Below are 126823 nucleotides of genomic sequence, written 5' to 3' on the forward strand. Positions count from 1 at the left end.
ACCATAAAGAAATTCATTGCAAAATTATTCCATTGACATACATATAGTTTCACCATTTACTAAAGATGAAAGCAAAATTGCATATGAATGGGATGAATATACTGGTTTCTCTTTATGTTAAGAATTAAGTCCTGGCTGAGTGTTTGACATGCAAGGCACAGGGTGTGGGCATCTTCAGAGCTTCTCACAGTGGACTGATACTTTGGTTTTATAATTTAAAAAAAATGCTGAGGACTTTGCTTTGCATAAACACAGAGAACAAAATGGAAGAATATTTACGGCCATTTCAGAAAAGTTTGGAAATTTTGTCTTAATCGCAAGTCAAATTCATTTGATTGTTTTTCTTTTTAAATGAAACTCAGGTCATGCACTCAAACAGCATTTTTAGAAAATGAACTATTCTAACACAATACACTCTGAAGAGATACTAATTTGATACATGCTGGGGAATGGCAGGAGGGAAATACTAAAACCGTGTTTCTTGCGATTCCGCCATTTTGCTCCTGTAAGAGCAGACACTTCGTGTGGACATTAAAAACACGGCAGTCTGAGCTGAGGTGCTCTGGGCAGGGTCCGTGGCTCTGGCGAGTGGACAAGACATACACAGCACAGAGTGTGCCTGCTGCATGCTCAGGACCGAGGCTGAAGTTTGTTCCCTGTGCATTCAGACACTTTTACTGCTGCCACATTTTCTGACCTCCACATTCAGTGGCTCCACCCACAGTTTAAGAGGCCAAAGTTCATACACTCTGGAGGTGAGGAGACATCCTTTTGTGATAAGTGTGCTGATTTGAATAGGAATAGCTCCCATAGACTCAGGTGTTTGAATGTTTGGCCTATAGGGAGTGGCACTATTGGGAGGTGTGGCCTTGTTGGAGTAGGTGTGGCCTTGTCAATAAGGGCAATAGTCACTGTGGGGGTCGGCTTTGAGGGTTTTTTTTTGTTTGTTTGTTTTTTTGTTTCGGTTTTTTGAGACAGGGTTTCTCTGTGTAGCTTTGTGCCTTTCCTGGAACTCACTTGGCAGCCCAGGCTGGCCTCGAACTCACAGAGATCCGCCTGCCTCTGCCTCCCGAGTACTGGGATTAAAGGCGTGTGCCACCACCACCCGGCTGGCTTTGAGGTCTTATATGCTAAAGCTATGCCCAGTGTGGTAGACGATCTCTCTGGGGACTGCCAATCAGAATGTAGAACTCTCAGATCGTTCTCCAGCATGATGTCTGCCTGTACACCATGTTTCCTACCACGATGGTAATGGACTAAACTTCTGAACTGTAAGCCAGCCCCAATTAAATGTTTTCCTTTGTAAAAGATGCTGTGGTCATGGTGTCTCTTGACAACAATAGAAACTCTAACTAAGGCAATTGGTTAGTGATGTTTCAGCACATGCCCCCAATGGCTCTTCTGAGTGACACTCTGATCTTCTAACACCCACTGACCAGATGCCCCTCCTGCCTGGATGGAAGAGGAGCTAAGGAGGCTTCACTGATGTGTGTACCACTGGAAGCAACCTTGAGAACGCCACATAAAAGGGGACAAGACTGAGTCACGTGGGCAGAAAGGAGGAGGAGGGGGGACTGGAGATGACCATGGGAGAGAAACAATAGAATGTTTATCCCTCTCATCTTTAAAAAACACAATAGCCCCACAGATGTGACTGACTCAAGTGTGGCCTCCATCTGTCAGGGCCAGCAGCACCTCTGTGGTTTTGGTAGAGGGGCCCGGTGGTGGCCCAGCTTCCCAACTCATGAAGTAAGAGCGTGGGAAAGACCCACCACGACAGGTCCTATTCTGTTTTCTGGCAAGCTGTTGGCTTCTGTTACACCCAACACTAGCTCCACCAAAGCATTTATTTCCAAAGATGCCAAGTAAGTAAGTAGTTCAGAGTCATTTTTTCCACCTTGGTGTTGGAAAAATTTTCACCTGATGAAATGGGTGTAGGGTGAGAACAAGGAGCGTGTTTGGGGGTTTCTGGTCACCTGTGGAACAGGTTTTTGGTGGCTTCCCTAGGGCTCAGGCTCCTGCATCCCTGAGAATGAAGAGTAAGTGGTGGATACTGGCCTGTCCTTTGGACAGTTGTGACCACCTCTCCCCTTCACCTCTGTGGGTATGTTCACCATGTTGCGAACCTTTCTGTAGTAGCTTGGGGGTCATGTGCAAGTTTAATTTTAATGTCAACTCTTAGACTTTAAAACACCAGCAAAAGTGCAATTGGTGGGTTTCACACCCATCCCTTCCCTGGTGCACAGGGTTGTTTCTTTTGTCCTGCAGGGGGCACCCTGGTGCTTTTCTCGGAATAGACTCTGTTTAGAGCTAGGCTAGCTTTCATGGTATTGGAAGGTGTCACGTGTGCACACTCCTGGGGGAGAAAACTAATCCTTTGTCCTACCCCGCTGTGAAACCATGAGCTACAGTAATGAGTGGATTGGCAAGGTGCATACTGGTGCAATAGTGGCATGGACATGACAGGAGCAATCACCCACTTTCTGGATGGATTGAAGACCCACTCCACAAGGCAGAACTCATGCCTGGCACACTTAAGTGGGCCAATAGCATGTGGCTGGGCAGGTCATGGCCCCTAGAGGTGAACATATTACTATTATTCTTCTAAATGATCCTGATGTTAAGCTGTCCTCTAAGCACTTTATATCCATAGATTAGTGCATTGGTCAACTCTCACCAGAGAGGCTACTTTCTGCAACAAAAGATGATAAGTTCAGAAACTCACAACTGGTTGATATATAGAGAATAAGAGATTGTGGAATGTTTGACCTTAAATGAGATATCTACATCAGGCTTCCTCCTCCAAGGCTCAAGGGATCATAATGGATGAGGGGCCAGAAAAACTTCAGAGCTAGAGGGGGTGGGCAATTGCAGTGAAACAGTATTCTCCAGATACGGTAGGGCTGTTGACAAACAATGGCTGGGAGTGGATGAGCAAAACCCATACAAGATCAAGCCAAATCCCAGCATAGATGAGGAGGAGCTTGTGAAGCCCCACCCCTAGTTAAAGAACTATCAACAATTGATGACTGCTGGGAGAGGGAGAGCCTGTTTTCTTCTGGGATGTGCCCCTTGTGGGGCCACTGTTGTAGCCATGCTATAGCAGACAGTCCTCCTTCCGTGCACATACATGAAGCAGCAAGGTGACTTAGTGGGTTTTAAAAGGAAAGGTCACATGAATTTAGGATAGAAAAGTAGTTGTGGGGCCTGAGGGACGATTTGGAGGTGACAGAATGGGGGCCAGATTTGATCAAAATGCATAGGATGTGTGCATGAAATTCTTAACCAAGAAGAAGGAGGAGGAGGAGGAGGAGGAGGAGGAGGAGGAGGAGGAGGAGAAGAAGAAGAAGAAGAAGAAGAAGAAGAAGAAGAAGAAGAAGAAGAAGAAGAAGAAGAAGAAGAATACGTAAGCTTGACTTGGCAGAAAGCAGGGGACACGCACACTCAGCTGACTGACACTGACTTTACATGCCTCTTTGGATTCAAAAATCCTCCCGAAACAGCACATAGCTTTAAACCCCAGTGATTGGGTGGATGAGTTCTTCTGCAGACTTTTCTAGGTATAGGTAGTCAAGGTTTAAAAAAAAAAAAAGGCGACAATAAAACAACAATGTAGCCAAGGGATTGACCTGGATGCAGCCAGTTACAAGCAAGCTTCTAATCCTGGTATCAACCCCCTTCCCAATGTGCAGAAGTTCCCTTGGTGACATATCATCTATGTTTTGTAGATTGGAAGCCACTTTCGGAGGAGGGAGAGGGTGTGGGTTCAGAGGTTGCGACTCTGCTCTATATTTAGACTTCAGTCATTTGATCCAGGGCTGTCTCTTTCCAGCTACTGTCAGGGACACTGTACATGAAATGAAGGTGGATGGGGTGTTTCACATACTTGAATCCTTTTCCTCCTTCTCTTCTTCTCCATGGAAAGCCATGGGAGAGCAGGAAGAAGTCTGGGTTCTCAACTACACATGGTGTCAGCCCTGTCTCTTGGGCACTCTTAACTGCTGCCCCAGTTCATTGCCAAGGACGCCAGGTGGGTTTTGATGACACCTTCGTGTCCTTCAAAGAATTGGCATCTGCACAGAACTCTAGCAGAGGCGGTTCTTGGAGAGATATGTCTATGCTTAGGCTGACATGCTGTGGGTGGCCCTATGGTTACAGCGGAGGAGACACCCCCAGTCCTAACTGCAGCAGCCATCTTGGTTCTTGTGATCCCCAAAGAGAAGAATTCACTTAGGGTACAGGTAGAGTGAACAAGTAGTCAAGAGTTACTTTGAGCAGGCAAGAAGGCGGAAGTGGAATGTGCACCTTCCAGAATGGTGAGTGGGCTGAGCTGGGGCAATGGCAACCAGCTGCTGCTGGGATCTGGACTGATAATTCTTGGCCAGCCATCTCTCTTTCCCTTTCCCACCTCTGAGACAGTCGGAGATGGTATCCCTCCTGGAAAAGGCAGAGGCTTTCTCAGAAGCCGTTTTGACCCACCCTTCAATCGGTTACCATTAGGCTCATTAGATAAACGTCTGTGTGTAAAGACGTACCAGCCGGTAGAGATGAGAAGCCGCTAGAGCAAAGGGTTTTCTAATGGGCAGCCTGAGCCTGCCAAGACTGCCATTGCTGCTTTCTCAGAACCCTCTTCTTTCTCTCAGCTCCTTAGCTTGGCTAGCTCACGCCCAGCTCTGAGTCTTCTTCTCTTCTTTCCCCAGTGTTTCTGGCCTTGCTCTTCCAACCCTAGTATTTGCTTTCATGGTAGCAGTGCTGTGTGGTTCTATGTACTCAAGGTTCCCGATCCTGCTTCCTGCATTGGTCCACTCTCAGATACACCAGTACACTCAGAATCCTTTTCCTTCCATTTTAGAAACCCAAAAAGGTTATGCCCAGGTGTGAGCAGTTGCCTATGCCCATGTCCCATCCCCTGGGCAATGCTCCAGCACCCGCTTCTTTTGAAGTTTACTGTTCTCTATTTTGGAGGCACCGGGCCTGTCCAACAAACCCACCAGTTGAGTTGGCACAAAGCCGTAATTACCCAGTTCCTCTTTCTTCCTGGCGCCCAGTTCTAGGAAAACTTCTCTGAGGGATCCCTCTTCCTTGTTTGGCCTGGTTAGGTGAGGAAGAGATCGGTTCTGTTGTGAATTAAACACTGGTGAAGGGTCTGAGGAAAACCCTCGATCCCCCCAGGTGAGTGGCGATGGCCATTGGGCGGGGCTGGTGGTCATTGCTGGGTAGGATCAGTTCTTATGGGATGTCCTGGAGCCTGAGCTGAGCTTGAACTTCAGCTCTTCTGACAATCTGGGACAAGAGGGAAACACTGACGGCATCATCCTTTGCCACCCATCTTCACATGAGGACGGTCACAAGGTTCGACGTGGCACACTCAGCATCCACGGTTTAAGAGTTTGGTGCCCATGTGCACTGTGCCCTCCAGCATCATCTCAGGAGGTACAGTGCTGGAAATGGGACGATTTGGAGGTGACAGAATGGGGGCCAGATATGTAATATAGATGCTTGAAATTCTTAACCCACAAAAAGAAGAAGAACACGTAAACTTGACTTGGCTACTTAGTGTTACCTGCCTGAGTGTGGGTGTAAGACATCTACTAAAGCTCCCTCATCCTTGAAGAACATTGATTCTCCCTCTCCCAGTCGCCATCCATTTTAACTCGTACCTCATCTAAAGGTGGGACTTCATGTGCCATGCTGGGAGTCTGTCTGGCTTGATATTGTGCGGGTTTCGGGCCTCAGTCCCAGCAGCTGGGAGTTCTTCATGTGTGCAACTGTGCTGTTAGGTCCAGCCAATACCGCTTCACTGCAGACATCGACTTCCTCTGGCTCTTAGAGTCTTTCGGCCCCCTTCTGTGATGATCCCTGAGCTTAAGGCAGGACATGTGATATAGATATTTCCTTTAGAGCCACGCCCTCCACAGTCTCACTGTGTAGCCCAGGCTAGACTCAAACTCTTCACCTTCTGCCGCAGCTTTGCGAGTCAGTGGGCTTTGGGATTACATTAGACTAGGAGACGACAGAAGAGGGAATTCCAGAAGTTAACATGTGAGGGGCGGATCCCTGGGAAGACTGGCTGTTCTTAGTCTGCCTGTGTTCCATTCAGTCAAGGGGGCATGATCAGAAAAGCCCCGAATACGGGGAGACCGGTACTATGCTAATGGCTATAAAAGGTCACTGGGACCTCCTTGATTTTCCCCATTTGTCCCCTCATTACCACCTTGGAGCCAGGGTGAGATGTGGCACACCTCTGTATCTTTCCTTTAGTGAACTACCTATTTGCTTCCCCATTTCTATCCATGTGTGTCTCCACAGTTCATCATAAAGAGACATGAGAACCTGGACACTCAGGGTCAACCCTCCTGATGAAGATCTGAAACTATTACAGTATCTGTTGTCATGCCTGATGTCCAGTTCCACCCCCTTGGTCTTTCTTCTGGCCAGGAAGCCCCGACCTTACCACCATAAGCATCTGTGAATTCACACATCACAAAGGTGAGTTTGCTTTCTCATGGTTTCTAAACAAAGGGTTGTTATTTTTTTTTCTCACTTCCTTGGTTTCGTGGCTCACAGTAAGGTGTTTTCCTTTGCCAAATAAGTAAACAAAATAAAACCAATAAGAAGGCATTGTGGAAGAGAAACAAATATACCACAAGATACCATTAGAAGAGGTCAGAGGAAACTCTTGTAGACCTGAGAGGTGGGAGGGATTGAGGTGGCAGGGCCCATACAGGAGATTGTGAACATTCAAGCATGCTTAGTGAAGGCCACTGTTGGCACCAGATCTCCACCAGACATGTCAACAGAGGCCCTTCTTAGGAACACTTCACAAAATATTTGTTTTAAATGTGTTACCACCTTGGTCCATGAGTCAGGTGGCCAAGGTTAGGATGTTCCTTCAGGTAGAAGGTGGGGGAAGGAGACTAGAAGAAAGGTTAAGCCAGCTCTTAACTGATGTGAAAACAGAATGGTACACCTTGCAGGGCAAAGGCTGAGACCCCAGAGAAGCTGTCACCCTGAGCCTTGAGTTCACTGGAGCTTTTGTGAAAGATGAGGGTGAGTCAGGGTGACATGAGCTTTTGGGTACACTCTCCCCCTGGGGGTCTTGTGTGCAGTTTAGGAAACATCAGCCTGTGCTGTGAGGATTGTGGTTGTAGACCTGTAGGCACACACATGCAGGCCTTCCCTTACCAATACAGGGTTGGCAATGCCCCCATGAAAGCTTATATAGTTATTGTACTCAATGGGGCTACAAGGCTCATGTGTAGTCAGGGTGTGTATCCTACTATGTGGAAGTAACCACCTCCATGCTGCTGCTGTTGGCTCTTTCACCTTGAGGTCTGTGATATGCTTCCTGGGAATTGCTTTTCCTTAAAGGCCAACCTTTGAATGTCAGGCCCTCCTTCTCTCTTCTCATATTACCCCCCTCCATGTTATTTAGTGACATTTTTGTTTGCAAATGATTGAAATCTGACTGCAGAACTAGACTGATTTATTTCAAATGTCCTGACGTGAAACTGATAAACTGCTTCAATGTTTTACTTCTAATGTGTTTGTGTACAGTATGTGCATGTGAATACAGGTGCCATCGGAGGCCAGAAGCATCAGGTCCCCTAGGGCTGGGGTTCCAAGCAGTTGTGACTTGCCTAACATGAGTGCAGGAGAGGAATTGAAGTCCTCTGCAAAAGCAGCGTGTGCTCTTAAGCTCTGGGCCATCCCTCCTGCCATCTCTCCTGGCTTTTATCTAAGATTTCAAATATGATTAAGACATGAACATTGGAAAATAACCTGATGGAGAAATAAGTAATACAGCAACAACAAAAACAACAGCAACAATAAAACAAAACGAAACAAAACAAAACATGTCCCCTTCCTCAGTGAAATGCCAGCTTCAGTCTAATTTATTTTCTTTGATCTCATTTTTCTTTTGGTAGAAATTCTGTATAATGTGGGAAGAGTGAGGAAGGTGAGACGTGGAACACAGAGAGAGTTTTCTGAAGAACCTAGACTTTGGTATAAGCTAGAATGAGCTGGGGCTGGTGAGTGTGGTGTGGGGGTGGAGTGAGGAGGAACCAGGTGAGAACAGAAACTCCAAATCACTGATAAGTTTGTATACCACCAAGGGTGGCAACGTGACAGTGCCTTGGGCTGCTGCACTGAGGACAGCACCAGGAGCTTTGTGACTTTGGGTTCCTCATAGAATGTCCTTCCATAAACACGCATGGTATAACCTAACATTCCTCTCATGGTACGTGATATGCAACCTGTGTGGGATATGTCTTGCAAGAAACACCCTTGTGCTGTGCATGACTGTAGTTCTGATGCCCCAAAACACAGAAACCCAGAGTGAAGGTGCTGTGACCAGAATCCTAGCCAGAAGACTTGCACTAAGCTTTGCTGGATGGCTTCCCATATCTGGAGTAAGACGAAAGGTTGAAAACAAAACGAGGTGCTGGAGAGATGGTTCAGTGGGTAGCAGCGCTCATCTCACAGGCATCAAGAATATTTGAATCTCTAGCACCCATGTACAAGGCTAGGTATGACCAGGTCCTTGTCGGAAATCCCAGCACTCGGAGGGTGGGGTGTGTGTGTGTGTGTGCAGAAATAGAGAATTGCTGGGGTGTGCTGGCCATCAGCCTAGATCCAGGTTCAGTGAGAGACCCTGTCTCAAGTGTCTGAGGTGGAGAGTGATAGAGTAGGTCACCTGACTTCCGGCTTTGGCCTCTGAACTGTCCCACCCCCAGCTTCACCAAGGGCCAGCTTATCCTCCTCCACATTTTCCACACACCTCTGTGTTTACAGTATACTCATGCTTTTCTGTATATTTCCCGTATGTGTTTTTATTGGTGACTTTAATTTCATTTGCAAGTGAAATTGACCTTTCTAAATGTCTTGTAGATATGTTGCTCCTTTATTAGGAGTCATGAAGTTTCTGCCTAAAAAAAAAAAAAAAAAAAAGATTTATTTTATTTTTAATCATATGTATGTGTGTGTGTGTGTGTGTGTGTGTGTGTGTGTGTGTGTGGCGGTGGGAGTATATAGCTTGACAGTAGTGTGGTAACATGCCTTCGTGGCTTGTGTGAGACCACTGACTCACTCCAAAGTGCACGTATGCAGGCGAGCTCTAGCACAGAATCTGGGGTGGGGGGCTACCCCATGGTTTGGTGTTAGAAGGGATATACTTTTGTCGTTTGAGCTCAGGTCTCCCCATGTAGCTTAGATGTGCCTCAAATTCATGAGCCTCCTGCTCCAGCCTCACAAGAGTTGAGAGATGGCAGGCATGTGTCACCACACCCATTGTGGGAATGAAATCTTTTTCAAGAGAACCTCAGCGTTCAATCACAACCCAAGAGGACTAAAGCTGTATGGGTACGCTGCACGGTCTTTGCTACTTTTCTGAGGGAAGCTGAGCAGCATGAAGAAGAGAGACCCTGCTAGGGCTTCAATCACAGCCGCAGCTGGAGGCTGGAGGGTGGGGAAGGCTGGGGTGGGATTCAGGTGGAATCCTCTTTATTCACCTGTGTGCTTATACGTAAGAGTGACGCCTGCTCTGTGTGAGCCGGCCGGAAGGAGTACGCAGTGAAATCTCCCCAGGAACAAAGTTTATTGTTCAGTTTATTTTCACTTGATTATTACATGTTTTTGTTGTTGTTGTTCTTGTTGAATTAAACTGTGTATGTTGCAGCTTAAAAAAAAAAGACCTAATTTTATAACATTTCCATGGGGGTGTGGATATGTACTCTAGTGGAGTATATTGTCTAGCTATGGGCCACAGAGTTGGAAGGCATTGCTTGACTGATGATGGAGAGGAAAATCTCTTTACCATCTCCTGGGATGAGCCTGAGCCCTGGGACAGAGGGTCGAGGGGCTGTACTGGGTAGTTTTCTTGTCAACCTGACACAAACTAAGGTCATCTGGGTAGAATGAACCTCAACTGAGAAAATGTCCCCATCAGATTGGCGAGTTTCTGGTGCATTTTCTTGATGAATGATTGACGCAGGAGGGCCCACTCACAGTGGTTAGTGCTACCCCTGGTGCAGGTGGTCCTGGATTATACAAAAAAGCAAGCTAGCAAGCCATGATAGCAAGCTAGTAAATGGATTCCCTGCAGGTTCCTGCCATGCTTGAATTCAGGCCTTGGCTTCTCTTAGTGTTGGGGAAACACTAAAGAGTGAGCACGCCCACTGAAGCTAGGGTTCTCACAACTTACAGATGGTTGTCACAACTTACAGATGGTTGTGAGCTGCGAATCATGTGGTAGAATTCGAACTCAGGTCCTCTGGAAAAGTAGTACAGCCTTTTAAGTTCTGAGGCATCTCACCAGCCCTGAAGCTTTCTGTCCTAATGTGCTGTGTCGGAAGTGTCCACACAGGCTGCTCGCTCACTGCTCTTCCCTATAGGTATAAACACTAAAACCAAGTTAAAAGCCAGGCACCTGGATTCTCAAATTACTTTCATGATTTCTATCACACTTGGTGATTGACTTGGGTTTTTGCTTCTTTAGTCATTTACAACTATCTAGAAACTCTGTATGTATTATGACTTTCCAGTTCATCACCACTCTGAGATGTAAAGCAATCCTGAAAGCATTTCATGGTCTTGTTCTCAATTGTTCTCTAACTTCATTGGCTTTTGCTTTCATTTCTTCTGTGTGGTTTAATCAGGTTAATGCCCCTGTTCCACTGCCCAGTAATTATTCTACCTGGATTCATCACCACGCACAGTTGCTCACAGACAACTTCCTTTTTAGTGTTTGAGTCGCTCCTGTTTCTGTTTGTCGTTGTTGTTTATTTGTGATTGTTGAGTGTTTCCTGGGTTCTCAGGTAAGTACTTAATTACCTTATTAAGATACTTCACTTGTGTGTGTTCAAATTGCTCTACAGCACAATATTTGGATGAATCCTGGAGGTTTTGTGACTGGGGAAATTAAGGTTCCCCTCTCGGGATTCCTAGTCTTGCTTTTATTATAAAATGATTTAAGAATGGACTGAGGAGGGAGCTTGGGGACAGTTTTCTCAGAGTTTGAAAGACTACTCACAGGGCAGGCCAGCTGTGAACCCTTGTGGCTGAGGGTGATGGAGAAGAGGGAGAGAGAGAGCTGTGCTTCTTGAGTTAGGGAGTGGAGATTCACAAGCAGCAAGGAGCCACATGGTGGAAGGGGTGGGGGCCATCCTTTATCCCATTTAGGATATGGGAATATTTTAAATCAATCTGTGGTTTATATGCATGCATTTGATGTTATCTTTCAAATAAGGAAAGTTGGGAATCTTAGCCAAACTGTCAAGCAAAGCATACTTGGACTTAGTCAGCATGTGAAAGAGACAGAAAAAATGCAAAAGAAATAGATGTCTTTTGAATTCAGTACTTGGAAAGTCCAACACACCTAACAGAGCCTGAGAGTACTCTGTAGTGACTGCGTTGGGGTGGACTTTGTGGGAAGGAAAGAAAAAAAAAACTTACCTCATCAAAGGGACAGTTATTTCTCCCAGCTCTTCAGCGTGGCCTTACTTATGTGAATTCCCTTTCCCGAAGGCTGACCGCTTAGCTAGATGGTTGACCCGCACACCTACATTAACTCTTAGGTTTTGTGTAGTTTAGAATGTTAGGGCACCACCAAGCCAGACAGATCCCACGCCGTTGACCAGAAGGAAATAACTTCCCCTTAAGTGACTCTCTAATGGTACCGTAAGTTGACGTGAGATATTCTTGTTGGATCAGATTGGAGCATGTGCAATTTAATTTTATTTCTGATTTTATTTTATTTTCAGCCAATGTCATTTGCTTGTCCCCCTGGCTCGGTTTCTTTGAATATAACTTCAAAAATGATTTCTATCTAGCTTCATTGTGTCATGAAATGAAAATAAATCCTTTACTAGTCGTAATATAATACAAAGTTAAACAATATCTTGGCACAGTTGTGGTCACTCAAGTAACATCAGAAGCCAGATATAAGTTCCCTCATTTAACTTCATGTATGATTTACATGTCCTTAAATCAACAATTAAGTACACAGGACCGGGTTGAGCTGAGCATACCTGGGACACAGGCCTGAGTATGGTCACATGGCTGATTCCAGGAGGCAGAGGTGAACAGGAACTTCATCTCCTAACTTCTCTGTTCCCATGGCTACTCAAGAGGAGCAAGTGTGTGATCACCTCAGGGCCACAGACAGGATGATTGGGATTTGGGGAACCAACATTAGAGCCTGTGGTGTAGGTAGTGGTGATTTAAATCCCTTGGGGGAAAGAGACAAGGAGAGAATGGGAGTGAGGTTTAACTTTCAGGCAGGTGATATGGTACCCACACAAGTAAAGATGTGGAGGAGGGCATGCCCAGAATGTCATGGATAAGGCTCACGATACCTTCCTGGCTTCCACAATGAACACTAACTCAGGCCAGCTCCAGGCTTGTGCTCCCATCTGCCTTTACTTCCTGGCTATTATCCTTAACCTCTTTGAGGACTCCTCAGGTAAACCCCTGACTGGACAGTATCTGCTCTGATCTCCCTCCTCTCAACTCTTTAAAGGAAGCTACTTCCCATGACTCAATGGAATATGAACAAAGACGGAGCCTCAGAGACCATCTAACAATCCCTTATCCTTATACGACGGGGTCTTCAAGTTCATTTTCAGGCTGGATGTCTCTCTGGTAGAGTCACTCATTACATAATAATAAATAAACATCCCAGAATTTCTTTTAATTTTGAATAATTACACATCTTTGAGCTTCTAGCCTAGACTTTAGCTGCTTTTCTACTCAGTATTCTTTAATATCGTGTTGGTCCCCCCACACCATCTTTGAATACTCTTTCCCTAAACTTCACATTCTTGCTCAAAGTTTAGGAAATCCACTCATCTTGGCTTGTTCTGTAACCTCCATGTCTTACTGTGCTCAAAATGTCTCTGCCTATTATTAGTCCTTACACCTTGTCACAACATCAGGAAGCATATAAATAGCCTGAGTTCAGAACCCAGCCTGGCGACACAGTAGTTAAGTGACTTTAAAGATATCTCTTGCCGGGCGGTGTGGCGCACGCCTTTAATCCCAGCACTTGGGAGGCAGAGCCAGGCGGATCTCTGTGAGTTCGAGGCCAGCCTGGGCTACAGAGTGAGTTCCAGGAAAAGGAGCAAAGCTACACAGAGAAACCCTGTCTTGAAAAACCAAAAAAAAAAAAAAAAAAAAAAAAAAAAAAAATCTCTTTAAAGGGCAGTTATGAGACTACATCATTGCCTGGAGTAGGGATGGTTATGAGACTACCTCATTGCCTGGAATAGGAAACACTTTATGGAGAGAGTCATCTATGGCTTCTTCTCTCTGTACTCCGAGCATTTGGTGATACAGCCTGTGCTCACCTACGGAATCCCCCACCCATCCACCAAGACTAAAGAAATGACTACACATTTTCACACCTGGCAGTGCTAAGGTAGATTTAGGGACAGGCAGTTAGACTCTCAAAACCACATTGGGTGCATCTCCTCAGAGCTTCAAAGGACAAGGTGAAATGCTTTTACTTCCTTTCTGAGAAAAAAAAGCATGAAAATCACTTTTTCTTGTAAAGTGGTAATAAAAAAACAATCATTGGTCACAACTGCTAATTCAGCGGCTCTCTAGAAGACATGCAACTGTAAATATTGATCCTTCAGCTCCTCAGCTTCTCCACACTCCTCTGCATCACACACATATGCATACACACACACACAGTGAGGGAACATACATGTATATTGTGTATATGCTCAAGCTTGGATTATTGATTTTTTTCTTTAATGTAGAATGAGTGTCATTTCTGATAAATACCAAACTCTCCACTCACTAGAGTGTCTTAGAGACAGAAGATGGTATACAATATTGTTACAAGACAGCATTTTTTGTTAGTTCTTTAAGAATTTTGTACAGTGTGTTTTGGTCATATTCACCTTTCCCACTCTTTCCAGATCCATCCCCTCTTCCCTACCCATCCAACTTTGTGTCCTCTTTTTTGTTTACCAATCAAGCCCATTTTGTGCTGCCCAAACATTCTTGGATGCACGGCCTTCTGCTGGAGTGTGGCATGGGGCAATGCTCTTAAAGAAAAGACCCCCTGTCTCCCAGTAGCTATCATTACCAGGTAAAGGACTTTGTGCCCACCTCCCCACAAAAGAGTATTTTAGTTTGCAACTGGGCTATCTTTTTCTTTTTCTCATAGAGGAGCAGCTGTTGGGCCTACACCATCAGGGCTTGCTTTCCTTTCGATTGTCTGAATGCTAGGTCCATGTATGGATCTGTGTGACTTCCTTACCCAACTTCCTAATAAAAATATTTTTAAAGATAGAATTTAAAAAATGAACATATGGATACGAATTGATTTTCTGAGACCTATTGCTTCACAGAATGGAATAAAGTTTGCCTCCTTTCTTCCTTTCCTTTTTTCTGTCCCGAGTTTGCATAGTTAGAATAGAATTTTAAGCGTTAATACCCAGTCTTCTCACTGATAATTGACTGTAAACAAATACAGCTTGATTTTCATCTAAATTCCTAATTTTCTTTTCCTTTAGCTTTTGTGCGTATTCCAGTTTTTGTTCTTCTACTGGTCACCATTTCTAATCTGTAGTCCCTTCCAATTCTAGATTGAAGTGTATGGACTGTGTTGTGGGCTCTTGAGACTGTTTGCACAGAATAATGTGGAGAGTTTAAGGAGACACCTGAGGGTGGGCTGGGTCCAGGGCAGCAAGTATTGAGACTCTGGGTATAGACAATCTTCCAGGCTATTTCCATGGTTGACATTGTGGGTTCTGACAGCAACTGCAAGTGATGGTAGTATGTTGTCAAGTCACTGATCTCAAATAGAATGTCGAGGTTGGTGTGATGATTCTGAGAAATGGTGTATTTATAGATATCATTAACCTAACCTTTGACCCAAAAGTCTTATTTGTAGAATTTATTCATTTATGATAGCCTTTTGAGATAGGATTTTGTTGTTAGCTCAGACTGGCCTCAAGTTTGGCATCATCTTGTCTCATCCTCACAAGTCCTAGACTTATGCAAGTTTATCACTATACCCTCTAATTTTTCAAAAATATTTATTTTTATTTTATGTATATAAGTGTTTGCCTTTATGTATATGCACCACGTACATACAATGCCCACAGAGGCCAGAAGATGGCTAGGGATCCCCCAGGAGCTGGAGTTACAGGCAGTTATGAACCACCATGTGGGTGCTGGGAAGTGAACTTGGGTCTTCTGCAAGAGTAACAAGTTCTCTTATCTGCTGAACCATCTCTCCAGCTCCATAGCTATTTTTAATTACAGCTGTTTTTCTGTATTTGTGTGATGTGTCTATGGAGCCCATCAATTATGGATAAAAGCATTCATGGAAAACACATTGACACTAAAGTATTTCTTGTCATTAATCTTCAACCACCACAGAAACAACTGCTTGCAGATCATTTGAGTTCCTTAAATATTGTAAAAATCTGGAAATGATTTGAAGCATATGGGAGAATGCACATAGGTTATAGGCATGTATTAGGTTATGTTGTATAAGATTTGAGCATGGGTATAATTTGATATCTGCTGTGGAATCCTTGAACAAATCTCTCATGGATACAGAGACATAATTGTAATGTTGTGTCAAATATTTAGTTATGATGATGATCCCAGAAATATATGAATGTGTAGGGGAAATGAGAATCAGGAAATATCTAAATAATGAGGGTACAAACATTGCAATGCCATACTATATACCATCATTAAATTAAAATGCCAAAGAAAAACATGCTACATCATGGGGATGCATGGAAAATACAAAATACTATAGGAAAACCACAAAGTAAAATAATTAATTTTTTTGGGGGGGAAATCCATTATATATGAGCTCACATTTGTAGGGGTATAAAGCAAAATAATGACAATGTAACATTATTGCAGGAGGAAAATGAGAAGTCATTTTGATTTTTCCCTGACTTGCTTATCTTATTTTTCAGTGGCCATTGTGTAACATTGCTTTAATTATATTTATTTTAAAAATAATTTTGTAGTCTGGCTCCTTCTAGATTCATCTTCAGCCTGATTCGAGTATCGTCTCAAACAAATACAAAACTTCTATTAAAGCATGTGAGAGCCTGAAGTTTAAAACATTTTGTAACTACTGAAAAGTATTTTAATTCGCAGCTGGGCTAATTTTTTTTTGAAGAAAACAATTACTTGATCTTCATTATCCTTATTCTTTAGATTTTCCTGTGAATCATTCGTTTTTTTCCATACTCCAAGTGATAGAACTTGGCTACAAATCTGTGCTTTGCAATTCTGAGCTGGAATTACTTTCAGGCCACCCAAAGCAAATGGAAGAAACACATCACAAATATAAAGTACAGACCCAACCGAAGGAACACATGTTCAATAAATGTGAAACCAAGGTGGGGGACATGGGGTGGGGTGGGGTGGGGATGATTGCAGGCCTGGGAATGAACCTTCATGGTGGAGCACACACTTAATATGATTGGAACCCTGGGTCCCATCTCCAGCACCGTAAGAATAAACACGGGGGAAATATTCCAAACAAGAGAGAGGTTAGGCACTGGAGAATGAGAAGGTTTTCCAAAGTGAGAATAAGAGATTTCTTTGGGTAGAGCCAGCAGAAACATATGCACTGAGTTGTTAATGCACAAGGCATATTTTGGTAAAAATAAATTGGGTTTGGGTGACAAATAATGGGAGCAATGTGTTTAGGGAGAAATTTGGAGGAGTCCCAGCCCTTACTCTGCCCTTGTGAGAAGCAGGGAAAGGTGCTTTCTGCTCTGACCAAACTCACACTCGGCCCAGAGGACGGAGCTGACAATGATTGGAGGAGGGGTTGGATATTAATTCCTACTGGAGCAGCTGGGCACACCATACTCCATCCATACGTAACCTGAACAACTAAAGACACAAAATCACAATGAAGGCAAACCATTTCCCTAAACTTGGCTCATCCAGTGCAGTGCCAAGCATGTAAAGAGTTTTAAGCAGCGAATCTGGGCATTTCTCTAGGGGCTGGGTGAGCCACCAACTGCTGATTTTTGAGAAAGAAGTCAAACTGACTTCACTGAGATGAGGATACACATGGAGGATCATTAGGATGCTGTTGTTAGAGTCCTGGTGAGAGACGATGAGGCACCTAAACAAGATGAAGAAAGCATGATGCAGAGGATGCAGAGTCATTTGTAGCATCAATGAGTTTGCTGGTGGGATAAGCTGAAGAGTGGAGAGGAGAAGGTCCACCTGAAATGGGTCTAAACCATCAACGTTCATTGGTAGTTGGAACTGCGAGAATCTACGAGAGCCCTCAAGAATGAACCAGGGCCAGATCTTGGCAAAAGGCTTTACAAGAGGAACTGATGAGGAAGCCCCAGGGAGCCACCAGAGTGATGAGAAGGAAACCGATCAGGGGGGACAGGGGTGGAGGTGATGGAAACAGGAGTGGAGTGGGGCTCCAAGAATGGAGCATCAGAGAGGAAGTGGTCACCATGACAAATGGTACCAGGCGAGAACCGAGAACACCATGTTTTGTTAGTAACTCGGTAGGAAATGCTCTGGTCTTTTGGGTGACTCTTTCAGTTCTTCCACAGTAATCTGACCGAAGGCTCCAAAGGGCAGCTGCGTGGTGCATAGTTCCTCTGTGAAAAGCCGAGTAAGGAAGTACAGAGGAGGTCACAGTGTCACACGATCGTGAAGGACAGATAGAGTTTAAGTTATGGTGGGCAGGGGACTGGCACTAGACCAGGCACAGAGACCTCATGTGGGAAGCAGATAGACACTAACACTAGGATTCATTTAACAGGTCAGACCGCATTGCAGTCTGGGAAATTGAGGGGTCAAGTCTATTATACAAGTGGAGGAGCTAAATGTGAAAGGGGGAGACATCTCTCTCTCAGTGGGGAGGGAGCAAAGATAGGTGAGGATCATGGGACATGCTGGCTAAGAGATGATGATGAAAAGCCCAGTAACGTTCTTTTTGTCAGCTAGGAATGGAGGCCAGGAACTCTTAGCAAGGGGCTTGAGTTTTCACATCTGTGCTGAACAGAACATCTGAGAAGATTCTTGATAATGGAAAAGAAGACGATGATAGGTAGAAGGGTTTTTCTGTGGCGCATCAACACCCCCTTTCCCTCAATACAGCGGGATAACCTGTGTCTTTAAACTCTGTTCCAAGAGAAACCAGAGTTATTTTGTGTGCTGTTCCATTAACACCACCTCTCCATGACAGGGTAAAGCGCTTGCTCAGAGTTCTGCTCAGCAATTGCTCAATAAATACATTCCATAATTCTGTTGACTAGAGAAATTAAGTCTACTGGGTATTCGTTTAGCAGATGATAGAGAAAATGAGGCCAGAGAAAGGCAAGACATAGGTAAAAAGGGAACACTACCCTGATCCACTAATAAATGCAAGGCCCTTTGGGCAATGATGTTGATTACCTCGCCCTGCTAGCCTCAAAAGACGAAGGCGGGAAATCTCTCAATCTTCACTCTATTCATGTTGTCTATTTTCTTTTTCTTTAAGCTGTCTGCATATTGTGCACAGCACCGTTTGCATAGACTATTGCTATTACTGGGGATGGGGTTTGCATGACCAGACATTTGGACTTGGATGGATTGTGGGCAGGGGACCTCCCATCAGTACGGTGCAAGTGTGAGGCATTCATAGTCTCCCATGGTGGTGGTGGGGTATCGACTAGCTTTCAGCAGGGACTGTAGCTTTCTTCTTGACTCTCCTTTATGCTAAGAAGACTTTCCTGTTTGAGTTTTTTGTTCACCTTTAATTTCTACCCTCTAATTCCCTATGTATCTCCCTAGATTTTGTCACTATGCCTTCACTCTACCTTCAATGCTCTTCTGGCCTTTGAAGAATGATGACCCCCACCTTGCCCAGGATCTGTGCTTTGATGGGAGCATCTGTCTTGAGAATCTCTGGCTCACCAATGCAGCTGATGTTTTCCTGGGCTCAGCTGACATGGGAACACACACATCTCCTTCCCTGGCAAGGGGCAATCTCAGCCTTGCTCTGGTTTGCTGGATTTGGCTATATGTTTCCAAGATCCTTTTGGGGATGTGATTTACCCAGTGAGGTTCCTGTAAGCAGTTGTAGGGTCCTGTCACTTCCTGTCTGGATAAGGGGAGGCTAATGTCCTCCCCAGCTTTCCCTCTGAACCCACAAGTCCACCTTACAGCCCTAAGTGTCTGAACTCCTCCCAAGGCATCCTGCTTTCTTGTTCATCCCAGAGGCACAATTTTTCCATCTGTTTTTTTTTTTTTAAAGCAAAACTTATAATAAGCATGGCACCTACAAGTGACGAGGTCAAGTGTGGAGAAGTACACCGTCATTTGCTATTTGTGGTTGGAGAGGCTTGCTTTCGAGTTTCATGAGGCTGGTGACTTTCCTTCTAGGTGACAGAATTGCATTTCTTGTGCCATGTCACTTTCTCTGAGAGGCTTGTGCTCTCTCTCCCCTGCCCCAAGGTAGCAGGATGGAGAGAAATGATTCACAATGACTAATGGAGCATGTTTTTGTGGCACCACTGCTTATGAGAACTTGGGTGGTGTGGTGACAAGAAGGAGTGGGGCCATGGAAGCCTTGGGAGCTACGGAAGCCACGTTGCCAATGGCTGCCATGCTACCCCAGTAGATGCAAAGCTTCGAAAAGTCATCCAGTGCCTGTTTTGAGGGCAGCCTTGAAACGAGCATCCCTCCCTATAAATGTACGTGAATGTAGAGGGCAGTCAACACTGTCTTCTCTGTTGCAGCTAAGGCTTGGGAGGGGTGGCGACTGGGGAGAGGCCAGAATATGACCTGAGTTCCCATCTGCTGACATAGAGACTATCTGCTTGTCTTCTTGGGTTGCTAGAAGGACTCATCAAAGACTGGGTGAGTTATCTAACAGAATTGCTCAATCCTGGCCTTGGAGGATGGATGCTCAAGGTCAAAGAGCAGACAGGGTCGGCTCCTCCTGAGGATTTTGAGGGACAGGCTGTTTCTGGCCCCTCATCTTTGTTTGGAAGTGTCTGCCTTCTCCTGAGTCAACATGTGGCCTCCATTGTGTGTACACATCCCTAGGGTCTCCTTCTCTCACAAGGGCCCCAGGGGCTCCTGAACCTGGATAGTACTAAGCTCCCTGGAATATATTATGTTTTTTTCATATATATATCCTTTCTGAAAAATATTTTTTCTCAAATAAGTGCACATGTGTCTGTGTGAGTTTGTGTGCAACACATGCATACAGATCCCTTGGAGACCAGAATAGGACATTGGATACCTGGAACTGGAGTTACAGGAGTTTCTTAAATGCCATGTGGGTGCTAGGGACTGAATCCACTTCTTCTACATGAACAGTCAGTGCTTTAGCCCCTCATATAAATATATTCTTGTGACTACCAAATTTCCAAATTAGGCACAATAGGACATTAAGAACAATTTACCATAGATCAGCGCTAACTCAGCGTTTGCTTTGTTCCTTGAACGTTTTCACATTTCTCTTCAAAGAAGCACTTTCCAGTCTCTTGTAGGTGTATGCAAATTGCCAGGCCACTCTTCTTGCTCGTTGGCATCATTGGCAGGTAACACAGGGGTTGTCTGACGTGTTATCTCCTTGTTCCTTTAGCACATACCTAAGGTAATTAACTTACAAAACTATTCCGTCACAGTTTTGATGGTTTCACCCATGATACGCTAGTCCCCATTTCTTTGGGCATGTGGCAGTATAGCATTGAAGGAGTGTGTCATCCCACAGAATCGCTCACTTCAAGGCCAGGAAGTGGGATGGGGTAATCTAGATGTCCCATTTGTGTCTAAAAATTCCACAGAAACTTGTTCTCTGCACTTGGACTGGTTGTGTGTTTCTGCATTAACCACTGTCCACTGTCCAAAGAAACTTTTTCTGATGAGATCTGAGAGCTGCACTAATCTATGGGTGTCGGGACGGGGCAGGGGGAGAGAAATTTAGAGGGCAACTAGATAATATGTTTATTTAGCTAAATGATAGTAGGTTCATACCTGGGGCCTGGGAGCTCCTTGACTGTGGGTCTCAGACTTGCTGTTTTGAATTACTCTCCCACTTCCCTGAAAACTAGTTTAGGTGGGTTTCGCACCAACAATCTCACAAGCTCTGGATCCCCAAAGTTTACCACCATTTCCATGTTGATAAATTCAAAGGTTATTCCAAGTCTTTTTGAATTTCTGGCATTGCCTGCTGTGATTGGCCATCCCTTCCCCTTTATGCTATTCCTTACTTGGTTTCTAGACTCTGTACACTTCTGGGTTTCTTCCCATCTCAATGGTCTGTCTCTTTTTACATTGTTGTTTTCCATCTGAGAGCCCTGGGACCATTTCTGTCACTTTCTCTATCCTGGTGATCTCATGTAGTCATATGACTTACAGAATCAATATCATAATATCTCCTAAAGTTAGAGTTTGGCCCTCCCCACTGACCTCTTGATAGTCAAATCAACATGGTCTTTTTAGTACGTAAGATTTTAGGTCATACTACCCAAATCTCTAAAGGTGCCCATCCAACAGAAACAAAAATTAATACAATTCTTCTATGAACCAGCAAGGGCTTCCCTACTGTACCCATCCCAGATGTAGATGCAGTCCTTTTCTCTCCCCAGCTCCTGGTCTAAAGTCTGAACTCAATCACACATGTTCTATTTTGAAACTCAGACATTGACTGAGTAGGGTTCACACCTGTAGATTTGAGCCACCACATGTTAAAATGCTTAGAACAAAAATTCCTCCATCTTCTGGGGACTCCTTTCTGCACTTTGAGCATCCCAGTCACTGGGATGGCAACCCTCTGCATTCACCACTGGTGCCTAAGTGCTTGACCTCATGAACAGTCTAATCTGCTCCCTTATAGTCTTCGGTTCTGCTCAAAGATCTCCTTCTTCTTAGGGGCTTTTTCTAGATCTTTTTTTTTTTTTAAATATGTCATCCTCAGGTTACACACACACACACACACACACACACACACACACACACACACACACAAGCAAAGGAGCAGATGGTGAGTTAGATGAATGGTTGAGGGGGTGAGTGGAGGGCCAGATGAGTGAATGGATAGGTGGATGGACATGTGGGTGGATGGACAGAGAAGCAGACAGACTGAGATACAGACGGACAGAAAGTGAGTAGGTAGAATGGACAGATGAGTGGACAGACAGAAGAATGGATGAATAGCAGATGAGTGAATAGAATAGATGGGTGAACTCGTTCCCCTGTTCTAAAGTCTGAACTTAATCACCTACGTTCTATTTGGAAACCTGGAGAGTGACTGCAGGTCTCAAGACATCACAGGATAAAATATTTAGAACAAAAATACACCTGGGTCTTAGGGAGATGGCTCAGGTGGCAAAGTGCTTGCCACAAATCCCAAGGACCTGCGCCTGATCTTCTAGACCCATATGAGAAAAGCTGCATGCTGTGGCTGGTACCTGTAATCCCAGCACTGGAGAGGCAGAGACGGCACAGTTCCTGGTCGGCTGGTTTAGATGAACCCAGTTTTAGTGAAAGACACCAAATACTGACTTCTGGCCTCTAACTCACATGGACACACAAGCATATGTGCTACACACACACATACACACACACACACACACACACACACACACACACACACACACACAAATAAATGCTTCTGTACAAAATAATGTCTTGTCATTTTTCCCTAAATAACACAACACATCATTTTAGAAATACTCCAGAGATGGTTTAAAGTACATCAGGAGATATATATATATATATATATATATATATATATATATATATATATATATATATATACTATTTTATACAAGGAACTTGAGAATCCACAGATTTGGGTATCTGTGTAGGCCCCGGGACCATCACCCCCACAGCCCTGATAATAATGAAGACAGATCACTATGATGGCTTATCTTCACTGTTCACTTGGATGTACTTGGAATCAAATTAGGAGATACATCTCCGGTCAAGTTGGTGATGATATTTGTCCAGAGAGGAGTAATTCCAGGGATAATATCCCCCCCTGCATGTGTGCTGTTTTCCAGTAGAAGGCCCAGATCTAAAGGGACCCCAGGAAACAGTGGTGTCACCTCAGCCTGCCTTCTCAACTTTCTGAGTGCATGCTTGCCTCATTGCTGCCTCCACCCTCTAAAGGTACCAAACTCCAGCTTCTACTTTCGACTTGGGCTGAATAACAGCAGCAGTCCAGGAGGCTCTGAGTCTTCATTGCTGGATTGGGGGTGTTGAGGCATCCAGCTTTGTGGATGGAGAAGCTCTGGGCTTCCCATCTTCCTTAGTACACAAATGGCCATGTTTGAACTACCCAGTTCTTATTGTAGAAGTCAGTCTAATAAACCCCCCTTTAATGCACACATATGAACACACACACACACACACACACACACACACACACACACACACACACACACACACTACTAGTTCATTTCTTCCAGAGAGCTCTGTCTAATACTGATTTTGATATCAGCAGTATTTCTAGAGAAACAGAATTTTAAGGATGATTTTTTTAGTCCTAGTGGCCTTGTGGTATCTGGATCTGGCTCTCTTATTTATACTTACAGTTCCTGTAGATTTTCCTGATAATATGGAGACGACTGGTAAGCCATGATATGAACTGTTGAAAGCATTTCACAAGATGAATGCATTCACTACTCTATATAACATTTCTAGAAAACTATGGAATATAAAGCTGTTGGATGGTTGCTTCTAGCATCTTTGAGTAAAGTGATAAAGGAAAAGAAGGAATTCAGAGGTGCAATTTTCCAGGTGTAGATACACAGGAACTCCTTAAAATCTCCAAGTGCGCTCTAGGGGAGAATCTTTTCTCCTGCCAGCCTTATCATCATATGCTTGGCTGACTTAACAATGTAATTTAAAACTCAGCCTTAGGGCCTGTCTGCAGTTAAAGTGAGGACACTGACTGGGAGAGCAGGATCCTGTATCTTGGGATAGACATGTTATGGGAGCACCCTGATGATGATGATGATGATGATGATGATGATGATGATGATGTTGATGGTGATGATGGTGATAAACTGTGTATTAGTACAGTGGTACCCATCTTTAATTCTATCACTTGGGAAGAAGAGGCAAGAGGATGTTTGTAAGTTCAAGGCTGGTCTGATGTACATAGTGAGTTCCAGGCCAGTCAGAGCTACATAATAAGATCCTATATCAAATGAATGAATAAATAAATAAATCTCAGGAAAATTGGAGTGAGTGTGGATCAGTCATGCAAACCCACTCTTGCAGCATGGGATGGTCCAGAAAATGTGCCCCTGCCTATTGATAGAAGAATGAGTTATGAGGACAGCACTAGCGCACTTAAAGATCCCTGTTATTGCTTTCCTGTGTGGGCCAATTACAGAGAGCATCACAGCTACTCAGCTGGGTGACTTAACTGATGGGTCTAGTTTGATTCACAAGTGACAAGGAGTGAAGGGCAGCTGTTAGTCACTAAAGGAAGGGTGTGATGATTAATTTTGGCAACTTGACACAAACTGGAGACACCTGGGAAGAGGGAACCTTGACTGAGGAATGCTCTCATGGTCCATGGTCAAGAAAATGGGGGCATTTCTTGACTAATGATTGATGTGGAAGGACCCTGCTCACTGTGGGCAGTACCACCCTGTGCAGGTGATTTTGGGTATAAGAAAGTCAGTTGAGCCAGGTGGTAGTGGTGTGTGCTTTTAATCCCAGCACTTGGCAGGCAGAGTCAGGTGGAACTCTGTGAGTTCAAGGCCAGCCTGGTCTACAGAGTGAGTATCAGGACATTCAGGGCTGTTACACAGAGAAACCCTGTCTTGGAAAAAAAGAAAAGAAAAAAAGAAAGCCAATTGAAATGTGTAGAGAAAGCCAATAAGCATCATTCATTCATGACCTTTGTTTCAGTTTTTGCCTCCAGGCTCCTGCCTTGAGTTCCTGCTCTGGCTTCCTTCCATGATGGACTGTAAGCTGTAAGCCAAATAAAACCATTTCCCCCCCAGGTCAGTCATTGGTTTTGGCTAGCATTTTTACCACAGCAATGGAAAACAGCCACAGTCAAAGGCTGAACATGCTTACTGTAATAGACAGCAGAGACAAAGCACTAACTATGAGAGTCTGTAGATCACCAGAGCTGGCTCATCATTCATGATGTTCCCAGAAGTGAAGCAGAGAGGACTAAATTCCTGCTCAGAAAGTCCCAGAACAATGCAGAACAGGCTATCGGGAACCACAACAGCCGAGAACCATAACATTTCTTTCCAGTTCCAGACTGAAACAGATGGAGAGACAATACAGAGAAGGCCTGGAGCTTTTTAGATGGTTCCTGCTATGCTTCTTTATTATTCATCTTCTGCTCATCTTCCCAAAGGACAGGCAAGACGGAAATGAGTGACTGCAAGCATTCCAAATACAGGGAATTACTGGGGAGGCAGTGAATAGGTTTGAAGACTAGACTAGACCTGTCTGGCCACTCAACATTTCTTTACTGGTGTTTAATGAAAGATATGGTTTTACATTTTTCCCTTTCCCTTTTTCTTTTCTTCTATTTTCCCATCTCTTCTTCCCCCATCCCCCTGTTTGTCTCCCTCCACCCCTCCACATCTCTTCTCTTCCTCTTTTACTCTCCTTCTCTCTGTACCCCTCCCTCTCTTCCAGAATTTCATAGGACACATGAAGTAGCTTTGGAACCAACCCCTCTCTGTGCTTGGAGGCTGGGATAGGAGAGAAACGAGACGAGGTTAGAGAGGCCGGGATTCCTGGATTCTAAGGTAGTTTCCAAGGCTTTCTAGTTTCTTTTCATCCAAAATGTTTAGCATGCCCAAGTATACTTTAAGTACTGTTTTCTGAAGCCCGCTCATCATCAGTGTTGAATCCCTCTTCTGTAGACACTTACCAGTATTGTGCATACTCTTGAACCTCAAAAACTTGAGCTAAATAAACATTAATACTTTATAAATTACTTGGCCTCAGGTATTGGGATGAAGACTTATTGAAGACATCTCAGGATTAACAGTTTTCTTGTTGCATCAAAAAGGGCAGTTCCTCTTGGTGGCACCTTTCATTATGGACCAAACATTTTGCACACATTTCCTCATGTGTCACTATGGTAATCTTGCAAAGCCATAATGGTGATGTCCGTTTTACAGATAAGGAAAGAGAGGTTTAGCGAGCTGAATAACTGAATGAAACAGCTGAAATGACAGCTGAATGACTGTAAACAAAGATTAAACTTCTGGTAAACCCTGGTGAGATTCTAGCACAGGTCACCTGGCTGACTGGCTTGCTAGCACCTGCTGCGTGTGGCCAAGAGCTCAAGCTCAAGCTCCTTTAGACTTTCCTGTTCTTTGACATTTCCTGTTTTAATCTGCAGGAGATTCCCTTCTTGCAGGTTAACTCAGAGATAGGTCAGAGAACTGAAGATGATGTAATAGAATTTGCATAGTTGTGGGCAGCGTAAAGGATATCAGATCTGAAAAGAAAAAAAAAAAAGCTAAAATAAAATGCTTTGATCTACATCGGTACAACAGCTACCTTGGGTTTCCAAAAACAACCACAGAAATGTCAGTAGGTGGAGGTAACTGGTGCTTCATCGGGGTATTGGTACCACCGGGCACGTACAAAGTCGGAGCATCTCCAGATTTTCAAGAGGACATTTGGTCTACCAAAGGCTTTGCTCCATTCTAAGGGGCAGTGACAGAATTTAAGTGCATGAGCTCAACTTCTCTAAGTATTTTTTCCAACTAGTGTTGTGAAAGCTGCCTGTACTAAAATGAATCCATATTAACATGTGTACATTTATCTGTTTCAAGTGAAGTGGAGCTGATGGAACTTGAAGTCCATGTCTCATCTTTAGTGCACATGTTTCCCGTCATTCCTGTACTTACAGGAACCAAGAGCATGGCTTAAGGAATTCCTGGTTATGTTTCCTTTTTCAAAAATTTTGTTCCATACTTTGTTGTTATTATGTTTTGTATTTTACAAAAATATCTACAGTGTTGAAACATATCCACCTTCTTTGTTTTTTTTTTTTTTTTTTTTTTTTTTTTTTTTTTTTTTTGCTAAATATACAACCTCAAAGGCAACAATCTCACCTTTGTGGTTCAGGGCTGGATGTTCTCCTTGATGCTCGGGGATTTGTTTCTCTTCCCTAGGGGTTTTGAAAATCTTCACAATTTCTGGGCATGTTCAGAGTACATGATCAATTCTGCAGATGTCTTGGAGAGCATGAAAGCTGATGGAAGAAGTTAGAAAGGTTCTCTTCCACCCCTTAGGCACAAGATCATCGCAGGTACTGTAGTCACCTGCTATAGCTTCAAGCAGAAATTTCCCAGACACAGTATGCCAAATCTGTATTTGGTTAAGGAGAGAGTCTCCTGTCATTCTTGGTGTTGTGGTCCTTGCGTGGTAGTCAACTCATGTCTTTCTGGAATCTTCATTTCTCCCCTTCTTCATTTTCTTGGGCACAAGGTCCTGATTAGTTAGGTCTGATGCATCTTCCTCTATCTTCTATAAAAATTAACCCTCCCCTTTATCAAATTTCATACCTGTCTGTTTTTTTTAACAGCATATCCACGAGACCTGCATTACTTAAAAAGAAAAATAATGTGTCATGCTATCTATACCTCTACTGACCACAGGACCATAAACCCTTTTTCCAATGCTACCTATTGTGTGTGTGTGTGTGTATATATATATATGTATGTTTGTATTGGTGGGCATGGAGTTGGGTGTACATACCAACATGCATGTGAAAAGCAAAGGACAGCCTCAGGTGTCTTTCATCAGGGGATGTCCATGTTTTTTGATACAGGATTTCTCATTAGCCTGTAGCCAGTTAACTGGCTAGGCTGGCTGGTCATGAGCGCCAGTGCTCTACATGTTTCTGTCTTTTGAGTTATGGAATTATAAGTCTGTGCTAGCAAACCTTTTTTTTTTTCTTTTAACATGGGTTCTGGGTATCTAGCTCAGGTCCTTGTCCTGGAAAGGCAAGCACTCTACCAAATGAGCGATGTCATCCCCCTTATTTATTGATTTTGACTTTGCTTACCAAGTGCCATTGTTTCTTAGTCTCCAGGCTAGCGACATTAGAAGAAACAGTGTACATCCTTTATTATTTCCTTTAGAGTTCTTGCTGGTGTTTTTTTCCTTTTGTATGTTTCTTTTGTTTGACCCCAAAAGATAGTTAACTTATTATGCGATAATGTCATCAAACTCTTTATCTGTTCTGAGATAAAAGAACAACCGCCTCCAGGGGCGGAGCCCACAGGTTGGGTTCCTGAAACCAATCTTTACCAGAAATTACGCATTTGGTGGTCTAGAACAACACCGGGTTGTAAGGCAGAGAGCACTCCTCTCAGTAGGGCCTTGTGTGCAGACACTGAAACTGGAAGTCCTCTCCTAACAGGAAGCCCTCCTTTTCTATTATAAAGAGGCCCATGCTTCCACCCGGCTAACTCTTGTGGAGGATGGTGATGCCGCCACCCAGCTGGGTCCTGTGGCAGTCCATGAGGAGGCTAGTGAAGGTACCACCATGCACACTTCAGGCGAGGTCCATCAGGATGTCACTAAGCAGTCTCCCATTGAAGTCTGTGAGGCTGCCACCCCCCTAGCAGCACTCTGTGGAGTTCTCTGAGGTGGTTCTTGGCTGGGGTGGGGGTAGAGGGATGTACCTGGGGAGAGTATCTAGAGTTGTCTAGTGGAGAACCATGAGACTGGAGCCCAGAAGTCTTTGGATTTTAGTATGCGCCTCCAAAGGCTGCCTGGGAACCAGTTACCACCTTATAAAGGTGACTCAGCCAGGATAAATGTACACACCTCTAATCCCAGCACCAGGAGGCAGAGGCAGAGGCAGGGGATCCCTAGTTTCATCCTAGTCTGGGATGAATTGAGGCAGTGATCTTTAATCCCTGCTGAAGTCTCCAGACATCTTTTTCTGATTGTTTTCGCCCTAGAAGTTGGAAGAATGGAGAAGGACCGTTTGTTTTTCCCTTGTGTTCAATGTTTGCAAACACAATTGAAAATATATATTCCAATAAAGAATTATACCCCCCCCCAAAAAAAAAGAGGCCCAGAGTATGGGCAGGACACCCAGCACTGCCTGTGCTCATCTCCTGTCCCACCCACTGCCAGGATGGAGCAGAAGGACTGGTGCCCTCTGGCACTTACAACAACGCATTCATGAGACCCAGAGTAAGGAGAAATTAAATAGGTTCCTGCCCCATGTTTCTCACACTGGTGACCCTAGGCTTTCTCCTATGATTCCTAGGTGGCGGAGCAGGCAACAACATTTTGAGGCACTTGCAGGAAATACATCCTACTGATTTTGGAATGTGTGGCCTCACAGAAAGAAGTTTAAAGGTGACACCCATGAGATGTGGATTCCTAGGGGTCCACATATGCAGGCCATGCTGTCTCCAGAAGGTTTTTGTCTCTCCAATGTCTCATCTGTCACTTGTTTATCAGTTTTACTTTTTGGTTGACATAGTTTATCATCTATATGATAGAGTTTTAAAAAGAGCTCTCTGAGTTCAAAGATAAGGAACACATTTGGACCTATTCTCCCCTCCAGATTGTGGTAAGTGCCATGTCATCATCACCCTCTATAGAAAGGACTTCCCCCTAAAGTGGAGCTCAGAGGCTGATGACAGAGAGTAAGGGTACCTAACACTGGTGTCTTGACAACAAGAGATGGTCACTTTTTTCTTAGCGTTTTCTTTCAACGCTCCTTCCCTCGAGTGAGCCATTTTCTAGGGCTTTTGGAAGGTGTGTGTTTGGAATGTGTGGTCCCCTGGCTCTGGGGTCTTACACTTGATCCTCTTAATTCATGGCTTCCATATTTATAAGTGTGGAAATTTTATTACAGCCCATAAATCAGGGCTTTCTATGCCTACACATAGGCAAAGAGAAAGGCAAGCAATCTGAGCTGATCAACTACGCTCGTTCTCAGCCTAGGTTGGGGAAATTCCTGACCCTTGTTTCAACTTTATGGAGTCAACAACTCCTTCTCATGCCCACTTTGTTTTACTTTATTTGCATTTTTTTTCTGTTGTTGTTGTTGTTGGTGGTGGTTTAACTGTTCAAGTAGCATCAAGTGCTGTCTCATGTTCCTAAGCAACCACTGGCCTCATGGAGAGACTACGTAGTTCGGCTGGCTTCAAATCCAATGCTGAGAAATCAACACTATATAAGAACTATAACAGGTGTAGACACTGACCACTTAGTCAACATCTGGTGAAGAGGTTCAGAGTCACCTAATACGGCATGCCTCCTTGGTGTTGTGGTACAGCACTCAATCATTTGGTGCCTATGGCAACTTATGTACACAACTACTGTGACTAACGTCTGGCCTTGACTGGGAGAAGAGTTTTCTAAATTTGTTTTCTGACTTCTCTGGAAATGAGTGGGCTTAATGACGTAATGCTCGGGACATCTGGGGAAAACAGAATACACAAAGAATGGGATTGCAGGAAATAACCTTAGCAGGGATAAGACAGACTGAAGACATTCAAGGCTCATCTGGCCAAGTTTCACAATGATACCCAAGTAGGAGAGAACTTTGGTCTCTGTAATTTTAATTCAGTCACAACTTTAATTTCTCCTTCATATTTTAATGGTGTAAGACATTTAAGTTGGACTGTCTTAGGGGAATAGGGTAGTATTATACCATCATTGGATTTGTTGCTCAGTTTCTTTTGGTTCATCTGTAGACTGGAATTGGGCACCATTGGAGATTAGAAAGAGATTGGGCTGTCTCAGTTGTAGGGATATAGTTGATTTGTCCTGTGCCAATTGCTAGTTGAGCCATTTGTGGAATAAACCTGGATTCTTCTCTTTTGGAACAGGGGTGAAGCAGGAGCTTCTCTGGCCTCAAAGCAGGGAGTATGACTTTCTAATTAGCTGCTGCCTTCTTCTCCCAGGGAGGACAATCATAGCCAAGACAGTGAGAATCTGGGCTATTAAGGCCAATGAGTTAAGAGAACTAGCCTTGAAGGACTGTCAGGACCTCATATCTGTTTCTTCTTGGATCCCACGGAGGCTCCTGTTATTCATGAGACCAGATGAACATCTCCTTACTGAAGTGGTAGGGCTATTATACTCTTTTTCCTAACTCCCCCCTTGTGAATCTAATCACTCCCATGGATCAGGAAGGGGTTCAGAATTCCAGGCTTGTGTTTAAGGACAGAGGCAGGAAGGTCTGCTCACTTTGTCGACCAGGCTGGTCTCAAACTCAGAGATCTGCCAGCCTCTGCCTCCCGAGTGCTGGGATTAAAGGAGTGCACCACCACTGCCCTGGTGAGCAATGGGTTTTTATTTCCTCTTTTATATGGAGTTCATAAGTGTCATATGTTATGTTATGTTTTATGACATGGCTAGCATCCATATCTTATTTCTATATATTGTATGAATCATTTTATATTCAGGAAAAATTTAATTAATAAAACAACTGGGATATTACAGAAAGTAGCAATGGCATGATACTTTGATACATTTCTTGGGTAATAGAAACTTAAAATTTGGGGTCTAAAGTTTTTAGAGGGAGACACAAATTTGGTCTCTATGTGAACAGCTCAATGGAAATTTAAAACCAAGCAGTGCAGTTCTCCAGCTTGAATGTCACACAGACCAATGGTTGGCACATGACTCTAAGTTGACTTTCAACTTTCCAAGTCAACATATAGATATAAAATCAGGCAAAGCACTGGAACAGCCAGAAGAGGTATTGGTGGTATTGGTGAATGACAATTGGTTCATACAGATTAAGATGTTTATGGTTCAGGCATTCCTTTAAAGAGCTCTTTGTAACAGAAATAACTCTGAAAAGGAACACCAAAATAATAATATACAAAAAAGGAAACATTAACCAGAGTACTTTCTAATACACATTTGGGAAAATTGTGCGTCATAGAACTCTCGAGATTAGCATGGATGACGTGGCTTTTTCTGTGGAATTAAACCACAGACCTGTTGATAATCCAATTCTGTTCCCAAGGAATGAACTTGACCTACTATTTGGGTTTCTGGTCATTCTTCCTGACATACTGCAAACAGCGCTGGCCAATCATGGTGCTCTGAAGTCACAGATTCCTGAAGCTTTCTCAGTACAGTGCTCTAGGCATTAATCCCAGAGCATCATCACCAAGTGATCGGAGTTGGCAACAGCGGGATTGCATTAGTCATTATTTTCCTCAGTCTTCTCTTTCTATTTGAAGCAACCTACCACATTGCAGTACAGTAACACGAGAAAGTACTGCAGGGAGCCTTGCTTGTGGCTCTTAGCATTGCATTATGTGTGAGACATTGGATGTGGCAACTAAGACCATAGAATAGTAGGGTCATACAGGAAGCTTCCCTGTGTGGGCACACAGGAAAAGAAGCAGGATGGGTGAGTCAGGAAGCAGGGAGGTAACAGGAAGTAGAAGATGACATCAGATTCTGATCTATAGGGAACTAGAAATAGAGAACCCTGATCAGTGTGCAGGAATGATTTAAGTTAGCATGGGATGTGCTAACTTGCTAGCTCCAGCAGGCAACTGTGTGGGGGATCTTTAAACTAGAAATGGAGGCTTGGAAAGAGGGAGAAGTACCTGGGATGAAGAAGTGCGCTCAGGACAGTGTCTACCAGGCAGGTGTGAAATTCCAAGGTAAGTGTGGCCATGCCTGGGGCATGTGCAGGAGGGAACGGGGCTGCAGAGTGGATACCAAACTGATGGAGCCCCGAGGTTTACTCACAGGTTAACGGAAGGTAGAGGAAAAGCAGGGAACGAAATGGATGAAAATTGCCTGGGAAATATTTGGTTGTAGAGACCTATGAGGGGTAGAACAGAGTTACAGTCTTTAGTGAAGGCAGGGTGGGTAAAATAAGAAGACAGTAGATATATCACTCAATGGATTTGGCCGAGTTGGGGCCACTGGTTATGAAGTTTCAAACCTGGGACAAAAGGCTGAGTTCCCTATTTAACATATCAAAGTTGACCTGACCTCCGGGTTCTCCCAGCATCCTCCAGTCTCTCCCTGTTACAAGGTATGGCCCTGCCTTCTACCCTGAACTCTCCAGGCCAGGGGCTGGGCTGCCCTTCCTCTAGAGGCTCTTCCCTATATAATCTAGACATTTTGGTTATCCGCCCCTTTGGGACCTTTGGCCTTCTAGCTGCTGCACCTGTTTCTCCCCCTCCCCCCACTCCCACATGGTGCAGCTCAGTCTGGTGCTGTCCACTCAGGACTTTCCCACATGTCCCTGCCTTTGGCCACTCTCTCCCTTTCATGGACAATAAACTTCCTCCTTCACCATATGTAAGAGCAGTCATGTCCTTTCCTTTTTATTTATTTATTTTTTCATCCACTGGTCATCATAGGATGAAAGCGTTGAGGATCTTTCTTGGTCCCCTGCCCACAGGCTTCCTCCGTGTCTCACTTGCTATGATACACACATTACAGGAGCAATGCCGGGATCACCTCAATGCCGGGATCACCTCACAGCGCTCTATCCTCGGACTCCTCCGGTTGGCTGAGCATCAGCAAGGCACCGATCTTCTTCTTTAACTGTCTTTCCCTTGGCTTGAGGTGAAATCTAACGCTACCCTTGCATCTCTCTGAACCCCTTCATCAATCTCTCTGCCACCTCTACTCTACCTCTCCTCTTCACCTGCTTCCCCGTGACTGAAAGAGTTGGGCTGAATCTTATATGTGTTTTTATTTATTTATTTTTCTCTCCCTTTATATTTTTTCTCCGACACGGTTTTAAACAGTTACGACGTCCACATTGACATCTATAACACTTATTTTTGAGGTCCTATGTTCAGCCGCCTACTAGACTTTCGGCTCGGATGTCTTAAATACATTTCCATTCAACAGTTCTCAGGCAAAGTTCGGATTAGCCTTCCCACCAATTACAGATGGCAAATCAGACCCTCTTCCCCATTCCGTAGCACCAAGCATGCCCATTCCTTCTGTAGTTAAAGCCTAGGATACAGGCGTTGTCCATCCTTACCATCCACCCTTTCTCTCTCTGCCATCAACGTAATCAGAGAGTCCTGCTACTTTTATGTACCTAGTCCCCTTTCCCAAACTCTGCTACCACCTGTCTTAGTTCAAGCTTCTCTCACTTATTACCATCTCCATGGCAAGGGATTTTATTATTTCAAACAGTGCCTCATGGTCTCCAATGCATTTCCCACTGAATAGTGGTCTGCAGCCCATTTCTCTTGAATCTCAGAGAATCCAAGTGTGCTGGCCAAAGAAGCATTATTGAAGTGGCCCCAGGTGTCTTTGGAGCAAGGTCACCAAGGCAAGGCAGCCTTGCTTTGTTTGCTGGGTTACTCAGGTTGGGCTCCATGACAGCCCTGCCATATAGGGGAACAGCATGTGGACAACCTAGGTGGTAGTTCTAGCCACTGAGTCACCAAGGCACAAGCAGTGAGCGAGACAGTGATTCTATCCTTTAACCAGCCATTCACTCCATTTTTCCTACCTGAAGCTCCTAACCTTATACAGTGGCCCTAAGTCATTCACTCTCTTTTCCCGTGTTCCAGCCCCGAATGCCTGTCTACATCCCAGGAAGACTTACTCCTTTGGCACAATATTTAAAAAAAAATTACTCTAATCTGGTGACTTGGAGGCAGTTTGGTATGCAGCAGTAGTAATGACTCGTGGACATATCTCATTTATATATTTCACATATTTTTAAACTACTAGAGTAACCTCCTTATTTAAAACTTCTAAGTCCATCTCATTGCTCTACTGCTCTTGGCTAAGGATTAGAATTCTTTTTCTTTTTTTCCTGAGACTCGGTGTCTTTGTTTAACCTGGGATGTTCTGGAACTCACTCTGTAGACCAGGCTGGCCTCGAATTCACAGAGATCTGCCTGCCTCTGCTTCCTGAGTGCTGGGATTAAAGATGTGTGCCACCGCCACCTGGCAGGACCAGAATTCTGAATGCGACACCCAGGACACTGCAGTGTGTCTCCACCCTCGTCTTGCAGCACACACACGGCCTTTGCTCAGTTCTCCGGCCACGCTGGCTTTCCTTCAGTTCTCTGAACTGGTTCTGCTCCTTTTTGCCATGATGGTTCCTTTGTGAGTCACTCTCCTCATGCCCCCATGCTCACCTTGCATGACAGTCCATCCAACACAGATCATCCCAGATCAATCAGGCTTCCGCACAGAGGCCGTTTGACCACACACTGAAGGTCAGATGTCCCTGTCATTTTCCCTCATGGTCCCCTGTGCATTTCCAGTATGACTCTTCCAGTATGTCCTTGTTGCAGGGACTTTATACTTCTCCCTGAAGCCTAGAACAAGACACAGAATGGCTTGTATTCAACATCTGTTGTATTAATCTAGTGGAGGATATAAAATAGATTGAATTGAGAATCATGAATACATTTTTACATGTTGGGGGTTCTTGTTACTCAGTGTTCTGTTTCTGTAACAAACACCTGAATCATCAGTTTCTAGGGAGGAAAGGCCTATTATTATGCAAGGATTTGAGCTATAACTGCTTGTGCTATTGCTTTTGGACTGTGGTTAGGGAGTACATTGTGGTGGGGAGAATGTTGGAGAAGAGGATACTTAGGTCATGGTGGTTGGTGTTTTCTAGAGAGATAGAACTAATAGAAAGGACATATATTACAAAGGAGATGGATTTGATTGGCTTATGTGATACAGGCTGAGTAGTCTAATAAGAATGCTCTACAGAGTGGAGATGTAACATACTCAGGAGCCTACCAGGATGGATGACTCATCAGTGCCAATCTGGGGTTGAAGACCTAGAGCACTGGTTCTCAACTTTCCCAAGGCTGTGGCCCTTTAATACAGTTCTTCACATTGGGTTGGCACCCACCCATCCAATTATTTCATTGCTACTTCATAACAGTAGTTTTGCTACTGTTATGAATCGTAATGTAAATATCTGATACGCAGAATATTTGATATGTGACCCCAAAGGGATTGAGACCCACAGGTTGAGAACCACTGACTTTGAGGATTTCTGGAGAGCCAGTGGTTTTCCTTCTCCATTGGGAGACTGAAAAAGCTGGGTTCCCATGGCAACAAAGAATGGCAAAGCATCATTGTAGATGGACTGAGTAGTAAGGTGCAAAGGAGCTCTTCCCTCAGACCTCTGTATATCTGCTGGAAGGTGCTGTCCATTTGAGAGAAGGTTTTCACTTCTCAGTTAATCCTTCCAGGAAATACCTCCCAGATACCATATCCAATAAAACTAACAACTAAAATTAGCCATTGTAAGTCCACTCCCAGGTCAGCTTGATACCCAGCAACATCTCCATGTGTTTTGCTAAATTTTCAAATGAAAAAAAATAATCAGGTCATCATTCTGCCTAATAAAATATAATAACACTACCTTAAGTAACCAAAAGATGCACAATTCTTCTTCTAGAACAGATGACAAAGTCTCTTTCAAAAACAGTTATTTTTATGTGCATATGTATGTGTCTGAGTGTATTGCATGTGCACCACATATGTCCAGGAGCCCAAGGAGGTCAGAAGAGGTATCAGATCCCCCAGAACTAGAGCCACAGATAGCACTGAAGAGTAGATACCGGAAACTGAACTTGGGTCCTCTGCAAGAGCAGTAAGCACTGTTAACCACTGATCTATCTCTCTGGTCCTCATGACTCTTGAGGAAATAGATTCATAGCAGTTAACTATCGATATCTCAGTTGATGCCACATTACACGATAAAAACTAGGGGAAAGAAAACACACATTTGCTTAATGTTTGTTTAAAAAAAGCATAGACACAACAAAAGGGATGATTATAATCCTCCTTCCTGTAACTGGTCATATGGCATTAGCTGGTATCTATCATACCCTCCCTCTACTGCATATTGTATATTTCTTCCACCTTTAGCAAGTACCTCAGCAGGTCTTGGTTCTCTGCCTGGCAGAGTGGCTCACACATTCATTCTGGGGAGTCTAGGGCATTAATTATCGTGCCTGGATTGGGTTGTTGTGGTTTTCCTGTTGCTCTTAATCACAGGACGTGGAAAAATCCTGAAGAATCTGTTACACTCCAGATATTCTTTTTGTGGAGACACAGTCTAATTCCCCCCTCCCCCTCCCGCCACCAGTAGTTTGAATCAGTCACTCCTGGGAGCAATGTAACTCCTTTCTTAACTGGTTGACTCTTGGCTATTAGGAACCTGAAATGGCTAGAGGAAGTCTGAAGTCTTATCTTTTAGTTCAATGGAATATTTGTTGTACCCCTGACAGAAGTTCCCCATCAGCAAAGCATATACCAACAGGAACAGGATGCAAGTGTGGGTAACTAAGGATGATGATGGGTTGTATTATTCTCATTTTCACTCCTGGCTGTAGGAGAAACCGGACTGTATGTACCATGTGTAGGATGCTGATGTAGAATATACATAGCCTTTTGGAGAATCTGCCCCAGACCTCCAGGCTTTCGCCACTTATCAGTACTGTAACTACATCTTTAAAAGTCCACTTCACCATGCTTTCAGACAGTCTGCTCCAGGATGGCCAGTGGATTCTGTGAGCATGGGTCCACTGTTGTACTTCTCTGTGAAACAAGTTCCTTTTTCAGGGGTAATGCTGTAAGGAAAAGCACTGGGGGATAAGGCATTCTGTAAAGTCCATGGGTGGTTATTTTGGCTGAAGCATTACACCCAGGAGAGGCAAAACCATACCAAGAATAAGTGTGCCGGGGAAGACAAAATATTGCACTTTCCTTGGTGGAAGTGGGCTAAGTTTGTCAACCTGACACTAAGTTTCTGACAAGGCACTGTGTAAAATGATGCCATATTGGCATCTGAGTACTGGTCTCTGCTGTTGGTAGATCTGGCTGTAGCCTGGTCAGCCTTGGGAAGTGAAAGGCCATGTTGTTGGTCAACCTTGCCATGATGGCTACTTGTTCCTAGGTCCACTGGGAAATGACAGGGATGGTCAGGGAAAGAGGCTGATAGCATTAGTATGAAATGCAAGTAACTTTAGATCCTTTGACCATTTGCTATCCTTGGACCTTTCCTCCATATGTATGGCTCATCAATTTTCCAATCGTTCTTCTAAGCCACAAACAACTGGTTACAGCTCATGAGTCAGTATATAATCACACATCTGGCCATTTTCCTGGGAAACAAAGTAAGAAATGGGTAGTATATCAGCATCCCACAGTTCTATTGGGGGCATGTCTTCCATGATATGACTCCCTCCCTCCAGTCAATACCTTTAAAAAGGTTCCAGTACCTCCTTATCATGCTGCCAGCCAACTAGTGACCAAACCTTTAACACATGGATCTCTGGGGGACCGTTATCTTACAATAGCAGGTGCTTGTTTGTTTGTCTGATTGATTGATTGATTGACTCTGTTTCCCACAATAGGCAGTCAGCATCTCTAGGGAAGAGGCCATGGCTTTTTTGTGTTGTTTCCAGCAATGTTCTTGTAGTGCACGTTACACATAACAGAATGTATTTGTAGGAATAAACAAGCCTTAGCAGCCAAATGAAAGGGCCCTTCCTTAAAAGGACTTCTTAACTAATGGGCTATATTTAGTAGCTTGAGGAATGGGGAAGACGGAAAGATGAAGCAACTATAAGTATTCTCTTGAGGAAATTGCTGTATCGTTGGAGAAATAAGACAGATTTTTAAATAGCCCTCCAGGCTAGCTAAGCGTCTGTTCTGATAGTCACTGTGATGTGGGTACTTCCACTCTTCCGGTTTGCTCTCTGAATCCCAACCAGACAAGAACTGTTATAATTCTTCTCTTTCTTTTCCTTTCTTTTTTTTCTTTTTTCTTTCTTTCTTTTTTTGGTTTCTCAAGACAGGGTTTCTCTGTGTAATTTTGGTGCCTCTCCTGGATCTTGCTCTGTAGACCAGGCTGGCCTCCAACTCACAAGGATCCACCTGGCTCTATCTCCCGAAGTGCTGGGATTAAAGTTGTATGCCACCACCGACCAGCCTATAATTCTTATTTTTCAATGGAAGAACTGAGGTTTACAGAGATCAGATAGCTAGACCAGGATTCTATAGTTACTAAGTGGCTGGGCATGATTTGAACCATGGACTTTTATTGGAATAACTGGCATGAGAATAGGGTGATGTTTTTCACTCGCCATGTTTTGGGAAGAGAAGAAGTAGGAAATGAAGCAGATTGGATTACTTTTTTTTAATATAGTTTAATGTATTTTAATAGCAAACTTACAGGAACAGCACAGAAGACAGACAACATTAAAACATGTACTTGCATGTGGGACAACTCAGTTAGAAAAGTATAGTTAGTGGATGGAATCTACTGTATGATAAAAATGCTGCAAACACCATTTTGTTGCCATCAATAAGAAATTTACTTATTAAAAAAAAATCCAAATGCTGGCCTTGTCCAGAAAATTTTGACAGTTGTAAAATTTTTAATTGTTAAAATGTGTTCACTGAAACATTTTGCTTGCATTAATGCTTTACATCTTGCATTTATATTAAAAATTCACACACAAATGAAAATGGAAAAAATGCAATACCTGATTGCGAGTGGAAAAATAGGGGACAGAAATCAGGTATTGGATTACCTTTTCAGGGCTTACAGTTTCCCTTGTTTGTATGCAGCAGTGATCGCCTAAATAATCTTCAGAATAGCATGATTAAAATGAAGCCCTCAGTGCCTAGAGGAGATCAACTGATATTACATTTGACCTGTTACTGTAAACGTTTGGAAAATTGAATAGGGACATTCACAGGGTAAGGTAATGGGTAGCAAGGCAGAGTACTCTCGACCCTGGAGCAGCCATGTCCAAAAGCTTTCAGAGGACCGTGATGACTGGTCTTTACTAGACTAAGATTTAAAATGCAAAGAAAACAACAGATTTCAGAAATACAGTAACTCCACATCCAAAATACCCAACATGCAATTTTGATCACTAAACATTCAGAGGCAGGAGAATATGATTCCTATGTCAAGAGGGGAACCATTAAGTGAAAACAAACACAGATCACAGAGATAATGGAATCTGGAGACAAAAATTGTATGTATGTATTTTAATTCTGTTGATGAGTCAAAGAAATGATAGTAAGGTTCATCTAAGGCGTCTAACAGACATGGAAGTAAATAAACCCCCAAACACAAATGAAAACTTGCATAACTAAAAAAATATATAGTATCTGTATTGAAAAAGTGATTGGATTGGGGAAACAGCAGTGAAACTAAGTAGAAGAAAAACATTAAGGGCCTGGAAGACAGGGTAAGATAACCGACAGTTAGATTACACAGAAGAAAAAACCCAGGGGACTTGAAGATATGGTAATAGAGATTAAGAAGCCATAGTAGAGATAGGGAGAAAGGCTGAAAAACTGGAACAACACAGTCGGGGATTTATGACACAGTACTGAACAGTCTCACATACCTGCAGTGGCAGGTGGGCCTGAACCTCTGAGAAGAGAGCAAAGTGCCTTATGAAAAAGAGGAAGCAGGTAAAGAGGCAACTGAGTTGAAAATGCAGTGCAATGTGCATTTCTTCTAATCCCACAGAAGCAGATGCAGGCTGGTCCTGATGATAGGGTGTGGCTTGGTGCTAGAGCGTGATAGAAGAAGTGTGGATGAGGATTCCATCTAGAGATAAAACAAAGGAGAGTCCGACGTGGTGGCTGGTTGATGGAGATAACCAGTACAAAGCAGCTAAGGCCGAGGCACTAGGAGGGAAGTAGGGCGGGTGAGTCAGCACCCACCCTCCTGCAGATCTCCAAGGACCCACCTTGACACAGGCATTCTGAGAGACTTTAAAACCAGTTGCTACAACTACCCCCAACCCATGCTCTGTGCATAGATAAGCCCTGGAGGGCTTGCCAAGATCCTAGGGACACTTCATTTCATCACAGTCCCTTCTGGTTTGTCTCTGCTCAGATGAAATGCCTCCCCAAGGGGAGAACACGCAGTTCCTGTGATCAATGATGCTAGAAACAGAGATCTGTGGCGTGTACGACTCCCTAGGTCCTGAACCCCACCTATATACCAGTCCAAGCAGGGAAGAGGATGGTGCTTGCCAGTGGCCTGCTATGGGCTGAGACCTTGGGGGGTTGTGGAAGAAAGTTGGCTCAGCTCAGTGTTGTCTTCAAAGTAACTTTGGGGCTGGGGAGTTTGATGCCTCCTCTGGCTGCATTTTGCTTTTGCCACTGATGAGATCTTTCTTTTCCTGGAAATGGTAGTGTGGGACAGGCTTGAGGCAGAGTTGTGGAATAGAAGCTTTCCAGGAAGCTTTTGCTTACACATGATCCCCCTTGGCCTGAGAATATTTTGTTGAGAAATACTGCTCCGAGAGTCCATTCCACCGACACTTCTTTCATCTAGACAAAGAATGTGTCGGGCAGAGCAATTCATACTAGCATGTGAATGTGAACAGATCCTGATAATATCACGATGCCTAGCTCCATTTGTGCAGGGATGTACCTTCATGTTTGAGGAGCTGGTGGGGTTCCCAAGTGACAGAGGAAAGCACAACTTGTGCTCTGTACGGGATGGGGGAACTGTTATCTCCAACAGGAAAAGGTTGTTTTGGTTAAAGCTCACCTTCTCCCCCCATTTGTTAAAATCCCAGCATCGTTCATCAATTTGGATTTCTTTCAAGGCAGTGAGGTAGTAGCCACACCCATGACCACACAACTCTAATTTCATGAAGTGTTCTTTGTGCAGGGTGTCACTACACCTGTCTCCATCCTCTCTTCGGGATACCTCCATCATATTTCTACTGCAGATCCTGGTTTGGAAAGAGTCGTTTGCTCTGCTGTTTGGCAGAGCCAGGAGGGCAGCCCCAGTCATTTCTTCTCTGAACTAAGTCTTTCGGTATCTTCTGTTTCCGAGGACTTGGTTACCTACTTGGTAACACTTTTTTAGACTCATCCTTCCTCCTCCTGCTTTAAGAACCACCATGTTTAACCCATCAGGCATTTTCTCCTCCGTGGAGATCATGATCTCAAGTGTTATGCTGTATCTCATGTACCCAGCTAGATTTGTAGTATAGGTCTAAATTCATGCTGAGAAAGATGACTTTGTTTTTATTGGGGAAAGGTATGATGGAGAGAAACGACGGATGTTTTTTAGCAACTTTGAAAAAATGAGATAAGGGATAGAAGAAAGGGAGCCAGACATTGCAGCTGGAGGGGTGGGAGTGTGTGTAGGGGATGATAATAGCCATCTAGGAGGGAAGAGAGGAACAGATGTAGTGGGAGAGGAGTTGAGAGCCAGCTTGGGAGCCCAGGTGAGCTGTGGATGGAAACCTTCCAGCAAGAGTGGCTTGAGGTCCTGCAATCCCCAGGTTACAAAGCGGTGTTTGAGCTGAAGAATTCTAAGTCAACCATTGACTTCTTAGAGGAAGTAGTCCTGTGGTGTGTGCTGTATGGGAAGTGCTTTGATATCATCAGGGAGAGGCACTTCCTGTCCTGTTGAAGCTTCAAGCTTTTCTCTTGGAGGGTTTGGTGTCAAAGCCGACCCCTGCTGCTGGATGTGAAGAGCATTTGCTGTGAAATGCAGTGCCTGCCTTCTCTGCAGAGCAATAAGAAATGCTCCACAGGGCCAGAGCCATTGATGGGAGGAGCAAAGAGGCTGAGCTTTGGTGAGTTATGTTTGACTCCGACTTCACAGTGTTGGGAAATGGGGAGCAGACAGACCCTGGGCTTATCCATGATAGCCCAGTCAGTTAGCTTTCAGTTCCTTTGAGGGCTGGAGAGATGGCTCAGGGGTTAAGAGCACTGGGTCCTCTTCCAGAGGATACTGGTTCCATCCCTGGTATCCACATATTGTCCCACAACTGTCTGTAAATCCAGTTCCAAGGAAATGGACATCGTCGTCTGATCTCTGAGGGTTACTGCACACATGTGGAGCACATACATACATACATACATACATACATACATACATACATACATACTCAGGCACATAATACACATAAATAAGCACATAAATATTATAAGTTCCTTTGAGAACAGACCTAGAGGTAGAAAACATGGATTTATCTTAGTTTCAACATTAATATTCAAGTTTTCAAAGTTAAATTTTCAAGCAGAAGATCACAAAATAATATAGCAACTGGGCAGTGGTGGCACACACCTTTAATCCCAGCACTCGGGAGTCAGAGGCAGGCAGATCACTGTGAGTTCCAGGCCAACCTGATCTACAGAGTGAGTTCTAAGACAGCCAGTACTGTTAGACAGAGAATCCCTGTCTCAAAAAACCAAAAATAATAGTAATAATATGACAATTTTAAGCCTAGCACAATTAAAGAAACTTATAACGCATGGTTATCCCATTTACAAGTTTATCAGGCCAAACATCTCTAACTAATTTAAACACTACTTATTAATTTAATGTATCTGATTTTTCCTTCTTAAGTACTTTGACCAAAACCCTCTCAGGTTATGAATTAATTCTTACAAAGTTACTTTTCCTTGGGAATTTCAATGTTACAGATAGGCTTAGAAATTATATATAAAGTTAGTAAGGATTTTACTTAAAACTGCAAATTTAATTACACTGTTAAAAAAGGAAGATTTGAAGGAGACAGGGATGGATTTTTCTTGATGTTTTTTCACTGTTATAAAACAAGGCAATTCTGGGATTGTGAGATAGCTCACATGTTGCTTTTCTAGCAAGGGACCCAACTTTAAGTCCCCACACACATGTGGTGGTCCACAGCCATCTGTAATTCTACTTCCAAGAGGGATTCAGTGCCCTTTCTGGCCTCTGAAGGCCCCTTCTTGTGGTGTATATAAACACACGCAGGTTCACACACATAAATAAAAATGAAACCAGTTAAAAAAAACCAAGATAATCCTATTGAAAAACTTCACAAAGCATACATCATATTCCCATACTGTTTATTTTTAGCACATTTTCAGACTTTGTTAATGGATCCTTTTGAATCCTACATAATAGCTTGAGTTAGAAAAGACCCAGCTACTGCACTGGGATACTGACTACTATATTCAAGGTATTCAGAGATCTTCCGAACACCATGTGACCTTAGAATCAAGATGTTAGCACAGAACAAGCAAAATGAGGTTGCAGACCACCCTCATGCAGCATGCCTTGGAGTGTTAGAAGCTGAAGTAGCACAGCCTCTAATGTGGTCTTGCAAAGTTTCCACAAAAACCAAGTGCTCACAGAGGTAGCTTGTATCTGTCCTGGAGGCATTTGCCTGTAACCTCAGCACTCAGGAAGCTGAGGAAGGGGGATCCCGAGTTTGAGGACTGACGCACATAGCTAAGCCCATGTTCAACGAAGCCAGGTAAAGCAAAACAAAACAACAACAAACCCTCAAACTTGGTGGGAAGGAGAATGAGACATTATGGAATAAATCACTCTTTTCATCTCCTAAGTCGCAATCATTTCCTTTCCTCTAGCACACATAAGTAGGGAGAAGAGTCTACACAGTGGCTGGGAAAACTGTCCTTCATATTGTCAATCTTGACCAGCAATCTCAAGTCACTGTGTCTGCATGGTACCTTGTGCATTAGTCTGGGCTGAAGAAGACAGTCCAAAGCCATTGGTTTAAACAAGATTTCAATCTAACTTTCTTCTCTCAGGCCTGGGTAGGCAGGTGCTTGTGGGATAGTAGATGGAGCTGGATCATGAGGTCACTCAGACTTCCAGGTCCTGCTAGCTCTCATTCCTTTGGAGTGTGGCCCTTATTGTTGTGGTTGAAACTGGCCTGGCAAGGTTAGTATGCTACAGTGTTCAAGAGGAGAATACATTCAGTCAAGATGTGCTTCTTGTATAGCTCCATGACTAGGACAAAGATTTTGCCTGCTGAATGAGCAATTATCCTGTGCCTGGCCAGAGGTAAGGTCCATGTGCTATTGTTGCAGTGGATGCCAAGGGAGCTTTTCCTTAAAATACTCATCTTCCTTTCTACCACTAACAGTCTGTTCAACTTGCATGCATTTGTTACGTCTCCGTCTCTTGAGCAATGGAAAGGGACAAACACTTATTTTGGCTCATAGTTCTATAAGGGTTCAGTCCATGGGTGTTTGGCCCCATGTGCTTGGGCAGAAAATCATGGTGATGAGAGTATGTGGTAGAGATGCTACTTCACCTCATTGTAGGACACAGACAGAGGGGGTTACAGGAAAGGCCTCAAGCAAAAAGTAGCTCCAGAGACATACTCCAAGGACCTACCTCCTCCAAAGTCGCTCTGTGTGAGTTTTTACCGTCTTTCCAATAAGGCCATCATGCTATGAATGGAAGCAGGATTTAACTGTCAATGAGGCCAGAGTCCTTGTCATTTTACTGTTGTTGGGAAGGCCCTCATCGACACAGTCAGAGCTGTGCTTCACAAATTTAGGCATTTCTTAGTAATCCAATCAAGTTGACAATCAGGATTAAAAGAGCCTATTTCCCAACGTTTCCTTTTTGTCTTCTATGGAGGGACTATAGGGAGTCATCAGCTTGACTCTATAATCTAAATTTCAGAATGGTTAGCACACAGTTATTTGGGGCTGATTTCTTATTAAAGGATCTATTACTGCCCAACATTGTCAGTGCTTGTCACAGTGTGATTGCGTTCACACCACTCAAAAACTTCGTAGATCTTTTTCTGCAGATAAAGCACCCATGGCATATTTAGAATTTATGTGATTTTTTCCCAAAGACTGGACAGAAGTCTGCCGGGTGAAATAGTGGTTCCAGGAGGAAAACAGGTTGAAAGACAAAATGAGCAACTTTATGTAAAGGTCTCTTCTTATCTCTGGGCTGTGTCTGAGTGGCTTGTGAATTATCCGTGTGGCTTTGGACATGCCCCATCCCGCTTTCTCAGGCATCAGTATCTGCCCTGATACGGAATGAAGGAGCTAGGGATGGATGTGTTCTTACGTGGCTCTTTCCTTTCACGCTTGCCCTTTAGCTCTCTCAACTTTGACTTCTGCTGCAAACATTGCACTAACTGATCTAACCTTCCTCACCAGTTACCGAGAAACTTATCTGATCTGGCAAGACATTGGCCGATTTTCAAAAAGTAAGTATTGTAGTTACTTTTTATCGACAGGCTGCTATTTGATACTGGCCTTTGGCCTCCTGTGCCAGGAGATGTGCGGGAAGTACAGACGCTCTTAGCGGGTGCTCCTCGGCCGGTGGGGCTTCGGCGAAAGAGCCTCAGAATTCCTCTCCAATTTCACCTTCTAACCAAATACAGGACCTGGAAAGTGAATTCATTTGCTCAGCAGCTGAACATGAAGTCCTTCTGGTTTTTTATCAGTTTGGTAGAAAATAGAGTAAGAGTCTGAAATGCATTTTTATTATACGGGTGCAGAGTATACAGACTATTTATGTGTTTTGGGCCATTTGTGATTTTTATTTTGTATATTGTGTTTTTTATCATTACATTTTTTTATTGACTGACACAAATCTCTTAATTTGTTAGGGGTATTAAAAGTTGACACAGGTCAGGAACTTCTCTCCAGATGTCATAGAAGCTTTAATTTGTGTAAGAATTTATTTAAGTCATTCTAGGAGGGAGATTTCCATTCATAAGATTTTTATTAACCTACAGAGTTTAAAACTATCATGTGGAAAGACTATATGTTTTCCTTGATGATTTCTTGTATATTTTATCACATTTCTTTGTCTAGGTGCCTAGTGGCATGAAGACGGGAATTATGTGCTATTTTCACCTCACTATCTTAACCTCAGGCACACGGCTTGAAATGCACAACATGCTTATAACTGTTTCTCCAACAACAACAACAACAACAAAAAAACAGCAACACGCCATCATGGGAGATAGCTCAGTGGTAAAGCAAGCATGGGACTCTGAGTTAGCCACCTAGAAATCGGCAAGTAATAGCCTACCTTTGTCATCGAGTACTGAGGAGGAGAAGCAGGTAGATTCCTGGGCTCACTGGCCAGCCTCTCTTAGCCTACTTGGCCAGTTCCAGGCCACAGAGAGACCTTGTCTCAAAACCAATGTGGACAGTGTCTTGAGGAACAACTCTGAAGTTGATCTCTGACCTCATCTGGCCTCAATATACATGCATACACACATGTACACACACACACACACACACACATGTACACACACACACACACACACACACAGAGAGAGAGAGAGAGAGAGAGAGAGAGAGAGAGAGAGAGAGAGAGAGAGAGAGAGAGAGAGAGAGAGAGAGAGAGTTTACAGTATAAAGAGCATGTGGGGAGCAAATGTGCTGATTAGATGTTGCATGCCCTGATTAACTAATTAGGATCAATGTTTATACCTGCACTCTGCAAATGGAGGTTTGGACCATCTGGGATGCAGACTACTGGCAATGGACAGTCAGTGTTAATGTTGCACCAAGAAACTGGAGATCACATCTATGGAATTCTCATAAATGGTCATAAGACATTGCCAGGGAAAGCACTTTTGTTCCAGGAAGAATAGATGTGTGAGTGTGTACTGAGGCACACATTATGCCATAGTTCTTCTCCAGGTCTCTTTAAAGATCCAGAGTCACTGAATTACACTAAACGTTACTAAGGAAAAAGATTGGCCAGAAATACGGGACATGCCTGTGACCCCATCACTCAAGAGGTAGAGCTAGATAAACCTGTCAGTCCCTGGAATTATCTGGAACATGGCTATCTGTTCACCTTGAAATCCTGGAGCCAAATTTAGAATCTTGTCAATAATAAGTCTCATTGAGCCTGTCTCAAAAATCTCTCTTCTCCCTCTATCTGTCTCTCTCTCTCTTTGTCAATGTCTGTCTCTGTGCCTCTGTTTCTCTGTCTCTCTGTTTGCTTCTGTCTCTCTGTGTCTGTCTGTCTGTCTGCCTGCCTACCTGTATGTCTGTCTGTCTCTTCCCTCTGTCCTATCTCTGGCTTTAGGACATTGGTCTTGCAGTCTGTGCTGTGTTTGCAGGGAAGCATCCTTGCTTTGGATTCTGGGAACCCCCCTCAGGGTCTCACCCATGGAGCAGCACTCTGCTGTGGAGCATCCCCCTAGACACTCTACTTGAGAAGTGTTAACTGTGGGCTTCTTCTGTGCTCTAGACTCTGCCTTGACACAGTAATAGAGATCTGTTTTTCCACACTGGAGATTAGAAGTGATCATCATTACCATTCTACAGAACTAATATAGAAATGTGAGTGTTACAGCAAATGCCAGCAAATTGATGGCATAAACACATTTACTGGAATCTATGTTTATACACTGAACATTCCATTTTTGGAAATAGTAAATCCAGAGCAGTGAAATCAAGCGAAAAATCCACCTACCATCTTACCCTTGTAGACGGACATTGCCATCAATTTGGGATTCTTGGTTTTTAGACATTTTCTACCATGTAAGTGTGCATATGCTGTACATATGCATTTGTTGACCTGTGTATGTATTGTATACATTAAGGCCATGGCATAAGCTACCTTTAAAAATATTTATAGGTTATAAAGCTTTATTGAGGTATAACTGACATGATTAAGTTGCACATTCTTAAGTTGTACAATCTGGCAAGTCTTGACACAGATAGACATTCTTGTGAAACTATCACCACGATGGAGACAAATTGCTCTGACGTTTCCACACACTTTTGTGAAGAACTCAGTCCCTCTTGTCTCCCACTGAGAGCACCTGCGTTTGTCGTTGTAAGTCAGTAGGGATTTCCGCAGAGCTTTCTGGAAGGGACCACACCAGCATGTTCTCTGTCTCATTTGGTTCTTTCATTCCCCATCGCTGTTTTTTAAATTTACCCATTGTGTTGCATGCATCAGTGTGTCTCTCTGTTCTGTTTACTGTTTGTGGTAGTCTCTTTTCAACACCCCTAGCAACGGAATATTGGCGATGGTTTTCCTCCTCGCGCGGGACACTTGTGTCTTCCTCCTTTTTTCTCTTTGACCACCATGGGCTAGAGGGGGACTGATCAACTTTCATGGTCTCAAAACAAGCCAGTTCTGGGCGTCATTGATTTGTATTGATTGTTTTCCTGTGTCCGCTTTGATTTTTTTTTTCTGTCCTGATACTATTTCCTCTCTTCTAATGTTTTTGAAATTTCTTCATTCACGTTTTTTCTTTGTGTCTTAAGTGGTAATCAGTATCCTTCATTTGCATCCCCCATTCTCTCTCCCTAATCTCAGAAGTCAGTGCTGTGACTTCCTCCTCATTGTATCTTGTCATTTTTGATACCTGAGTAGATTTTGTTTCAATTTAATTCAAAATGTATCTTCATTCTCCGACTTGCATATTGGCTAAAGCTATATTATTTAGTTTGATTAATACTTTCATTTGTATATACATTTCTGTTACTGAGTTTATGATTTGACTATCGCCATGTGACATCGTTTTGCTTATTGGTTAAAGATATGTTATTTAATTTATGAATATTTCTGTTTGTGTATACCTTATGTTGCAGATTTTATGACTTAATTTGACTATTGTCACATGACATCTTTTGCAATTATTGGATGGAGAATTCTTTGTCTATTGTGTTCTATCAATGTCAGTTATGCGACCTTGGGTGATAGTGTTTTTAAATCTTCTGTATTCATACTGGTTTTCTATATAGTCTACCAACTACTGAAAGAAGAATGTTAAAATGTCTGGCTGTGATTCAAGATTCTTGTATCTTCCTTTGACTTTTCCAGTTTTCTACTCCTATTTCGAAGCTCTGAGATTAGGACCAAAATATGTATGTTTATTATAGTCTTAGATAGATTGACTCTTTATCGTTATTTAGTAGCTCTCTTTATTCCAGAACACACACACATACACACACACACACACACACACACACACACACACACACACACACACACAATCTACTTTGAGAAAAATGAATATAGTAGCCAAGTGTGAGGGCTCAAGCTTGCAATTCCAGCACTTGGAAGGGTATGGCAGGTGGTAGAGGACACATGATACAATACTTCTTTCCATGATGAAATGAATTTGTTTCTGTCAAATATGTAGAACAAACGCGTAACAAGAACATGCTTTATCTCATCAGAATGGGCCAGATGCCTTTGAAGAGGGGTGGAACAACCGCCGAGAACGGAAGCCTCTGATAATAGAAACCCCAAAGCTGCCAGCTTCCTGAGGCCGCAGATGTCACAAGGCCTGCTGAGTAGAAGTTGAGCTTTTGACCTCGTTGTCAGGGTAATAGAGAAAAAAAAAAAAAAGAAAAAGAAAAAAAAAAGCAAGAAGGAAAGAGGAGTCAAGTCATTCCATCCTAGCAGGTACCCTTGGCTTCTATATCCTTGGTGATCCATTAGGAAACCAGCTGTGGTTTTCCATGGTAGCAAGGATTCATTACTTGTCTCTTGCATCAGCGTCGACTACTTTAAAATGTAGCAGTTTAGACAGCAAACATTACTATTTCACACGGTTCCTGAGAGTCTGGAATTAGAGTGAATTAGGGGTGTTTCTGCCTCAGGGCCCATCTCTGAAGGCTTGAATGGACCTGGAGAATTCACATCTATGCTCACAGAGAAGCTCGTAGCTCAGAAACTCTTGTACCTGCCTGTCCAAGCACTCGGCTGAGAGCTCAAGATGGAGCATCTCTGAGAGTGAGCGCATGCCAGAGGAGAGAGACTAGCTGGTGTCGTGTGATTGTTGCAACCCAGCTTTGTGATGGTCAAGCATTTTAGTTCATATTGGTCACACTAACACGCTCTGGTACAGTGTGGGGAGGTGGCTAGAAGGAGTAAACAGGAGAATTCATCTGGAACCTTCTTAGAGGCTTGCTAACACACCTGTTAAAGGCGCCTTTCCTAGAGAGCTCATGCTTAGCTTCCCAAGTGCTCATTCTTTCCTTAATCTAAGAATAGGCAGAGATGAGGATCTTATTAAAATGTGGAAAGATTTTTGCAAGATTCATAGAAGCCATTAAGCTTGAAGAGGTCCATATGTTTCCTTCCTCTCCCCTCCCCTCCCCTCCACCCTCTCTATCTCCCCATCTCTCTCTGTTTCTCTTCGAGATAGAGAATGTAAAAATAAAAATTTGAGATTGAGATTATCTTTTCCTAAGTGAGCATGTCCTTTGAGCATGATTCCCATCCTTCAAAACTCACAAGAAGTACTTATGTTAACTCACATTCAACAGGATTTCTTCTGAACTTTGGAGCAGGAGTTTGAGCGGAGGGTGGAGCCCTAGACTTCTTGCCTGGTTGTAAGCTGTAACTCTTTAAAGATGGGGGAAGGAGTTACTGCAGAGCATTCTTTTCCTCTTGAAGATCGGGTTAGCAAACTAGAGTTCACTAAAGCAAGGAAGGACTCCATCAAAGGCAAGGAAAGCCAGTTCAAGTCCTGAACACAGGGAGATTTCCCCCTACTGTGGAATTGTAATAGTTCCAGATAAATTCACTACTATGCTGTAAGCACAAAACAGAGCCAAGGTTTGATTCTCTGCGGGATATTCTTGGAGAGGGTGTCATTAATTGGTGATTTGCTACAGATGCTTCTCTGCTTTGCTTTCTTGTGTGTTTTTGCTCCCGCAACCCCCGAAACTCCTGGCTTATCTTTGACGTGAGGATATTTGGTCTTGAGACACTTATTACATCTGTGTTTTTTTTTTTTTTTTGCCAGATTGTGTCTTCGATTGTTTGTTTTCGATGCTAAGATGGTGTGTGTGTGTGTGTGTGTGTGTGTGTGTGTGTGCCTATGCATGCACACATGCAACAGAATACCTAGGGAGGCCAGAGGACAGCGTATGGAGGAGTCAGTTCTTTTCTTCTGCCATGTCCATCGTGGGGATAAAACTCAGGTTGTCAGGCTTAGGGACAAGTGCCTTCGTCCACTGAGCCATCTGGCCATCCTCAGAAATGTCTTTGATTGTTTCTGTTTTCATTAAGGAGAGCTAGTTTTAAGAGGTACAGTTCTTTCTACTAGATGGAAAAATGAGATATATCAAACTGGGTGGGGGTATCTAAGACCTTCTGGTGTGAGAAAATTTTCCAAGGTACCTGGGCTAGACCCTCCTTGTGAGGTGGATATGATTCAGCAGTCTTTGAGAGCTACACTTTTCAAAGCCTTTACAAATAGCCATACCAAAGCCACACAGGGATATTTAGATTTCTAATATATATTTTTTCCAATATGACCTTTTATTGCTAGTCCTGGGGGACCTCAACATTGTTCTCTCTGGATTTTGATGAGGGCATTTAAAATACCACTACTCATGTAGACAGTACCCAACACGTAAGTGTGAAGGATTAATAAAGACTGTTCTGAAGATAAATGACCACAGCAGAGATGAACCAGGTTTTTAAACAGTGTTACTATCATACTCATATGAGAGTAAATGATATAAAGAGACCTAGAATTAGGGTAGAACCATAGGTGAACCACATCAGCAGGTGGGGTAAAATTCCCCTCACCAGGAAAGACTATCATATTAGCTTGCTCTCTGTTGCTGTGGTAAACACCACGGCAAAGAGAAATCTTGGGGAGGAAAGGGTTTACTTCATCTTCTACTTCTCTGTCACAGTCCATTATTGAGGCAAGTCAGGACAAGAAGTCAATCAGGAGTCTGGAGGCAAGAACTGAAGTAGAGGCCATGGAGAAATGCTGCTTATTGGCTCCTCCTCCATATTTGCTCAGACTGCTTTCTTATACAACCCAGGACTGCCTGTCCAGGGGTGATGCCACTCACAGTGGTGGAATATTCCCATATCAATCATTAAACGAAAAGATGCCCCAAAGACTTGTCCACAGGCCACTATGATGGAGGCATTTCTCGTTTGAGGTTTCTTCTTTCCAGATGACTCTAGCTTGTGTCAAGTGGAGAAAAACAAAGCAAAACAAAACAAAAACTATCCAACACAACCATAGTTTTACAACAAGCCATTCTAAATTTTAAAAAGATTTTGATTATTGCGAATATCTTAGTTTGAACCCTAAGTTTTCATACCTATGAAATATCCCTCTCCACACACAATTCTACGGTGTTGCATCCTATGAGGCCAAGCATGTGTCTCATCCTTGTGTATCTTTGAATGTCTGGCACAATGTTGGGCATATCAGTTAGTGGGTGGTATGTGGTCAATTGCTTGTGTGTGATTTCTCCATTTCTCTAGCAGTGGAGAATAAATGGTAGGTGATGCCACAAACGGTAGGTCACACTGCACGTGGAGACATAGGGTAAGCAGTCGGGTTCTGCCATCATTCGCTTCCTGCCTTTTCAGCTTTTACTTATGATGCCCTTAACTGCAGAGGTGATTTGGCTGAAATGGGGGTAACTGGTTTCTCCACACAAGGGCAAAAGAATTGAGTGAGATCAAAACCCAGGCTCTACCCCAGACTTGTTACTGACCTGACCAGATGTGACTTCTGCTTAGTTTTCAAGAGCTCGGCCTGGTCAAATAAGTTCGAAGGGTTTTTATTTTGTCCATGTGTTTCATTTTTTTTAATGTAGTTGTGCCAAGTGGAATATACATGTACAAGGCAGAAAACCTTTAGTATTTATTAATGTAGATTACATTTACACAAGTTATTTAATAGCAACAATACCCTTTGTATAAGAGATTTTTTTTTGAGAGATTAAAAAGGTGTTTTTTTTTTTGTTATGTTTTGTTTTGTTTTTGCCCCGAATTACACAATAAAGTAAAAGAAAAGCCAGGTTGTACCTAAAGCTCACATTCTTTCTCCATATGGAGGACTTTGGTTAATTATACATCCCAATGGCTTAAAAGCTACTATTGTTTCAGAAAAAAACAAAAACAAAAACAAAAACAAGAACAAAAAAACAGTTGTCTAGATAATTGAAATCTGCCTATCCAGTATTCTAGAACCATTAAAGTGAATCCTTAAAATCTTTACTAGAAGGATTTGAGAGGCCACTTGGGAACAGGTGGAAAGAACCCAGTTATGGGGGCTTCGGATTCTGTCTCTGCTTGTGCAAGCCAATGGCCTGGGTAAGATAATTACCCTCTGCGCATCCTGCGGCAATGGCCAGGGATTGCATGAGCCCAGTCAGCTCGCAAAGAGCTGGTTGCACACACCGAAGTTCCATCTGACCTGTGCCAGAGTCTTCAAAACCTTGACACAAAAGTGTCAACGGTAAAACCAGCTGCAGAAATGTGCACTGTCACTCTCATAGCACAATTGTAGGGAATTCGTGTCTATCTACCTGCTCTCGAAAGACATCGAGAGACCTACGACCTAGCAGGAACTGGCCTGGTTTTCCTGAGTCCTCACTAAGGAATGCAAATATACAGTTGCGATGATACGTGAACGTCCATGGAGATAAGGTTAAAAGTGGAAGTACATTGGGTCAAATCTCTCTAAAACAGGAGAACCAGCGAGGATGGTAACAGCTATTTCCTAGTTACCGGAGTCAGTTTCTGCCTTTCAGTAACTGGGTTCCTGTATCTTAACTGATAAGAAAACTGGGAGGTTTTAAAAGATAGGGTGGCTACCAGATTTGCATAAAGCTACTAGAGAAATTACCTTTTAGAGTTGAGACGTTTTGGTGGTGGGAAGCTGAGGAAGAAAGATGTCTAGAATCTCTGGCTAAAGGTGAGTGCCTTGGAGGTGTTTTTTAAAATAAAAAAAAAATAGGCTTATCTGAAAGGGAAAGGGCCATTTGCTTGTGAGAAAAACAGTATTATTAATGGGGGGGGAACCCCAAGTTACAGAGTAACTTGATTGAGATCCTGAACTCTAGTATTTGAGATAGGATTTTGTTCTAAAGTAGCGAGGAGGGCTGGGACGAAGTTGTGAAAGGCTAGGAAACTTTCGAGCATGCATCTGGAGTGTGCATGGGTTCCTGAATCACCCCTGGAACCCACATCATTCTAGCAATGAAGTGATGAAGTGTTCCTGTCTGACAGCATTGTGTGAGAGGCTGAGGGGTAAGGAGGATGGATGTAAGAGGGACAGCAAGGGATGGTGAGGAGGTGGGATGGTGTGGACCAGTCTGTCTGGGAGTCTGGGACTCACCTAGGAATCCCTTGTGCCTGCTTTGACACCCTAGTTGACAGGCCCCCATCTTGTTTGGCTGAGGGTGTCGGGAAGTGTGAGTACAGAAAAAAATACGTCTGAACTGGTCCGAAAACTTTCCCATTGGACATTTATTTTCCATTGCGATTGTTTTCAAACACTGAAAACAAACAAGAAACCAGATAGGAAGTGCACCTCTCTGCATCTGCAAGTCTCTTACCAGATCTTCAAGCCAGACTATGGGAGTCCCCCTATGCACATCTGGATCCAACCTTGGCCATTATCTATGGATAGTAGCTGACACAGACACTTATGACAACCTGCATTTAATTCCTGTTTTTTAAATTTATTTATTTATTTATTTGTTTATTTATTTATTTTTGTCCACTTTGTGTGTGTATGGGGTAAACCTAGGACCTCATGCATGTCAGTCACGTACTCTGTCACTGAGCTACTCCACACGTTAGTGTTTAACCCCTGTTCTTGAACTTACTTGCTGTAGGACTCCAGGCAACTTGATTCTCTTTGTCAATTCTTGGGTTCCTTCTCTAGAATGCGAGCATGTTGGTGCTAGCACCAAGCTCAGTGGGTGGTTTCTAAAGACAAAGTGGGTTTCTAAAGACAAACAATCCTTAGTGTTGTGCTAACAGCGAACACTAAGTGATGTCAGAATTCATCACTGGTATTTTTTTTCCTTTCCTTCTCTGGCCATGTTCATCTATTTGTATAGCCATCTGGGTGCTGGAGCTGCTGATTTGAAGCTGTGGATCTCCCAGAGGGGAATGGGCTTCTCCCTATTTCTGATTAAGTTGTTGAGGGGAAGAGTTTCGTCCTAAGGTGTTTTTCTACCTGGATGCCTACATTTTTGTGGACCCATAGCTCAACCAAATAGGAAGAGTAATGAGCAGGAGTGGTGTATCTCTGGTTTTAATTGCCCCAATGATAACAAACATTTATTGACCACACACTAGTAAAACTAGTACATGATGGATTCTGGTCTTTATAAATGTTTGGATGTGTATCTGCTGTGTTTTCATTGGTTCATTGGTTCAGTTGGTTGGTTCATTCCCTCCTTTCTTCTGTCCTTCCCCTTCTTTCTTTCACTTCTCCCCACTCTCCTTCTGTCCCTCTATCCCTCCTTCTCTCTCTCTCTCTCTCTCTCTCTCTCTCTCTCTCTCTCTCTCTCTCTCTCTCTCTTTCTCTCTCTCTCTCTTCTTCCATCCACATCTCTCTGTGTCCTTTCATTTCCTTTTGAGACAGAGCCTTGCTATGTAGCCCAGGCTGACCTTGAACAGCTGATCCTCTTGCTTCAGCCTCTCAGGTACAAATACTACAGTCCTGGCTCTTTTCTCTTTTATACGCTACATATTCTTACACATTCTGGGAAGTGGGGATATAGCTCAGTCGTCAAGCACATGCTTATCACATCTGATGACCTGTTCAACTTCTAACATCCCTAAATAAAACCAATCCAAATGAAAACCACATTCTTTTCTCTTTCTGTTCAACTTTTTCTAACTGTCAGAGGACAGACTTTCAAAGCAAACCTACTTTCCTAAATGTTGATGAGTTGGGTATTTTCTGCATTATTTCCTTTTGCTCCATGAAGCAAATATATTTCCTGCCTCCACACTTACTTCTAACCTTCATCTTGGTGTCCTTAAAAACATTCTCATTATTCAGAATATTCTAGAACCTACATCAAAATGCAGACCTGTGCCTAAAATCTGCTTTGGTTTCCCTCCACTAAATTAGTGTGAACGTGCTCAGGAATCAAGAGATTTGACCTTGACAACTCCCTGACTTGCTGTCACGTCTCCATCATTCCTTGCTTTACTGGGGCCTCTCTGATTCTCAAGTCTGGGACATCCTTCTTCAGCAGGGCTCCAGGTTGGCCTGGTCCTCCTGTCTGGGCTATGTTTCTGTTGTTTTCTGAAGCACACTTCTCTAGGTAGCCTCTTCTCAGGTCATCTGTCTCCAAATTCCACTCCTCTGGCCCTTTCTCTTTCCCCCTAAATGTACCATGAGCTGAATCTTTCATAAGTACCTTTTACTTACTTAGTTGTTTATTATCTCTTTTTTTTAACTAGGGCATAAACTTTATAACAGTGTGAGGTTTTGTGTTCCTCTGTTCTGCCTGATACATTGCAGTATCTGAAACAATAACCCTTTTATAACCCCCATAGCAGTCTGAGGTTGAACATGTTGAGGTTGAAAGCTTGTTTGATGCAGAGTTGGTGTATTTCATTGTACAAAAGTCTAAGGTGTGGAAACCCTGACTTACCCCTGAGTCACTAGTCCTGCTCAGTCTCTGAATACTCCCCAAGATCCTCCCTTGGGACTACATCAAAATCTGGAAGCTATAGGTGTGGCTTGATCTGACTCCCTTATAATGGCTGGTATCTCCTTCCAACCCTTATTATCTCATAACGTTTATTTCAACATATTTGACTTTTAAATGTGGAGTCACTAAAAGTGGATGCTTGTTTCCATTAGGATGGGTCTTCTCACCTCAATTAACCTAATTTGGGAAGTATCCAGATTGTACCTCGAGGCTCATCTCTTAGCTAGCTCTAGCTCTTCTAATGTTAGCAGTCATTATTAGCCACAACGCTGAGGGGCACCAACATAGGAAGGTGGCATGGTAGAAATAGAGGAATCACTCTCTTAAACCAGTCATGCCCTATTTAGAACCACAGATCCCTCAAGTATTACATCTCTCAAATGAAGTAACTTATAGACATCAAAGTCAACCTGGGCCATCAAAACATCAGCATGCGTAGAAAATAAGCATGTATTCTTTTCAACAGTATAGTATGGAAATGAAAACTTGGAAGAAAATTACATTATTATCAGGTGCTCAAAGTAATTAGTCTATGATTTACCAGTTACATTAATAATCTGAGACCAAACAACTCCAGTCAGATTCGTTTGGTTACTGATACATGCTGTGTTAGTAGCCTCTGGAGCAGCAGAACTGATAGAAACACATCTGTTTACCTAGCATCGCCCACTTTGTGCCCTCCTTTTCTTTCCAAATTGACTAATATGAATATGGGATCTTGCAAGTACAGAATCCATAAGTCAGTCTGGTGGCCTTCAACCTGAGGAATTGATATGACCATCTTAAATCTGATCCTAAAGAGCAGCAGGTTGGAAAACGAGGCAGGATTCTATCACAGTAAAGGCACAGTGTGCTCTTCAGGAGTCTCATCTGTGCCCTTCTGGGTGTCAACTGATGGATGAGATCTGTCCTTTACCCTGGAGAGTTGTCATTCTGGCTTCTCAGTACTTAGCTGGTGGACCTGGTGAGTATTTTAAAGGTCATCTTTACTTTCATACAAGAGCCTGGGAACAAATCTGGCTGATTGCTCTTAATTTTAAGGAGAAAACTGAAAAAAATGTAAGGAGAAACTTACCCAAAGGTTTGAAGAGGGAAAATACAGATCAAGAGGGGCTGGCGAGATGGCTCCAAAGGTGAGGGCACTTGTTGTCCCAACCTGATGGCCTGAGTTCAATTCCCAGTCCCCAGGTAAAGGTGGAGAAAATAGACTCCATAAAAGTTATCCTTTGATGACCTCCTGTATGCTGTCACATCATACACAACAACAATAATAATCAATTAAAAACATGAGTCAAGAGCATTCATCCTAGAACAACTTGTTTGTGGAATTTTTATGAAAAGAGTCACCCCATTTCCTCCTGAAACTGTAAGGAGAGGAGGTAAAGTGCTGCTGAGATCACCCTTGGGGTTTTCTCATGTTGTGACAGATCCCAGAAATGACTTCAGTACTATGACCTCCTGTCACACGTGGAGAAGAACGTCTCCAATCAAGTAAAACATCCAGTTGAATGAAATTTGACCCTGCCTCTATCCACTGAGCTCACATCCAGTACAGGCTATATTTCTTCTTCCCAGGAAACAGACCCTTGCCCCCCACCCCTGTGTTCCAGTGAAATGTCCATGCAGCCTCTAGTTTCCATCATAATAATCTGTCATCCGCATTGCTCAGAATCACATAAAGATAGCACATACTATTCTTGGGATAGTACTTGTACTATGCTTGGGATATCTTGGGAAAGAAGTCCCCCCCCCTCTTTTTTTTACTCTGAAACAATTCCATATTTTTAGAACATGCTGTCTTTAAGATTCATCAGTCCATCATCTCCTTACACCAGTAATTCCTTTCTTCTATTACTATTTATAATTTTTCCTTACCAATTCTGTTGATAGATTTCGGAGTCGTTTTCAGATTTGGTGTTATGGATGGGGCTCATTTGTGGACATGTGATTTCATTTTCTAGGAATTAAAGTGCTGAGAAACGTGGCAGATGGTTTTGTTAGCAGTATTATCTTGTTCATCTTAGCTCATCTAATATGCAAAATATATACACTTTATGCTTGACGTCTGATAAGTTTCCACAAATGTCTAGCTATGAGCCTCATATCAATTAAGATGTCACCCCATGTATTTCTCACATCCTCCTTTATAGATAATCAGACCCTCTCATCTCCCACACCACCTAATCTTTCGTAGTTTTGAAACACCGTATCCATGGGCTGCACAGCATAGGTGCGATTTCTTTCATCGAGTATAATGTTTCTTAGGTTAATTCATGTTGCGCAAAGTGGTGATTTGTTCTTTCTTACTGCTAAGCAGTGTTTCATGAACACAGAAGGTTGCTCATGTACATATTGGTGGACATTGCCGCGTGTCTGGTATTTCAAGCCATTCTGAACATTCACAGAGCCGTCTTTTTGTGTGCATACATTTTATTTTTTCTTAGGTCAGTGTATGGGGGGATTCCTGGGTTCTACAGCAAATGCTCATTCATAAATGACTGAATTGTATTGCAGCCACTGTGTGACTTTACACTCTCATCAGCAGTACAGGTGCCGTGTCTGAGAACTGTGATTGCTTCTAGCCTTGCCAACACTTGGTCTTGCCAGTCATTTTCTTAAATGTTGCACTTGAAATAGAATTATATAGTGTTTTACTTACGTTATGTCTGTAACAACTGACAACTCCGAAAACTTGTTTTCGGGAGTTGGTTGTCAAATGATGAGGTTTTTCTTTTGTTAAATTTACTTTAGATCTTTTTCTCATTTTTGAATTGACTTTTTCATGTCCTTCATATTGGCTTAAAAGAGAATTTTATGAATTAGAGGGTATACAAGTCCTTCTTTAGATGTGTGGATTTTAATTTATCAGAAACTTTGGGTTAGCATATTTGTTTCAATATCTTTTGAAGAACAGACAATCTAACTTTTGGCGAGGTCCAAGTGACTCATTTTTTCTTTCATGATTAGTGAAACCATTTATGTGTTGGTTTAATTTTTTTCTTGTACTAAGTTATGGAGATTTTATGTTATAAAATACTATTGATTTTATTTTCTGCATTAAATTTTTCCACATAGCCAATTTTTCTATTGTCACGTTGGAAAAATTTATTTTTCCCGTACACTTATTTGTACACTTTCATCAAATGCCAGTTCACCTGCCACTTGAGTCTATTTCTAGGTGATCCTTTCCTACTCATTGGCCATGATTCTAACTCTGTGCCAACACTACACTGCTACAGTTATTTCAGCTCTTAATGTCAGGTTGTTCATGTTTTCCAACTGTGTTCCTTTTCTTTTGAGACAATATTTTAGACATTCTAAATACTTAGACTTTTTATGAAAACTATTTAAAAAATAAAAAAATCAGTTCAGATGCTGAGAAAAATCAAAGCCATAATAACCTTTTTTCAAAGGAAGAGACCCCTGAACTCAATTAGGGTATGACAAATTCATATCCTGGTGACAGATGGTGAGAGCTACGTGAGGCTTTGACTGCCCTGAGGTCTGCAAGGCTCTTATTTATGTCTTAGTCACTGCACACGTGCAAACACTTAAGACTGCTGGTAGTTTTTCACATGACTGCCACCCCAACTCCATTCAATCCACAGAGATCTTTCTTGCTGATGACTCTTCCCTTTGCCAAGATTTCCTGATGGATCTTCCCAGCATGACTCGGGTCTGACATAACATGAGAGAGAATAGAAAAGACAGTGTTCCAGGAGAGCTGAGATTGCTGGGCAGAGGTACCTAGAACTGAATGTTTTCCTGGTCCTGCCTGGCTCCTGTGGACCCATAGTCCTGCAGACGCTCAGACCCAAATGAACACACAGAGGCTTATATTAATTATGAACTGTATGGCTTAATGGCTCAGGCTTCTTGCTAGCTAGCTCTTACATCTTAAATTAACCCATTTATATAAATCTATACTTTGCCATATGGCTTGTGGCTTACTGGTATCTTTACATCTTGCTTTTCCTTGTGGCAGCTGGCATCGTCTCCTCTGCTCTGTCTTTCTCCTTCTTCTCTCTCTAGTTAGAATGTCCCGCCTAACCTTATTTTGCCTCACCATTGGCCGAACAGCTTTATTTACCAACCAATCAGAGCAACATATGTTCACAGCATACAGAACGGCATCACCCATCAGGTACCACTTTCCTACTGCGATCTACACACCAAGGCTTGAGTGCTCAGACCCCAAACTCTCTCTCCTTTGCTATCTTGGTTCAGTCGACCAATATTTTTTTTTTGTGTGACAAGCCCTTTACACACACACACACACACACACACACACACACACACACACACACACCCCACAGTAATGTAAATGTCAAAATACTTTGCCTTCTAGAGCTCATATTCCAGGGGAAGGTAATCAGAAAATGAACCAATACAGCTCATACATGGGTAGTTAGAAAGTGACAAATGCCCCAGAGAAAGTCTAAAGTGGGTCAGGAGATAGGAAATATGAAGGGGATATGACAATTTAAAGTTGGTGGGCCAGGTACTCAAAAGGACACTGGGACAATGCTTTCAGAGTTTCCACGAAGCAGAAATAGTCCAAATGTCATAACTGGATATATAGGTGATCAAATGTGTTACATAAGCCCAATTGAATGTTATCTATCCATTAAAAGGAATGACAGCTAATCCATGTTCATCATGGGGGAATCTTGAAACCGTCATGTTAAGTGGAAAGAAACCAGACAGACAGATGAAGATACATTGTATCACTCTGTTAATAGGACATATTCAGACCAGTCAAATGCATGCAGATACATGAAGGGTTAGTGCTTGTCCTGAAGGATGAGGAGGGAGGGACAGGGAATGACTGTTACTGGTACAAGGTTTACTTGAAAGACACAAAAAGGGATTGGAGTTAGTGTTGATGATCGTACAACGCCGTGAGGGCAGTGCCCCGGGAGTAGTGCGTTTTAAGCACTGCGTTTCATGTTATGTGAATCCACCTCAAAATCAGGAGCAACAAAAGAAAAGAAAACTGAAGAGTTAAAAATACCAGAAGGGTTCATGAGGTGGCCCAGCAGGGAAAGGTTCTTGCTGCCATGCCTGACAACCTGAGTTTGATCCCTAGAATATGCACATGTTGGAATGAAAGAACTGACTTCTGGGTGAGGTTCTGTGACTGCCACATGTGTTTCATGGCATTCATGCTTCCTCAAACATGCATGCATGCATGCATACATACATACATACGTACATGAATAACTAAATAAATATACAAGAAAACTAGAAGCAAAGGAAATGAAGAACAGAAGAGAAAAGAGAATAAAAGGGAAGAAATGGAGTCTCTAGGTATACTGGTTAGTTTTTATTGACTTGATACAAACTAGAGTCACCTGGAAAGAAGGAACCTTAATTATGAAATTGCCTCCATCAGGCTGGCCTGTGGGATATTTTAATTGATATTTGATGCAAGAGAGCCCCTACTCACTGTGGGTAGTGCTCTCCCGGGGCAGGTGGCTAGGACTGTATAAGAATAGCTGAGCAAGCCAGGAAAAGCAAGCCAGTTAGCAGCACTCCTCTATAGACTCTGCTAATGCTTCTACTTTCAGGTTCCTGCTTTGAGCTCTTTCTGGGGCTTCCCTCACTGATGGATTGTAACCTGTGAGCCAAATAAACCTATTCCTTCCCCCAAGCCAGAGAGTTCTGTCACAGCAACAGAAATCACATTAGGATGTCAGGCTGAGTCTTGTTGATAAGGTCTGTCTTAGACCCAAGTTGGAGGAGAAGAGTTAGTCCCTGGGTAGCTTCAGTGAGGTGTCCAGGGAGGAGCAATGGGGACAGAAGGGTCTGCCTTATACCTTTAACAAACAGTAATAAGGGCCAAAATACACAGGGCCAGAGAGGTGACAGCATCCTATCAATGGTTCCACATGGCCACTGTAGGACAGTGGCTTTTCCTCTTGCTAAAGTAGAAGGGTACAAGAGATCCTGCATGATTTGACTTAGGTTCTTAGGGGTTCTCTGGGGTCTATGCATTCAGAATTGCCTGATGAGGCACCAGAAAACTCTCACAAAGCTATCAACAAAACCCAAATGCAAGATGATTGTAGCTAGAGTTTTCCTGCCTTGCCCACAGTCAGGACAAATCTCTGTCACCCACCAGTCCCACAGCCGCTCAGACCCAACCAAGTAAACACAGAGACTTATATTGCTTACAAACTGTATGGCTGTGGCAGGCTTTTTGCTAACTGTTCTTATAGCTTAAATTAATCCATTTCCATAAATCTATACCTTGCCACATGGCTCGTGGCTTACCAGAGTCTTCACATGCTGCTTGTTATGGTTGCGGCTGGCAGTGTCTCCTTCTGCCTTCCTGTTCTTTCTTTTCTCCTCTCCGTTAGTCCCGCCTATACTTCCTGCCTAGCCAGTGGCCAATCAGTGTTTTATTTATTGACCAATCAGAGCAATTTGACATACAGACCATCCCACAACAGATGATGTTGTGGATGAGAAAGGTGACAATGGAGGTAGGGGACCAGTGTAGGTAGGCTAGACTTCACAGGTAAAACGAATGACTCATGTACATGAGCTGACTGTCCACCAGGTATGTGGGGAAAGGTGGATCATGTATGAGCAATTTTGCCAGAGCCAATGGTGGTGTGCTCATTGCTGATATAGGAGAAGCCATGGAGAAGCCAGTTTTCACCGGGGCAGGAGACAAGGCTGGGAGACATAGGGTATTAGGTTCTACAGACAGGAAGCCTTTACTCCTCCAGTTTGTTCTTCTGGCTGTTGAAGCAGAGCGCCAGCTACAGCAGAAAGAAGAAGGGCAGGAAGCACCAGAGACTGAGTGGCCCTGGAGAAGGTGAACCAAGGGATCCAGGAGAGAATGCGTACTGACCGTGATGGCAGCTGACCAAGCCAGTCCAGGTGATATAGGCTCCATGGCTGGCTGCTGACAGCTCCATATAGTTTCATTGGGAAAAGAAAAAAAAATGGAAATGCTTAATGCGACAAAAAATGTTCCCAGCTCCTACAGTAGATCTACAATAAGATCAGGGTACATGTAGCCGGCTCAGGGGGATTACAACATTTGTAGTTTAAACTTAGCTGCACTGTTGGGCAAGTCAAATGAATAAGCTTTGCATAACATCCCATGACAAAATGTGCCCATGCCACAGTTTAAATGGAAGAGACTGACTGCTCCCCCAGCAATATCGGAGTGATTTGTTTTAATTTGCTTCATAGCAGAAACTTCAGGGAAGCAGATCACAGTTTCAAAACATGTGGTTTCAAAACTGTAACCCCAAATCAAAGGAATTAGGGCAAAATCATGTAAGATTTTTACTAGGTTGATTTTGAAAGCAAGATAGTTTGCAGGCTTCATAAGTGGGCATTTTTTCCCCCAGAAAAGTTGACAGATGCTGGACCGATTCTGATGAACTTGGCTACTTGAACTATCCTGTTTGGTTTATTGATTGGAGACCCTCCTTATTTACACGTGCCTTTGTCCTTGAGCTGCTGTGGAGGCTGACTGGCCTAGACTGTGGGGGCTGACTCAGTGGCCCAGGCTTTCACATTGACCCATGCTCGTAGTTCTAAATTGGTGAGGGGTCCCAGACAGTAAACAATTGGCTGCACCTTGAGCAGTCAGAGTACGTGCAGAAAGGGAGATACTGCAAAGACTGTGTCTTTTGTTCATGGCCCTCCCAGGAACTGCTTGCTCAAATCTCAGGAAACTGAAATTGAGGCTTGATCTCTGAGAGAAAACTGAGCAGCCTGTTATGGCACCTGCTTGGTCCTTTCAGTACCAAATAATACAGTCTTGGATTTTCCCAGACTCATGGTGCGATCCTGATAATAAGACTCAAGTGTAGCAAAGAGCAGATGAGGTTCAAGATCAGTCTCCCAGGCAGCAAAAGGCTTGGATCTCCGCCTTGCAGAGTGTGTCACCAGTGCCTAAGAGCTGACTAAGCCCCTGGGCAGAGAAGAGAGGTCAGGGGCAGGTAGTTCCAGTCACCATGATGAACCACAGAAGAGTGACTCATAGCTAACAGCACCTCCACAATCGGCACCTAGCTCAGTTCGATTTGGGTCTAGTCTTTGGAGTCAGACTGCTTGGGTTTTAATTCTCTTAACACTGTGTTTTTGGGACCCCTTACCTAATCTTAGTGCCTCAGCGTCACCATTTGTACTGTGGTGAGATCGACAGTGTGGCACTGGCTGCCTTGGGGAATGGAGTTGATGATGCAGGCGAGTCACAAACAGCTGCATAAGGCATAAGCGAGGTTCCATATAAAGATTTGAATTCTTTTTCTATTGGTGGGCTGGTCTGGGGATGGTCCTCTAATCTTTCCTTTGTATGAAGACTTCAAAGGAAGCCTCATAGTAAAGCCAAGGCAATGATGCATAGTAAAAATCAAAATCAACCAGCAATTTTTGTTTTATGTGAAGCCCCCAAAGGTGATGACCTCCTTGAAGCTTGGTTATTTATATCCCAGCTGAGAGGTGGAAACTGAAATCTGAGGTGCTAGACCATGCTTTGGGCTGAGCCCAAGGTACTTTCTCCATTATAGAACATTTTTCTCTCTCCCTCCCTCCCTCCCTCCCTCCCTCCCTCCCTCCCTCCCTCCCTCCCTCCCTTCCTCCCTCCCTCCTTTCTTTCTTTCTTTTATTCTTTCTTTCTTTCTTTCTTCAAGACAAAGTTTCTCTGTGTGTAAGAGCCCTGGCTGTCCTGGAACTTATTTTGTAGACCAGGCTAGCCTCAAGCTCACAGAGATCTATCTGCCACTGCCTCCCAAGTGCTGGAATTAAAGGCATGTGCCACCACTGCCCGGCTCTTAGAGCATGTTTCTAAGCACCCATGAAGCATGAAGTCCTCCTTCATCTCAGGGCTTACCTCCCACACCTGCCCTCCCCTACCTGTCACCTGCGGTGGTTTGTGAAATTGCCCACACCACAAAAGCTGGCTGTGCCCCCCTGACTGGTGTCAGACAGAGGTCATGTCAGGGAGTATCTGAGGGACAGTCTGGTGTGTGTGTGTCATTTGGACTGAATGTTGAGACATCAAGGAAAGAAACAGCATTGTTTATCTCATCTGGAACGACCACGCTAGCTAAAACAGGGGGAAAGTAATTCAAGCAGTTCTCCCGAAATGGATTATAAATGTCCTTACGGTTAAATATTTATGTGGTAAGTTTAAGAATTCTTAGTGAGTGATACAGCAGCAGTTTTGGACAAGTCATGGATTTTGGCTGTAACTCAAATTTCATGGTGGGTGGGGTAGAAAATTACAAGATGCCGGTGTATTTAAAAATGAAAGAGGGAGTGTGTCCACATGGGTACTCTACAGAAACGAGACAGCAGAGCTCCAAGGGCTGGGAGGTAGTCTCAGTGCCCTGAACTTACTCTCCCCAGCCCTTCATTTGGGGTAAGGATTGATAACTATCTGAAGTCTGTAAAAGAAAAAGGATCTGCTAGTCAAAGAAATGTGTTCTTTGGAAACTACTGAAGATTCTCATATTTATTCCTACCTGTATCCCTCTCCTGGTGTCTGAAGAGAAAAGCTACATTAATTGATTCTTTTGTCCAAAAGCAAAAGCAAGGGGTTTAAATTGCTGTTTTTAGACTTCCAGCAAACCTCTGTGGCTCCAGAACAAGCTGGGCCAGTGACAAGTTTTTCAGAGTTTTGGAGGACAGTCTTGGATGGCTTTTTGACTGAAGTTTTCCTTCCTTCATGCTTTGGTGATGGCTATCTGTGTGTACTGAAGTGTGAAACAACAGACGTGTGCACCTTGCCTCCAGCCTGCTACATGCCTGTGGTTTTGCATAACACTGTGTTTTCTAGCAGCTACTCAAATCTTATGGTTCTGATTTTTTTTCAAATGAAAAAATTTGTTTTCTTTCCCCTTAATTTAGCTTCTTTCTGGGAATGCTCAAGAAACTGGTAAGATGCAATTGTGAAATAATCTGCTCTCTTGTTCCAAGTTCAGTAGGAATAAATGTAACACCATATACCTGAAACCTACTCGTATTCATAAGTGAACTTAACAAATATTTGTTAATTGATTCTCCTTTATGGCCTTAAGTAAGTAAAAAACAGGGCAAGATAAATATTTTACTGTGGCTGTATATGATTTCTTTTCAGTAGCTACGCTGACTTCTCTTCTGGACCCTAAGTCAGACAGCACTCACCCAACCCGCCGTGAAGACAGCATTTCCATTCTGTGTCACTGACCCGTCCGAGGGACCTCCGCCATCAGTCACCAGCCCGCGACTGAGAAACGGAGAATGGGGCTTTGGGCGTTGGCGATCCTGACAGTTCCCACGTATTTCACAGTAACAAAGAGCAGTAAGTACTGATTCTCAGAGAAGTTGTACGTTTTTGAACTTAAGTAACTCTGGGCGCATTTGCTGCATTTCAGTTGCTTGCCTTAGGTCATTTGGGGCTGAATTGTGTGCTCCAAAGTGATTTCCTCTTCATTCGGTCTTTATCATAAATCTCTCAGAAGGAATTCCCTATGGTGAGTGAGTCGTAATATTTGAGTTACATAAATCAAGATTTAGCACAGTACCTGCCTGTGGGAGGCATTATGGGCATTTATTGACTGACAATATGATCAGGTACATATAGGTGCTTTCTTCTGGGAACAAAAGGGAACATAACCTGAAATTGATTCCTTAATTTATTGTACCATATAGCACATTTAGTAAAGGCTTTTAATTGTTGACTTATTATTTCTCGAAGCATCACAACAGATGATCTATTTAATAATCTAATCATGAATGAAAGCATTAAGTTGGATAAAGGAACTGTGGTCTTTTCACACGGTCACTTCAGGATCATGTTCATACTTTATCTGTAGGTAAACCATTCTGGGGTCTGGAAAACGAGGCTTTAATTATGAGATGCCCTGCAAGCAGCGGCTCCCTTTATCCCGTGGAATGGTATTACTTAAATACAAATGAAAGTATTCCTACTCAAAAAAGAAATCGGATCTTTGTCTCAAGAGATCGTCTGAAGTTCCTACCAGCCAGAGTGGAGGATTCTGGGATTTATGCTTGCATTATCAGAAGGTATTGTGCAGGAAACCATTATCAGCCTTGTGCCTGCTCCTTTTTCATTAATGATTGACAGCCCAGCTGTCCTTGCTTTCTCTCTGCTCTGCCCCTCAGTGGAATGGTTAAATCTATAAAGTGATTTGAACAAGAAAGTACACCTGAGAAGACCAGCAGCCTGACGGATGATGAGCTATTGAATATACCACAGCCAGGGCATATGTGTGTGTGTGTGTGTGTGTGTGTGTGTGTGTGTGTGTGTGTGTGTGTGTTATATATATATATATATATATATATATATATATATATATATATATCCTAATTAGAAAAATGCCTGGCTTTTCTAGTGACCCAAGAATAATGAATAATCACTGATTGTTGTCTAGGAGTAAGAACAAATTAGTATAACAAATGGAAGCCCAGACATTTGGCATCACAAATATCTGTGTTGGGTGAAAAAGTGTAGATGCCAGAGCCCAAGACAAAGTGGTAGACTGCAGAGACCCAAGGTCTAGGTAAATCCCTCAGTCTGAACTGTAATTGCCCCATGCTTAGATTTCACACCATCTTTGGTACTCACACGGTGTCAGAATAGCGTAGGTATAGTTTGATGCCTCGGCTTGGAGACTACAGTTTCCAGTCCGTGCCCTTATCCCAGTTTGGTGTGTGGTGCCACCATGTGACTTCCCTGTCTTTCAGGGTCTCATCTCTAAAATTCATACAGTTGTATGATCAGTATATATCAGTATGATCCCCAAAACATTGCTATAAGAATAACATGATGAAATCCATGAAGCATGCTTAACTCTGCATGTGGTTCAAGAAACACTAACATATATTTGAGTTAGGATCCTAGCATTACAGTAGGTGTGATGCATGAGGACCTGGTGAAGCTGTTTCCAGAGCTTCGCTTCATCTCAAGGGTAACAAAAGAAGTCTTTGAAAGCTCAAGATTCTAATGATTATTTTTCAGTAAGAGAAGAACCGTATACATCATTTTTTGCCCAGCAAGATTGTGCAAGGGATAGGGTTGGATGAAACTATCTCATGGTAGTAAGTATTCCTTTCTAAATGCTTGCCTTTTTTCAATAGTCCCAACTTGAATACGACTGGATACATGAATGTCACCATACACAGACAGCCACCAGACTGCAACATTCCCGATTATTTGATGTACTCAACAGTAGCTGGATCAGAAAAAAATTCTAAGATAACTTGTCCAACGATTAGACTCTATAACAGGACAGCACCTGTTCAGTGGTTTAAGGTAAAAGTTTGAAATTTGGGGAGAAAATATAGCATTTGCACAATCGATGTAGTTGAAAGTGAAAAGGTCAGGGGAAGAGGAATGGACTGTTTTTCTTGTCATTGCCTCAGAACTGCAGAGTCCTGCAAGGCCCGAGGTACAGGGCGCATGGAGCATACTTGTTCATTAACAACGTGAGGCAAGATGATGAAGGAGATTACACGTGTAAATTCACGCACACTGAGAATGGAACCACTTACATTGTGACGGCAACCAGATCATTCACAGTGGAAGGTAAGCTCCTGGCTTCAACCAGGTTCAAGATTCAAACAAAAACAAGAAGGAAGAACTGAGTACTTCCTTCCCGTTGCCTTTCCTATCCACTATCCCTATTCCACTCCTTTCTGCTTCCTGTCCACATACTCTACTATGACAGGAAGTTGCTGCTGCACAAAAGATTTGAGAACTCCAGGGAAAGATATGATATTATTGAACCAAAGCCATGCATAGCTATTTTTTTTTAGATTGATTTTCAAGGGCAACCCAGTCTAAATTTCCTTTTTTTTTTTTTTTTTTTTTTGGACTGATTTCCAGAATGTGGATGTAACTAAATACTGGATGCTCCAGTTTTATACATTTTCTCAGAAGTTACTCACCTCCTAAGCTCTACCTCATCTCTAGATTGCTGGCAATAACCCGTGTAACGCTGCATAAACAGGTGTACTGCCTGGGAGGGACCAATGACAAGGAGAAGGTCTGCACAACATTTAGCAAAGAAGTGACTAATAATGTCTGTGCATAGCTGGTTGAGTTCATGGATGTAGAAGCCACAGACAGAGGCCTGAGTGTAACAGGCACAGTGACCTTTATACACTGTGCTGAGTGGATTTCAGTCATGGTTTACGATGCTTTTGATATCATTAGCATCTACGAAGCAGGCCATTTGTTTAGAAAAGAACTGTTCCCCAATATATTGTCAGTAGTATAGAAGCCATTTGAGGGGAGGATTTCCTAATCACATCCGAGGGAATTTCCAGAATGGAGGTCTTTTACGCACAGTTTCCTTTACAGAGGAGATGAGGGTCTCACCATCCAAGTGGTAATGAACAGGAAAAGGACTAAGCAACACTGAAGAAAACATTTTGTTTTGAGCCTTTTCAGTACTCCATTGCGGGAGCATAAGCGTCATCAGACCACAGTTGTGTTTGTCTCTCATTGCTTAATGTCAACTCCTGCAATGTTTCTTAATCTCAGTACCCAGAAATAAATGAGCACCCAGGGATGAAGGATTCATCCATGCTCCAAGAGACCTCCTGCTTCCCTCTGTCTCAGCCTCAGTGGTCATAGGAAGGAGACCTCCTGAGGATGAACACTGGTGGAGGGTGGTGAGCAGCAGACCTGTGGGCTCATGAATGTGTCGCTTCCACGAGTCTATTGGCTTCCTCTTTTCTGTACGTTCATGCCTATTCTACAGAATCATGGTTTACACATAATTGTTAAGTCACACAATTAGTGGGTTAGACCAATATTTGTCTTCATGATATAGAAGACATCAAAAAGGATCATAGCAATCAGAAAAAGTGTTGCTTAAATTATTTGTTTGATTTGTGTGTGTGCGCGTGTGCATTGCCAAAGGTTATTTTCAAAACAGTTGACACAATGCTGTGAAACCAAATAGAAATATGAAAAAGACTAGCTTTATATTGATGACCAATCAATGTATTAATAATACTTATATTTTATTTCTGTTTTTAATTTCAAGACAAAGGCTTTTCTGTGTTTCCAGTAATTACTGCTCCTCCACACAACAAAACAATAGAAGTGGAAATGGGTAAGAAATTTAAAAAATTTCCCTGTTAACCTGGAAAATACTTCCTTGTGATTTGGGGTCTGGTTTCCTATGGAAGAAGGGTCATGTAATTAGCAGAAGGGAACCTGGGGGTCATGTGGCATGGCAGTATAGAAACACCTGTGCCTGTCATAGCAAAATGCAACACTGCATTTGTATTGAGTCTTGGAGTTCATGGCTCATGCTTAAACATGTCTTGTTATGATCACGTCTACCCAACAGGCAGATGTCCTCACTTACTTTTGTGTAACTTAGGTTCAGAGATGCTCAAAGGCAGCCCATAGGTTGTAGCTGAGTGATAGCAAAAGAATATGAATACAGATGTCTGAGTCTCTATGTCTCTTCTCTTGCTGGTTTTCGTTTGAAACTGGATACAATGACAGCCACTTGGTGCCTGAAACACCATGATGAGTCATGCCTCTCTCATCACACATCTGTAACCTCTAACTATAAATACCACACTCCTGGCCTCAGTGTATCACTCTCCGATGAGCGATGGTTTCTGCATTCTTACTTATTATGCCCACACTGTTATTCCTCATTTCTGGAGAGTAAGATCATATAAAACCTCCTGTTTGTAATCCTTCCTGCCACCCTCTTCCTGGCCAAAGAACAACATTTGACTCTGTATCCTCAGCTCAAGTCTTGAATACTACCATTTCCATCTATAGTGTGGTATCCTCTAGTCCTTCTCCATAGTTCTGCTGTTCCAGAGACTTTCAGGTCCTCATGTCCACTATATGTGTCATTTTAGACAAGCTCCTGGTGGGAACCTGTAGTTCAGGGAGGGAGGGCTGGATGTGTAACTGTGGCCAAAATCAGCTCTGATGTTTTCACTTCCGAAAGAACATCTTGAGTTGAAGGGCTTGGGATGGAATACCGGAGAGTACTCTTTGTGAATGTTTACATCCAGGATAATAGTTAAGTTGGGTAGAGCAGTTTTATCTCCAACGGCAGCTCATGGAGAGACAAGGGGAATTCTATAGGAAGAGAAAGACATGGAAGGGACCAGTGGAAAAAAAGAAACTCACATTTCAACTATCAGCAACTCCTTCATGATGATGTGAGGCTGTGAAGGCAGAACAAGCTTAGTGTTCCCTGAGGTGAGAGGGTGGTGGGGCTATGAGAAAAATGGAGATGCTAGCAGGTGGGGGGCAGGGGTGGGTAGAGAGCAAAGGAGGAAAGGAGGCACCGGAAGGAGTTGAGGAAGAGAAGTGAGCAGAACAGCAGAAGGTTATTACATTTGGTGAAACTGATGCCAATTGCAGAATTTCATTTTCCTCGTGAATTTCTTCACTTCACATCTAGGAAAAACAGTGAACATCACCTGCTCAGCTTGCTTTGGTAAAGGCTCTCAGTTCTTGACTGATGTCCTGTGGCAGATTAATAAAAGGAATGTTAAAAATTTTGGTGAAGAAAGAATTCAAGAGGAGAAAGAACAAAATCAAAGGTATTTAATCTGTCTGTCTGTCTCTCTCTCCATCCATCCATCCATCCATCCATCCACCCATTCTCTCATCCATCCATCCATTCATCCATCCATCCATCCATCCATCCATCCATCCATCCATCCATCCATCCATCCATCTATTGAGACAAGATTTTACTATGTAGTTCTGGCTAGCCTGGAGCTTACTGTTTAGACCAGGCTAGCCTCAAACTCACAGAGATCCTTCTGCTTCTTGAAAGATGGGGTTAGAGGCTTGTATCACCATGCCCAGTTAATTCTATATTGGAATTCAAAGTCCCCCGCTCCCTCCTCACGGTTGGCACTTGCCAGGAAAACATTATCAGTAACACTCTGCCTTCTCAGTTCCAGCAATGACATGGATTGTTTAACCTCAGTGTTAAGAATAACTGATGTGACAGACAAGGATTTGTCCCTGAAATATGACTGTATGGCCCTGAACCATCACGGCATCATAAGGCACACTGTGAGACTGAGAAGAAAACAGACAAGTAAGGAATGTTGCTCACACTTAGCTGGACTAAATTGCCTGAATCAAGTGTAAACTGCAGTTCTCAGAGGACTGTGTGTTGCAGTTTGGTCCTGGGGAATCCATCACGATCACGAGACTAGTTGGCTAGTCTCATGAGATGTGCTTTTCCTGTTGAAGATGCTCTTTAATCTGGTCTTTCCATGATGTTTCTGTCTCCCAGAAGGACTCTGGGCCACTGTATTCCCCCTCCTCCATTTTCTCCCCATAGTCCTCTTCCTCTCCTCCCCTTTCTTTGCATGTTCTCCCTCCCTCTTTCCTCCCCTTCTCTCTAGGCTCCTTTTCACCTATCAGTGGCTTCCTCAGTCATCCTTTGCACAGTCTACAAGGGACACCAGTGCTTCTATTGGGTTCAAAGGAATAAATCTGTTGTGTCTCTTTGTGTAATCTTGTCACAGAAAATAACTTACAAACTTTTCATCCAGAGCACTTATCAATTTCTTTGCTTGGTCTTTGAGTTTACACCTACAGTCATCCTGATGGGTAGATGACCAGTTTGATTCCTTAAGAGTGGAGAGAAAACATTTTTTACCCTTATCACTCTCTTTTATGATACTTACCACTCCCTTAATGGTAATGCAACTAAGGTAAAAAAATATCAAGAGGGTAGGGGAGGGAGAGAGATATTGGCTCTAAGCTCATAGCAATATGTGGAACATTCGTTTGGATGAATATATTGATTAAAAAGATAGGGTGGGGGTACCAATTTGATATAGTCATGTTGTGTCTCTGCCTGATGGGGTACTTGGGATTTTTGTTGGTTTTCCTATGAAGACCAATCTGGCCTTGGACTCATAGAGTTCTACCTGCCTTTGCCTCCCAAGTGCTGGGATTAAAATATGTGTCACTGTACTCAATCAGAATTTTTCTTGTTTTGGTTTTGATTTTAGCCTCTGACTTGTAAATTAAAAAAAAGAAAAGAGTTGTGATTTGTAGGTGACCAGAGTTGTGATGACCAGACTCATAGGTAACTCTTAGTGCTATCGTGTTCAGCAAGACGTTACGCATCTGCCTCGATAATGGTGCTGCTCAGGATGACCATGGACCATAGCACTGTGTTATAGGATGGTTGTGGGAACAGTGAATTCCACAGGGAAAGGGAAACCACATCCCTGCCCTCACCCAGCAAGACCTTATGTCCCTTGTGCTCTCCTCTAGATTTCTGAATCTTTTCTAGTTACATTTCTATTGGAATTATATTTGTGCTGTCTGGAGTTTTATATTTGTTTTGTGTATGTGTGATTTTGTACTCTCTAGTTTATTTTTAATTCACCTGTTAACATTCAAATCAACGTGTTTATACTGTTTCGACAACTCAGCATATTAAATAAAAATTGTCTCTACTGTTGTTGAATTATCATATTGAATTCCTTTGTTTCTGAAATTCTTATATTTCTTAAATTTAAATAACAAAAGCTTAAAAAGCCTCCCTCTGCATATTCCTAAACACTGTTCAGTGCAAATTTAGGGTCTGTGATAGCAATAGTACATGCACATATTCAGTGTTTCCTGTGTTCAGGCCGGATCTAATTACTTTCCCTTGAAGTTATCATTTATCTTGTCAGCACCAGACCTATACAATTTGTTAACTTCACCCACTAAGTGAGGAAGCGAGAGTAGAGTGACCCCAAGGGATTGCCAAGTATCCTAGACCCAAGACTCAACACAGATGACATTTTCCTGTTTATAAACACTGACAAGAAGCATTTGTGTCTAGTCATTGATGAGAAAATTGATGATGACGTTATAAATTCAGAAGCACTTAGATGTTGAACATCAACTTTCAGGGACATCTTGAACTAAAGGCTTGCCTCTTGTTGAATATGTTCAGGTATCCACATAGATACTTTACCAACAATGGTCCCCATGAAGATGTAGACTTTCCACCCTTTCTTAGCACCTATCCAGCTGGACTTTTAGACAGTTCTTCCAAATGAGCTCCTTGGGAAGTTCTTACTTAAGTCTAGAGAAATAAATACAGCAACCTCTGGCCTGTTTTGAGGTCTCTCCTCATCTTTGGATCACCAGACTTTGGTGTCTTGAGTTCATTGTCCTAGATACACACAGATGGTGAACTAGGAGAGGTGGTAGAGGACTGGTAACTATTAGTAAAGATGTTCATGTCAGATCTTGGAGCCTCTGCGTGGGGACTTGCAAATAAGATTAAAAAAAAACTGACTAGGTCAAACTTGAGATTCTATCCTATTCAGATGTAAGTAGCACCACATCACTTCTAATAAGTCTATGAGGATCATAAAGTTAAAACTGCCAAGAGTACCATGAATGGTAACTTGTACACATGTTGCTTGTGTGTTTTGTGAAACAAGAAATGTGGAACCAAGCACAGAGATAGCCTAAGGAAGGTCTCAACAAGGGAAGTCCCCAGCATGATAGAACCATCTGACTTCTCCATTACAGATACTCAGTGACCTGCAGTCCTGTTTTCTATATCCCCCACCCTCTAGATGCAATAAACCCCAGACCTACTGACTCACGCTCCTTAGCACTTGCCAATTCCCTTCTCATTATTTCATGAGTTCAGATATTCATCTTCCCCTCAGGTACTCACTCTATGTTATTCATTCAATGTGCCATCTCTTCCCATAAGAACAAGCCTTCCACTACTATCAGTTTAATCTTGGTAAAAAGAACTTTCATCTTCAACCCTCCATTCCTTCATATTATGACAAATTTCATAGCAAGAGTTTCTGATCAAACACAGGCCTGACCACATCTTCCACTGATTCCCCAAACTGAATTGCTATAGTTCTCAGAACACACACACTCCCACCTCTGCATATGGCCCCAGCATCCTCTCTGGACTAGAGGGGTTTGCCTTTTCTAGATCTTTCTGAATCCTCTCCATCCTTTAGTGATCTCATTCTTCTGGAAGCCTTCTTTACTTATGCTAGCATAGAGCAAGCTCGCTTCAAAATGTCTCTGTCAGCTGAAACCCCTTTTTATCGCCTATCTTACTTGAGTTCACAAGTGTCTGTATGTCTCCCTTGCACCATGCTACCAAGCCTCAAGATTTTCACAGAGTATAGGCTAAAAAAAATTGATTCGTTGATTTTGAAAGTATTAATAAAAACTCCATGTTGGTTTATTGGGTGAGAATGTCTCATGGTTTCAAGAGATATCAACATTCATGCATCCATCCATTCTATCTTATTTTACTAATACTAATGATAGTTTTTCTCATCTCCCCATCTCTTGATAGCTGATCATCAAAACACCTACTACATAGTTGCGGGATGTAGTGTATTGCTAATACTTGTCAATGTCTTGGTGATAGTCTTAAAAGTATTCTGGATTGAGATTGCTCTGTTCTGGAGGGACATAGCAACACCTTACAAAACTCAAAATGGTGAGTATCAAGTTCAAGATTCTCTTTGCAAGAGAAAGTCCTGCAGTGACTATTATTTGTCTATTGATGTGATGTTGCTTCACCCAATTTCTGTTTTCTTTGTAACCTCATCAGCAAGATCTTGGCCTCTACACAGGTCATTTTCCATGTTTCTCCTGTCACTCCTTGTACTCTTGATATTCATCTCAAATATTCTTGACATTCATCCTAAATATTCTCCTTGGTAGAATTACTATTCTTAGTGAGTTCCTGATAACAGACTCTGCCGAGACCCAGATAGGTTTCAATGTTTTGAGAAATATGTATTGAGAAAACTTTATGAAAGGACAACAATAAAATCATCCCTTCTTTTCAGATATGAGCAAGTTATAGATGAGCACAGAGCACATGTTGATTTTCCCATGAATTCCATGCATACACAGCTGCACAAACTTATACATGCCAAAAGAGTTCTGGTGAAATGGAAACATTTGCCTTCATTTGAACGTTAATACATTATGTATTTGTGATGAAGCAATCAATTAGCTCATGCTTGTTTGATTTGTGGGAAATTTAGACCCCTTTTGAAATTTTACTTCCTTGTCAATATTAGCTTGAGCATATGAACTTCTTCTGATGAAGTATTGTGGTTTCCATATGTCCTTGATTTTGATTTCTGGGGTTTCAGTTACCCACCTACTACTCAGTGACTATATTAGTTGACAGGTTTACTATTGAAGCACCACAGTGCTTCAGTTGTTTTCCTTTGAGATAAGGGCCATAAAGTGCTAGACCAGTGATTCTGCCAATTTTGTTGTAGTCCACTGTTCCATCTTGGTTACTAGTTATGGCTGTTAAACTCTTACTGTGCCAAGTTTATAAATTAGTCTTAGGTATGTGTGTGTAGGAGACAATGTAAAAAAGAGGGCTTAGTACTATCCATGGCTTCGGGTATCCACTGGAGGCCTTTGAACCTGGGCCATGTGCTTAATGTGGAAAATGCTATGTGGGGAAAATGTAACAGGCACAGAAGGTGCCATCCATGATGATAAATACTAATAGCTTATAAACAATCTTGAAGTATCCTGAACAGGCTCTCCATTCTCTATCATTCAAACTAAGATGTTAAAAACCATCCATCCATCCATCCATCCATCCATCCATCCATCCATCCATCCATCCAACCAACCAACCAATCAACCATCCATCCAACCAACCAACCAACCAACCAACCAACCAACCAACCAACCAGACAAAGAAATCTTTGGCCCAGGTCTATTATTTCCTGGTCACATTTTATAACTGTGGATTTTTGGTATCTCTTGATTTTAAGAGTATTTTGGAGAATGAAGCATATTCAGTAACAGCCATACAACTTGGTGAGAACTGTCTCTCAACAGCCAGATGAGAGCTTTTAGAACCACTAACGAAATGGTACTTCTTGGTTTCATTCTCAGATGGCAAGATCTATGATGCTTACGTCATTTACCCACGGGTCTTCAGGGGCGGCTCAGCAGGAACCAGCTCTGTGGAATACTTTGTTCATCACACTCTCCCCGACGTTCTTGAAAATAAATGTGGCTACAAGTTATGCATTTATGGGAGAGACCTGCTGCCTGGACAAGGTAAAGCTGCCACCACAGGTCAAGGATTGAAACTCACTGAAAATAAAATTCTGGAAAGGAGACCAAGAGAGGGTAATGTTAGGTAGTGAGGAAGGATGGGGGTGGGGGAAAGGGCACATGGAATGGAAAAGAGGAGAACCTGGGACAGATATAAGGGGTATGAGGACACAAAGGGGTGGGAGAGACGAGGAAAAGAGAGAGAGCCACAGAAACATACTTGTTAAAAAATGTTGTTATGGCATCTGACATATTATACAACAGTTTAAAAATTTTAAGTATAAAAAACTTTATATGACCTATGTAGTGAGAGTTATATGTTTGCATTAGCATTTTATCAGGTGAACTATATACACCATTTCCTATGCTGCATTTTTAAACTTAGCATTCTGCTTTGAAGATCATTTCATAGTAATGAGCAGAGGTGATTCTCATTTTCATAATGTGTGAGTTGTAATAGGGAATTTAGCTTAGACTATTTACTTTGTAATAAACAAGTACATGAACAAAAAGAATTCTCACAGAGACTTGTCCTTCTTGGTGATTGGTGAAGGACTTTCATTGACTGATGAATTATTTTGAGACAGGGTCTTTCCTGGTTCCCCTGGCTGGCCTAGAACTCACCATGTAGCACAGGCTGGCTTCAAACACATGACATGTGTTATGACTTATGAACTATCATACTTGGCTAAGACCAGAGATATTTATTAATTACATTAATTTTGTGTGTGCCACACATGTGTATGACAGCCAGAGGTCAACTTGCAAAGGGCCAGTTCTCCCTCCTACCATGTGGGTCTTGGGGATCAAACTCGGGTCCTGAAACTTGATGTCAAGCACATTTACTTACTGAGCTACCTTGCTGGCCCAAGACCAGAGCTTTTAGACTGTTTCTCGGGAGATGCTCATCATTTACTCTTCTCATCCCAGTCCTCTCCTGACAGTGAGATGTTCACAGCAGTGTGGATGGAACATGGTGGGGTCAGTCAGGGCCCTCACCGGTACACCAGCTTCGTTCCTTTGCATTCCACTAGAATAACACTGAAACTTTCACAATTGAAACATTACATCATCCTCCCTTTCCGCCTGCCTTCCAATCCTTCCCCCTTGCCCTTTCTTGAAATCATGGCCTTTTTTCTTTGTTATTGCTGCATACACACCCATACATACTTACGCACACACACACACACACACACACACACACACACACACACACACACACACACAGAATAACTCGTCCCGTCCCATTTCATGTTACTTATATGTAAATGATTTCAGGGTTGACCACTTGGTATAGTGTAATCAATCAGAGGGCTCATCCCAAGGAGCTTTCCTACTCTCAACATTCCTTAGTTACCATTTAGGTTTTTCTTTTTGTTTGTTTGTTTGTTTGTTTTTGTTTTTGTCTATGGCTGGGGCCCCACGAGATTTCCTTTTCTGTGCTAGCATATCTATTCACGTTGTACATTTTCAGGTCTTGTTTAGGCAGCCATATTGTTGAGGTATCATGGGTGAAGCTGTCCTGTCATTTCTAGAAGACACACCTCACAGCAGCTGACCTGGTCTTCGGGCTCTTACAATCTTTCCACCCCTCTTCCCTTATATCCTCTGAGCCTTAGGGGAAGGAGTCTTGATGTAGACTCCCAACTGTGGCTTGGTGCCCCACACTTGTTTGCTCTCTGTTTTTTTTGACCAGTTGTAATTTCCTATAATGGTCTCCAACTACGTTTCTGTGTCCCATGGGCTAGCTAGAGGGTCTCTGGCAGGAAGGGTCTGGAGTCTTGAGAGTTATGAAGTAGGGAGAAGGTCACAGTCTTTTACCATTGGGCACAGCCATCTCTGAAACTTTCTGCTCTTTCCAGGAGACCTAACAAAAAATCAAGGAAAAGATTTTGACTCTGATATCCATCGCCTATAGCGAAGATATCTGAAAGAGCTGAGAAAGTCCTGCTGGTTTTCCTCAAGCTGATGAAACAGTTTGCAAATTTGTATTCTCAGGGCAGCGGAACAATAGCTTCTATTTCTTAGTGTTCTTAGCCAATCTCACATACTTTTGATTGTTTTATCACAATGCCAGCCATTTCAACAGACTGTTTTTCCCCTCCCTCTATAGGTTTAGGCCAAGAGTTTTCTAATTTTCCCTGACAACTTTTCTTTGATTCCTCAGAGGTCCACCATGGTTTGGAGTGAGAATGGGGACAGAAAATCGTAAGCATATTGCCTAGTGAAATTCACATTTACTAACTTTTTAAATTACGGTGTCTACTAAAGGAGAGGAGCTTAAGTACAGTAGATTAACAGGCATGTGCACAGAGCAATCTGATTTCTTCTCAAATATCTGATCAATGCTGACGCTGTTATAAGAGACCTGAAATTATGAGGGTGCAATCTCAATCTTCTTAGGGGCTCCTCCCTGCTTTGCCAGCTCTGCTGCAGACTGTTGCATGGATAGAAAATAGTGGGCAATGGTCACTAGTGTCCTTTCCATGTCTCACATCTGTTCAAGGACCTGTAGGACCTCTACCTGTCTATGGCGGTTGCCTAGCTGCCCGATCTTCATCTCTTCTTTCCTCTTCATCCAGCTAATTTCTATTAACACTTCCTTATCAACCAAACTCAGAAGTTTGGATGGATGCTCTCTGGGGGATCCAGCTTGTATTGTTCTTGTCGGATGGCAGCACTGTCCTTTGGATGGTTTCCTCTTCCCCTCCCTCAGTGCATGAACCCTGATCTGTAGCATGAATCTTAAAAGTTCTTATTAATAAAATCAAACCTGAGCCAGGTATTAGGGTGAACTGGAAGATCAGAGAACCAGAACAATCCACAGCTACCTCACCTTGCTGGATCCTCAGCTGGTCTTGTTTTCTGAGACTGGAGGCCGCTGAGTCCTCATCCAGAATGGGTCTCAGCTGAATTGTGCTGTTCAAAACCTAAAAGCTTAACCAGCCAAATGCTTCTAGTTTCTGGTCCTCACGCCTTATATATCTTTCTGCTATCTGCCATCACTCCCTAGGATTAAAGGCTCACTTCCTGGGATTAAAGGCATGAGTCACCATGCTTGGCTGTATCCTTGAACACATGGATTTCTGCCTCTGGAATGCTAGGATTAAAGGCGTGTGCTACTACTGCCTATCTTCTGTGTTTAATATTGTGGCTGTTCTGTCTCTGGCCCCAGATAAGTTTATTAGAGTGCACAATATTTTGGGGAACACAATACCACCATACTGATCTTTGCTCAACCAAGGGACAGCAAAGCCCACAGAACACCACTCTTCCCTTAGAGAAAGTTGGTAGTTGTCCAGTGCACTGTGCTTAGGTTCTTGCTAGATATCTTCCACTCTCCTTTGATGTCCACTCTGCATCTCTTTCCATCCAAAAAATTCCAACCAACACAAGGATCCATCTGTCACCATTTCACAATATTTTCTCATTCCAGCTGATTAGAAGTAACCACAGCTCTCTAAGAAGATCTTGAGTTGTTCACGGCTTCACCGCTTTCATGTACTTTCACCCTCTGCAGTGAGTGCTAGGCGGGCTTTTTTTTTTTTTTTTTTTTTTTTAAAGTCTACTCAGAGCTAATTGCATCCATTACCTTGGCTTTGGCACAGGCACAAAGGTTGACTTTGAAAGGGGATATGACTTTTCTTAGGATTATTTTTTAAAGCATGAATTGAATCAGCTCTCCAAACAGAGATCATTGTGGGGTAAAGGGACCCAGGACTTCTCTTGTAGCATTGGTCAGTTGAGAGGATCAATACTTGCAGAGTTTGCACCCTACGGTGTATGAATTAAAATGTTGACCATCTTGAAAACATGCCAATAGTCAGCTTAAGTTGATAAGAGACTAAGAATTAAATTCTAATGAATGAATTCTAAGCCCCCCATGAAATGGTAGATTAAGAGATCTTCACTTTTCCAGGTAGCTCGAAGGACTCTTCATTAACATTGGTTTATCTGGCTAAACAGAAGGCCCTTGGACAGATATTCTTGTAGTAAAAATCAGTAATGTCATTTATAATTTCTGAATATGACTCCATCAGCTTAGAATCTCCCATCAGATTACAACAAAAAGAACTTTTAAATATCCAGAACGTTCATGATTCAGACATTAAATGTACAAAAGGAATGATAGGAGGTCTCTATCCATCTCCTGACTGTAGATGCAGCCACTGTAGTGGAAAGCAGTATCCAGAGCAGCAGAAGACAGATGTTTGTCCTGGCCCCTCGCATGATGCACAGCAAAGAGTTTGCTTACGAACAGGAGGTTGCCCTGCACAGCGCCCTCATCCAGAACAACTCCAAGGTGATTCTTATTGAAATGGAGCCTCTGGGTAAAGCCAGCCGATTGCAGGTTGGGGACCTTCAAGATTCGCTCCAGCACCTTGTGAAAATGCAGGGGACCATCAAGTGGAGGGAAGATCACGTGGCCAACAAGCAGTCTCTAAGCTCCAAATTTTGGAAGCATGTGAGGTACCAAATGCCAGTGCCAAACAGACTCCCCAAGTTGGCATCTGGTGCGGCTCCTCTGAGTGACAAGACATGCTTGGACCTGAAACACTTCTGAGTTGTGGGCCTGACCAGCCAGAGCTGGGTGTATCCCAGGAGCAGGCAGTGGAGTAGAGCTGTGAAGACTTGGGATGTCAAGGGTCGCAGCCTCAGGTCCCAGCTAACAAACTATGCTAGCTCATTTTCCGATTTGTGGATGGGGCCACACCTCCCTTCTCTGTGCTTTCCTTTGTCCATGTCATCTGTTTGTGGCACAACATCATCCCCTGTGCCTTTTCTTCCATTTCTCTCTTTATTCCTTCTTTTTAATCCCCATCAGTAATCTACTTTCTGAGTATCAAGCTGATGTTCTTGTATACAATTCTGATTCATTTCAAAGAGCATTCTCATGCCCAGACGGAGAACACCAGTAGTAAATCACATTCCCAACACACCAGAATTTCTGTCTTATCTTTTTTGGCAGTTACACAGTTTTGTCATGTCAATATCGCCAAATTTGTTAGAATACCTTGTCCAAACCACCATTACAATCATGTTTTTTTTCTCAGTTCTAAATGTCTTTCATCTGTTTTTATTCTCTTTAGAAATATTTTCTCACTAAAAAAGTAATAAAGGTATATTTGAAAACAGAAGGTATGAAAGAAAATATAATAAAATGCAATTATAACCATGTCATATTAAGATTAATTTTGGCAAGTAAGTCTGTATTTTAGAATATGATTAAAATGCATATATATGTGTGTGTATATATATATATATATGATTTGTATAGCTGGGATTGTATAATACTGACTTTGCATTTTTCCTATTTCTCCCCATAATGAAAATCTGTGGCACATCACTGAGTTTCTTTAACATCACAGATATTCAGAATGTCTTATCTTAGCTTGTGCTGCAGACTCCAGCTAAAGTGGCCACTATGAGAAACGAGTCTGCCATGCTACATGATCACATCTTCTACCTAACAACTCAAATATATTTTTCACCATGAGACAACTTACTTTTTGTGATATTTCTATGACATGTGTAGGAAATTTGGACAGAACAGACAGACAATCTGTAGTGAAAGGTCCTCTGGAAAGTCTTCTTCAGGAGAACACACATACTTTGGGGTCATAGACACCCAGGAGTGGATCCAGAGCCATGGCAGATATCTTATTGGTACCTCGAGTTATGCTGGTGGAGATGAACCCTGCCTTAGTTGGGTTACTCACTAAGTGATGGAATTCCACACTGAAATGACAATGGAAACAGAATATATAGACTCTTGAAATGGAGAACAATTTTGAATTCATGGTCAACATATATTTCAGAGTCCTGGCTGCAGAGAAATCATATACCCAGAAGTCTGTGTAAAGGATCTAGAAGCCCTCCTTTCTAGGGATCCCATGCTCTTAATCTGTAACCTTAAGTTGGCTTGCTAGGTAAACATTTCATAAAGTTCAATTATAAAGGTTGAAGTTTTAGCTGAAGATGATCTGGAATTCAAATTTACCCTGCATCTATATTGTGGTTGCCCATGCTATATCCACTTGCCCTATTGTAGTAGAGTGTTGTGTTCTTACATAGCATTATCTACTTTTATTGACTTGCCCAAAACTGACCCATGAAAGGCATGCTGTGTATATAACTAGTTCATAAAGTAGAATTTGGGACCAGGAAGGAATCCTTGCTTTGGATAACCAGCTCCATGACTGTGAGTAAGTTCCTTAATATCCTCAAATAAAAGTTTTCTTAGCTCAGATTCTTTTGCTAATAGGAAATAGAAGAATTTGGACTTCAGAAACAATTCAGTAAATACTCATATTTGGAATTATAAAATCTCATTGTACACCATGTGAGTTGACTGTATTTTATGATTTATCTTAATGAAGACCTCTAAAAATAAAATTCTCTCCAGTCTCCTCTCTCGGAATAGATGATTCATTATCCCTGCTACCTCACCCACCTAAAATGACCCAACAAGATATTGTTTGTTTCTTTTCAAGACTATTCTGACAATTTTAAACTATTTGCATTTTCATATATACATTTTAGAGACATACTCTTAGTTTCTTAGAAAATTCCACCTAAGATTTGAATATTAATGTATATAGAACCCATAATATAGAATCTAAAGTATGTTCTCTACTAATTGAGCTGTGGTCAGAGTTTCTCTGTGTCCAGGCAGTCAGCTCTGTACCATCAGCCAGCTCCTAAATAACCACACTGCGACTTATTATTAATTATAAATGCTTGGCCAATAGCTTGGGCTTGTTACTAACTATCTCTTACAACTTTAATTAACCCACAATTCTATGTTCTGCTACGTGACTTGGCACCTTACCTCAGTAAGGCAAGTTCATCTTCAAGGACTCCACTCTTCTTCCCAGCATTCTCTCTGCCCTGAAAATCCTGCCCAGCCATTGGCTAGTTACTTCTTTACTAACAATGAGAGCAACACATGTTCATATTGTACAGAAGGATTATCCCACAACATTGAACCATGAGTTGAAAGTAGATAACCAGACAGAAATGCCTTTCAGTCCATTCACTTGGTATCCACCTCCATCTGTGTGGCTTTTTCATTGCTCTCGCATGCTCTTCAGTTGCCCAAGTACAGAGCATGAGTCTTTCGAAGGATTAATGCTTTTGTTTCATGCTACTGTAATTGGCTCCCTTGCCAGATTTCCTGCTTCAGCTGTATCACTAATATAGAAACCTATAATTGATATTTCTGAGGTGAACCTGTATCTGACAATTTTGCTAAACTCAAGATAGTAGTTTCATTGCATTGTTTTGATAGGTTTAAAGGGTGACCTACCTAAAAATAGCTTCTGTGGAAGCTATTACTTCCATTTTACCCTTTCCTACCCTTATAATTGCAAACTTTTTCTTCAAAGTGCTTGTGCAGGTGAGAGCAGACATCATTTTCTGGTTACCAGTCACAGGAAAACAAAACATTTCTCCATGCGGCTGCTTGTAAACATTCTTTATCAGATTAGAAAGAGAATAATGAACCTTTCTGTGTCCAATTTGTGTGTCGTAGGAGTGTTAAAGTTTGTTAAAGACATGTTTTCCATTTATCCCAGCAAAATTATGCTTTTCCTATTTATTATATGCTGAATTATTTTTGATTGGGCAAAAATAATTGTGTCATTGACTCTGTGAGCATTCTCTTCGTGTGTGTTTGAAGAGTTCTAGGGTTACTATAAAAATCTAGAAATACCGTTCGTTTTGCTTTTCTATTGACCAATTTAAAGTTTCTCCATTATGTCCCAATTGTGAATTCCGACTCATTCCAGAGGCTGGGCATCCTGGGCTGGTACTGGTTCCCTGTTGCCTCTGGAGCCTGGCAGTCTTAAGGACTCTCTTCCAAGGGCCTCCTCCCTCTCTTCTCTCCAGCTCTCATCTCCCTCCCTCAGTGCAGGAGTCCTGGGTTCTTAGCGCCCTCTATCAGAAGGGTGTGGTGTGCACAGGTGGTTCTTTTTTGTTTGTTTTGTTTTGTTTTTGTTTTGTTTTACAAGACAGGGTTTTTCTGTGTAATAGTTCAGGTTATCCTGAACTCACGCTGTAGACCAGGCTGACCTCGAACTCACAGAGATCCACCTGCCTCTACCTCCCGAGTGCTGGGATTAAAGGCGTGCTCCGTCACAGCCCTGCTATGGACTCTACCACCGGTAGAGAGTAGATGGAGCTGCGCAGGTCCCGGGAAGCTGGAAGCCATGCGTCTTCCGGGAGGTCCGGGACGGCGGAGAGTCCGCGGAGACCAGGACGCTCCACGGGCTTTCCCACGGCACGGCACGGTCTATCGCCTTGAGGGCTTGAGCTCCGGGAACTGGGGAGTTTATAGGCAGGTGAGCGGGGGCGAGGGGAGAAATCAGCACAGGCTTGGGCGGGGAGGGGGGAGCGCGGAGCGCAGGGCATCCCAGACTGGAAACCTCAAGAGCTCCTGAGTGGAGCAGCTCACTTTTGGGAGCGCCCTAGACTTCAGTCCCCAGCTCACAACTCGGAGCCTGGAGCACCTTCCACCCCGGTCGGTGCCCACCTACAGCCTTAGCTTTTCTTTTCTTTTCACTATTCTGTTCTTCCCCACCCCCGTATCTTTGGCTCCCCCCCCCCCCACAGCCATCCTGGTTGTTTGATCTCTTTAGTCACGCTCTCCTAGCCCAGCCTCACTGCATACCCGCAACCCCCCATCTCTTTCTGGTTTCACAGTTGTAGACGGGGAGGGATCACTCTTTCTCACCTGCTGTGTGAATTCTGCTTCTCAAATGTAAGTGAAGGACCTACCACTGCCCAGCCCTGCCTGTGAGACACCTCTCTGAAGGTAAGGACGGGCTCTGATGCCCTTCCTCACTCCTTGCTGCTGCCTGGAGCAAGGGGAAGGGGTCACCCACTCTCAGGGGGCAAGGATCCTGAAAACAAGATCAATTGTGAGCCGTGTGTGTGTGTGTGTGTGTGTGTGTGTGTGTGTGTGTGTGTGTGTGTGTACACGGATAATTAGAGTACAGGTTTATAATTCCTTTGCAGAGAGATGTGAAGAGCTGAAATACAGCAACAGTTGATTTTATTTAGTGCTTACCCCCTACTGACAGTGTACAAAGACTTTCTTAGGCTGTATTACAGTTGCTTAATCCTCGTAGGAATAAAATAGGCAGTATCATCAGGCTTAATAAATGAGGGCAGTAGAGAGATTCAGGAATTTACCTAAAGGACATCCATCTAATAATAGATTGGAGATTCACATTATATTTTCTTGATTCCAAAATCTTTGTGTTTAATCAAGGGCCTTAGAGGTGAGAAGTCCCAGCAGGTTACATCACAGTTATCACATCAATTAATGACAGGGTGGGAGGGGGTAGGGAGGTGAGGGGGAGAGCTGATGTATGCAGGCCTTGGGGATAGCAAGCCCATGAATGCATTCATGTGCATTTGCGCACACACACACACACACACACACACACACACACACACACACACACCAGGGACCTCTGCAGAAAGGGGAAAGTGGAAGTTGGTCTGGGAGGGAGGGATGGAGATGTCATGAGGGAGGGTAGGCTTGGACTGGCAAATTCCTGGGGAAGCCAAACACTTTGAAAGGACTACAGGGGTCCTGGAGAAGAGGTGGGGGTAAGGAACATGGTCTGTGTGTCTGGATCCACACTTGGGAAAAGTGTGGAGATAATAGCAGCAGATAATTTTTAGGTCAAGCACTGTGAGGTGGCAGTGATTTTCTGGGTGTGTTCAAGATCACGTTTGCTAGTTACACCTGGCTGTTTCGCCTCTTTGCAGCGGAAGTCAAACACTTAAGCATTTGAAGCTATAGAAAAAGGATTGTGTGTGTGTGTGTGTGTGTGTGTGTGTGTGTGTGTGTGTGTGTGTGTTTAAATCACGCATAGCCCAGCTCAGTGCTGGAGGGCTTGCCTAGCCTATCTCCAGTTCTCAGCATGGAGAAAAAGAAAAACTTCATGGGGCGTTGCAACTTTCATCAAGGCACTCTGTGTTAGGGATCCGTCGGTGCTAGGTTCTGCTAATGAATGGGCGACATTGAGGCAATATGTTTACCTGTGAGTCAGTGAAACTCACTGTCATGAGCTTGGCTGTTTTCTACTCTGGAAAACAGGTTCCTCACTGGGAGGTTTTGAAGGGGCTTAATATCTAGGTATTTGGATGGACCATTTTTCTAGAATATGGTCTGTTTCCTCATGGTGAGGCCCCAAAAGGGGATGGGACAGAATCAGGAACTTAGGACATGACCATTTTGAAACCCTTAAATGGTTATTCTGAAAGTGCACCCTTGCCTGGAAGGGGTGCGGGGGACAAAGATACTGGTCACCTTGCATCTGGCCTTCATCTATGCCACCAGGTTGAATAACTTTTGGAAGAGAATCTCTTTAGTCTAGAATGAAAATTTTATATCATTGGGTAATTGAATTGGTAACTACACTTTGTATTCATGGGTACACACAAACATACTTGCACATGTATTAATTTTATATTTTCATATTACGTTAACTTTGAAATGAATGTATCTATTATGAAATGTACTTTTCTGAGTGAACAGGTAAGTCCTCTAGATTGGTGGCTTTCCATTTGTTTCCACACTGGAATCAGCAGGGAGTGTGGAAGATCCAGGGACCCAGGCTGTCCCCTGACAGCTGTGTGGAGCCCAGGCTTCTTTATTTTTTTAAAAGCTCCATGCTATGCTTATTGGGCATCACTTGTCAAAACCAGCTTTTGAAGATGTCATACTTTAAAATATAGAAGATGGTTCAGGTATGGAATGAGTTGAATGATGACTCAGGACTCCCATCTGTCTGTATTTTATGGATTTGGTTCATTCATCAATTTAGCAAATAACCCAGCAAGCAGACATAAAGTGGCCAGTTAGTAGCAATTACTAGTGATAGATAAGCAAAGTAAGAGCAGAGAGAAAGTGGGTATGTGCATGCTTGCACACATTTGCCCCTGGGCAAGCATCCTGTGCTGGATTTTCCACAGATACTCTGAGAGAGCCTGTACATTGTAAGTAGATATCAACAAACTTCAAGAGAATGTGGGAACTACTTGACTAGACAGAGAAATAATTCATAGTTATTTTGGAAGTGGAAATTTATTTAGGTTCTGTTTTCATGGTAAGCTAAATTAATACTTGTAAATTTAAAAGTAAGTCAAATGTAAAAATAATAATGAAGCCATAAAAGTGAAGAAAATATCAGTAAGCATTTGTTTACCTCTGAGAAAAACCCAGAATGATCTCTACTTAAAAGTAATGGAAAACACACACACACACAAAAGAGTCTTGGCTTGAGTGTATTGATATAAAAATTTCCAAATGCTCATGTAGTAAAGGAGAAATTAAAAATAAACTAAACAAGTTGGATAAAATTCCAAATATTTTGCTATGAAAAGATTCATAAGCATGAAATAAAATAGCTAGTATCATGTGATTATTTGCTTTGTTTATAAAAATAAAGAAAACATAGATTCAAATAAATAAGAGGCCCTGTCCCACTTAAACAGATGTGAAAAATCAAGGCCAGGTGTGCTGTCCTAGATGTGGTAGAAAGTGCTTTGCACCCTTGAGTGAGGAAATAGAAGCTGCTGAGAGGTTTCTGGAATGTGGTTGGGCAGCATGCACTCCTCTTGCCTTAGACTCCTCCCCTGTCTCGCCATATCACAACACCAATAAAACGACAAGAAATAAAAACAATGGTAATAGCCAATATGTAGATGACACTTACTATTCTCTGGACATTTTGGGTAGGACCACTTGGGTTACCATTTTGGGTAGCACCCTATCAGCTCTGGGAGGTAGAACTGCCATTCCCTTCTGTGGATCAAGGACTCAGAGCACAGCTCTCTAGGTGGTGCCCATGCTTGCTAAGCTGGCAAAGGGAAGAGTGAAGATTCGGATCCAGCCAAGCTGGTGGCAGCAGTTGGGCTCTGTAAAACTGAGCTATACTGCCTTATGAACGAAGACGGCCACAGGTTATTGCGTCATACAGTTCATTCTGGAAGTGATAGGACATGCACAGGAGGGAGTCTGAGGTAGCAATGAGAACAGCAAGAACAGAGAAAAGTGTAAGGTAGAAAAACCTTCAGGGCTTAATTATCAAGAGGAAGGACAAGATGCGAAACTAATTAGACATCATTCCATGATTGTAAATGTAGTACAAAAAGTACCAGAAGAATGTGAAAATATTAGGCATGTTGAGAATAGCTTCTTTTTCCTCAGTCTTTGTTTTGGAAATAGTCTATGTTGGACAGACATTGCTTTGCAAATTAGAAAAAAAAAAAGAAACTGATTGAAGAAGGAAGGAAAGATGCTTCAAGGTTACTGGGAAGCAAAAGCAAAACAAAACAAAAAACTCAGGAACAAGGGACACAAAAGCGAACAACCCTTAAAATTCTTACACGCAAGGATTGTAATGTCCCTTTCCTCCCACATCTGCTTTATCATTGCTCTGCTAGCTGGCCTGTGACAGGTCATAACAGCACTTCTCACAACAATAGCTCTTTATCTGCAAGTGAATTTATTAGTAAAACACCACTTTCTTCAATTTACATATACAATTTAAGAAGCTGTGTGGTGGTGGCTCACGCCTTTAATCCCAGCACTTGGGAAGTAGAGCCAGGTGGATCTCTGTGAGTTCAAGACTAGCCTGGTCTACAGAGTGAGGACAGGCATCAAAACGACACAGAGAAACCCTGTCTCTAAAAAAAAAAAAAAAAAGTACAGTAGAATATTAAAGTATTATACACTCCTCCACTCATACAACTGTGTGTATAGCATCTTTTTTTTTTTTAATACTGAGATCTTAACTTGACTCACATTGAAAAATCATACCTTATTGGAATGCAGAATAACTATGTGATTTTATTTCTTTTGAGGGCTTAAAATTGAAAAAGAAAAAGAAAAATTCGTTCCTCTTGCAAGTCTGTGATAGCCTTAGTTGCAGAAACGGTACAGAGGAAATCACACATCACATTTCGTTCGAGACAGAAATATTAGACAGTGATAAAAGGCGTGGGAGTGGGTGACTGGAGGTTTGAATTTGACTCTGAATGGTTGGTACTTTCCATGAACAGACATCCTTTTGGTTTTTAGACTGTGCGGTATCATCTCTTGCAGATTGGTAGGTGGTTTTTGGTAGCTGTATCATAAAAGCCTTCTCCCAGGTTGGCTAGTTAGGATGGGAGGTGAGTGGTACTTGGGGTATCGCCCTAGGTTCTGAGTCTTTCATGCCCTCAGAAGTCTTTGTAAGCATTAAGTACTGTGACTCCTGAAGATTCTGGAGGAAACTGGTTTGCCCTTGGTGTTTTGGCAATGAGCTGCTTATTTTATTTGCCCAAGGACCACAGCTCACTGACTGGGATTCTAGTCAGTTTTGTGTGTCTCTGAAAAGAAATCAATCTCTTCATGTCCGGCTGTGTTCTGTGTGACCGGTGTTCCTTTGAGGCAGTGGGGTGGAGGCAGTAGGCTTTTCAGTAAACAAGAGATGTGGGATTGTTTGTGAAATGTCTGGACTTAATGCAGGACTCCACCAAGGAAGAGGCTTCTTCCACTTCACGCTTGTTGCTCGTAATCAGAAAAGTAAAGGTTGGGATGTTCTAGCATCGGAGTTCAAAGCAGCAAGACCAGGGACCTGGGGTCACAGTCAGTGTAAGGAGGGTCAGTGTAACTAGGGGACCTGCCACTCACTTTCTCCATTTCCCTAACGGAAACACAGCACGGGGTAGCAGATGCTGACTCATGCCGCAGGTACGCACACCTCTTTTTCGATGACAGTGGTTACTGTGTGCCCGGCATTGTGCAAGCTTTACTGACGGGCAGGAAAACATAGTTCTTAGACTTGTGAGACTTGCCAGAAATCTCTGAAACTGAGTCAAAGTGAGGATTTTCTCTTTATGTGGTAATTATCTCACCTACTTAGAACAGTTATGGAATCTCTCTCTCTCTCTCTCTCTCTCTCTCTCTCTCTCTCTCTCTCTCATACATAAGAACACATGAACAAACACAGATGCATGCACGCATGCACGAATGTACATGTGCTTGCATAGGTGGAGCTGAATTCCTCTATACGCCATGGATTTTTTAATCTGTAGAATCATAGATTTTTTTCCCCCCAGACTTTGACTTTGACTCCATGGGAAAGATTTGGTGCATCAAGCTAAATGTCAAAGGCTATATTCTATTAAAAATGTTAAATAATTATGTTTTATGGGAGCTAAAATTTGTTACCTTAAAATTTATTCATTGTATGGCATTGAAATTTGGCAAATTGGTGACTATTTTAAGAGATATGAAACATTGCTAGTCTGCTTTTTGTTTATGTGTAGGAGAGTTTTTAAACTTTCTTTGAAAGGTGGAATTGGTTTGTTTGAGGACTTAAGTTTAAATTTGTATTATTCTTTGTCTAGGGACACCAGTTGAAGCAGAAACCTAACCATGCATCGTGGAGAATTACTCTTGGTATTCTTTGTTCTCATTGTTACAAGTGCCTCAAGTAAGTGATTTATAAACATTTGCAAATAGACTCCATTAGAAAGCTAGAGGGAAATTGTGGAGTTTTGTTTTGTTTTGTTTTGTTTTTTCCTTTATAGCTGATACGGTTACTGAAAATGTTGAATTTATTTAACATTTCATGACTTCAAATTTTACTTTAGAAGATTGGGAAATATTTGGTGTTCCTGGGCTAGAGAATGGAAGAGTGTCAGGAATGGGCCAAATAAAGGTGTGCAGAGCACACTACAGAGAGGCAGGGGCGTATCAACGACTCTTTAGAAGAAAATTGCTTCATTTCATTTGAAATAGAAGAAGAAAACAATTGTCTTTTTTATGGGTTTTAGGCAATTTTATACATTTTCTCTTTCCTGAGAGGATAGCAAGGATTCATTCATCTTTAAAAGGAAATTCAAAAGAAAGTAAATAGAAAAATCCTTCACCAAGTGCTAGAAAATATAAGAAATAGACAGGCTGGATTAGAAGCTACAGCAGGCCTGAGAGCAGACCAAATGTCAACTTTCATTTATTAGCTGTAGTCATTTGGTGCTCTTCTCCTCATGGTGAAGGGCTTGAAGGTCCTATTCTTGGAGAGAAGTTCCACAGCTGAGGACCATTTGCACAGGACTTGGAGGAGAAAGGGAGCAAGCCAGTTAATTTATTTCAGAATGTTACCCACCAAAGGGAACACTGGGGCTCATATCCCTTACTTTGGGAACCACTGTGAAAAGAAAACAGAGATTAGCTTTTAATGCTCTCACATACTACATGTCTATTCTGGAGGTGTGCTTGTGAATGGACCCAAGCATTGTTGGAATGCTACCTACCACCCAGTGCAGTGCTACCCAGATGTTGAAGACTGTTCATCCTTCTTTTTTTCAGTATGAAATGATTTGTTGGGGAGTACTGAGAAAAACGGCCAAGTACAGGAAGATACGTGCCATGTATTCCATGCTCCATAGATAAATGTCACTCGATGCTAATTGCCATGAAACAACCTTGGCACAAAACCAGCTCTGCAGCCTGTCTGGTCTGGAGCTCAGGTTCTAGCTCCCTGTTCCTCTGGGGGCTTAGAGAACACCTTTCAGGAATGGGAATTGTAGCCATATGCAGCAATATTTATATGTGTAATTCATCTGACTTGTTGGTGCTGGCCTCACACAGTTGTCCACTTCGGACACTATAAACCACTGACTTTGGCCATGGAAGAACTGAACTGTCTGTTCACAGTCCACATACTTTGACCTCTGTCCATTTATATAACCAAAGACCATTTCTAAAGAGCATCATATTAATCAACAAAGCAAGCCTGTAATGCTAAACGTAAGAAAAGGCGTCTTAAGACATGAGGTTCCTTGTAATTATAGATTTTCAACTCCCCACCCCCCCATTATTTTGTTTTTCAAATCAAGTTCATCTGAAAGAGGAATTCATGAATTTATCAATCTAAGCACAAGTATTTATGTTTATAGAAGTTTTTTTTTCTTTTAGTGAATCAACACTTGGACACCTAAAGTAGCTTCAGATATCCAATAGATTCTTTTACAATAATCCAAATTCCCAACATGCATACAATGAATAGTTAGACCACAGTATGGCTGAGCACCACATAAGAATGAGGAAAGAACACATTACTGCTACATGTAGGAAACTGAATGGCCAATGTAGAGTTGACGTGCAAAAGGAGAGAGACACAGGAGAGTACTGTATGAGCTGTACACTGTATTACACATGACTCTGTAAAGCAGGAAAGTTACTGACATGTTAAGGACTTACTCTTGTTTTGACTGTCAAGGAAAAACTGCATTGGGGAATTGAAATGTAAAATAGATGATGTTACAACCACCAGCAAGAAGCTGTTCTGTGTTGTTCATGTGCTTTGAAGTAGATCTGACATTTGAGACACTTCCTCCTTCTACTGTGGTTAGTGTCGTGTTAAAGCCAGAATGTTGCTCAGAGCAATAAACTCTAACTACCGAGACAACATTTTGTATATGGTCTGAAGGAAATAGTCCATTTACTTAAGAGATTGTAATTTTCTAAATGAAGATTAAGGGCATTCCAAGCCACAAGGGAACAGGCTTGAGAACTGTTCATCAATTCCAATTTAGAATAGAGGTCCATTCTGTGTAGATGGAAAAAAAAATAGTTAAAATTTTAAAGACCGTATCTGAGCTGAGAAACAGGGTGATGGAAAGAGAAAGAGATCCAGTATCAGGAGTGGTCTACATTAATCAGTTCTTGGTTAGTTACATGGAAACATGTTGCAGGGGTTCCGCTACCCAAGAGCTCTGTTATGTCTCCCGAACCTTCCTAAAATTGAGTAGACAGACTGGTTGGGCACAAGGGACATGAGACTTGTTGTGATATAGATGAAGAATGCACACATAGATTTCTTGTCTTTTCCATGGAGAGACCCCAGTGGTGACATTTGGGGGCAATGTGGTGACGCTGACTTCTGTGTCTTTCTTTAACAGTAAGTTGTAAAGCATCATGCTTTTAAGATGTGGCCACAGCGCATTGTCTTGAGGGAGGAAGGCTGGCTACGCTCTCACAGCTAGCTTGCTGTCTAGGGAGGCATCTGTTTTATCTTCATTCCTCTTCTGAAAGTGTCTTATCTCTAGGAAGTCGTCTTTCAGACAAATGCCAGCACAGGCATGTGATGCTGAGATTCCTTGTAGCTTTCTCACTCATCTTACGTTTCCTGGAAGAGTGAAAAAATCACATCTGTCCTGTTTTGTCTCCCTTTCCTTGACTAACCTGCTGTAGAAGTTTGCATTAGCCGCCCCCAACTTCATGCAATGGAGGGAGAACCTTTTTATTTGAAGTTCTGTGGAACACCTTCACCCGTGTACAAGAATGAAACAGCCACTATAAGATGGTTCAAACGCGATGCTTTCCATCAACGTGTGGAGCTGAACACTGAAAGTTCATCCAGAATTACTTTCAATGGTTATGATTTGGAATTCTGGCCAGTTGAGCTGGAGGACAAGGGAACATACAGTTCCCAAGTGAGGTGAGTAAACCATTTTGTTTCAACATTATTTTCTAGCACTCTTGGCTTTGGCTCAGCAACCCAAACACACATTTGTAAGCTCAGATAACCCATGCATTTTTTTTTTATCTCCTCTGCTCTTACTTCAACAGGAAACAAACATTTCATTGCAGAAAAATTGAGCCAATCACTTTGTATTTATCTTCTTAGTGACCTTAGTGAACGATTATATTAATGATTAATCCTTTTAGGGGATCCCAATTAATGATAAGTAGAGGTGGGATTCAGGCATGTTTTAAAGTTCTGTAGCAAGGATTTCAGGATGATACGGCACTTAAGAAAGGAGCAGCAGGGGCAGCCTCCCACATGGACTCATGAGACTTTAGAGAAAGTGTATGATTTATGGAATAACCCTTGTCTAGTTTTCAGAGGTTACTGGGAAAAAAGAAGCAGGGTTATTAGGGAAAAGGTATCATTGTTACCCAGCCACAAGCTAATAGCCAAAGTTAGTGAGAGAACGAGAGCAAGAGCGAGAGCGAGTGAGAGCGTGCGCCAGAGAGAGAGAGAGAGAGAGAGAGAGAGAGAGAGAGAGAGAGAGAGAGAGAGAGAGCATGCCTGTACATATTTATGCATGTAGAGGCACATGCACACGTGGGTAGGTAAACATCTTTTATTTATAAAGATGTGACATTGTCCTGTAAAAACTCACTGAGGGCTAGCTGGGTGGTACCCACTGTGTTGTGAGATGTCGAAGATTTCTTTGAGAAAGCTCTCTTTAGTCTAGGGTGAGTCCTGATTGTTATCAGTGCGCCTTAGAGAGAAGTGAGATTTCACAGCAAAGCCTCTTTTTCACTCCTGTGGTTTTTCACAAAATGAGGTCATAGATGTTTATTAGACACAGAAGCTTCCTAGCCTCAGAAATAAGTTGTAGAATTGTTGTTTTTTAAACAGTGCAGTTCATATGACATTTTAAGAGAGATAATTACAATAAATTGGTTGCAACTGGATCTTTCTAGAGCAAATTAAAAAGATGAACGGAGAAGCAAAACAACTCATGTCCTCCCTGTTTTAGTTGCATAAACATGACCTAAAGACACAGGTATCCTGGATAAGGTGGAAGGAGCCATTCGAGGGGAAGAGGCATCTATGGTCATCGTGGGGAGTAGATGGAGACAGAGGGAGTTTGCTCTCCATTTTTTCTGATGTGGAGGGCAGAGAGCACAGTGTGGGTTAGGAAGCAACAGAAGGATGAGAGAGCATCATGGAGACACAAGAAGAGTTGAGAGACAACCCCTGAAGTATGTTGGAAGGTAGTGAGTCATATGAGCACGACCTCATGACAAGGAAGAGGCTTTGACAATGGCTTTGAGGGTAATCGAGCTTCTGCGTGCAAGCAGAAACCTTGAGCATCTTCAGATACAATGCAAGGAGAAGACGAACCCCATGTCTGTGCGACAGTCGAAGAAGGAAATCAGTGCAGACGAGATGGCCCGGTGTGTTTGAGAGCACTGGAGGCTGGAGAGAGGGAGCTTAGTGGTTAAGAAAATGCATTGCTGTTGGAGAAGACCTGAGTTCAGTTTCCAGCACCCATGTTGGGTGACTCCTAACCACCTGTAACTCCAGATCTAGGCACCAACACCCTCTTCTGGGCCGTGCAGGCACTGATACCTCTATATGCACAGACATACATGCTTGCCTACACACAGAATTTTAAAAATTGAAAGCTTTTAAAAAGGGAAGAAAATCAACTAAGAAGAAAGGTCATACGGAAGAGACAATTTTCTGTGGTAGAGGTGGGTAAATGAAGGAAGGAGCCTGAGGCTGATGCACAAAAAGCCTATCTTGGAGCCAGAGAGAAGAAAATAGCAGTCCTTCCCTTTTTATTCTCTCTCTCTCTCTCTCTCTCTCTCTCTCTCTCTCTCTCTCTCTCTCCTCTCTTTTATCTCTCCCTCTCCTTTCTTTTCTTCTTTCACCTTGTTTTAGCTTGCTGCTGTTGGTACCCAATATTATGTACATGTTAGGCAAGTGTTCTACAACTAAGCAATCAGTCTTTAAGCTTTTTTACCCACACAGAACTCAAACAGAGGGGCCACTGTAATCAGAATGGCTACAGGGAAGAGGGGATGTAGCTGGAGTTTTCCTGCCTGGCCCACAGTCAGGACAAATCTCTGTCACCCGCCAGTCCCACAGCCGCTCAGACCCAACCAAGTAAACACAGAGACTTATATTGTTTACAAACTGTATGGCCGTGGCAGGCTTCTTACTAACTGTTCTTATAGCTTAAATTAATCCATTTCTATAAATCTATACCTTGCCACGTGGCTGGTGGCTTACCGGCATCTTCATATGCTGCTGGTCATGGCGGCAGCTGGCAGTGTCTCTCTGCCTCAGCCTTCTGCTTCCCAGAACTCTCCTCTCTCCTTGTCCCACCTACTTCCTGCCTGGCCACTGGCCAATCAGTGTTTTATTTATTGACCAATCAGAGCAACAGATTTGACATACAGACCATCCCACAGCAAGGGGATCCTAGATTTTGACTCCCCTGGTCTCAACTTCACGCTCACTCTTTGCCAGCAAGTGCAGAGTGTTGCTTGGTTCTGCATTACTAAGGGGTTCCTGAACCCAGCAGGTACTGTCAAGGTTTGCTGAGTGTTAGAAATTGAGAATCACAGAGGTAGAAAACAATGTGGTCTGCCAAGAGGAATCTTAAGAAGAGGACTCTGCCAAGGGGAATGTGAGCCCCTTTAAAGGCCAAGCTCTGTTATGCTCTATGACCACCCACTCACTCACTGCTTTTCCGCGTATGCCAGTCAGTTACCCTCTCTAGCCCTGGCTGATTTTCTCTATGTGCAACATAAGGTAAAGACTAAGTCTTCATGGAGTGTGAAAATGTAGTATTATGCCAACCTCTCCTGCCTCTTAGGGTTAAACCAATGTGCATTTTACATCCTTGTCCCATCCAGTACAACACACACACACACACACACACACACACACACACACACACACACACACCTGTATGACCATGGGCAAGTTACTTGGTTCCTTGAAGACTTGCCTTTCTCATTTGAACATGAGAGAAATGGTCAGTCTCCCCTGCATACACACATTGTAAAATATCTGGGAGTCGGTGAGCAACAGACTACTTCATTCTCTTCTATCCAGCTTGTCATAGTTGTAAAGGGGACCTGGGAAAGCCCAGGGGTACATGTTTCCCAGGTCACAGGACACTTTAACAGCGTGATTGCTGTTTTTAGGATGTGCACTGATATATCCTATGCATGGTGTGAACGAACACAAAATTGCCAATGTTTTTACTTTTTAAAAGACTGTTGTTTAAAAATATGCCATTTATCACCATCTTCAAGATGGCTGATTTCTGAGATGAGAAATCAGAGGCAAAAGAGATACTGAAGTTCACCTTGCTCAGTTGGGCAAGGGCTGTGCCATCCTCCAGTTTATTCAATGGTAAGGAGAAAGACCACAGAATAAACTACCCTGAGAAAAGGAACACACAGTGCCTATGCACACACATTGAGGAGACCAGGTCAGCAGTTCTGTTGAAACTCAGGTTACCCTTCTAGCCTGGTCTGTGATTCTCTGAATTTGTCCACTGAATATAAAGTTTAAATCATTTGTTGCTCTACTATCCATGTCATATGGATGGCTGTATGTAGTATGTTGGGTATGTATGTGTGGTGTGTGTATGTCATATGCATATGTGTGTGTGTGTGTTGTGATGGTGAGTGTATGTCTAGACTGCTCTGGAGTGTAATCTTTCACTCTGTGCCAATTGTAAACTTTCTGATCTGAGCTAAGGGGTGGCAGAGAAAAGTTTATACATCAGTGAATAAATCTCTTCATATAGAAATTAGGGTAAAACTAGAAGATTGGAAGTAGTTGCAACACTTCTCTAGTAATTATCAAGTCTCTCTGTGCCTTTGTTTCATAGAAATGATAATCAAAGTTGGACCCTAACTGTCATCCAAAGAAATGAACACAGCTGTTTTTCTGAAAAACTTGTGACAAATAGAAAAGTGGAAGTCAAGAAAGCTTTGCAAGTAACATGTGAAAATCCTAACTACAGTGAGCTGATCAACCACACATCACTATATAAGGTAACAAGTTGAAAGCACTTCCACTTAAGACTCCATAGGAAATATAGCAATCCACACGGAGGATAGGAAGACTGTGGACCACTTTGCCCTCATCAAAAGCAAGTGGTCCAACTCCCCATGGCTTTACCTGTGGGAGAAACTGTCCCATAAGTTTGCTGTAAAGCGCCGATTTGTGCAATGTGTGTAGCATGGTAGCCTACGTATTGTAGTAGGTCTTCAGTACACGACGACAGCTTCTTCTTTACGGCTCTTCCTTCATTTTCCTTCTATTAAAAAAACAAAAACAAAAACAAAAACAAAAAAACCCAAAACATTTCTGGGAATGCTAGTTTAGCATTTTTCATTTTGTTTTGCTACATCCATTCAAACACAATTGCATGTTTTCTGAATATATGAGTTCATTTTATAAAGCTGGAAGACAGAAAATGAAAAAAAAAAGTGAAAAATCACCCCTAGTCCCACAGCTGTATTTGTTTCGTGACCTAGATAAACATCTTTCTGTAAAAGTGACTTGTTTGATGGTCTTTTTTTTTTTCCTGATTGAAATGATGTGGTTATTCACCCATACCTTTCAAACAGGGAACTGCATTTTGTATGGATTTGATTTAAACTAACGGATCTCATTGTTATAGACATGTGCAAGTTTCCTGTGTCCTACTGTTATTTGCATATTATAATGAATGATATTTATATAAATTTTTGGGTGCTTATTTGATTAACCCTTCATGAAAATCACTAGATGTAGGATTACAGGACCAGGGAGAAGTTAATTGATTGGCTTTTGATATACATTACCTAACTCTGCTTCCCCTCTCCCTTACACTATCCCAACATGGGAAACAATATTTTCAGAAAGTTAAAAATCTGACAGCAAACGTTTCAGAAACTCAGCATTTATTCCTGTCATTCTCTTAGAAATGATAAGTGTGTGAACTAAATTATAGTAGGACTTCTTTTGTGGATAGCCTGTGTGTTTTCTGTTTGCTTCATTGATGGGCCTTTTCCTTATTGGGTTGTAAGAGCTCTTTGAAAAGGTGCCATGGGGGAGCTATTCATACTTGTGTCTCATATATATCACATATAAAATTGTGTATGTATTCACATACATGAACACATGCAACATGATCTATATTGTGTGTGTAGAAGAGCAAATCTGAGCTGCTGACCCCATCAAAAATCTGGACAGGGGAACTCCAGCAAGCTGAGCCATTGATGATTTCCTTGAAGTGTGCTGGTAGCTCTTGCCGTAACAGTGTTTATGTGTGAGTTGTCAAGGAGACTTCTTATCTGAAATGTTTTCTAAACATACAATTCAGTCTTGGGTTGACTTGCCTTCTTTTCCTGTCAAATATACACACTTTGCGGTACATGTAAATTAGGGAGGCTTGATTGCTGGGTTTTAGGAAACCCCAATATACAGATACCTAAATTTAGAAGATGTATGTTCTGGGTCTATTTACGGCTGAAGAGCTGACCACAAGACCAAGCATGCTCAGCTTGTGGGCTGTCCCTGATCTTATTGAGGGGAATGGTGCAGGACAGGCGAATCAGAAAAGGTCTGGTTGGGACTGCAAATGAAGACCTTCTGGCATTTTGTCTACATTGGAAACAATTTGCTTAGGTTTAAAGGATTCTACTTATATTCAGAAACACTTTGCTGATATGAGGTACACATGAGCACTTTGCATGACATTTGGCTGATGACTTGGGCCTAGCTTCAGAGGCCACCAGCAGTGGTCAGCATGAGGCAAAGTCTGTGGGCACTAGATTCTCCTTGTTAGGCATGTGGAGGAACAGAGTCACATGGTCAAAGTTAGCCAGTTAGATTTCCTTTTCTCACAGCGTCTACACTTGTCAGAATCTACCAGTGGATGACTGAAGGCTAGTTTGTAGACAGTGGCTTTACTATTGTTATTATTGATTCCTGTGATATATGTGGAAAGAAATGTGGAAAGATTGAAGTATGCCTAAGGATTTGGTCATCTATGCCCTTTGGTATAGGACATCAAGAATCCAGAGTGGGCAACTTCTACTCAGCCCTCTGTCCATGTTTCCATGGTCCAACCCCTTCAATACAGAATTGGACCCAGAGTGATCATGCAGTATAGTTGCATTTCATAGAACACCTTTCACGTAAGCAGGACTTTGTTATTCGAGTCTCTGTCTCTGTTTCTGTTTGTCTGTCTCTCTCTTTGTATGTGTGTGAACAATAGATCAAGATAAAATGATAATAGCGGTGGTAAGGCCCCTCTCTTCGTTAGTGGCAATGATGATAACAGAGCACATCACTGCTCCAGTAGAAGGAGGACGAGTTGCTGGGACATGTGCTTCTGGGTCTCTAGTTTTCTATTTTGTTTCCCTTTATATCTAAAGATCTTGGAAATGTGAATGATTTTGATAAGAATACTGCCCTTCCTAACTTAAAGTATTTTTCACTTGCCTTTAAAAAACCAGAACTGCAAGGAAGTCATCAATCCCCCAATGATCCAGAAGGATGCTGAATTTGGAGATGCGGGTTATTACTCTTGTGTGTTTTCTGTCCTCCATAATGGGAAACAGTACAACATCACCAAGACCATCAATATAACAGTTATTCAAGGTAAGAGAAAGTTTTTGGAAGAGATAAGTGCATATGAGAAAAGCAGAAGCTTTCTTTCATTGTGAAGTTACTTGGGGATGGAGAGGGTATCTCCTTGGGGTTGAGAATATCATTGTTTTAACTTTGGCACAGTGGCTGTGTCCTAATCTACTGCTATCTCAGTCAGCAATTGCAACTCCGCAGTTACCAGCCTGCTTCTCTAGCAGTGGCCTGGCTGCTCAGGTGGCAATCTGGCAAGAATTCTGCTCCTGCAGGCACCGACCCTATCGCTGCTGCTAAAGGTAGCTTTAACTAAATCTCTTTCATTCTACTTACGAATAAGACTTGAGATTTGAAGGCTGGGGTGAAAACCTGTGAGCTCAGAGAGGCTGAGTTTCAACTAGCTAGCTAACCCTCTCTGCTTGCTGGTATCCACAGAAGACCCTTCCTTCCATTTTACCAAACCAGAAAAACCTATACCACTCCAAATCCCATCCTACTATTTCCTGTGTCTCTCTGTCTCTCCCAGATGCCCTCTGAGGCTCTATGATTACTCTCTATCAACTAGTTGCTAATGAAGCCTCTTGACCCAAGATTAATTTTATTTAATTAATGCAAATACAAACTCAGGGTTCACAGTGTGGTTGAATATCCCCTGGCAGAATACAACACTACTTCAAATCTTAGGTTTAAAATCTTTATTGGACTCCCACCAAACTGGCTAAAAACATATTCTCTTTAGGAGCAGATGAAAATTTACATGGGTGAACCTTTCATAAGTCAGCTTGTTCTTGTTTAGAATTAGAGTAAACTGTAGAGTCTTGTTAAGCTTACATTTTCGCTTAACAAATATTTATTGTGATTACAAATATTTATTGGTGGCTATATTCAATAAGCTGTACTTAGTATTCAGGGGCAAAGGACACAAGAAATGTCCTACAGTGAGGAATACAGTGTACTCAAGAAGTTTTATAAGGATCTGGAGAGACAGTAAGCACAAAAGCTGCAACTCTATGAATGAGATTGTCAGAGAAGCTTAGGATGTGATGTGTAGTTGAAAGAAAGACAAATGGTGAAGACTTTGTCAGATCTGGATCTGGGAGGGACAGCATCATGAAGGGGCAGAGCACACAGACAGAACAGCTGTCCCAGTGGCAAAGCAAGGTCACAGAGTGGTAGTTGGAGGGGGAGTGTTGTATGTAGCCTGATTTGCCCTGAGCCCAGAGACCAAAGAAAGAGCTAGAATTCTATTGTAGCAGTGACCCGAGAGGTAGTTTAATTGAACCACACCCCATGGAGATATCCTTCAATGGTACAGACAATAACTCAACATCAGTCCCTTCTTGGGAACTTACAGGGAAAGTATCAAATCACAACACGGCTAAGTACAGATTTCAATATATGAGCGTGGGACAATATTTGTTTTTTTCCCTAGAGTCCATTTTGCCTTCTTTAGCTTTTACTGACTGCTTTTCATTTACTGTCAAAAACTTCACAGATTATCTGTTCCCTTCCTGTATGAAAGTTCCTCCAGTTGTTCGAAGATCTGTGGTATGACCATAATTATGACCTTCTCCACCATCATCCCCCTAAACCAGAAAACCAGTGTCGATGACACATTTAACCAGATCCAGAGGCTCACAGATGCTCCAACACATCTACTCCAGTGACGTCTTTCTTCAGTACTTCACCTTAAGCTTGCATTGCTGCCCATGTGCTGTGATTACAGCAAACCATCCCAAGATGGTTTTTGATACTTCATCTTCAAAACCAAGCACACACTCTCTGCCAGCCTTTCCCTTTTTTTCCTTCTTCTCATTCTTCTTCTCCCCCAAACCCCCGCACCCATTCCATCATTACATGCATTTCCCCGAGTCTGACCTTTCTGACTTTCTTTGAGAACACATTAACAGCCCACTTATATAGTACAAGATAATTTCCCTTTCTCCAAGTCCTTAAGTAATCACAGCTACAAAATTCTTTTGGCCATATTCTTCTGCTAGAACAGAGTGCCATGGACTGAGTAAATTAGAAACCATAGAAGTTTATTTGGCTGGCCATTCTGGAAAATCTCAGATCAAAGGGCCACCCATGAGTGTATATCTATGATGTGCTGTGTGGTTCAGGACACTGGCTGTCTTTCTCTATCACCCTGCCCATTGCTTTGAGATAGGATCTTTAGCTAAACAAGGAGTTTACTAATATGGCTAGATTAACTGGCTGGGGAGGTTCTAAGATCTGCCTGTCTCTTATCCAAGTGCTGGGGTTACAGGTATCTACACTCATGCTCAGCTTGCTACATGGGTTTTAGAGATTCAAACCTAGGTCCTATTCTAGTACATTAAGTTCTCCCACTCACTTTTGTTCCTTGAAGAAATGATAAGAATCTTCATCATTAACATACACACTCTCCAGGGACGGCACCTTCTTTCTGCTCTAGTAGGAACATCTCGTACATTCTTCCTCATTGTTTCTGTGATGTTTTGACCTGGGGCAAATTATTATCTAGCTTCTTTCTGCCTTGGGTTCCCTCAGTCCATGGGTCAATGGTGGCTTTTGGTGCTCTCTGGTTATCATCTGCAGTAGGCTGTGCATATTAACACAATGTATGAGGGGGCTCCTGCAAGTGTCATACAGGGAAGTGAACCCCAGGAAGAGATAAGAATGAAAACTTGGTGCAGATTGACTTCAACCTGTATCAAACTTCTTCAGTTCTTCAGAGAGGTTAATAACAGGCATTTTTTGTTTTTTGCTTTTTTTGTTGTTTTTTTTCCCCAATGTATTTAAGCCCAGTATAGTTTGGGGAAAAGTTTCCTGGTGGAATACAATTCCCATTGCACAAAGAAGCATAATTTCACTGAAACTCAACTCAGAGTACATGCCATTTTTTCCAAGAAGGTGAGTTCTAGAGATATGCTACCTGTACTAGTTTTAGGGCCAAAAAGTCTGGTCTGGTCTTGGTCATACAGATAGTCTATAGGTCATTTGGGCTATTAACCACCTCTGGTCATGGTTGTGAGATCCTGGGGAGCCTCTGGCTCTCAGGGCCATTTAGGTTACTAGCCACCTCCGGTCTTGGTTCTAAGAGCTTGATATGGCCTGGCCCAACAGATAACATATATCACCAGGCTGTTAATCACTTAAAATTCTCAGCTTTCTGAATAGAAGAACATGGTTTATTTTATTTTATTTTATTTTATTTTTTTCATCTTTCCTATTGGAAAGACAATCCTGTATGCTTAACATTCCTGGTTTCTCTGGAGATCAGTGGGTACAAGATTTCATGCAATGCTCCTGACAAGTGTGTAAGCTTCTGGGAAAAGCTTTCCTTCCTAAGTAAGGAGACTAAGGAGAAGCTTGTATACTTTTGGTTAGGACCAGAAATCACTAGGAATAGTAATGGTTCTGGGCCTACAGGTTTGTACAGCAGGGGCGGATAGAGTCAGGTAAAGCATCCAGGGCATGGTTATGGCTAGAGACTCCTACATCCTCAAGGGTAGGACTGGTGCCTGGGAGAGGTGCCTCACATCACTCATCCTAGTCTTACCATATTCTGTTAAATCCATCAGTGAGAGATCGAGGAAGGCAGATGGAGGGAAGTGATGTAGAGTAGGAAGGTCCATCCCAGTGCCTGCCCCTCTTCAATGTCCTAAACATTTGGTCCCCTCAGTACCTGGCAGCAGTCTCCCTGGACGAGCATGTTTTTCTGACTTCATCTTCACTGGGCAGAAGTCAATGTTCGACTTCAAAAGATACTAGATGGAAGGGGCTTTCAACAGTGCTGTGAAGATACAAGTCACGGAAAATGAAGCTGGGTTAATCAAAGCATGCCACAAGTAAATATATAGCAAAGACTGTAGTTGCCCACAGATACAACTCAAGACTTGGCGGGTACTTGTCATCATGAGTGCAACCAAACCTGATGTGTGCTCTGTTTCTGTATACATACATGCCTATAGTAAAATTCAGTTTATAATTAGACACAACAAGAGATTAGCAACAATAATTAATAATAAAACTTAACAATATGCTGCAACAAAATTGTCAGTATCACTACTTGCTTTGTGGCCATGATGAAATAGAGTAACTGATACTTGAACCTAAATATCACAATACCATGATAATTGGGCTGGTAGTATATAATGAATGAATGCACTGAGCAAGGGGGTAATTCATGGCCTGGTTTGGATGGAGTGGGATGGAAAAACTTAGAATAGTGTGCAATTTAAAAATTACAAGTTGATTATTTTAAAGTTTATTTTCCTATTTAACATTTTGGGGCCACAGTTGGCTTACAGTAACTTAAACTGAAGAAAATATAATCATGGGTAAGTGAGAGGTGCTATGTTGGAATCTTTATCACATGAAATGACCTTGTTACAATGTATGTGTGTCCTAGATAAACTCAAGGTAATTGTAATGTTTTGTTCATTTGTTTGTTTTGCTTTGATTTTAGGGAACAGTAAAATAACTCCGGCTATTTTGGGACGAAAGTTTGAGACTGTGGAAGTAGAACTAGGTATGTTTTACAATGTGTGTTTTCTGAATTTGTAAATGGAGCCATTATTGAATTTTCAAGGACTGAATCTGCTCCCTGGGTTGTTTGATACAGCCCATTATATACCTATTGGAGAATATTACAAAATGAGGAAAAGCATGTCATTGTTTGGCTATTGCTACTTTTAGACTAGTTAAATTACATTTCCGTTCAAAAGTCAGTGGGACTGTCTGTGGTTTGTAGACTAGGGTCTCTGCCGTGTCTTTTCTAATTTTCTTTATTGACCTTTCAAGGTAGGAAAATTTTGTGGAGGTATGATTCAAACTTGTTCCATAGTTTGAATATTTGGCCATGGATGGAATTGGCTGTACTTTTAGGATTTGTCTAGGCAACTGGTTCTCAACCTTCCTAATGCCATGACCCTTTAATACAGTTCCTCATGTTGTGGTTACCACTGAACCATAAAATTGCTTTCATTGTTGCTTCATAACTACAATTTTTCTACTGTTATCTAATGTACAGGATGGTCCGAAGGAGTCATGACCCATAGATTGAGAACCACTGGTCTAGACAGATCTTAAGAATTAGTGTGCACAATTAGGTAATTTCTTTCAAAAATAAAAGCAAAAAGGAATGAAATAAATTTGCATATGCTAAACCAGATATTGAGCTAAGTGGTTTGAGAATTTTGAGATGCATTCTCCAACCAAGGTAGAGGGATAGTGTCTCCATGGTATGGGTGGAATAACTGTCACACAGGTCAAGTACCCATAATTATCTCAGTCTGCTGAGAACTTAGCTGGGGTGGCTGGATGTGCTATATCCAATGCACCTTGCATTTAAATAACTGGGCTTGGAGAGAATACTGCAGTTATGTTGAATGCAGACTTGCTTTGCTGCTAGAACACATGAGTTGAGACCACATATGAGACTGTACAAGGGAATGTAGGGGCCCTGAAAATCTTGACAAAAGTAATAGGTTTCTGAATACACAATGGAAGAAAATTTGAAACCAAAGGCATGAAGGAGCCGAGATGTTTCCAGGAGCGATCACCGGAGTTGTCTTGTACAACTCCACTGCAGCCTCAGCTCTGAACACACAATGTGCACACTGTGCATGACCGCATGGAAGAGGACTGAAATACCTCGTCCCAGGTTCAAGCCTTGCATGTGTTAGGAGGCACAATCTTTTTACTGTGCATATAAAAGTTTCTGGTCTTAATTACAGAAGACAAAAGTCTTTAGTGTTTCCCTCTTGCTATTTCTCAGCTTGTATCACACTGCTGAACCTTTGGACTATATTGTGTCAGAGTGTTTTGTTTTAAAATTGGCTGTTTGAGTTGCAGACTTGAATTTTATTTAAAAAAAAATTGTCGGAGGAATTTTATATTTTAGTTTAGGATCAGGATAGAATTGCTGGAATGACCCTAAATATACTTCTGTCATTTTGTATTACATATTTATGTAAAATGGTCTCAGCTTTGATGGTTATAAAATCAAAATTTGAACATTTCAAAATAATGTTGAAGATTTTTCACATCACAAATTACCAATCATTCAGCCAATATTTAATTCCTTACATAAAAACAAAACAAGCATACCATTCATTAGCATGCTTTTGTCTTTAATAAATGGTAAAGTTATGTGCATAACAAAGAATCACTTTAAAATAAATTTCCTCATGTCTTACTTTCAGTCAATGCTTAATTTATATACTAGACTTGTACACTCAAGTCACCACAAAAATGTGTTGGCTGCAAGGGAGCAGTGAATGGAGGAAGTTTAGGACATCCTGATAGAGCAATGCTTGCTCTCTTGTGGTCTATGGGCCCATGGGAAATGTCACCAAGTCTCTGCAGCCTCATGCTAGCCAAGCTCTTCCTGATATTCCTATGAGCTGGGCAGCTGCCCCCAGACCCTCCAGGACTGGACTATGCTTTATGAGACTGCTCCTCATTTCAATTCCAGGATACTCCGTGGAAATACGATGACTGCTCATGTTTACTGACATGGAAGGGATCCTTCCTAACCACACTTTTAGTTTCGACATTTCTCATTCTTTTCCCTGGGCTGCAATCCATTTCCTTTTTTAAGTAGTTGGTTTGGATGCTATACCCATTTTGTTTTCTTAGTAGTTCAAGAGAGACATTAGTTTGACACTGTCTACTAAATTGAAGATTGAAAAAAATCTACTGACCCCCTAAATTTTAATCATTGATCTAATAGTGAATATTTAAATAGAAGTTAGTTTATTGCTTGATGAAGACTTGTCATTGCTACATAATTCTTCTCCTTAATTATAATTTTTAAAAATCTAAAATGAAGCATCTCTTCCATTTTTTCTGGATGTGGTGTTATTTTTACACTCAATTATCATACATTGACTGTATTTGAAACTTTTATTGCATTTCTAAATTCGAAACTGAGATTGTCCATTTCTACCTAGGAAAAGATGTGGCACTTAACTGCACTGCTTTACTGAATGAAAATGATATGTTTTATTGGAACATCCTGAGCAACAATTCAGACCCTAATGTGCATGAAGATGTGAACAAGACAGCTTGGTATGTGTATGTGACATGTAAGAGATGTGGTGGTGCATGCTGTAAAAACTCTCGTGTGCATACAACAGAAGAGAGGCTGGGATTCTGTGTGGCTGCTGGGATATTTCAGTTAGCTTATCATTATCATCACCATGTTACAAGGTGACAGAGCATGCAGACATTTACTGTTAGGATCTAAGCTTGAAAAAGAAGACTCATGAGAATGTTAGTGAAAATTTTTAGCATCACTTTATCAAGGTACTGCTTAGTCATGATCTAAGTCACCAAGCTTCTTCTAAAAGAGCAATCAAATGGGGCCATCGTTTCTTGAGTTTTGAAAATGATGTCAAGTGCTTTATTCTTATTAATGTGTCACAAAAGTACAAATGGCACACATGATCAAACTCAGGTCTTCTGTAAGAGCAGTCCCTTCTCTTAACCACCGAGCAATGCACAGTTGGTGCTGTTTGGATGTGATTTGTTATAACTTGAACTCCTTCAGGAGTGTTACCCCCAGTGTCTTTCAAATGTATTGAGAATGGAGGATTAAACCAACTGTGTCATTAAGAGGGTGAGTCCTTCAAAATGTAGTTTGATTGGGTTATATAGTTGTCTTAGTGTTTTATTGATGTGAAAAGACACTATGATCATGAAAACTCATATAAAAAAAACCAGCACTTAATTGAGGCTTGCTTACAGTTTCAAAGGCTTAGGCAATTATCTCCATGGCAGGGAGTACAGGGGCATACAGGGAGACATAGTGTTGGAGAAGTAGTTGAAAGTTCTATATCTGGATCCTCAGGCAGCAGGAAGAGAGAAACTCTGGGTTTGGAATGGGCTCTTTGAAACCTAAAAACCCATCCCCAATGACACACTTCCTCCCACAAGGCCACACCTCCTAATCCTTTCAAATAGTGCCACTACCTGGTGACCAACTATTCAAATCTATGAGCCCATTGGGACCATTCTTATTCAAACCACCACAACAGTGGAGTTTTTGTGATTGAATTCTGATGGCTTTATAGCATGGGAGAGAGAGAGAGAGACCATCCACAAATACATAGTTGCTGCTGCTATGATATGGTGTAGCTCAGGGGCCCTGCCAAAGCCTATGTCATAAACCTCTTTTTTTCATAGAGTCTGACTGTCCAAGAATTCACTTATAACAATGAAAGATTCCGAATACAAAACTGGCTGGCCATAGTTAGAAGAGGTGACAGTGTGGAATGAATTCCAAGTAGTTAGGAGGGAGAAACAGAAGAGGCGGGAGAGGGGGGAGTGCCTTCCTGTGAGTTCTGTTGCTCCTGTGAGTTCTGTTGCTCCTAGGGGGACTGGGAAAGCTAATTCTAATTCATACCAGAAGCAGAAGAAACAGCTGATGCTTCCTTTAACTATTTTAGACATATAAATCTCCTCAGTAGATTTGCAGTCACAAACAGCCTGTTGATCAATTATTTGCTTACATTACAGGACTTTTGAAGGCAAACTGCATGCTTATAAAATATTGAGAATTGGGAATATTACTGAAAAAAATCTCAGTGTTTTATATAATTGCACAGTGGCTAATGAAGAAGCCACGGACACCAAAAGCTTCAGGTTGGTGAGGAAAGGTAAGGAATACATTGCTCTTCTTGACAGCTTCTGCTAGCTCTCTCTTGGATGTCACCCAGTCTCCACAAGAAGCTTTCATGGGTGAAGAAACCCATCCAAGTTCACAAAGCAAGAGAAGGTGATGAATCTCTCAGCTTGTAGGTCTGGACCCACGTGCTTCCTTTTCATGGGGATTGCCTCCGTTTTCCCTCTAGTCACCTGAGCATCAATTATTTGGTCTGTGTGTTTATGAAGCAGAGGCCCTCCAACCTGCTGCTTTGGTTATCTGATGCTATGTTTGTATTTCCTGGGCACTGCTCAACACCAGACATCCTTGTGACCAGTCTGTCCCGCCTCTGAAGCTTCTGCCGCCCCCCCCCGCCCCATTGTCCCTCTTAATTCACCAATGTCACCTGGAAAATGAGATCTCCCTATGTCTGGTGCATCAGGAATCCATAGATCTTTCAAAGATGGAGGACCCCCAGTGCATGGCTTCCGAGAGTTAGCTAATTAAATATACATAATTGCATACTTAATAGAATGGCTGGTTTTACTGGAAAAAAATGATCTCTTCAAAAGTATACTACATAAGAGGGCAAAAGCTTCACTCATGCTTATACTGTCTGGTGTGGAAATCCCCACATTGTCGGTATCCCTTCTTGAAAAGAAGCAAAGAAAGAAAAGAAAGAGAAAAAGGAAAAAAGGTAATAAGGTAATGTATATATAGATAGTCACTGTAGCATTGTGTAAACATAAATAATTAGAATCATTATAAAGATGTATATTGTGAATCAGTAAAATGATTTTGATCTAATGAGGAAATAAAGTGTGATTACTATATAATCTCAGTTAAATAAAAATTTCAGGGTCAAAATTGATTTATTTTTGTTTATGTGTATGAGTGGTAAACATGTTCACCATACCTGAGTCTGGTGTCCACAGAAGCCAGACAAGGGAGTCAGATTACCTGGAACTAGAGTTACAGTTGGTTGTGAGCCTCCATGGAGACTTGGGGACCAAATCCAGGTCTTCTGCAAGAGTACCAAGTTCCCTTAACCACCGAGTCAGCTCTCCAGCCTTCCCAGAAAGTTTTGATACTGTAAGGCCATTACCACCTTCTTGGAGGGCTGCTAAGAACTATTTTATTCTTTACACTCTTCTGTGGTCTTTCATGTTTATCTATGGTGAATACAAACTGAATCAATCCAGGGGATATACTTGTCTTGAAGAGCATATTGCCTAAAATTTTTCTAAAACCCTGATTGCTGTGTACAAGGCACTGGTAAGCACTCTGTGGAGTGTCTTGTTCATCAGCAACTGTAAATGAAACAGGAGGTTCATTTATTATTTTCACTTTGCACATGAAGATACTAGGAATTAGAAGCCTCAAGGATCTGATGGAGCCAGTGGAAACCCAGACTTCTCTGTCCAGTGCATTCCAGCTGAAGATCATGTACTGTTTGCTCATTCCATGAACTGTGATTCATGTTGAAGTACTTTGTGTCCTACCCTAGCATCTTATTGCTTCAGAAATCGAAATTCCACAGATACAGCTGGGCTGAGTGGCCATGCTTTTACTTCATGTCTCTGGGTATCCTTGCATACATTTATAAGTTGGAGTAGAAAGACCCCCACTGCAGACTACCAGAAGGAGTGTGGAGGACTAGGGGGAATATGGAAGCACATGGGGAGACAGATATTCAAATCGGAGTGCAGGGCAAAACTGACAATGCGATAGTGGGAAATGCAAGCCACATTGCTTTGATTCATGATTTCCTATTTCTCTCTCCCTCCTCTCTTTTTCCCTGCAGAAATGGTTGATATCCCTGGCCATGTCTTCAGGAGAGGAATATTCATGGCAGTTTTCATCTCTGTGGCAGTCGTCTGTGGGGTGATTTTGTGTGTCATTTATAAAGTCGACTTGGTTCTATTCTATAGACGCTTGGTGGAAAGAGACGAGACATTAACAGGTAACATACTGTGAAACCAGGGCATCCATCCTGTGTTACGTGTTCGTGTCTAAATCCAATATAGGAAACATGAATCTTCGCCCAATTTTGACGACACACTGCTAACAATCTGTGGGATAGGCTCCCAGTCTGGGGGTGGGGGTTACTCTGTAGGTAACATGGGTGCTGTGCAATCTTGTGCTTGTGATGTTCCAGATGTTTTTCTTTTGGTGTTTCGTGTTTGTGCACTGTCTTCTCCTAAACACCCTGTGCTATCGATCTGGTTATGTTTATACACACAATGCTACATACTTTATATCCCCCACACACTCAATAAAGTTGGTTTACATTGAATTTTCTGTCATCCTTGTTCATTATTTTAACTGGGAAAATGAGGCCGTATACTGTACCTGGCAGAACTCTGGAAGCCAAATATTCTCAATTTTAGTCTGCTAGGCCCACCAGCTATTAGCAGCTACTGTGTCTATTGGGCTTTGTTTATCAATATTTTTAAAAGTGATGAGAAATCTCCAAATTTCAAGATAAATTTATGTCCTTAAAAGGTTAGCCTAAATCATTGCTTTTGTTTATGTGTGCATGTGTTGTGAGTGTTTATAGGGGGAAAATAACAACCTTTATAGTGATAAAATTCAAAACTTGTAAATATATAGCAGGAGACCTTCTCCCATCCTGTCCATGTCTCTGATTCCCATAATGTCCCCACCTACTACTACATCCAATAGACTCTTGACATGGATTTTTCCTTCATATTGCCTTCAAAAAACAGATCTTGGTTTAGTTTCCCTATGTCACTGTTTTCAGGTTTGCTTTATGATTTCTTGTGTGTCTGTCCATGTCATCTGCCTGCCTGTCTGTCTGTCTGTCTTTGAGGCAGAGTCTCATGTTGTCCCAGCTGGCCTTTCTATAATTGTGTTATCATCCTTCCTCCATCTCCCAAATGCAGGGGTTCCAGGTGTGTGCTCTCACACTCAGTGGTCCTCAGTAACTCATGTCTGTGTAAGCGTTACTCTTTATTTGCTCTCCTTCCGATGGGTGTTGGGGATCTTGCTTATTTTGCTTTTATGGGGGTGCTGTGATGAATGAAGTCAACCATTCATGGATTCCTACTCATGCTGTATTGCCAGAGGGAAGTTTTTCTCAATGGAATTTTGGTAATGCACAGCAGGGCGGTGCAGCTGCTGCTTCCATAGGTGTTGCCGTTTTTTTTTTTTGCCGTCCACACTGCTATATTCCATGCCACCTATGAAAGGCAACATCGACTTTTCCTCATAGCCTCACCCTCACACTTTTGGATTCCTGCCAGTTTGATAGGTGAGTATTTGAGTGGTTTTAATTTGTATTTCATTTTGTGATGTTGCAAAACACAAGCAACCTTTCCATTCATTTAAAATTTATTTGTGTCTCCATTTTCAACACATCCACTCTTGGTCCATTTTGTCACTGGGCTTTCTTTTTTTCCTTCTCATTTGCTGGCATTATTTATGTCTTAGGTGGGGTTACCCTAGTATCTATAATGTGAAAGGTAAGTATCCCCATGTTGTCTTCTGTCTTTGGTGTGGTGTGCTTATGTGGGAGAGCCGAATATATCTTTATTTTTTTGGTACCTAATTTTGGGATTGTAAGTACAAAGGACTCCCCCATTAATCTCATGATACAAAGTGATTCTGACATCAGCTCTTCTGGGACTTTTAAAACTTATTTATTTAGTTTTTTAGATCATAATAGAATTACATCATCATTTTTTATGCTTACAGCTTTTAATATTAATAGCTAGCAGGCACAGGGAATTTGGCTGTCCGTCTGGGTGTATCAACTTGCTTTGAAAAGACATGAGGCAGAGAAGTGGAAAGTCGGTATACGGTATTTTCTGAATGGTCTTTGATCAGAAAGACTAATATTTGTATTTGATTGGACATTGAATACCCTTTTCCTTCTGATTTTCTGTAATATTTTTGACCCAATTTACACATTCTTTTTTTTAATTGCTTAAGCTCATTGGTTTTGTTTTGTATGTGTGCTCCTGAGTGTATATATGTGCACCACATGTGTGCAAGAGCCTGCAGAAGTCAGAAGAGGGCATCAGATCCCTTGGAACTGGAGCTGTAGATGGTTGTAAATCACCATTTGAGTGCTGGGACTTGAACCCGGGTTTTCACCAAGAACAATGAGAACTCACAGTCACTATGCCATCTTTTCAGCCCCAGTAATTTTTTTCAAATCATACTCTTTTTTTTTTTTTTTTTTTTTTTTTTTTTGAGACAGGGTTTCTCTGCATAGCTTTGCACTGGAGCTCACTTGGTAGCCCAGGCTGGCCTGGAACTCACAGAGATCCACCTGCCTCTGCTTCCCGAGTGCTGGGATTAAAGGCGTGTGCCACCAGTGCCCGGCTTCAAATCATACTCTTAACAGTTAGTGTAACAGCACACAGAAACATTCAGGAACATGCTCTAAGCAGTTTTACTCAGAATGAAGTCCATGAAGAGGTACATTCCATGGCAAGGATAGACATGAAGAAGTGTCTAGAAAATAAAACTTTTTAGCAGTTACAGCACTATAGTTGCCAGAGTATGCTTGGTGTTGGTCTCTAAAGGAACAGACATGAAAAGAACCCATCAGCTGAAGAGTATAAAACACAGCCAGTTGATGGACATAGTTTGTCCAGCTGACTCATTATTATTCTAAATAGCCATTTATATAATGATAGTTTCATTAATTAGAGATCAAAAATACTATTCCATTATTAGTGTCTTCCAGACATAATAGGACTGTTCCATATATGAGTTCACAGAGACTGCAACAGCACACATAAGACCTGCATGGGTTCAAAACAGGCAAAATCCCAGCACTGAGAAGGGGAAGTGGACACAAAGTCCCACCCCTAACCAAGGTGATGCTTGCAATTGATACCTGCAGGGAAAAGGGAAATTTTCTAAACATTTATTTTAAGCATCTGCTTTGAGACTCTCACCATGCAGAGGCGTGGGGGGGGGTAGTGATCAGAACACTGAGGCATATAAACACAGTAAGATATCTTTGATGAGCATATGATTCTGTAATCTTTATCAAGTTTTCTCATCCATGTAATTCATGCATTTCTGCACAAACAATTGCTTTATATCAGCTATAGGTCCTGACTTAAATCGGTGGAGCAGGGGACTGTGAAAAGAGTTGAGAAAGCTTTTGCCACAAAGAGAAAGCATTGTTTTGAGAACTTGAAGGTGAAGAAATAAGACTGGGCCACTGGGCATAGCATGTAAAAGCATAGAACCAGAGCTGTTCCATCCCATCTCATTTAAATAAAAGACCCAACTATGTCTACCCTTCAATTCAGTCAGTACAGCTCCAACTCCTTGGCCAACTACTATGTTTTCATGTGATAGAGATAAACCATCCACTACCACCACCCTGCTCCCCCATCTATAACAACTGCATTATTGAAGACATCACTCAAAATTTCCCTCGTTCAGAAAGTATAACCATTGAGGTCCCTCCCCTTCCACTAGCAGGGCTATTTCGTTCATCTTTGTCTGCATGGTAGGATTTTTCATCTGTTAATGTGTCGCTTTCAATTCTTCTCAAGTTGTATTTGTTTCCTCTGTATCCTCAACAGATTGCATGAAGCTAAAAGGATGTCACATACATATTTTGGTTACCCAGTGGGGAGAAGGAATTGTCTTTGTTAGCTAGGCAACATGTTTTCTTCTTCGTTGTTCTCTCAGCCATCTAAATATTTCTCCTGTATCAAGAATTCGATGGGAGCACACTTGAGGATCACTGCCAAGCTTTCAATGTATCATAGGTTTTCCTTTTGATATTTGATACCCTAGGGTGTGTGTGTATGTTTGTGTGTGTGTGTGTGTGTGTGTGTGTGTGTTAGACTATGATATAATTACAACTTCAGACTCTCCCATATACTTCTCAATGCTCTCTTTTAAATCCACAGTCTCTTTTTTCATTGTTGCTAGCATCTTGTTCCAAGTATCCTTATGATTTCTTCCCTTCTCTGGGTTATGGTCTCTGTTTTATTTGTGTCTCTTGCTTTACTTTACTTTGTTTTGACTTTACTTTTTAAAGGTCTTTAAAGAGTAAAACCCAAGGTTGTGGTGTGATAGAGTTGAATGAAATGAACGATCCAAAGTGTGACTTACTTTCCAATCCTGGAATGAGGGTCTTCTGGGCTCTGTAATATCTTATTGTGTTTATATGCCTCAATGTACTGATCACTATTCCCCACCCCTCTCCATGGTGAGAATCTCAAAGCAGATGCTTAGAACAGATGTTGAGAAAATTGTTTGCTTGGTGTGCATCTGAGATTTGAAAACCAATAATTTCACTCTCTTTATATATGACTTTGACACAAATTTTTACTTAAAATTTTTTTCTCGATCATGAGTTAAGAGTCCACCTTATCTCCTAGATGGCAAAACATACGATGCTTTTGTGTCTTACCTGAAAGAGTGCCATCCCGAGAATGGAGAAGAATACACTTTTGCTGTGGAGACGTTACCCAGGGTCCTCGAGAAACAATTTGGGTATAAGTTATGCATATTTGAGAGAGATGTGGTGCCTGGTGGAGGTAAGAAAGGGAATCCTGGACAGACAGTTAATGGAGAGAAGTTTTTAATGAGATGATTGATCGTTTTGCCTTAAAAATGTACAAATGGCCAAAGTCCGTTAAGGCAGCAGAGGCCAGTCAGTCGATGGCTAATTATTAGTTAATTGTGTCAGTCTGGTTAACCAACTTTTCACTGTCACAGTAAGAAATATTGAGAAAATAACTCCAGTCTTTCCTTTTGGACCCTTTTCATTTTGCGTCGCAGGTCTGACACCCGAGGAAAGGCACAGACATCTCCTTTTCTGAGACCCTGCCTCAATAAACAAAGTGGAAGGCAATGGAGGAAGGCACCCAGTGTCGAACTCTGACCTCCATGTACATGTACACACGTACATGTGTGGCACATATGCATGTTAAAACATTAACTGATGATGATGATGAGGAGGAGGAGGAGGAAGACAGGAAGTAGAGGAAAGGAGGAGGAAGAAAAGAAGGAGAAGCAGGGGGCCACAAGGATGAGGAGGAAGAGGGAAGGAGAACACAAATGTCATTATGTCACTATCCATCCCATATTTATTGTGTGCCATGCCTATATTCAGTTAGACCAGAAAGAAAATAGGGCAGTAAATAAGAAATAGCTTTCCTTTCCCCTCACACCACAACTTGGAAAGGGAAAATGTCTTTAAGTGAGAAGTGTAGGCACAGGTTAGATCAGTGTAGTAGTAAACGACTTCTTCCTAGGTGAGACACATGCCACACTGATATGTTGGGATCTAGAAGGTACATCATTATTTCAAAAGTATGGGCCCATAGTTTTACTACCATTTTATTGTATTTCTTTTGATTTCTTCTAAGTTCCTAAGGAAAGAAGAATACAAGTTTTTGTTTGTTTGTTTTGTTTTTATGTTGAACTGTCATGAGGCTTGGTTGAACTCCCTGGGGTCTAGAGCAAGCTTTGGCATGTATGGTTAGCCATATTTTCCTAGTTGCAGCCACATAAAGCCATTTGTGCGTTGTCTCTGTGAGCTGTTGGGGTAGGAAAGAAGAATGTGCCTGAGTGTTTGCTTCCCACCCCTTTAGGGGGAAGACCTGCCTCTGGTCTAAAATAACGGGTGTTTTTGGCTAGCATAGGTTATTGTTTTGTTTTCATCTGGGTTAAGTCTGCCTGTCACTCACCAGCTGTGTGATGCCGGCAAATTCTTCACTGTTGTGTGCTTTGGCAAAATGGGGGCCACAACAATACCTTTCTATTAGGTGGTTGTAATGGTGAAATGAATCAACATAGACAAAACTTTAAAGACGTTATAGTGTCAGTCAGTGCTAAGCGGGTGCTCATAATTATTGCTATTTAGATGATTATTTTGCTGGGTGTCTATAACAGACCAAAAAATGGCTTATTTTAAAGAAAACCTTGTTAGCGCAGCCAAAAGATAAACATTGTTAAATAAGAGTGTGTAATAGTTTTTCCTCCATGCCCACCCTGTAGTTGGCTGAACTGACGCCAATCTTGCTCTTCCAGCTGTTGTTGATGAGATCCATTCACTGATAGAGAAAAGCCGGAGGCTCATCATCATCCTCAGCCAAAGCTACCTGACTAACGAGACCAGGCTGGAACTTGAGAGTGGACTCCACGAAGCGCTGGTGGAGAGGAAGATTAAAATCATCTTAATCGAATTTACTCCAACCAAGAGCTGCACTTTCCTGCCCCCATCACTGAAGCTCCTAAAGCCTTACAGAGTTCTGAAATGGAAAGCTGACAAGTCCCGTTCTTACAACTCGAGGTTCTGGAAGAATCTTCTTTACTTGATGCCGGCCAAGGCCATCAAGCCATGGAGAGAAGAATCTGAAGCATTGCCAGTTCTTTCGGAACCTTGATCTTCAGCAAAGCTGAGTGTCAAAAGGAACTGAGGCACCGCTTGAGGCCGAGCATGTGCCCTTTCACAACAGGGGCTGTTGTGCGAAATACTGAATTCCATGATCATCCCTCCCATTTGCAGTTAGAAGATAAGATTTGTCATTGGGTCATAATAGATGAAACAAAACCTAAACTCCCAGAAGACCTTGGGATTCGCATGAAATCATTCTATTATTCTTCCTTCCCCTAGAGCAGTGGTTCTCAACCTGTGGGTCCAGAACCCTTTAGCAAACCTCTGTCTTCAAAAATATTTACATTAATGATTCATAGCAGTGGCAAATTTTCAGTTATGAAGTAGCAATGAAAATAATTTTATGGTTCGAGGTCGCCACAGATGAGGAACTATATTAAAAGGTCTCGGGGCTGGAGAGAAGGCTCAGAGGTTAAGAGCACCGACTACTCTTCCAGAGGTCCAAAGGTCCTGAGTTCAATTCCCAGCAACCACATGGTGGCTCACAACCATCTGTAATGGGATGTGGTGCCCTCTTCTGTATACATAATAAATAAATAAATCTTTAAAAAAAAAAAAAAAAAAAAGGTCGCAGCTTTAGGAAGGTTAAGAACCACTGCCCTAGAGCTATCTACACACTTAACCCCATATTCAGCAAGGGTGGGGGCCAGACACCCAAACTGATTTATGCCCAGAACAAGTCATTTTCTATGAACCAGTCTTTATTACAGCTCAAGGGTACATAGCTCCCTACCAGGCTTGGGAGGTGGACGGAGGTGGTGGGAGAGCCGCATGCAGACACAGGTAAACAAGGTGGACTTGGCTTCAGGACGAGTTTAGTGTTGCAAGGTATTTCTTAGAAGTTCAGTGAGACGTCAGTCAAGATGTCTCGCTTCTTCTTTAGACCTTTCATGAAACCTTTGAGAGGGGAACCCTAAACACCTTTTTATCATCCGTGTCAGACAAAGATTTCAATTCAGGGAACTCAGCGGGACGTTCAACGTTAGTGGCCTAAGGCTTCTGTTGACTTTATGTAGGTATTTATATATAGGATCATATAAGCTACTAAGCTGCAACAGACAAACAACAAATGCTTGTTGTTTTTTATCAGCTCTTTCAAGTGGGGGGCAGTTCAGCATGGTGGTTGAGAGTGTGACCTAGCCTGTTCAGCCAAACTTGAGTGACAATGTTGGGTTTTCTGCTTCCTTTATGAGTTCTAGACTTTTACCCAACTTCTCATATTGGAGTTTCCTCATCTCTAAAATCAGAGTTGAAAATAAGTATTCCTACTTCACAAGGGGACTAACGAGCACTCTGTGAATGTGGCTCTTTTGTTGGTGGCAGTAACTGCCCTCATTCATGCTTGGCTTCGAGATTTAACATTGGAGCAACTGGGAGCCAGAGTTAAGGTGGGAAAACAGGACTGAGGAGGGAAGCTTCTTTGGCTTCAGTAGCAAATTGAGAGAAGGGCACAGGAGAAGCATAGCAAAACAACACACACACACACACACACACACACACACACACACACACACACACCATCTCTCTATTGGAATGCACATCTCTTGGGCACTGAAAGACACTTCTCTCTAAAGGGACCTGTCATCTTGGGGCCTTCTCATGGTTCAAAACAATGGGTCTGTGGGAATTATTTCTCTCTCTCTCTCTCTCTCTCTCTCTCTCTCTCTCTCTCTCTCTCTCTCTCTCTCTGTGTGTGTGTGTGTGTGTGTGTGTGTGTGTGTATGTGTGTGTGTGTGTGTGTGTATTTGTGTGTGGATGCTGACCTTGCATGGGAAGATACAAAGAAGATTCAGGGAAGTCCAAAGCTGTCTGTGTGCAAGCTTACTAATGCCAGAGTACAGCAGGAATGTTCTAGAAAAGTCTAGAGCAAAGACTGTTTAGAACAGATATAGTAGATTTTGAAAGAAAGGGAAAAAAAAAACCAAAAAGAATGGGGATTCTCAAGTAATTTTTGTATCTCATGACTTCACATGCTAATTGGCTGGCAAAAAAAAAAAAAGATAGATTCAACAAATGCTTTATGTCCTATGTGTGAAAGTACAGAATCAGAAGAAATTTTGTTGTTTTGAGAATGTCTGGTGAATAAAATGCATTGTTTCTTTTTTTTTATTACTCATGCTCTGACATATGAAGTTTATTTCATATGAAATATATTTTACATTAAATTTGCTAAATACATTCATTAGATGTGAAATGTCTCTTGACTCCTTTTCATTTATTTTAAGACTCCACTCCTTCATTCACAACATAGATTCCCCCTGGTTTTAAGGAGGCAAGGGAAATTCAACATGGCCCTCCCACAGCTATCTTTTTTTTTCACACAGGGTTTCTCTGTGTAGTCCTGGCTGTCTTGGAACTCACTCTGTAGACCAGGTTGGCCTCAAACTCAGAGAAATCTGCCAGCCTCTCCCTCCCGAGTGCTGGGATTAAAGCTGTGCACCACCACCACCTGGCCGGCTATCATGTTTTAATGCCAGTTATGTTATGTGTATGTTTTTGAAAAATTTATTCTTTAAATGTTTTATATGTGTACACAATGAAATATTATTTGCTTCTTCTACCTCCTCCTATTCTCTAGCACATTTTCCATGCAATACTTGTCCTCATTTAAAAAATAACCCACGAAGTTCAGTCAGTGCTACCTGTGTGTACATGAATTGGGCCATCCACTAGAAAGTGTGCAAGCTTACTAGTAAGCACATCCCCAAAGAAGAACAATCCTTTCTCATCTAGCAGCTATCAACTGCCAACAGCTCTTCACTTAGGGCTAAATCCTCACAACCTCCTCCATGATCCATGCTGGAATTTTCGCTGGTTTGATCTTATGCATGTCTTGTGCAGGTATCTACAGCTGCAGTTAATTCAGAGTGCAATGGCCATGTCATGTCTGGAAGACAGCATTGCACAGCTCTCCTCTCCCATCCTCCACCTCTTACATTATTTCTGATTCCTCTTCCAGTATGTCTCCTGGGCCTTGGCAGGAGGCAGGGAGGAGTTAAAGATGTCTTATTTAGGGCTGAGCACTTTTAGTCACCTATTCTAAGGACCATTATGAGTCTTTGAATTGATTGTCACTCACTAAAACAAAAAACAAACAACAACAACAACAAAACAAGCGTCTTTGATCAAGGTTGAGAGAAGCCCAGATCTATAGGCATAAACATAGATATTTAGAAGAAATTTTGAGCCGGGCGTTGGTGGCGCACGCCTTTAATCCCAGCACTTGGGAGGCAGAGCCAGGCGGATCTCTGTGAGTTCGAGGCCAGCCTGGGCTACCAAGTGAGCTCCAGAAAAGGCGCAAAGCTACACAGAGAAACCCTGTCTCGAAAAACCAAAAAAAAAAAAAAAAAAAAAGAAAAAGAAATTTTGACAATATAGCCATTTAGCAATGACAATATGTAGATGAACGGTCTTGTTAAATAAGAAACACAGAGCCAATGCAGAGATGGAAGTTCAAGAGGTCAGAGCTAAACACCTTACCCTTCACTGCTGCTGTTGTCCTCTTCAGCAAGAGAGCTACTTCCTGTCTGTTTGTCTTTTTTATAGACTTTCTATTCTGCCTTTCCATTGGTTGTAAACCCAACCACATGACCTCCTCATCACTGCCTGTCTGTACAGACCTCCAGGTCTTCTATTGTTGGTATTGAGGTTAAAGGTGTGTGTCTCCATGCTGGCTGTATCCTTGAACACACAGAGATCTGCCTAGCTCTGCCTCCCAAGAGCTGGGATTAAAGGTGTGCACCACCACCGCCCAGTTTTTTGCTATGGCTTGCTATTAGCGCTGACCCCCAGGCAACTTTATTTATTAACATACAAATAAAATCACATTTCAGTACAAATAAAATATCACCACAATAATTGGTTCCACTCAAGTACTATGCCCTCCCCAGCCATGGGCTTTTGACCATGCTGGTAATACCAGGTATAAATTCCCTCTTGTGGAGTGATCTTCACATACATTCTGAAAGTGGTTGGTTACTCCATACACTTACACCACTAATGCACCAGTAGTCAGACTTTGCATGGTATGTCAGTATTTTAGCATGTAGGCTCCAGTACTGGGTAAGAGTATTTATGTCTTTTCTTCTACATCAGTCTGCATAGCACCATTCACCATGAACACTGGTCAGTAGGGAGGAAGAATAACTCAAATCTAGAAAGATAAATGCTTTGTGTTTTTTCTCATATATAGATCTCGGATTCAAATCTTTGACATTTCTATCCCTATAATGTGGAATATAAGTGTGTAACTTTAACTTTTAACTTTCATGCAGAGTAAGGACAGAATACTATCCCATTCCTCCCCAGGCCACACAATATTAAATTCAAGAACTTAAACATAGTTGGCCCTCACATGCCAGTTAACAAATGTTCATCTTTTAAAATTAATTTAGGTATTTGAGCATCTTTCTCTTCCATAATTTCTGATGTCCTTAATCTGAGAAATCAATTTTAAACTATCAGAATGACCCTCTCTTTCAAGGAGCACCTATTGCTGTTAGAAGTATTTATTAAATTAGAATGACAGTCACTCAAAGAATACTGAAGTTCCATGACCCACATATTTCATGGAACTTGAGACCTGTTATGTCCAGGAACATTATCACAGTACCATGCCCGACTCTCCCATGAGGCCAAGACAGAAAGGGACATGTTTACTCTTCACCATTGCTTGTTGGAAAGTGAGGCTGTAGGTGAACATTTTGAAGGCTTTGGGCACTTTTCTGGGAAGGCAGCATATGCCACAAATGCACAAAGCAGGCTTCACAAATAGGAAGCTTGCTGCTTAGGAACGGCTCAGAGTCAGGAAAGAGCAAAGGCGTATTCAGGATACCTTCTAAGGCATTCAGACTGGGGCACAAAGACAAAGCCAGATGGAAGCACACCTTTGGCTGAAGCATGACCGTATATATATCTTCTCCAATATACAAGGAGGGAAGACCAGAGAGGTTCTGTACAGATGCTCAGTGGCAAACCAGGTGGGCTGGCCAAGGTGCTTTGAAAAAGTGTGAGAAGGGGCAGGCACTGACATGTCAGAACAGGAACGTTAACAAAGCTGAGTTGAATTGTACTTTTTAATGCTCCAGTGCAGAGGGTGGTAAGGAGGACCTATCGCTGTCTCCTGAAGTGTGTCTCTGAAGAAGAGACCAAAGCCAGAAAAAGTCATATTTTCAGGGAGAAACGGCCCTGAGTGTGAGATCTCTAGCGCAGCAGGGCAGGCTGGGGGAGGGGGACTCTTCAGAGTGACCAAGCCACAGAGCTAACAGGAAATGATATATGTGTGTTCTGTGTGAAGGACAGGGGCCCCTTCTGCTGCATCTGCATGCCACAGTGATAGCAATCAAAACACCTGGGCTGGGAGCTTTCAGGCAACACCTATGTTTTTTTGTAATATATTTCTGCTGTCTCTTGTGGCTGACATTTATACTCAGAGAATACTGCTCCTTGCTTATGTAATTGCTACAACTTGGTGTGTGTGAGCTCAGTAATGGATCATATACATGTCAATAGGCTTTGTAAAAGACACCTGATGTTAACCATATACACATGCATTGGTATCTGTGAAAACACACACACACACACACACACACTCACTCATGCAAGTGCACCACACGCTAGTTAAACCATTGTTCCGTGATGAAAGATGACCAGACTCCACCTACAGCCACCTAAAGCCACATGGGTACATCATTTATAGTGTTCTCAATTTGCACCTGATGACATTACACTGATTCTTAATCGTGTTACTCAGAAAGAAAAGTATCATATAAAGGCCCAGACCTTATTTGCTTGGACCCACTGCCAGATGCTGGGAGCTTCCATGCTGGAGAATGCAAAGGGATCTTAGACAACAATGATCAAGCCTATTAACACTAGTTTGAAGATTGATTGGGAAGAGACCATGCTGTTGTACATTGGATGAGGGAGGTAGTCCTTTCCTTCAATGTAGATATCTAAATAACACTGACCAGTAACCGGGATGAACTCCTAAAACACCTGCCAATACCCTCAGGATGTACAAAGTCTGAAAGCTGAGCAGCAGCCCTGTGGTACTCTGTAGCTTTAATTTCTTGCTCTGCATGCCAGCAGGCCTGCAGAGTCCTCACTGTGGACCAACCTGAATACCATCACCAGGAAAAGCTGAAGTTGTAGCATGAATCTTAAAAGGTATTATTAATAAAAAACAAATCCGGAGCCAGGTATAGGGGTGAATGCTGAAAAGATCAGAGAAGCAGAACCAGCCACAGCTAACCTCACCTCGCCAATTCCTCAGCTGATTTCGTTTCCTCAAACTGGAAGCCTCTGTGTCCTCATCAGAATGGATCTCAGCTGAACTGCTGCTCAAAAGCCTAAAAGCTTAACAGACTCTAGTTCCTGGTTTCCACGCCTTATATACCTTTCTGCTTTTCTGCTTCCTGTAATCACTTCCTGGGATTAGAGGTGTGTGTCACCATGCCTGGCTATTTCCAGTGTGGCTTTGGACTCAGAGATCTGGATGGATCTCTGCCTCCAGAATGCTAGGATTAAAGGTGCGTGTGCCACCATTTTTCTGGCCTCTGTGTCTATCTAGCGGCTGGTCTGTTCTCTGACCCCAGATAAGTTTCTTAAGGTGCACAGTATATTGGGGACACAACATCATCACATGAAGTTCCGTGCTCGTAAAGGCAGCTGCTGCTCCAGCCACCTTCATGTGGACATCCTCAGCTGAGTTTTTGACAAACACACACAAAATGTATTTTTAGGGTAGGGGCTGTCTCATTCAAACTACCTGCCTAAGCAGATCACCCACTTTCTAAAAATGGTTTCTTGGTGTGGATTATTACTTTAACTAGGCAAAGATGTGTTACATTGGTTTGTGCTGTGGAATATTACTTTAACGATGGGAGGGCGCGCCATTTATTTCTGTTGCCTTGGTTCACGAGGTAAAGATGTGTTACATTTGTTTGTGTTGCATTTGTTAGGTAAAGACGTCCTGCATTTGTTTTTAACCTCCTTGCTTAAGGCACCTGATTGGTCTAATAAAAAGCTGGACGACCAATAGCTAGGCAGGAGAGGGATAGGCGGGGCTGGTGGGCGGAGAAAATAAATAGGAGAGGATGAGAGGAGAAGGAGAGAACAAGGGAGAAAGGAAGGGACACGCCCAGGGTGAGAAGCCAGGCAGCTGCTGTCTAAGCCGGATTCAAGAAGCAGTGAAGCAAGGTGTATGGACGGAAAGAAAGGTGAACAGCCTTGAGGCAAAATGTAGATGAAGAGAAACCAGTCAACTTGTAAGAGCTGCTGGGACAAGCATACGATAAAGCCAAACATTCATAACTAATAAGAAGTCTCCATGT

The 126823-nt window shown here is 42.3% G+C and overlaps 2 protein-coding genes across 9 annotated transcripts; both read left to right on the top strand.

Annotated features, from left to right (window-relative positions):
- Positions 1 to 42390: 42390 nt before the first annotated feature.
- Positions 42391 to 84683, top strand: Il1rl1 (interleukin 1 receptor like 1). Of its 7 annotated transcripts, XM_037199785.1 has the most exons (13): positions 42391 to 42554; positions 45901 to 45950; positions 49909 to 50137; positions 67292 to 67495; positions 68010 to 68220; positions 69295 to 69469; positions 69580 to 69742; positions 71211 to 71279; positions 72606 to 72747; positions 73111 to 73256; positions 76515 to 76661; positions 78098 to 78265; positions 82423 to 84683. In XM_037199785.1, exons 4-13 carry the CDS (start codon positions 67435 to 67437, stop codon positions 82824 to 82826), a joined length of 1686 nt encoding a protein of 561 aa, XP_037055680.1. In that variant the 5' UTR covers positions 42391 to 42554; positions 45901 to 45950; positions 49909 to 50137; positions 67292 to 67434; the 3' UTR covers positions 82827 to 84683. The 7 variants fall into 7 exon arrangements, with proteins under 7 accessions (XP_037055680.1, XP_037055681.1, XP_037055679.1 ...); XM_037199786.1 differs by lacking the exon at positions 42391 to 42554 and having other exon boundaries at positions 45765 to 45950; XM_037199784.1 differs by lacking the exons at positions 42391 to 42554; positions 45901 to 45950; positions 49909 to 50137 and adding an exon at positions 54330 to 54416.
- Positions 84684 to 86334: 1651 nt separating this feature from the next.
- On the top strand, positions 86335 to 119874 carry Il18r1 (interleukin 18 receptor 1). Of its 2 annotated transcripts, XM_028865842.2 has the most exons (12): positions 86336 to 86604; positions 86966 to 87077; positions 92675 to 92760; positions 95526 to 95772; positions 99704 to 99869; positions 102324 to 102468; positions 106904 to 106966; positions 109392 to 109509; positions 110959 to 111098; positions 112890 to 113048; positions 117466 to 117624; positions 119123 to 119874. In XM_028865842.2, exons 3-12 carry the CDS (start codon positions 92703 to 92705, stop codon positions 119476 to 119478), a joined length of 1611 nt encoding a protein of 536 aa, XP_028721675.1. In that variant the 5' UTR covers positions 86336 to 86604; positions 86966 to 87077; positions 92675 to 92702; the 3' UTR covers positions 119479 to 119874. The 2 variants fall into 2 exon arrangements, with proteins under 2 accessions (XP_037055673.1, XP_028721675.1); XM_037199778.1 differs by lacking the exon at positions 86966 to 87077 and having other exon boundaries at positions 86335 to 86604.
- Positions 119875 to 126823: the final 6949 nt, after the last annotated feature.

The sequence above is a fragment of the Peromyscus leucopus genome, chromosome 16_21 (genome assembly GCF_004664715.2).
Source record: "Peromyscus leucopus breed LL Stock chromosome 16_21, UCI_PerLeu_2.1, whole genome shotgun sequence".
NCBI lineage: Eukaryota > Metazoa > Chordata > Mammalia > Rodentia > Cricetidae > Peromyscus > Peromyscus leucopus.

Bases quoted from the DNA above. Each gene is read 5' to 3' on its own strand.
- Il1rl1 (XM_037199785.1), top strand. From the start codon at position 67,435: ATGGGGCTTTGGGCGTTGGCGATCCTGACAGTTCCCACGTATTTCACA. The intron at 71,280-72,605 runs GTAAGAAATTTA...CTTCACATCTAG, and splicing joins AACAATAGAAGTGGAAATGG to GAAAAACAGTGAACATCACC. The intron at 73,257-76,514 runs GTAAGGAATGTT...ATCTCTTGATAG, and splicing joins ACTGAGAAGAAAACAGACAA to CTGATCATCAAAACACCTAC.
- Il18r1 (XM_037199778.1), top strand. From the start codon at position 92,703: ATGCATCGTGGAGAATTACTCTTGGTATTCTTTGTTCTCATTGTTACA. The intron at 102,469-106,903 runs GTAAGAGAAAGT...CTTTGATTTTAG, and splicing joins CAATATAACAGTTATTCAAG to GGAACAGTAAAATAACTCCG. The intron at 117,625-119,122 runs GTAAGAAAGGGA...TTGCTCTTCCAG, and splicing joins AGATGTGGTGCCTGGTGGAG to CTGTTGTTGATGAGATCCAT.